Here is a 144,179-nt window from a genome sequence, read left to right as displayed (position 1 = left end):
CATTACAGTAGCAGAGAAGAAGAGAAAGAGGTTTGAACAAGAGTATCGCTTGAACTTTGCTCTCACTGGATTTGGTTCAAAGATGGAATAACATACACAGTCACCTGGGTATATGTATCAGCAAGCACTCTAGCTCACCCTGGATGACCTGTTAGCACAGGTTATATGATTTGCTTTCCTAAAGGAAAGACAACTTTTAAAGAAGTCAACAATACTACTTTAATTACAGAAAAGTAGAAAATACAAGCAGAGAAATTAGAACAGAGATTCAATAGTCAGTGCTCCTGCTCTCTGAACAAAGTAATACAACCAATGATATACACCAGTGAGCCATGACAGCACAAACCTCTGAGTAGTCTGCGGGTTCTTAACACATAGCTACTCAGAGTCCTATCCAAAGAATAAAAAGCTCCTTCTCATTAACAAACCCCCAAAGCAAAATATCATCCTCCCAAAATATAGAACAAAGACTTGGACCCTGATTGACTCAGAGCCAGAAGGCATGAAAAACAAGTGACTCAGTAAAGTTGTGAATTATCAGGGTTGAAAAGATATTAATCCTTCATATGTTTACAATTTAGCCTTAGCCTAGGAAAGTGAACTCCTGTATCAGTAATTACCCCAACATACACAGGGGGGCTTGCTATTACAGGTTCCTAGATATGCATTCATAAAAGGAAAGGGAACCTTTGAGGGGTTAACAGTCACTTTAATAAAGCATATGTATGATTCCTTTAACCAAGCACATAGATCATTCATTTAGTTCAGCAGAGTCAGCACCCTGAAATTCAAAGAAAATAGAGAAGTTAAATATCAACAGACTTGGCTTCCTCTCCCTGAGTTCAACAGACATTTGGACCCCAGCTGTCTGGCCACAGTCAGTAGAGAGAGAAGCACCAATATCTAGGTTTTCAAAGCTAAGAGGCTCCTTAAGCCAGCTTCCCAGTGTCCTAGTTTGGCCAAATAAACACTTCCATTCAGTAAGCCCCCGAAATAAAACCTTACCCTCAGAGCCTTTATACACTTCTTAGAGCCAGAGGGCATCAGATTCCTTGAGAACAAATGCCTCATTAGCAAAAGGCATTGACCTTCCTACAAATCTTCCCAGGCCCGACAATGGGTCGAAAAGATCCTCCTTAATCACATTATTCAGAGGCACTTTCAGTAAAACAAAAAGGAAAAGATCCTAATTTGATTGCCATTATAACTCCTTACATTTTAGAAATAGATCTCACCCTATAGGAAGTAGGAATGGAAAGGGGAAAGAAAAGGGCATGGTGGATAGAGGGAAGGGTAGAATGGAGGGAAGAAATAGTGAGGGAAGGATAAAGCAAAGGGAAGGGGATGATAGCAGGCAGAGCAGATTTATGGAGGCAGTGGTCAGAGGCAAAATACTACTGAGGAGGGAAAGGGAAAAAAGCAGAAACAGGGCAGGGAATAGAATGAAAAGAACAACAAAGTTAGTGATCATGACTGTGAAGGTGAATGGGATGAACTGTCCCATAAACAGAAGGAGAGAGCAGAATGTATTAAAAAACCATAAGGTTACAAAGTGTTGTTTACAAGAAACACATTTGAAGCAGTGAGATACACACAGAATAGTAAAGGGCTGGAGCAAAATATATTATACTTCAGCTGAAGTAAAAATGTAAAGCAAAAAGTAAAAAAGTAAGAAGTAAAAAAAAAGTAAAGTAAATGGAAAAAGTAAAAAAGTAGGGTTAGTAATGCTGCTCTCAAAGAAAAAAATAATCTAATTAAAGAGATAATAAAGGAAGCAACATCCTGCTATCACATGTAATAGATAATGTGATACTATTAATGCTAAACATAAATACAGGAAGCGGTGCAGCACCCAAATTCTTAGAAGACAAATTAAGGGAATTACAGGAAGAAATAGAGAGCAAAACTATAATAATGGGAGACCTTAATCTTTCTTTCTCTGAACTAGATAAATCTAACCATAAAATAAACAAGAAAGAAGTTAAAGAGGTAAACAGAAGTTGACAAAAGTTAAATTTGGTAGACCTCTGGAGAAAATTGAATGAGAACAGAAAGGAATATTTGTTTTTTCAGTAGTACATGGCACCTATACAAACATTTACCTTGCATTCGGCATAAAAACCTCAAAATCCAATGCAGAAAGGCATAAATATTAAATACATCCTCTTCAGATCATGATGCAATAAAATTATACATAATAAGGAGCCATGGAAAGATTCACTAAAAACTAATTGGAAACTAAATAATCTAATTCTAAAGAATAAGTAGGTGAAATAACAAATCAAGGTACATGATAAATCTTGAACAGGAAGTTTTTTAATTAAAAAGACATATTTCAATTCACTCTAATAATACCATAGCCAGCATGTGACATTTTCAGAATTTTCAAAGTGTTTTTTGAGTGTTGCCTTCTTTAATTCTCATAAAAGCCCTTTCAGACAAGTGTTCTTAATAAACCCATCTCACAGATGAAGAAACTGAAGCAGAGAAAATTTAATTTAAAAAAATTCCACGTATATATAAAAACAATTTTTGTCATTCATTATTAGTTGCAAATTCTCTTCCTCCCCTCCTGTAAGTTGTCTCTGAAATGGTAAGCAATTTGATATAGCTTATACATGTGCAGTAATGCAAAACATATTTCCAAACTAGTAGAAAAGTTGAAAAGAAAACACAGCAAAGAATTATTTTAAAGTGTGCTTTTAATTATATTCAGACTTCCTCAGTTCTTTCTCTGGTAGGTGGATGGTATTTTTCACTGTGAGTCCAGAATTCTCTTGGATCACTGCATTGCTGAGAATAGCTAAGTCATTCAGAGCTGATCATTGTAAAATATTGCTATTATTGTGTACAATATTCTCCTCATTATGCTCATTTCACTCAGCATCAGTCCATATGGTTCTTTCCTGGTTTTTCTGAAAGAATCCTGCTCATCATTTTAATATCACAACAGTATTCCATCATAATCATATGCCATTGTTTTCTCAGCCATTCCCTAATTACCGGGAATCCCTTCACTTTTCAATTATTTGTCACAATAAAAAAAATCTGCTCTAAATATTTTTGTATATATAGGTTATTTTACTTTTTAAATAAAAACTCTTTGGGATACAGACCTAGTAGTGGTATGAATGTGCCAATGGAAGGCAAGGAGAAGAAGGAGAAGAATGTTTTGAGATTGAGGCTAGACAGAAGTGAGATTAAGTATGCCTAGTACCTTTCCTAAAATGTCAGTGTTTGGGACAGAGTCACAAATTAGGGGATTAGGGCTTCAGGGTAGAGCTTTCTCTCAGCTGGAAAAGTGTCTGGTGAGAAGAGAGAAAAGTCTTCACATAATATTCTTTATCAGGATTCCTGAATATGCTTACTTTCCCTTGTACTTCTATGTATATACTATTAAATGTAACCTGGGGATAGAATCACTTGTACTGTTTACCTAATGGGGTTTAAGTCAAGTGTTATATGTGAAATAGAATAATATAGAAAGGAACCATGGCCCAAACATCACAGGTCATATTATAAATACGTCTGAGGAGAAAAGGAATACATTTCACAACTATGAACTGGCAAAAATTTCCCGTTACATAAATATCAAGTACATGGTATAAAAAGAAGCACAAAAGATACTATCTACAATTTTGATGACAAACAAAAAGTTTTTTTAAAAAGGCTTCATAAACAAAATCTATGCACCTATATGAAGAAACAAAATTGAAGAGGGTGGGGGGTTCTTTGAAACAAGCTCCTCTCAAAATGGTAGGATGTTTTAAGACACACAGGAATCCAATCCACATATGAAAGCATAACAGTCATTTGTCAATATAGACATGATCAGTAGGTGTGAAAATTAATTTTTCAAAAGAATAAAGATAAACTTTAAACTACCAATCAATAAACATTTATTATAAACCTTATATGTGCTAGACACTATTGTAAATTCTGAGGATCCAAGTTTAAAAATACAGAAAGCCCTAATAAGAATAAGGAGCTTACATTCTACCACTAAAGAAAAATATCTATCAATATATAAAATATTTTTAAAATTTATTAATTTAATTTTAGTTTTCAGTAGACATTTCCACAAGATTTTGTGTTCCAGATTTTCTCCCCATCTCTCCTCTCCACCCCCAAGACAGTGTTCATTTTGATTATCACTTTCCCTAATCTGCCCTCAATTCTGTCACACCCCTCCCTTATATTATCCCCATCCCCTTTATTTTCTTGTAGAGCAAGAAAGATTTCCATACCTCATTGTCTGTATATGTTATTTCCCACTTGCATGTAAAAACAATTTTTAATATTCATTTTTAAAATTTTGAATTCCAACTACTCTCCCCAGCCTCTGTCCCCACTCATCCCCACTGAGAAGACAACCCATTCAATATAGGTTCTATATGTGTAATTATGCAAACATTTCCATAACAGTCATATTGTGGAAAACTAACTATATTTCCCAGAATTCAATCCTATCCCCCATTTATTCTCTCTTTTAAACCTATTCCTTTTCAGAAGTGTTTACTTATAATTAATCCCTCTTCCCATTTGCCTTCCCTTCTATCATCCTCCCTACCCACTGCTTATCCTCTTCCTCCCTACCTTGTTGTAATGTAAGATAGATTTTCATACCAAATTGAGTCTGCATGTTATTCCCTCCTTAGGCCAAATGAGAAGAGAGTAAAGTTCACTCTTTCCCTCTTACCTCCCCCCTGTTCCTCTCCATTGAAAACACTTTTTCTTGTCTCTTTTATGTGACATAATTTGCCCCATCCTATTTCTCCCTTTCTCTTACCAATATATCACTTACTCACCCCTTTTACATTTTTTAGATATCATCCCTACCTATTCAACTCACTCTGTGCCCTCTGTCTATATGTATGTAATCCTTACAAATATCCTAATACTGAGAAAAGTCTCAAGAGTTATAACTATGATCTTTCCATATAGGAATGTAAACAGTTCAACTTTAGTTAAGTCCCTTATGATTTCTCTTTCCTTTTTACCTTTTCATGTTTCTCTTGGTTCTTGTGTTTGAAAGTCAAATTTACCACTCAGCACTGGTCCTTTCAACAAGAAGGCTCAAAAATCCTCTATTTCATTGAATGACCATTTTCCCCAGAAGTATTATATTCAGTTTTGCTAGGTAGGTGATTCTTGGATTTAATCCTAGCTCCTTTGATCTCCATAATATCATATTTCAAGCACTGTGATCCTTTAATGTAGATGCTGCCAGAACTCATGCTATCCTGATTGCATTCCCAAAATACTAGAATTATTTCTTTCTGGTGGCTTGCAATATTTTCTCCTTAACCTGGGAGCTCTGGAATTTGACTACAATATTCCAAGGAGTTTTCCTTTTGGAATGTCTTTCAGGAGGCGATTGTTGGATTCTTCCAATATCTATTTTACCCTCTGATTTTACATTACCAGTTCAGTTTTCCTTGATAATTTCTTGGAAGATGCTGTCAAAGCTCTTTTTTTTTTAAATCATGTTTTTCTTGCAGACAGTCCCATGATTTTTAAATTGTTTCTCCTAGATCTATTTTCCAGGTCACTTATTTTTCCAATGAGATTTCACATTGTCTTCTATTTTTCATTCCTTTGGCTTTGTTTTATAATTTCTTGATTTTTCATAAGGTCATTATCTTCCATCTACTCCATTCTAATCTTTAAGGAATTATTTTTCTTCAGGAAACTTTTAGACTGCCTTTTCCACCTGACTAATTCTGTTTTTTAGGGCATTATTCTCCTCATTGGCTTTCTGGGTCTCTTTTGCCATTTGCATGAGTCTATTTTTTAAAATATTGTAGTCTTCAGCATTTTTTATGGGTCTCCTTTAATGAGGAGTTGACTCACTATTCATGATTTTTTTGCATCACTCTCATTTCTCTTCCCAATATTTCTCTACTTCTCTTACTTGATTTTCAAAATCCTTTTTAAGCTCTTCCATGACCTGAGACCAATTAATATTTTTCTCTTGGAGGATTTGACTTTGTTGTCTTCTGTTTGTAACTTTTCTCTTCCTTGTCATCAAAGTAAGATTCTACAGTCTGATTCCTTTTCTGTTTTTTGCTAATTTAGCCAAGCATTTACTTGACTTCTGAGCTCTTTGTCAAGGTAGTTCTCTGTTTTCAGTGGGGACAGGGTGTCGCCTCAGCCACTCCATCCCGCCATAATCTGTGGGCCTACAACTCCAGAAATAGTCGCTGTTGATGCTTCTATGCCTCCACCTCCTGCTGTTGCCACAAGCTCCTTCTTGCTGTGCTCCTTCATCCCCTCTACTTCCCTATTCCTGGGACCACTCTACTCTCTCACACAGGTCCCACAGGTTTTTCCACTGACCTTCCAAATTATCCTTGGTTGTAAAATCTGGAAACCACTGAAGTTGCCTGAGATTCAGTCCCCCGAAGGCCTGCTCAGTTCTTATCTGTTCTGGCACCAGCCCACGCTGGACTGCACTCTGCTCCCAGCCTGGCACAGTTGACACTTCTCAATGACTTTCCAGGATGTCTTGGGCTGGAGATTTATTCACTGCATCATTCTATGAGTTCCAAAGCTCCAGAATTTGTTTAGAGCATTTTTTACTAGTATTTGGCTGGGTTTGGAGGGAGATCACTAGCAAGTCTGTGTTCTTACTCTGCCATCTTGGCTGTGCACCTTATAGAATAACTATTAAGTGAATGCAAAATATCTCAAAACAAATTTTCTTGGGAAATCACTAGCAACTGTGTAAACATCGAACATTGTATATTAAGAACAGAGCAATCCAGGTTGGTTAGAGAGTAGTGTATATATGGGAGGGAGATTGATGTCCAAAGTAGTTGAGAACTAGGTTTAGAAGTCATTATTGGAGGATTCTGGGAAGATAGGGGAGTAGGGTAGAAAATGTCAACATTTTCCCCTACAAAGGAGACAAAATAATACCTTAGGGCAAACAAAGGGCAGATAAAAATGAATAAGAAAAGGGGCAGAAAAGAGTTCTTCCTGGGACAATTTGAGAAGATCAGAAGAAAAATTCTGGTTTGATCCCTGTGAAAAGTAAATACCTCCAGGCAAGTAAAATAAAAAATAAGAATAAGCCACTTAAACAATAAGAAGCAAACCCTAGGGTTAATTGATTTGAGAGGCTGCCTAAACCCCAGACACAGAAACTTTTACCCCCAAGATAGTGAGGGGAGTTGGGAATTTGAGCCTGGAAAGATCAAGGGGACTTCTGCTGACAAGGAACACCAGCCCCAGTGGTGCTGCAGAGAACAAAGGTGGCAAAAAAGAAACCAGGACACACCCAGTGAGTGAAGTAGCAGTAGGACAGAAAGTGCTCACTGTGAGCACTTACAGGATGTTGGAAGTTTGGTTTGTTTCCAGGGTATGTGGAAGAACTGAATATCTGGTGCAAAAGGCACCATCCCTCAGATCCCAAGGTTAAAAATAATTTAAAAAAATAAGCTTTTACCACAAAAATTGGAAAGGCAAAGGAGAAAGAATCCAACCATAGAAAGCTACCATAGGAAAAGAAAATACTGGCGTTCATCTTCAGAAAGGGATATTAAAGTAAAGAAACCCCCAAAGAGTAATTTCAAATGATCACCTGCCCAAAAATAGTTTCACAGAAGATCTTTAAAAAGACATTAAAAATCAAATGACAAAGATACAGGAAAAAAATTAAAAGCAAAAGAATCACTCAAGAAAAACAAGAAGATTATGAAAGGAAAGTTAATCAATTAGAAAAAAATAAAGATCCAAAATCTTACAGAAATGACGCCTTGAAAATTAGAATTGAACAAAGTGAAGTTAGTGAAATTATAAGTGATCAAGAAATAATTAACAAAATATAAGTAATGAAAAAAGAGAAGTGAAAGTGAAACATCCTATATGAAGCACAAGAGATTTGGAGAATAGATCAAGAAGCAAACAAAACCAAAAAAAATTGGAGTAACTGAAACATGATTTTTAAAATTCTTGATATAATAATATAAGAAATAATTTAGGAAAAAGGTCTTGAAGCATTAGGACAAGTGGGGAAAGTAGAAATAGAAAAATCTACCTTTCATCAGTTAAAAGAGATCCTATGAGGAAAACTAACAGGAATATTACAGTGAAATTCTGAAATCCCCAGCTCAAGGGTAAATATTAAAAGCAACAATATTAAAACAATTTAAATATTATGCTGCCATAATTAGAATCACATAAGACCCAGCAGTGGAGACATTAAAGGACTGCAGATCTTGGAAAACTATATATGGGAAAGGAAAATAAATGGGGCTCTGACCAAAACTAAACCCAGCAAAGTAAAGCATGGTCTTTAATGGGAAAAAAATGGTCATTTGATCAACAGTCAGACTTTCAAGACTTTATTTAAGAAAACAAACTTAATATAATTTAACTGAAAATTTGACATACAAGAGAGAAGAAAATTATAAGGTATATACCAAAGACTGATTATAAGAGATATAAGAAGGACCGAAAATTTAGTTTTATATCTGTAAAATGTAAAAAAAAGTATGTCTAAGACTCCTAAGATTCCTATTAAAAATTGGGTAGCCCAGAAGAAAGATTGGAGGAAATCTGAGTATAATATAAATTTTAAAATAATACTATTTATGAATAACTAAAAAGAGAAATCATTTTATAGAAATGAGGCACAAGAGGAACAACTGGTACAGAGGAATTAGATGGGGAAAAGGGCTGGTAGTTTTGGTAACCTACTTTTTTCAGAAATGGGTTTCAGAAAGACTAATACAAATAGAGAGAAGATATAAAAGTCTTCTAAATGCATAAAATGTAAAATGGTAGCGGCATATGGTTGGTGAGTGGATAAAATAGAGGTCTTTAGGGGGAGGGTGATGGAATTGGTAAAATGGGGCTATTCTTTTCTGTCCTGCACTATCTCTCACAGTCTTTCCAAGTTCATGCTGGTCCTTTCCGTGATACTATCTAGACATCTTATTTTCTGCATCCCCTTTATCTTATGCCCTCATTGTTTTCCAACATCAAAGTCTTTTCCATTCCACTTATTGTGTGCCAAAGTATCTAAGCTTAGCTTCAGTATTTGACTTCCCAGTGAATGGCCTGAATTACTTTCTTTAAGTAATGACTAATTTTATCTCCTCACTGTTCAAAGGAACCTCAAAAGCCTTCTGCAGAACCATACTTCAACTGTTCATTCTAAGGAACTCAACTTTTCTTTATAGTCCAACACTCAGAGCCATACATTGCTATTGGAAAACCATAGCTTTGATTATAAGGACCTTTGTAGGAAAGGTGATGTCTCTGCATTTTATTATGCTACCACAATTTGTCATAGCTTTTCTTCTAAGGAGCAAGCAACTCTTAATTTCATGGATACAGTTGCTTGCTTATTATAAGTTACTCCACTGAAAACATTCTGTCCAAATTCACCTTCCTGCTGTTGGTCACTCATGGCACCCCATCTCCTGTTTCTTTGGCTTTCTTCACTGAAAGAAGTGCATGCACTCTTGTCTGACTTGAGCCTTTGAAGATCTTTAGCTTTCTTTGTAGCTCAGCTCACGACTAACCTTGGCACCCTTCCCCCTTCTGATCCCATTTTTCTAGTTACCAGAGCTGTGCCCCCAAATACTTTTTATTTATATTATATCTAGATATGGAGTTATTTTCTTTCTCTGCCAATAGAACATGCATTAAATGAGGCTGAAAGATTACTTTAACTAGTGCATTACTATTAACTAATGTGGAGTTATGAATTGAATCAACCATTCTGGAGTGCAAGTTGGAAATATGCTCAAAGGCACATAAAATTGTGCATACTCTTTGACCTAACAATACCACTTCTAGGGCTATATCCCTAAGATATTATAAAAAGGGAAAAGGACTCACATGTACAAAAGTATTTATAGAAGGTCTTTTTGTGTTGGCCAATAATTGAAAATTGAGGGAATGTCCATCAACTGGGGAATGGCTGAACAAGTTGTGGCACATGAATGTAATGGGTCACTATGGTACTATAAGAAGTGATAAGCAGGCAGACTTCAGAAGAAGCTGTTAAGTCTTATATGAACTGATGCTGAGTGAAGTGAGTAGAACCAGAAGAACATCATACACAGTATGACCACACACATCACATACATTGTGTGATGACTGACTTTGATATACTTAACTCTTCTCAGCAATTCAAGGACCTAAAACAACTCCAAAAGACTCATTATGGAAAATGCCATACACGTCCAGAGAAAGAAATATGGAGTCCGAATGCAGAACAGAGCACACTATTTGATCCTTTTCTTCACTTATCTAGTTTTGTTTTTTTTTTTTTATTTCTCATGGTTCCTCCATTCATTCTAATTCTCCCATACAACATATCTAATGTGAAAATATATTTAATAAGAATGTTTATGTAGAGCCTACATAGGATTGAATGCCATATTGGGGAGGAGTGAAGGGAGGGAGGAGGAGAAAATTTAAAACTTATGGAAGTTGATGTTGAAAACTAAAATTAAATGAATTAATTTTAAAAAGTGAGAAAAAATACTCACACTCAGAAGAAAGAAAACCCAGAAAATACGAAGCAGATTTTTAATGCTATTTAGTCATGTAAATTGCTATGTATTCAACATTCAGACAAAAAAGAAAAAGTTATCGTGGACTTCTTGACACCAGGTGAGAATATAAGTCATGTATCGTGGACCAGGCCTGAGAAGTTATTACTTTGGGAATTCAATCATTTCAAGTGTCTCACAGTCTACAATTTTCTGCTTCTTTCGGTCAACAGGTTGTGACCTAAGTGAGGAAAAAATAATTATTAATTTCTCTTGTGAAAACAATTCCTTTCTTATAAATGTAAATAACTCTTCTAAGCATATATTCATACATAAATTAATGTAGATGGCATGGCCAGCTTAACCATGAAGAAGAATCAAGATTAGCTCTTAAGGTAGAAGTGAAAAGAAAATCCTCATATGTGAACACAATCATATAATATTTTTTCATGCAAATATACTCAAATATGAACAACTGGAAAGCTATTATTTGCTCATAGATAGGCTGTACCAATATAATAAAAGTAATAATTCTACCTAAATTAATTTACTTATTGCATGCCATAGCAATCAGCTGATCAAAAATATTTTATAAAGCTAGACAAAGTACCAACAAAATTCATCTGGAAGAAAAAAATTTCAAGAATATCAAGGAAATCAATGAAAGTATAATGTGAAGGGAGGTGGACTAGAACTATCAGATAACAAACTATATTGCAAAGCTATAATCATCCAAACTGTCTGTTACTGGACAAGAAATAGAAGCATTAGTCAGTGGAGTAGATGAGTTACACAATACCCAGTAGTAAATGACCATAGTAATCTAGTGTGTGAAATCCAAATACTTCAGCTTTTGAGATAAGAACTCCCTATTTGACAAAAATAATGCAAGGCAAAGTTGAAATCAGTTTGGCAGAAGCTAGATATAGACCAACATTTCACAACCTATACCCAGATAAGGTAAAAATGGGTACATGACTCAAAAATAAGGGTTGATATCATTAGCAAATTAGGGAAGCATGGAATACCTTTCCTGTGTGGTCTAAAGATGAGGAAAGAATGTATAACTAAGCAAGAGATAATGAGCATTCCATGATGTAAAATAGCTAATTTTTATTACATTAAACTAAAAAGATTTCACACAAAAAATTGGAAAAATAACAGCAAAAGTCTCTGACAAAGGACTCATTTCTTAAATATACAGAGAACTGAGCCAAATTTATGAGAATACATTTCATTGTCTAATAGAAAAAATCAACGGATATGAACAGATACTTTTGAGAAGAAGAAATCATATATATACATATATAATATGTGTGTTAATATGTGTGTGTACATAAAAATTGTCACTATTGAACAGAGAAATGCAAATTTGAACAACTGTGAGGTACCACCTCGGACCTATGAGATTGCAGATTGGTTAATATGAAAGAAAAGTAAAATAATTAATGTTGCAGCAGATGTGGGAAAATTGGGATACTGATGCATCGTTTAGGGAGTTGTGAACTTATCCAACCATTCTGGAGAGCAATTTGAAACTAGTCCCATGGGACTACAAAATATATGCACACCTTTTTAGCCAGAAATAACATTACTAGGTATATGTCCCAAAGAGATGAAAAGAAAAAGGTCTTATGTGCAAAAAACATTTATAATATATTTTTTCTGTTGGCAAAGAATCGTATGCCCATCAATTATGGAATCACCAGACAAGTTGTGGTATCTGATTGTAATGGAATACTATTGTGGTACAAAAAGAAGTGAACAGGATGGTTTAGAAAAATCCTGGGAAAACTTAAATAAGCTGAAGCAAAGTGAATTGAGTAGAGTCAGGAAATCATTGTACGCAGTGAAAGCAATATTGTTAAGATGGCCAACTGTGCATGACTTAGCTATTCTTAGAAATAAAATGATATGACAATTCTGAAGGACTTCTGATTAAAAAATTCTATCTGTCTCGAGAGACAGAATTTATGGATTCTGAATGCATATTTTATGCTTTCTTTTCCTTGTTTTGGCCTCTTTTGAAACATGACAATATGAAAATATATTTTGCTTGACTATACATGTATAATCTATATAAAAGGGCTTGTCATTTTCAAAATAAGAGATACAAGGAAGAAAGGGGGAATTGGCAACTCAAAAATTATAAAACCAAAATCCAAATGGTAAAAATAGTTTTGACATGTAATTGAGAAAAAATGTAATAAAAACTTTAATGGAATGTTAATAAAATTACCTGTCAAGTTAAATTTAAGAAAATGAAATGACAATATGCACTTTCACAGGTTTGAGGGACTACCATTCCCATAACCAAGAAGACCCAGCATGTCATTTTATATACTTACAGCAATTGCCTGCACATAAGACATTCATTGTGAAATTGACCAAAATTTAAAACACACTTAACATAGTAATCTTGAAAATAACATCGAGGGAATGTCCATCCACTATATTTTCTACACATAGGCTGCCAGAAAGAAACAAAACATGCAGTTTGTATTAGATTTCATGTATACAAAAAACCATGGCATGAGAACCCACCATTGCCATAGACAAAATAATAAGTCATTGATGTATCAAGGCAGTTTATGCCTCTCTACAAAGGAAACACAGGAGTGGGGGGAAACCCTATGGGAACTTATGGATTCAAGTCCAGTCCTGAGTTTATAAAAATACAATAATTAAATCAGTAATATTGGAGATTATGGGAGTAATACCATAAACACTTAGATTGATTTGCAACACAATGAGCAAAGTCATTTTGGAACTGTAAATACTGCCTATCCTTGAGAGACTGCCTAATCCCACATTCTACCTGAAGTCGTTGTACTTCTCTCTAGCCACGACTCATTTCACCATTCCCTGAATTCTTATAATTATCTGTGTCTCTTCAATTCAGTTTTCTGCTTGAGAACATACTATATCATTTGGTTTAGTGATTTAACTAACTCACAGATAGACATCTTACCTCCCCACTGATATAAGTTGCTTGACAGCATGAATAACACTTGACATTTGGACTCTGACCCTCTGCTTCTAAACCGACCTTGTTTTCCTCTGTACCATGATGTTACCTGTGCGCATCTGGTCACGCTCAAAACTCTCCCTTAAAGCTTAATGAATTGAATTAAATTGAACAGACCTGAGATGAGCTACATATTATTTAATGAATGTGTGCTTCCTATTCTTCTGATTAGACCATATAGGAGGTCATTCCAATCCATTCATTTAAGTAATTACAGACCATACAAGAACCACTTGAAATCTGTTTTCATCCTTGCCATAAAATGTGGAATGTAGCACAGGGAAAAATGAGGTAGATGCAAAGAAAATTTGAATAGTCTGTGTAACACCAACATCTGCACAAAAAGTTAAATTCTGCTACGCTGTTTCTCTTCGTGTCACTGGTTTAATCATCTAATTGAAAGAATCCTTGTGAGTATTTTCTACATATCTATTTTAATTTTCCATTCCATACTAGCCTCTCAATTGACACAATTTAGCATCTTCACTTCATACAAAACTCACTTATCCCCATATATCTTTTAAAAACAGTAATGTGTTATTGATAATTTTTTATATTGTTATCTATTCCCAAAGGCACCATTCTTGTCTCAATAGAAACTTCCTTTGTAACAAAGAATGACCTCTTAGTAAAACAAGTTGATATATAGTTTTTATTTGAAAATTACTACCTCATTCTCTTCTTTTTGTGCCTCTTCTCTGTTGATAAAGAATCTTTCATCTCAAGAAAAATTAAATGGGACATTTTTCCCCCTGTGTCTGCCTTCTATGTTCTATTTATGTTCATTTTAAATTTGTCTAAATTCTTCACAGGAATAGAAGACTGAAGAATGGAATCCTGCATTTATAATTTCCTATTTGATGGAAGGGTTGGTAAGTTTTGCTAAAGTATTTTTTTTTCTATTTTGCTAAATTTGGGTATACTGTAGCACTTCCTGAAAGGGAGAGACATATTGAAAATTGTTCAGGATAAAAAAAATCAATATTTGTATTTTAAAAATTAAATATTATTGCAATTAAAAAGCTCAGTGCCAAGCCCCATTTATAAAGTGAGAAAAACTTACATAAGATCTGTATTTGTCTCTAATATATGTCCGGATACCTGCAACAAAAACATAGGTGTAACAGATGACATTTGATAATTTAGGATGAAGCGGCTTCATCTTTGGGATGAATGAACCTAGTAGAATCCTTTTTCAACACTCAGGGCACTATGCATTCTTGAACTTATATGATGTGATTGTGTAGAAACTACTACAACCATTGGGAGATGAATGATAAGACAGACAAAGTGGGCCTGTGGCAATTCCAGAATAACTGGGACATGGCAGATCTCTGGGTAAATTGTGTTTTAGGATCAACTTTGTTGAAATATCCTGATTCAGAGGAATGCTTTTGTAGTGACCCTTTTTTTCTTGATTCAATGCCGATGAAAATCTAGTTATTCAGTATAACTGCTAGCTAATGCACTGTATTAGGGATTACTCTTTTCGATGATTCATAGATCATTACAGTGGGGAGGGACACTGCAGATTATTTCATTCTGCCTCCCCATTTTACACAAGGGATGCTTCAACTTCAGTGATGAACTTTGCCCAAGAATGTAGCAAGTGAGTAGCAAAACAAAGGAAAATTGCTCACCCCACAACCCTATGTTTTTCTGCTGCACAATATTGCCATCACATTTTGTAATGCATCTAATACATTAAGTTCACCAGTTCATCAAATTACACCTTTTTTAAAAAAATTTCCCAATTTGATCTACAAGTTTGGAACACACAAAGGAAAAAGGAACAACTTATTCCAAGAAGCAGGTAACATTGCTTCTTCACAGAAGTTTCTGAAAGGTCAGTGGATTCCCATCAATGACTTAGAAATTCACTGACCTGAGTAAACAGGTGGTATCAAGAAGAAGAGTACAAAGAAAATCTTCTTTATCATTTGGAAGAAGGTCATTCAGTCTCTGCGGAGTTCCTTGATCAGACTCTCTGTGTGAGGAAAAAAAAAAAAAAGACAGCCTGAAAAAAACCTAAGTACAGTTTCTCCTTAACAAAAAGGGATATTTGTCCAGGCCTCACATACATGAAGGTCTATTAAAATTAAATCCTTTATTCTAGAATTTTTCAAAGTCAGAATGTTAAATTGGTAAGCCCATTCTCTCCACCCTATCCCAGACCAATAATTTCAAGCTGGCACAAAGCAAAACTACTCCTCCTTTATGCCTCAAAGACAGAATGATGAGGATAGGCTATCTCTTCCCATACAATATGCTGTCAGCTCAAATGAAGAGGAAGAAAAGGTGAGGCTCTATATGTATCACCATGGCCTGGGTCAGCTTTGACATTTTCTCCCAAGAAATGTAATAATGATAATTTTTTAGAAGAGACAGATTTAGGAAGATGTATAATCAGGAAAAAATAGGTCAGAATGGGAAGGAAGGGGCAGGCCCTGAGTGATGTACCACAAAGGGAAGAAGAGATAGACAAGAAGTTGAAATGTCTCTCTCTTTCATGTGTGACACCTGCATACTCTCAGGCAGTAACATAAAGTCTCTTCTTGGAGGATGAACAAGGAAGAAGGCAGGCTGAAGTGCAAAATTGGGGCACAGAGAGCAGTGAAGCAATACATGCTCTATCTATTGGTTATGGCTCATCTCCTTCTTTGAGGATTTGACTTGATCAATATTTCTGCCTCAGTTGGAGGTTCAGAGACCAAGAGAAAGGGAAGAGGCCTAGGAGGAAGTGTGAGAGGCACGAATAGAATGCAATAAAGAGAAGTTGAGATTGGGCAAAGGGATCAGGGCAAGGGGCACAAAGAGGAAAAGAAAAGAAAAGAACAATTAAAATTTAGACTTAGAGGAAAGTTGTAATCCATTGAGGCCCCCTAATATTCTTTTCAATTCTGACTCTTTCACAGAAGAAGTAATATCCTTAGGGAGTCAACCAAGATGATGGAGGTCTAATTAGCAGGTCTTTTCAGGATCAACTAAATATATTTAGTGTGTTTAGACTACTAGATCTTCTAGAATAAAATTCAAACTCCCTTATTTGGACATAAAATCTCTTAGCAAACTTTTCCCAAACTGTCTTGATTAACTCATTATGTTGCTGTGCCACAAATATCCCTCTTGCTGTTGTTTCACAAGACACCCTGTAACCTATCTCTTTGATTTTGTTCACTGAAAGGGACTCCTGTGTACTGTAGCCTGACTTCTTTGAGAATCCCTAACTTTCTTCATAGTTAATCTCAAAAGAAACCTTAAAACATGAAGATTTTCCCATCCTGATTTGCTCTTCCTAGTTGTCAGAGTTGTCCAAACAAACATCATGTATTTATTTTGTTTCTTGATATATTGATATTTTCTTTACCCCTCTGAAGAACATGCATTCACTGAGGCTGAAAGACTAGTTCATGTTTATCTTTGTATCAGCCCCTCCTTAAATGGTGTTTGGAACATAGTAGGGCCTTAATAAAAGTTTGATGTTTGATTGAAGTGATAGACTGATTGAGACGTCAGGAGCCTTGGAGGAAATATGACCACTATTTTCAAGCAATGGAAGCTTTCCTACAATAGAATAAACCGAATTAAATAATAACTACAATAATAATAACTATTGTTATTATTATAACACCTACACTATGTCAGGAAATATGCTAAAAGCTTTTTGAATATTTTCTCTTTTGAGCTTCACAACAAACCTAGAAGTTAACTACCATTACTAGCCTCATTTTACATTAAGAAAGTGAAGGAGATGGAAGGTAAGTGAGTTTCCTGGGGTCTAGTACCTAGTAAGTGTCTGAAGATAGATTTGATCTAATATCTTCCTAACTCCAGACCCGGCATCCTACCTACTATATTACCAACCTGTCTCATAAATTACCTATTCATTGTATAAAGTTTTTAAAAGGAACATTGAACATTATAACTTGCCAGTTCTATGAAAGAAATTCTTGTTCACTTATTGACTGGAATAGATATTTCCTGATCCCCTACCCATAGTGAAATTCCATCACTGATTTAGTCCATGGTTTCAAATCACTTTGCCATTCAGGTCAATTATTCTGGATATTTTCTAAGTTATTAATATCCCTCCAAAAAAAGATGAAGCCTAGCACTCCTAAACAGTTTCTAAGCCAGAAATAGAACATTGGAATTGTCAATATTTTTGTCCTAGTCTGTATAATTCTCTGATAGATAGCAGACATGATTGTGTGAAGTTGTCATTTCCCCCATATTTCCTGTTTCCCTCTTCTAACCTTGATGCCAATTTATTTTCAAATAGATGAAATTGGAAAAAAGAAGTCAGTAGAATCACAGAGAAGTCCTGCCTCTACTTCCTCAAATACAGCCATATTCTTCTTGAATTCACATTGGAGAGTTCATGTTGACTCCCAGTTCTTATCTATAAGGGCCAGCATAAGGAATCAGAATGTGTCAGGACTTAACTTATTTCCATTAAATCCAGAGTAGCCATTAACTGGGGCAGCTAGATAGTTTAGTGGTTAAAGTACCAGCTCTGGAATCAGAAGAAGCAGAGTTCAAATTGGGTCTCAGACACTTATTAGTTATGAGATGCTGGGCAAATCATTTAAACTTTTTGACTCATTTGTTTCTATGCAATCAGCTGGAGATGGAAATGGCAAACCACCGTAGTGCCACTCCTTGCCAAGAAAACGCCAAGTGGGATCATATGGAGTTTGTACAACACTGAAACTGCTGAACAACAGCAGTCATTACCTAGTAGCAGGTCAACAGGTCAAAACTCTGTATTCCAAATTCTGGAAGTGTCCCACTTTATCAATCAGTCCATCAGCAAGAATCTATCAAGCACTACCTATGAGCCAGGTATGATGCTAAGCCCTGGGGAGATGAATACAAACTCATAGAATCCCCTAACATCCCATTGGCTACATCTCCATTATGCAGGATGGAGATTTGCACCCACTCGTCATAATTAGACATTCAATTAAGTATAGCTTTGAGTCTATGCAAATGTCCTAGATTGCATTTGGGAAAAACACATGACATTTTAAATGACTCTAATTTGTTCATTGATGCAAAACCCAGCTCTTTAATATCACTATTGTTCCACTGATGCCATATGTCTGTGAATTATAGGACAGCAGAAATATATGATGCACATAAGGAGACTGTAGCATATTACCAATAATGTGGCTGAGAATTTGACATCAGCAAAGACATATATAATTGGAAAGGGTGGTAAGCTAGTCATAAAGTGTGGCTAGTATGCACAAGACATAGATCTGTACCTCTGAAATATTAAGAGCTAAAGGAAAGGGCTTTGAGCATTTGATATCATGTAGGATGAGAATGAAGGGTGAGATTTATAGTCTATATTAGTGGAAAGATTACTCACACTAAGGAAATCACAGACCCATTCATATAGAATTATTTTTTTCTCCCTTCAAGTGATTTTTTTTCTTAAAGAAAGTTGTGATTGATCAGTTTTCATTATTAACTATTAACTGTTTCCCTATTTCTGGTTTTGGAAAGTTTGAAAAATTAGCAAAGTTAATCATTCACATACAGAAACCAATACATAAATCATTAAGGTGGAGATAAACTTCCATCGACCTAAAGTCTTAGGTTTAGAAAGATTTTACGTTGTCTAATAAAATAAGAAATGTATGCTATGGCAGAAATGACAGAAGATCTTAGCTTGAATTCAGGATGGAGTGTTATTTGTATGACTTTTGACAAATTCCTTGAACCTTGTGAGTCTCATTTCCGTCATCTGTAAAATTAAGTAGTTTTAAATTATCTCTAAGATTTGATATACTTCTAATGTGGGGATGGGGGGGGGGGGGGAAAGGCAATTCCTGAAATGTTAATTCAATTCTTTCTCTATTTGAAATAATGATTGTTGTGACTCATTTTTATCCTTTGGATCAACAAGCATTTATTAAGTATGTGCCATGTGCCAGATCCTCTTCTGTGGGTTTCTTGGTATTGTTAGAGTTTGGGACACAGAAAGATTTTAAGAAATGATTGTTGGTTGATTGAAAGAATGATATATTGAAAATTAAAAATGGTAACATTCAAAGGCTAATCTCTATTTCCCCGAAGTTCTACATGGAGGCAGACCTATTTTGTGGGTGCCCTGTTGACCATACAGTTTTATGGTAATAAAGTTACTAGCTGACATAGCCATGCTGTTCCTGATCTATTTCTTCAATGAATAAAAAGGGGGATCTGACAATAATAGCTCTCATGTTGACAAGCCCCCTCTAATGGCTTTGTAAGAGAAGAAGATATTCTGTACAGATCACGATTGCAATTAGTAAAACTCAGAATATGAGGCAGGCATTTTTAATCTGGGGTAGAAACCTGTTTTTGTTTTTAAACTTTGATCACTATAGTTCAATAGAATGGATTTCCTGGATTTCAGCTTTTCTCTTAATCTTGTTGCTAGGTTCTGCTGCTTTAGTTGCATCCCTGAAACAAAATGAAGGTCAGAATCAATTGACTTGATCATAGTGGGTGCCTGGTGACCAAGGTTGTATTCATCTCAGGTAGAGTAAATTTTGTGGCCACCAATGACCCCTTCATTGATTTCAGCTGTATGGTTTATATGTTTCAATATGATTCCATCCATGACAAGTTCAAGGGTACTGTCAAGACTGAGAATGGGAAGTGATCAATGGAAAACCCATTGCCATTTTCCAGGAGTGGAAATGGGGAAATGTGGAGACAAATAGATTGTAGAGTCCACTGGAGTCTTTACCACCATGGAAAAGGCTGGTACTCAAGCAAGTCATCATTTCTACCCCTTCAGCTGATGCCCCAATGTTCATAATGGGAGGGAACCATGAGAAACATGTTAATTCCCTAAAGACTGTCAGTAATGACTCCTACACTATCAACTTCTTTCTCCCTTTGGCCAAAGTCCTTCATGACAACTTGGGCATTATGAAAGAACTCAGGACTACAGTCCATGCCATTATTCCTATCTAGAATACAATAGATGGCCTCTCTGATAAGCTGTGTGGTGTGATGGGTGTGGTGCTGCTCAAAACATCATCTCTGCCTCCACTTGTGTTGCTAAAGCTGAATGGGAAGCTCACAGGTATGGCCTTCCATGTTCCTACTCCAAATGTATCTGTTGTGGATTTGACCTGCCACATGGAGAAGCCTGCCAAATATGATGATATCAAGAAAGTGGTGAAACAAACGTCAGAGAGACATTTGAAGAGTATCTTGGGCTATACAGAAGACTACATTGGATCCTGGGACTTTAATAGTAGCACCCACTCTTTTACCTTTGATGGTGGTGCTGAGATTACCCTCAATGACCATTTTTTCAAGGTCATTTCTTGGTATGACAATGAGTATGGCAATAGCAACCATGTAGTACACCTCATGGACTACATGACCTCCAAGGAGTAAAGTATAAAGCCATGGACTTTCATTCTGAGCCAAAAAAAAAGGAGATCCACGACTGGGGAACCTATGTTCCTATACTGGGAATCCCATATCCCATTCACATCCTTGCCTCAAAGTACCCCTCTAGTTTGGGGTGGGGGGAAACCTAGAGTCCTGTATTGTATACCATCAATAAAGTCACCATATTCACTGTGAAAGTAAAACAAAAAAATCTCCTCTGAAATATTGTGTATTTGAATTTAAATATTGAAAAACACCATTCCGAGGAGGAAAAATTCAGAAAACAAGTATGCGTTAAATCCCTCTATATGCCAGACACTGTACTAAGAACTCTATAAGGGGACAGAGCGAAGATGACTGAGTAACAGCACAGAATTTCTAGAACACTCACACCACGACCAGCCAAATACCTGTAAAAAAAATGCCTCTAAAAAAATTCTGGAGCTGCAGAACCCACAGAATGATGGAGTGAAGCAAATCTCCAGATGAAGACAGTCTTGAAGGTCCCCAGGAAGTGTCTATCTTGCCATGCTGGGAACAGAGCACAGTCTAGTGTGGGCCGTGAGAGCACAGAGGGGACCTGAATAGGCCTTGGGGGAACTGAGTCTCTCTCATCTGTGGCAGTTTCCAGACTTCAGAACCCCAAAACACTGAGGATAAAGTGGAAGGTCAGTGGGAAAAGTCTGTGGGACAAGTGTAGGGCATGGAATGGAGAGCCTCAGGGGCAGAGGAGCCCATGGGAGCCACAGCAGCAGCAGGAGCAGAGACAGCAACTATTTCTGGAGCTCTAGGCCCACAGATTGTGAGGGGCGAAAGACCGAGTGGCTGACTGTACACCCCACGACCCCCACTGGAAGAAGAGATCTACCTTGACAAAGAGCTCAAAAGTCAAGTAAATGGCTGGGGAAATGAGCAAAAACTGGAAAAAGAATCAGACTATAGAATCTTACTTTAATGATAAGGAAGACCAAAGCAAACAAACAGAAGAAAATAAAATCAAAGTTCCACCTTGCAAAGCCTCCAAGATAATTATGAATTAGTCTCAAGCCATAAAAGAGCTCAAAAAGGATTTTGAAAGTCAAGTAAGAGAAGTAGAGCAAAAAATTTGGAAGAGAAATGAATGTGATGCAGCAAAATCATGAAAAATGGGTCAACTGCTTGCTAAAGGAGACCCCAAAAAGGCTAAAGGAAATAACACCTAAAAAAATAGATTAACCCAAATGGTAAAGAAATCCAAAAATTCAATGAGGAGAAGAATGCCCTACAAAACAGAATTGGTCAGATGGAAAAGGAGATCCTAAAGCTCATTGAAAATAATTCCTTAAAGATTAGAATGGAGCAGATGGAAGCTAATGATTTTTTGAAAAGTCAAGAAATTATAAAACAAAATGGAAGGAATGAAAAAATAGCAGACAGTGTGAAATATCTCAATGGAACAACAACTGACCTGGAAAATAGATCCAAGAGAGAAATATTTAAAATTATGGGACTACTTGAAATCCATGATCAAAAAAAGTGCCTAGATATCATCTTTCATGATTTTATCACGAGAAACCTGCCCTGATATTCTAGAACCAGAGGGTAAAATAAATATGGAAAGAATCCACTGATTGTCTCCTGAAAATATCCCAAAAGAAAAACTCTTAAGAATGTTGTAAGTAAATTCCAGAATTCCCAGGTCATGGAGAAAATATTGCAATCAATCAGAAAGAAACAATTCGAGTCCTATGGAAATACAATCAAAATAACACAGGATCTAGCAGTTTCCACATTAAGGGATCAAAGGACTTGGAATATGATATTCCAGAAGTCGAAAGAGCTAGAATTAAAACCAAGAATCACCTATTCAGCAAAACTGCCTGCAATACTTCTGGGAAAAAAATGGTCATTCAATGAAACAAAGGACTTTCAAGTATACTTGATGAAAAGGTCAGGGCTGAATAGAAAATTTGACTTTCGAACACAAGAATCAAGAGAAGCATGCAAATTTAAACAAGAAAAGGACTTACTAAAGTTAAACTGTTTACATTCTAACATGGAAAGATAATATTTGTAAGTGTTGAGATTTTTCTCAGTATTCAAGTAGTTGGAGGGATTATATACATATGGACAGAGGGCACAGGGTGAGTTGACTAGGAAGGGATGATATCTAAAAAACATAAAATTAAGGGGTGAGGGAGGAATATATTGGGAGAGGAAAAGGAGAAATAGATTGGGGCAAATTACCTCTCATGAAAGAGGCAAGAAAAAACCTTTTTCGGTGGAAGGCAAAAAGGGAGAGGTGAGAGGGAAAAAGTCCTTTATAAAATAGATAGTCCTTTATAAAAGTATAAATTAATTAAAACTGACATGTATATAGTACATTGTTGTTGTTTTTTTTCCATCAGAACTATGATTTTATCAGTGTAAGGAGCTCTTAACCAGGAATCTTCAATAATGCAGATTGGTGCCTTCTCTCTAAGTGATAGTATTAATAAGTTGCATGGAACAATAAAGATTCAGGGCCTTGTCCAGAGTCACATTCAAGGAATTGGTATCAGAGGTGGAATTTCAAATCATGTCTTCCTTTCCTTAAAGCCACATCTCTATCCATTTAGCCTCTTTCTCCTCATTCTTCCTTCTCTCTAATCAATCCTATATTTGGCTGCCAAAGCGAATTTCGTCAAGTTTTATTAAATGCAGCTTAGTCCATGTCACCTCCTATTCAGTCATCTCCAGTTCTGAGCTTTTGCATACAAGAAAAAATATGTACTTGTCAATGTGATGGCACACAAAATAGGACCTTTTGCTGTTTTTGTTTTAGTATAATGAAGTGTCTGTGATTGAATCTTACCTTTATCACTCAAGAGTCTTTATAAGGAGTAAAGTTCAGAAGCAAGACTTTCTTTAACTAGAAACAGCGTATGCATTTGTACTGTTAATTATCTTTAAAAAGATTAAAGATATTTCCCACCCACTGATGAGTCTACCCACTGGGGGAAACTTGATTAGTGGAGTTGTTTTTAGGAAGGTCTCAAGAATCTTTTTTTTTTTCTATTGAGACACTGAGTCAAAGGGTTGTGATGCCTCCTGGCTCTACAAAAAGGTATAAATACTCTGAATTGAGGTTTTACTTTGGGGTTTAGTTTTTGCTAAGAAGGTTTGAGTGCCAGATGAGAACTCTAGGAAGCTGCTTAAGGATCCCCCCAGTTTTGACAACCCAGATGTGGTGCATTCTTCTCTGGCAGTTGGGGTCCAAATGTCTGTTGAACTCAGGCAGAAGAAACCACATCTATTGATCTTTTGATTTCTCTGTATTTTCTTTGAAATTTACGGTGCTGATTCTCTGAACTAACTGATCAATATATATACTTCGTTAAAGGAATGATACATGTTCTTGATTAAAGTGATTGTTGATCCCTCAAAAGTTGCCTTTTCTTTTATGAATGCAGATCTAAAAACTTGTGATAACATACCCTCCATGTAATTTAGGGTGCTTACTGATACAGCCAATAAAACATGTACAGGAGAGTTACTTGCCTAGTGGATTAATAGCTCTGGAGTCAAGGGGGCAGGGCTGAGTTCAAACCCGGTCTCTGACACTGGCCAGCTGTGTGACTCGGAGCAAGTCACTTAACCCTGTTTGCCTGAGTTTCCCCATCATTTAAAAAGAGCTGGTGGAGGAAAACAGTAAAACTACTTCTGTATCTTTGCCAAGAAAATTGAAAATGATGTCACAAGGACTCAGAATTGACTGGAAACCACAAACAAAAAAGCTCTTGACTTATTTTACAACTTGACCCCAAACTATCTTTACAGCTCCATTAAACATCATCTTCCCTCACACATACTGTTTCCAGTCCATTTGGTCTTCTCACTGTTCTATATACAAATCACTCTACCTCCTCACAACTGCTACTGCTCTCTCTTAAAACTACTCTTTGTTTAAATGCTGTTTTAGTCTATTAACTCTTTATTTCTTCAGTAAATATTTATAGATATACATTTCTTTCCTCTTAGAGAATGAACTTTTTATTCTTAAGGATTGTTTAAATCATTGTACCTGTATCCATAGAATTTAGCATTGAACCTAGAACATAATAAATGCTTATTACTTAATTGATTGTTGACAGCTTAAATTTTTTCTTTTAAGAACTCAAGTTCATTTCCTTTGACAATTTGTCTACTGGAAAATGGTCCTTGATGTTTTATGTTTGTATAAATTTCCTAAAAGTCTCAATCATTAGACCTTTATGAAATTAACATAGTACAAAAATTGTTCTCTCACTTTCCTTTCCAATTTTAGGAAATTTTATTTTGTTTATTTTCAATTTTAAAAATTATATAATTTGTTTACCGTCTTCCTTTTTATTCCATGTTCTATCAAAAACTCACTGCTTTTCCATAGTTGTAAGAGATATCTCCTTCATTGTTGTTGTTAGGTTGTTTCTGACTCTTCATGACTATTATTTTTAAGGAGGTTTTCTTGGCAAAGATACTGCAGTGATTTACTATTTCTTTTTCCAAGGTCCCAATTTTGCAGTTAAGAAAATGGAAGACAAACAGAGATTAAATAACTAGGCAGAGTCACAGAGCTAGTATGTATCTGAGACTGGATTTGAACCCAGTCTCTCTTGCTTCCAGGCCCAACATTCTATCTCCACTGTGCCACCTAACTACCCAATCTCCTTCATTCCTCCTCTAATTTGTATATAAGTTTTTATATCTAGACCACGACTTTTATATTATTCTGTGCCATTAATAATATTTTATGTAACAGGTAACCAGGATGTGATTATTATCATATTTCATATCACAAAATGGTTCTGGAAGGAGGACAGAAAGTAAGAAGTTAATCAGAGCTCATGATACAGAACACTTTCTGCTGACTTCTCCTCTTTCTCATTACCTGATATTTATCCAGTTTAATTAAACTCTGCCTTAAAGCCCTAATCTCCTGGCTGAACCCCTAATTCCCTCTCGGGGACTGACATTTTAGGAAGAACCCCTTGCATGCTTTATTCTCACTTATTCCTGGACTAATGTTTCAGACCTATTCTCCTGCTTCTTCTCTTTGCCTTCTATAGTTTTCTACCATTAAAACATGAGTTTCTAGAGAGGAGATACTGTATTGTTTGTTTGTATTTCAATCCCCAGTACTTACATTGTTTGATTATAAAGGTTATATCTAATGTTTTCCTGACTCCAAGGTGATCCATCATTTGCCTTTAACTTATTTTTTCTATGAAGAGTTGACCATCCTTTCCCTTTGTAGAAAAGAATAGATTGAAGGAGAGAATCCTAAGAAAAAGATCCTAGAGAAGGACTGAAGTGGAGCTGTAACAAATATCAGTAATTGGAATTTCAGGAGCTACAACCCAGTGAAACATACACATAAGTACAACTCACTTTCTTCCCCCCTTCTCATTTCCAAATAAGAATTTATATTCTTCTCTTTTTTCTTTATTTTTAGTTTTCAACATTCACTTCCATAAGATTTTGAATTCTATATTTTCTCCCCCTCTCTCCCCTCTGCTCTCCCCAAGACATATGCAACTTGATATAGGGTCTTCATATACATTCATATTAAACATTTTCACCTTTGTCATGTTGTAAAGAAGAATTAGAAGAAATGGGAGAAATCATGAGGAAACAACAAGAGAGAGAGAAAGAAAGGGAGAGAGAGAGAGAGAGATAGAGAGAGAGACAGAGAGAGAGAGAGAGAGAGACAGAGACAGAGAGAGAGACAGAGAGAGAGAGACACAGAGACAGAGACACAGAGACACAGAGACAGACAGAGAGAGAGAGAGAGAGAGAGAATAAATAGTTTACTATGTTCTGTATTCAGATACTATATTTATTTTTTTCTTGATGTGGATAGCATTTTCCAGCAGTGTTTTGGAATGTTTTGCCTTAGATCCTTGCAATGCTGAGAAGAGCTAAGTCTATCAAAGTAAGTCATCACACAATATTGATATTACCGTGTGTAATGTTTTGTTGTTTTTGTTCTGCTCATGCTCACTTCACTCAGCATCGGTTCATGTAGGTCTTTTTTGAAGTCTGCCTACTCATTATTTCTTATGGAACAATAGTATTCCATTGCATTCATATACTAAAATTTGTTCAGCCATTACCTGACTGATGGGCATCTCCTCTGTTTCTAATTCTTGGTCACCATAAAAAGTGATGCTATAAATATTTTTGTATGTGGGTCTTTTTCCCATGTGTATGATCTCTTTGGGATACAGAAAGGAAAATTCCATTTATATCTATGCTTTCTAGTACTTTTAAAAGGAATAGTTATTGTATTTTGTCAAAAGTTTTTCTTGTACCTATTGAGATAATTATGATTTCTGCTAGTGTTGTTGTTGATGTGGACAATTATGGTGCCACTTCTAATACTGAACCAGCCCTGCATTTATGGCATAAACCCGATGTAGTCATCGTATATTAAACTCCTGATCAGTTGTTGCAGTTATCTTTGGACGATTTCGTTTAATTTTTTGTGTCTCTACAGATTAAGGTAATTGGTCTATAATTTCCTTTCTCGGTTTTGCTCGTCTTGGTGTAGGTAGCAGCACTGTATTTGCATCATAAAAAATTGATAGGACTCATTCTTTGCCTATTTTCTCAAGTTTTTGTTTTTGTTTTTGTTTTTTTTTATAGTATTGAATTTAATTGTTCTTTAAATGTTTGATAGAATTCACTTCTAAATTCAAATGGCCCTGGAGATTTTTTTCTTAGGCCACTTTTTCTAAGCCATTCATTGATGACTTGTTTAATTTATTTTTCTGAAATGGAATTATTGTATTTCCTTTTCTTTTCTTTTAATGTGGACAATTTATCTTTTTGTAAATATTAATCCATTTCACCATGATTCTTCAATTTATTGGCATACTGTTGTGCAAATAGCTCCTAATTATTGTTTTAAATTCCTCCTCATTGGTGGTAAATTCATCCTCTTCATTTTTGATAGTAGTGATTTGGTTTTCTTTTTTCTTTTTTTAATCAAATTAACAACAGATCTATCGATTTTTTTTCATAAAACCAACTATTAGTTTTATTCATTAGTTCAATAGTTTTCTTTATTTCAGTTTTATTAATCTCTCTTTCAGTTTTTAAAAATTTCTTATTTTAATACTTAATTGGGGATTTCAAATATATTCTTTTTCTAGTGCTTTTTTTTATTTGCATGCCCAATCCATTGATCTCCTCTTTCTCTATTATATTCATGTAAGTGTTGATAGATATAAAATTTCCCCTAGGAGTTGTTTTGACAGCATCCCATAAGTTTTGATATGTTGTCTCATCATTGTCACTTTCTTGGATGAAACTATTTATTGTTTCTATGATTTTCTAATTTAACCCACTCATTCTTTTATATTAGATTATTTAATTTTCAATGAATTTTTCATATGTCTTTCCATGGTCCCTTATTACATGTAATTGTTATTGCATCACCATCTGAAAAAGATGAAATTTATTATTTCTACCTTTCTGCATTGTAAGTTTTTTTATGCCCTGGGACATAGTCAATTTTTGTGTAATGCAGTGAAATGCTGAGAAAAAGTGTAGATTCCTTTCTGTCCCTATTCAATTTTCTCCATAGATCTATCATATTTAACTTCTCTGTGATTCTATTCACATTCTTAATTTCTTCATTTATTTTGTGATTAGATTTATCTATCTCTATCGAGATCTCATATTGGTATTATTTTGGTGTCTCTTTCTTTCTGTTTCTCCTCTAAGAATTTGGATATTACACCACTTGGTGTATATATGTTTAGTATCGGGATTAATTCAATGTCTACAGTACATTTTAGCAGGATGTAGTTTCTTTCCTTTTTTAATTAGATGTTTGTTTTCTTTTTCTTAGGTGAGGATTGTTACTCATGCATTGCTTTTTGTTTGTTTGTTTGTTTTGTTTTGTTTTTAGTTCAACTGAGGAATAATATACTCTATTCCAGACTTTTATTTTTACTCTCTGTGTATTCCTCTGTTGCAAAAGTGTTTCTTCTCAACAACATTTTGTAGGATTATGTTTTTTTAATCCACTCTGCTATCCACTTCCCTTTTAGTGGAAGAATTCATCTCATTCATAATCACAGCTATGATTGCTAACTGTGTTTTTCTTTCCATCCTATTTTCCCTGTTATTCTTTTCTCTCTCCCTCCTCTGTTTCCTTCCTCACTCAGCTCCACTCCCTTTTCTTCCCCCTTTTCCCTCCTACTTCCTATAGGGTAAGAAAGACTTTATATCCAATTGAATCTTTATAATATTGCTTTTTTGAGCCAAATCCAATGAAAGTAAGGTTCAAATAATATGTGTTTCTCTTCCTTCTTTTCCTTTACTAAAACAGATTTTGCACCATTTAATGTGAAGTAATGTATCCTTTTCTGCCTCCTTCTTTACTCTTCTCCAAGTACAATCTTTTTTCTCCCCTTAATTATATTTTTATCATGATATAAAAGTCTGCTTACCTCCAAACCCTGTGTTTATGTATATCCCTTCTAAATGTCCTAATAAAGATATGATTCTCAAAAGTTAAAAGCATCACCTTCCCATGTAAGGATGTAAACAATTTAACCTTATTGAACGAAATGTTTATATTTTCTTTTCCTGTTTACCTGTTTACACTTCTCTTGATTCTTGTATTCAAGGTTAAAATTTATGTTATATTCCAGAGTTTTCATAGGGAAAATCTTGAATCCCCCATTTTCATTATATATCCATTTCCTCCCCTCTAAGATCATGCTATATTTTCTGAGTATATTTTCTGATCCTTGGTTTTAATCTAAGCTACTTTGCCTTACAGAATATCATATTTGAAGCTCACTGATATTTAATGTGGAAACTGCAAGGTCCTGCATAATTCTGACTGTGATTCCATGATATATAAACTGTTTCTTTCTTGCTGTTTGAAGTATTTTCTCCGTTACCTGATAATTCTGAAATTTTGCTACAAAATTCCTTGTTGTTGTTTTTTTCATTTTCAAATGTCTTTTAGGAGGTAATATGTGGATTCTTTCAGAAACTATTTAATCTTTTGATTCTAGGACCTCAGGGCAGTTTTCCTTGGTGATCTCTTGAAAGGTGTTCTCAAGGTTCTTTTTTTTTGATAATGTCTCTTAGGGAGACCAATAATTCTTAAATTATCTCACCCGACTCTATGTTCCAGGTCAGTTGTTTTTCCAATGAGTTATTTTACTTTTTCTTCTTTTTTTCTTTCTTTTCTCATTCATTTTTTTTTACTGCTTCTTGGTATCTCATAGAGTCATCTCCCATTTACCCAATTCTAATTTTTAATGTATTGTTTTATTCAGTTGGCTTTTGCATCTCCTTTTCCATTTGTCTAATTCTATTTCATCTATTTATTTATTTATTTTTAACACAGTTTATAACAGATAAAGCAATTCAGACTTTTGGTCAGGTGATACATGTTTTTAAAGCATTTACAATGTAGAGCACAAAAGAATTTTTTTAAAGACATTATCCAACTGAGACACAGATAAAATTTATGTTGCTAACTTCACAAGCTCTTGATCTAATTGTCTCCATAGTATTAATAAGAATTAAAGGACCCTAACTTAGTGTTGTTGGTCTAAAGTCCTATGCCTAATAGTTTAATTTTAGACAACCTCGGGTGTTCCCCTATCCATAATCTATAATTGAATAGATCTGGTATTAAGCTTACAAACCTTTTGACTATAGGAAATTGCCACCAATAGTAAGGACATTGCAGGGACACAATATCTCCCCACTTTCATGTCAGTTCCAGGTAGGATTAGATTATCCACTTGCATTCAGTCAGGCTTAAAGTCTACCAGGTGTCAGTGGGGAAACTGAGTCAGGACAATGCCACCTCAGCCCATGCTGAACAGCCATTCTCCTACCCTTCCCTTGAGATCACCTATGCAGTTCATACCAGCATCTCATCTAATTCTATTTTAAAGAGTGTTTTTTTAGAGTATTTTTTTCCCACTTGGCCAATTGTATTTTTAAGCAACTGTTTTCTATAATCAAATTTTTCCCTTCTTTTTCCAAGCTGTTGACTATGTTTTGGATACCACTCATTTCTTTTCTTGCCTGCTACACCACCTTGAGGTGTATACATCAAATACGTAAGAATATAACATTAAATGTTTTATATTAAATAAATAAATATATATATTTCAATACAGAGATATATATGTATATGTATGATAATGGGCATATATAGACATATTTATAAACAGACAGACATATATAGATATACACACATATATGTGTATGTATGTATATACATAAATATAGACACATACACATTTACACATATGTTTGTGTGTTAATATAGTCAAACATAAACAGACACATATAGACATGCACATACACATATGCACACATATCTATAAATATTGATATGCATATACACATATAGATTTTACACATATGTGTGTATGTGTATATCTATCAATCTATATCATGAGATTTGTTTATAATATACTCATTTTCAGTTTTGATAACATATGATCTTTGGCCAGTTCCAAGCCTCCCTAATTCCCCACTATCCCTCTATTTATGTAGATTCAGTATCCTTCCTGAGACATATGCTCAAACATTAGATGATATTTTTTCTAGTTTTTCTGCTCTCCTCGTTAAATTAAAAATGTTTTCAAAATTCATAATAACATCAATAACAGAAGCCCTATAATTTTTTTTGATCGACTTAAAATCTATTCAACATGTCTCTTCCATTCCTGGAATAATTACAGTTTCACAGACCTTGGAAGCTTCCATCATTCTAACACAATTCAATAGTCTATGGAAGATGATATCATGCCATTAGGTAATAACCCCAACTCAATGGAGCAATCAGTGGCAGAGGGCATGTATTGGTGTTTCATTTAATGTTCCACACCAAAGCCAGCATATCTCTAAGGCAAAATTTCCTGGCCACATTTGATGGGACTAACCTGTAGCTGAATAAAATACCTATTGCAAATCTGCAAAGATTCTCCATCCACCCCCATAAAAATATGGGGTCAAGATCATAGAAATCATGCACTACACTTTACCCTCTTTTTCCTACTACCATTCTTTGAAAAGAAGCCAAAATATCTCCTTTAGTAGTTTCTCTATCCCTTCTGGTACCAAAAGAGTATCTTTGAGTCCTAAGGGTAGCAATCCATTTGCTGCCCTCCCCATAAATGGAATGGGTGGACAATTTATAAGAGGCTATTCTAGTCAAGATCAGGTGTTTGAAATGATTTTACCACCATTTCCAAACTCTGCCTCCATAGAAGGATTCAAGTAAGAGCAAGGTTCTCTGGCCATGGACCATGCTTAATACTATTTCTCACCTATTCCTCACTTAGTAAATGGTAAAAAAGCCCACCCCAATCTATTAAGGTCATTAGCATAATTCCATGAACCATTTCTACAATATCTGGTATCACAAGTAAGGTCACTAAGTTTACTGCCCCATTTCTCACGGTGGAAGAGAGGGGCTTAATGATGTTTCTTGGAAGCAGATAATTGGTCTCTTTAGGCAACTTGAGTACTGTTAAACATCATAACATTTTTCTCTCTAAAAACAGAAATCATTTTAAATTTTATTTAGAAAAATTTTGAGTCCTTTTCTCCCCTTTCCAGGTTTGGTTTCTCCCCTTTTCTCCCCCTTCTTCACCTTCCCCCTTTTCTCCCAGCCCCTTCTCCCTCCCCCCAGCCCCGGGCCCCGGGGGAAACCCCGCTAAGAATAATCCGCCCCCAGAAGCGTGCCGCCAGGACCAGCTGGAGCCAGAGCCCGGTGTCTATAGACGCTGCTATATTCTATTGAAGATGTCTAACAGTAACACTACTCAAGAGACACTGGAAATAATGAAAGAATCAGAAAAAAACCTGGTGGAAGAGTCTGTAAGAATAAGTTTGTATCCAAGTCACCAAGTAAGGAAGAGGTTGAGAAAGAGGGTGAGGATACGAGTGTTCTGCAGGAGACACAGAAACGGGCTTCCAACCATGGACATGCCAGAAAAGAGCCAAGTCTAATTCTAAACTGAAGCTGGTGCAGAGCCTGGCAGTGTGTGAAGAGTCCTCTTCCCCTTTTGTTGATGGGCCACTGGAAACCCAAGATATGATTCAGTTGCATATCAGTTGCCCCTCTGACAAAGAGGAAGAGAAGTCCATGAAAGATGGCCCTGAAAAGGAAGACAAAGACAAAAATAAAGAAAAAGTCTCAAGGAAAATGCTATCTAGAGACTCCAGTCAAGAATATACAGACTCCACTGGAATAGACCTACATGAATTTCTAGTAAATACACTGAAAAAAAAAAAAAAACCCAAGGGACAGAATGATGCTGCTAAAGTTAGAACAAGAGATTCTGGAATTCATTAATGACAACAATAACCAGTTCGAGAAATTTCCTCAGATGACCTCATATCACCGGCTGCTATTACACTGGGTTGCTGCCTATTTTGGAATGGACCACAATGTTGACCAAACTGGAAAAGCTGTCATCATCAACAAAACCAGTAACACAAGGATCCCTCAACAGAGGTTCTCAGAGCATATCAAAGATGAGAAGAATGTAGAATTTCAACAGAGGTTTATCTTGAAGAGAGATGACACCAGCATCGATCGGGATGATAACCAGATCAGAGTTCCATTACAGGATGGAAGGAGGAGCAAGTCAACAGAAGAGAGAGAGGAGGAATATCAAAGGGTTTGAGAGAGAATATTTGCCCAAGAGACTGGTCAGAATGGATATCTAAATGACATCAGGGAGAACCATGAGGGGTTCAGCTGTACCTCGAGCAGCAGCCAGAGCAGCACAGACAGCAAGATCAAAGCCCTGGAGCCCCGGCCCTGGAGCAGCACAGACTCAGATGGCTCTGTCCATAGTATGCGGCCGCCTGTTACCAAAGCCAGAAGCTTCAGTGGGATCTCCGTTCTCAGCCAGGGTGACAGCATTGGGAGCAATAAAGGAGGCAGTGCAGGAAGGATCTCCAGGCCACGTTTAGCACTAGGTGCCCCAGAAGTGTGCAACCAGGTCACCTCATCCCAGCCTCTCCAGGGCCTTCTCACTTGTACTACCCAACAGTAGCAGCAGCAGCATCCAGCTCTCCCACCCACACCCCAGCAACAGCCACCCTTGAGTAATCACATGATCTCACAGATGGATGATCTCAGCATCCCCTTTGGGCAAATGAGCCTTAGCCAACAAGGTTCTGCTGAAGCAGCTGATCCATCTTCAGCCCTGTTCCAGCCCCCACTTCTCTCCCAACACCTTCAACAGCCTGGCTTCATCATGGCCTCCACAGGCCAGCTTCTCTCCACCTCCAACCACGCTCCCATGGCCCAACAAGTCCTGCAGCCTCAAAGCTACATCCAGCCCCCACAACAGATACAGGTTTCTTACTGCCCTCCTGGGCAGTATCCCAACTCCAACCAGCAATACCGACCTCTTTCTCACCCGGTGGCCTACAGCCCCCAACGTGGTCAGCAGCTGCCTCAGTCATCTCAGCAGCCTGGGTTGCAGCCCATAATGTCCAACCAGCAGCAGGCAGCTTACCAGGGCTTGATGGGTATACAGCAGCCACAGAACCAAGGACTTCTCAGCAACCAGAGGAGCAGTATGGGGGGCCAGATGCAAGGCCTAGTGGTCCAGTATACTCCGCTACCTTCATACAAAGTTCCAGTGGGAAATGAGTCCCAGAATGTGGTCCAGCAGCCCTTTCAGCAGCCCGTCAGTGCAGGGGGGCTTGCCAGCAGGGAGCATGCTTGTGTAATAAATACAGTGTGATCCAACCAGCACAGCAGAATGGCACAAGCCCTTCGGTAGGGTTTCTGCAGCCCCCTGGCTCTGAGCAGTACCAGATGCCTCAGTCTCCTTCCCCTTGCAGCCCACCACAGATGCCACAACAGTACTCAGGAGTGTCCCCACCTGGACCAGGTGTGGTGGTCATGCAGCTGAATGTCCCCAGTGTTCCCAGTGGTTCCCAGGCCCCACAGACCCCATCTATGGTCCAGAGGAGTCACTGTAAATACTACAGCATGGAGCAGCGAGGGCAGAAGACCGTAGACCTGTACAGCCCTGAGAGCAGCCCCCAGGCCAACACACAGATGAATAGCCTTATCACATCTCTCACTCAGTCTCCAACCCCATCTCCTGTCACCAGTCTCAGCAGCGTCTGCACAGGACTCAGCCCTCTTCCTGTCCTTGCACAGTTCCCCCGGCCTGTTGGCCCTGGCAACAGAGTGATGGGCGATATTCCCTCCTGGGCCAGCCATTACAGTACAATCTGTCCATCTGTCCTTCCCTGATCCATGGCCAGTTGACTTACACAGCACACCAGGGACAGACTGGAATGAAGCATGGAAACCGGGGGAAGAGTCAGGCACTCAAATCTGCCTCCACTGACCTGGGGACTGCAGATGTTGTTCTGGGGCGTGTGTTGGAGGTGACAGATCTCCCTGAGCGCATCACCCTCACACAGGACGACAAACTCTTCACGCAGCTCACCGCATCCGGCTCCAAGATCCAGTGGCTCAAGGATGCTCAGGGGCTGCCAGGCAGCAGGGATGGGGCAGTGGAGGGGGGTGGGGGGACAACAAAAGGACTGTCGAGAACAGCCGGCACACAGACCTCGCTGCCTTATACACCATAGTGGCTGTGTTCCCCAGCCCCCTGGCAGCCCAGAATGCCTCCGTGCACCTCAACAACTCCCTGAGTCGCTTCAAACTTCGAGTGGCCAAAAAGAACTATGACCTGAGGATCCTGGAGCGGGCCAGCTCCTAGTAGGCAGAGGAGGGGAAGAGGCCAGCACCACGGGTTGGGGCAGGGTGGTGTGGGCAAGGGATGCAGAAAAAGCACAGATAGAGATGATGATCCAGACAGACATGAGACATACATGGAGATAAGACATAGATATGGAGACTGAGGCCATAGACAGTGAGACAGACAGACAGATACACACACATGCACGCACAAACACACACACACACACACACACACACACACACACACACACACACACACACACACTGGACTCAGTCTGGGGTTTTCTTTGCCACCTTTTCCCTCTCTTTCTCTGGGTGGCACCTCTCCTCTCTGCCTCCCTTTCCCTCCAATCCTCTCCCTCGTTTTTTTGGACATCCCTTTTTCCCCATCCTGGCCTCCAATGCATTTCTTTCATTTTGGGGGGGTAGTATGGAGGGGTCCTACACTCCCCCATTCCTCCCCTTCTCCTACCACCCCATCTCCTCTTCCTCTTTTTGGTCTTTATGAATATATTTATATGGACAGAATTAAGAAGAAAAAAATAAATTGATTTTCCCCCTCCTTTCACTTCCCCTCCATCTTGTCTCCCCTATCCCATGAGTTAAACCTGTGCCTACCCCTCCTCTATCCACCCCAGCCCCCCAGAACACTTGTATATTGTTTGTTTGAAGTACGTGTGGCAGTAACAGACACAGTATTTAATTGCACATACAGATATTTGCTGGGTATGTTCACTGTAAATTTTATTTAATCTGGGTTTTTTGTTTGGGGGAGTGTTTGGGAGGTTTTATTTTATTTTATTTTTAAATATAAAAAAAAATCATCCATCAAAAAGAAACATGAAAAAAAAGAAAAATTTTGAGTTACAAATTCTTCTTCTCCCTTAAACCCCTTTTGTACTCCCTGAGAAGTCAAGTGATATCATATGAAGTCTTGTAAAACATTTCTAAGCCAGCTATGTTCCCTCTTCTTCCCAAAATATAAAGAAAGTGAAAAGCAATGTACTTCGATCTGCATTTATAGTTCATCACTTCTCTCTCTGGAGGTGAAAAACAGTTGTAATCTTTAGTCTTTTGGCATTGTTTTCAATCATTGTATTTATCAGAGTATCTAAGCTATTCACCATTATCATAATTATAATGTTGTTACTGCTTACAGTGGTCTCCTGGGGCTGTGTTTATTACTTTATATCAGTTCATATAATTTTTTTTTTCTGAAACCATCCTCCTCAGTATTATAAAACTTATAATAACAATAAATAAATTATTATAAAACAATACCGGGCATCTAGGTGGTACAGTGGATAGAGTACCAGTGAAGGAGTCAGGAGGACCTGAGTTCAAATCTCACCTCAGACACTTGACACTCACTAGCTGTGTGACCTTGGGCAAGTCACTTAACCCCAATTGCTTCATCCTGAGTCATCTCCAGTCAGCCTGATGAATATCTGGTCATTGGATTCAGATGGCTCTGGAGGAGAAGTGAGACTAGTGACCTGCACAACCCTCACTCACTGAAAACAAAGTCAAGTGCAAGTCATGTCATCATTTCTCTGATGTCATGGTCTTCTTCAGCAACAAAGGATGAACACACGCACATACATATAAAACAATACTATTCCATCACAATTACGCAACACAACTTGTTCAGTCATTCACCAATTTATGGGTATTCTGTCAATTTCCTTTTCTTTGTCACTATAAAAAGAAGTGCTTAGAATATTTTTGTGCATAACACTAACTGCACTTTTTTCTTACATATCTTTAGAAAACAGACCCAATACTGGTATTGTTGGTGCAAGGAGCATGCACAGTTTTTATAGCAGTTTGGATATAGGTCCAAATTGTTCTCCATACTGGTTTGACCAATTTGCACCAATGTATTCCTGTGCTTATTTTTCCACATCCTCTCCAACAATTCTCATTTTCTTTTCTGTTACCTTAGCTAATTTGATAGATGTGAGGTGGTACCTCAGAGTTAGTTTGATCTTCATTTTTTTTCTAAATACTAGTTATTTAAAGCATTTGTTCCTATGTGTATGATAGCTTTGATATCTTCTTGTGAAAATTGAGTCTTCATGTCTTTTGGTAATTAATCAATTGGGAAATTACTTATTCTATAAATTTGACTCAGTTTTCTCTATACTGGAAAACTAAGATCTTTATCAGAGAAATTTGTTGTAATTAGTTTCTTGCTTTCCTTCTAATTTTGGCTCAATTGGTTTTGTTTCTGCAAAAACTATTTCATATAATGAACATTAGTGACTTTGTATCTTGTGATCCTCTCTGTCTCTTGTTTGGTCAAGAAAGCAAAAGCAGAACCAGCCAAGGTCAAACCTTCTCTCCAGAAGTCGTGCAGAACTCAACCCTAATATCAGCTTCCTGGAAGAATGGGTGAACATAAATATAATGTTATGAGGAGAATTCTGGGAAGATCATGGAGTAGGTCAGAAAATCCTAAGATCTCAAGATGTTCCCACACAAGAGGCAAAATAGCACCTTTGGGCAAACAAAATAGGGTAAAAATGAAAAAGAATAGGGGTTCAACAGGCATCCTCCTGGGACAATTCTAGAGGATCAAAAGAAAAATCCAGGACACATATACGCTAGCTCTGAACCCACAACCCATAAAATATCGGTAAAAAAGAACTGCCAATAAATTCTGGAGCAGCAGAAGCCACAGAACAACGGAGCGGACGAGATTTCTGTTCCAGAGAGCCTGAAAACCTCTCGCAAAAGGTTCTTTGTGCCGCGGACTAGGAGATGAGCACAGCCCTGCCTTGGCCGCACAGCACCAACAGGAGCAGATCCAAGCAGGGAGCAGATCCTAGCAGGCTTCAGGGACAGAATCTCCAGCAGCTGCTCGGGTCCCTCCACCCACAGGGGACAAGGGTTGGTGAGAGGGTCTCTTTGGCAGGTCGAGAGGGGAGTGGGGTGCCCCCATAACTCAGGCCCCCTCAGGAGGCAGCAGTGGAGGCGGGAGCAGACCAGGGCTCCCCAAGCAGGCAGGAGCCTGGATCCATTGTTGAAGGTCTCTGCATAAACCCCCTGAGGGAACTGAGCCCGGGAGGCAGCCCTGCCCCTACCTGAGCACCTGAACTTGATCTCACACTGAATAGCAGCCCTGCCCCTGCCCAAAGCCCTGAGACTGGGGAGCAGCATTTGAATCTCAGACCCCAAGCGCTGGCTGGGTGGATGAGGAGGTGAAGTGGGTGTGAAGAGGATATTCAGAAGTCAAGTCACTGGCTGGGAAAATGCCCAGAAAAGGGGAAAAAACCAAGACTATAGAAGGTTACTTTCTTGGTGAACAGGTATTTCCTCCCTCCCTTTCTGATGAGGAAGAACAATGTTCACCATCAGGGAAAGACACAGAAGTCAAGGCTTCTGTATCCCAGCCCACTCAATGGGCTCAGGCCATGGAACAGCTCAAAAAGAGCTCAAAAAATTTTGAAAATCAAGTTAGAGAGGTGGAGGAAAAACTGGGAAAAGCAATGAGAGATATGAAAGCAAAGCATGAACAGCAGGTCAGCACCCTGCTAAAGGAGACTCAAAAAAATGCTGAAGAAAATAACACCCTGAAAAATAGGCTAACTCAATTGGCAAAAGAGGTTCAAAAAGCCAATGAGGAGAAGAATGCTTTCAAAAGCAGAATTAGCCAAATGGAAAAGGAGATTCAAAAGCTCACTGAAGAAAATAGTTCTTTCAAAATTAGAATGGAACAGATGGAGGCTAATGACTTTATGAGAAACCAAGAAATCACAAAACAAAACCAAAAGAATGAAAAAATGGAAGATAATGTGAAATATCTCATTGGAAAAACAACTGACCTGGAAAATAGATCCAGGAGAGACAACTTAAAAATTATGGGACTACCTGAAAGCCATGATCAAAAAAAGAGCCTAGACATCATCTTTCATGAAATTATCAAGGAAAACTGCCCTAATATTCTAGAACCAGAGGGCAAAATAAATATTGAAAGAATCCACCGATCACCACTTGAAGAAAGATCCAAAAAAAGAAAAGAAAAATCCAGGGATGAGGTTTGGTTCCTGTGAAGAGTAAATCCCTCCAGGTTACCATACTTTTTAACAACAAGCAGCAAGCTCCGGGATTAGTTGAATTGGGATGCCATAAGCCCACGGTTAAAGGAACTTTTTTACTCTGAGGACAGTGAGGGGATTTGACTGTTTTAACTGATGAAAATCAAGGGAACCTCTGCTGATAAGTAACACCAGATCCAGCTGTGCTGCGGAGAACATCAGGGAACAGATGGAATTAGCACACTAGTGGTGAGTGCAGAAGCAGTGGGGTGGAACGACAATGGCTGTGGGCACTTACAGGAGGCTGGAATTTTGATTTTGGTTCTGGACTAGAAGAGATAACTAAAGAACTGGGGCAAGAGACACCATCCTCCATACCCCAGGACTAGAGGTGATTATAATAATTAAGCCTTTAGTACAGAAAAGGCATAGGTAAAGGAGAAAGAATACAACCATAGAAAGTAATCATAGGAATAGAGAAGACAGGATTCATCTTCAGAGGAGGTTATTGAAAGCAAAGAAATGCTCTTCTAACCAAATATTAAGATCAAATGGTCACTTACTGCCCCCCCAAAAAAGGATACAAAGAAGAATTTTCAAAAGTTTTAAAATCAAATGAAAGAGATGAAGGAAAAAACCAACAAAGAATAAACAATTAAGAAATATTATGAAAAGGACATCAACAAATTAGAAAATGAGATCTAGATTTCTTCTATCTATGTATTCATTCATTCATTTATTTTTATTTTGAATTCTAAATTTTTTCCTATTTCTCCCCTTACCTCACACCATGAGGACATGCATTCTGATCACCCCTTCCCCCAGTTTGCTCTCCCTTCTACTATCCCCTCCACTTCTGTTATCCCCATCCTCTTCTATTTTCTTGTAATGTAAGATAGATTTCTAAAACCCATTGCTTGTATATCTTATTCCCCATTTACATGTAAAAACTATTTTCACGTTGTTTTTTAAAACTTTGAATTCGAAATTGTCATCCTTCCTCCATCTTCACCCATATTCTTTGAGAAGGCAAGCAGTTTGACATAGTTTATGTATGTGTAGTCATACAAAACACTACCATAATACTAATGTTGTGAAACACTAATTAAATTTCCTTCTCTCCTATGCCACATCCCTTCTTTTATTGTAATCTCTCTTTTACCCTGTCCCTCCTCAAAAGTGCTTGTTTCTGATTAGCCCCTCCCCAACCTACCCTTCTTTCCATCATCCCTGACCTCTTGTCCCCTTCCCCTATTCTTTCCTGTAGGGTAAGATAGATTTTCATACCAAATTGAGTGTGCATATTATTCCCTCTTTAAGCCAAATCCGAAGTCAGTAAGATTCCTTCCTTTCTTCTCACCTGCCTCCTCTTCCCCTCCAGTATAAAAGTTTTTCTTATCTCTTTTATACTATATAATTTAACCCATTCTACCTCCCCCTTTGTCCTTCCAATACATTCCTCTCTCACCCATTAATTTTAATTTAATCATGGTCTGGAACTGGACTGCACTCCTCTCTCACGCAGGTCTGATAGACCTTTCAAATCAACTTTCTAAGTTGTCTTTGGTGTTCTTGGGTTAAGAAGTCTGAGGGACTCAGTCCTTTAAGATCTGCTCTTGATTTGCTGGGTCCCAGTTTGTGCAGACTAGTGCAACAGACCTTTCCTGTTGACCTTCTTGGTTGTGTTGGGTTGGGAATTCATTTTACTTTGTCATTTTGTGGGTTTTGCTGCTATTGAATATGTTTGGAGACATTTTTATAGGTATTTAGAGACGTTTGAGGGAGAACTCAAGAATGTCCTGCTCTTACTTGACCATTTTGACTCTGCCCCATCTTTTCATTTATTTTCGCCATACTTATGCATGAATGTGAGCTATGGTGATGACCTGGGATGACTCTAATGGTGGGTGCTTACCACTCAGAGCAATCCAGAATTCTTTTTCTTTATAGAAATTTATTTATTTTCAATATTCAACATTCTCTTCTACAAAATTTTTAATTACCAGTTTCCTCCCTCTATCCCACCTATTCCCAGCCCTGGACAGTATGAATTCTGATTACTTTTTCCCACAATCTGCCCTCCCTTCTATCACTGCCCCTGTTATACCCTTCCCTTCTGTATTCTTGTAGGGCAAGATAGAATTCTATATCCCATTGCCTATATCTTATTTCTTAGCTGCATGTATAAACAACTTCTGACATTATTTTTAAAGCTTTGAGTTCCACATTCTCTCCATTCCCCTGCCTCTACCTACTCTCATTGAGAAAGCAAGTGATTCAATTAAGGTTATAAATGTGTAGTCATGCAAAACACATCCATAACAGTCATGTTATGAAAGATTAATTATATTTCCTTTATCCTTTCCCACCTTTCACTTATTTTATTCTCTCTTTTGACCTGACCCTCTACCAAAGGGTTTGCTTCCTATTATCCCTTTCCCCAATCTTCCATCCTTTCTATTATCTCCCCCCTCTACCTAATTCCCACTCCTGCTTTCCTGTAGGGTAAGATAAAATTCCATACCCAATTAAGTGTATATGTTATTCCCTTCAGAAGCCAAATCTGATGAAAGTAAGGCTCATTTATTTCCTCTCACATTCTCCTTTTTCTCTTCCATTGTAAATTCTTTCTTGTCTCTTTTATGTGAGATGATTTACCATATTCAACCTCTCCCGTTCCTCTTTATTTTAGTACATTATTTTTTACCCTTAATTTTCTTTTTTATATATCATTCCTTCATATTCAGCTCACACATTGTCTTCTTACCTATATCTATATACATATTATATACATCACATACATATCAATATATACATATATATGTATGTATACATATATACACATATATACCTACTGATACACACATACATATATAGACATACATACACACACACACATATCTCTCTCTGTATGTATGCGTGTATGTCTATCCTCCAACTATCCTAATGCTGAGAAAGGTCTCATGAGATACAAATGCCATCTTTCCATGCTGGAGTTTAAACAGTTCAACTTCAACACGTCTCTCATGATTTCTATTTCCTGTTTACATTTTCCTACTTCTCTTGATTCTCATATTCAAAAGTAACTTTTTCTATTCAACTCTGGTCTTTTCAACAAGAATGCTTGGAAGTCGTCTGTTTCATTGAAGATCCATTTTCCTCCTGAATTGTGATGCTCAGTTTTGTTGGGTAGATGATTCTTGGTGTCAATCATAGCTCTTTTGACCTCTAGAATATCATACCCCAAACCCTCTAATCCCTTAGTTTAGAACCTGCTCAATCTTGTCTTATCCTGATTGTATTTCACAACACTTGAATAATTTCTTTTAGATGTTGTTAAAATTCATTTGTTTTCAATCTTCAGCAATCACTTCCGTAAGTTTTAAATTATTCTCCCCCTCCAACCCCTTTCGCTTCCCACAACAGCATGCAATCTTAAATGGATTCTACACATACATTCTTATTAAATACATTTTCACATTAGTCATGTTGCATAGAAGACTTAAAACAAATAGGAGAAATCATGATAAAAAACCAAAACCAAACAAAACATAACAAAACAGAAAAAAGTCTGCTTCATTCTGAATTCTGACTCTATGCTTCTTTCCGTGGATCTGGATGGCATTTTGTACTAAGAGTCCTTTGGAAATGTTTTAGGTACTAGTGTTGCTGGAAAGGGTTAAATCTATTAGAAAGAGTCCTCACACAACCTGTTATTGTGCATAATGCTCTCCTTGTTCTGCTCATTTCACTCAGCATCAGGTTATATAAGATTTTCAAGATTTTTGTGAACTCTACCTGCTCATCATTATTTATAGCACAATCATATTCCATTACATTCATATACCACACCTTTTCAGTCATTCCTCTACTGATGAGAATTCTCTCAATTTCCAGTTGTTGGTCACCACAAAAAGACCTGCTATAAATATTTTTATACATGAGGGTCCTTTTCCTATATTTGTGGTCTCTTTGAGATACTTCTCTTGAAGTGGTATTGCTCGGCCAAAAGGTACACACATTTTTATAGCCCTTTGAGCATAGTTCCAAATTGCTCTCCAGAATGGTTGAATCAGCTCACAGATCCACCAGTGAATTAATGTTGCCACACTCCCACATCTTCTCCAACATTTATCATCTTCCTGTTTTGTCATGTTAGCCAGTCTGATAGTTGCAATGTGGTTCCTCATCGTTTCTGGGTTTGCATCTTTTTAATCAATAGTGATTTAAAGCATTTTTCCATATGTCTGTATAACTTTAATTTCTTTTTCTGAAAACTGCCTGTTCATATCCTTTGACTATTTATCAGCAGGGAAATGACTTGTGTCCTTGTATATTTAACTCATTTCTCTATATATTTTAGAAACGAGACTTTTAGACACTAGTTTTAAAAATTCTTGCCCAATTTTCTTCTTAGCTCCTAATCTTGATTGAATTTTTATTGCATTGTATTGTATTATATTTCATTGCATTGCATCGTATTGATTGCATTGTCTTTGTTTGTGCAAAACCTTTTCAAAATGTAATCAAAATTATCCATATATCATTTCACAATGCTCTCTATCTCTTATTTGTTCATAAATTTTTCCATTCTCCATAAATCTGGCAAATAAATTCTTCCTTGCTCTCCTTATTTCCTTATAGAATCAGCCTTTATACCCAAATTGTGTACCCATTTTGACTTTATTCTGATATACAATGCCAGACTTTTGCCTATGTTCAGTTTCCACCACAGCACAGTTTTCCCAGCAGTTTTTGTCAGACACTGAGCTCTTTCTTTCTTTCTTTCTTTCTTTTTTTTTTTTTTTTGGAACACTACTTTATTGATACTTTACCAGTAGTCACCAGGTGGTTCAGCACGAATATAAAGGACATAACCAACACGGGTTCTGAGAGACCTCAGGCAATCAGATGGGGTGGCTACAGGCTGGTGGGTAGAGAAGGGGTCTGGATACATTGGGGAGAGCCAGATGAACACCCTACTATGAGGTCCACCTGGAACTGATCGTCCTTTACCACCCTGTCACTTTCATTCACACACACACACACACACACACATATATATATAGCCACATATCATGCATCATATATATATTATGCATCATATATATATATATATATATATATACATATATATATATATATTTATACTATACAGAGACAGTAATGTTGTGGGAAGGGGGGAGATAGAAATAGGGGACACCCAGGTAGGACTATAGATGGCCCAAGGATGTGGAGAGAGTAGCATTGGGAAACAGGGACAGGCACCTATCCTCTCACAACTTAAAGTGGGGAGCATTGCCCCAAGGGCCCTTGAGACCTCCCTCTGTTTTCTGTAAAGGTTCTTGGACCCATATTTAGCCAGGACCAGGAGCAGGGAAGAAAGGCAAGGTCTAAGGAGGGGAAAGAACTGGGGGCCCTTGGTGAGCTGAGGGAGGTCTGGGGGGAGCAGTAGAACCACTAGGGACCTAGAGAAAGCATGAAAGTTGGGAAATAGATGGGGGGCAGGCTAGGAGGTAAAAACCTTGGACTTGCAGTGAAGAAAACAGATGCTTATGATAAAGGCATCACAGTCCTATCAAACAGAATTGGGACCTGCTAAAGTCACCCCAGGAAACCTAAAAGTCTGGAGCCCCTCAGGAATCTCCTGGGAGTTAAGAAAGGGAAAAATCCAGTTAGGACAGAGGGGAGCCATCAGCCAGCCACAGCTGACTGTTTATAAAAGAGAGGGCAGTGCACATAGGGTTGGTTATGGTTGATGGGGAGATATTGGCTGGAGTTGGGCATGGTTAGGAGGATGAGGAGTTGGAATCCAGCAAGGAGAGAAAATGATCACCCATAAGCATCCCCTTTTTCCACCATGCTCCTCTCCTCACAAGCCCGCACCAGGGAAACTTGAAGAAAAAAACCTTCCCTCTTAGAGTTAGGAAGGGTGCCTGGAGGTCATCTGCTCCAGCACCTTGCTTTCAGGTAGGTAGGTAAGGTGGCACTCCTTTTTATAGATGAGGCAACTGAGACCTCCAGAGTCTCGGGGATTTGTCCAAGGTCTCTCAGACAGTAAACAGTGTCAGAAGGATGAAAGCCCGGAATTCTTCCCCCAAGTACAAGATTTCAGTGGCTTCCCTAGAGGTGATCATGGGATAGGTCCTGTGTGTGGGGTGCTGAGGCATGAGTACCCTCTTGAATCTCTGACATATTAACATTATTTTGACTGTTTTTCACACCTATTACCTCATCTGCACTTCACAACGTTCTGTGAGATAAGGCAGACAGACCAAAGCCCTCATTTTGCAGATGAGGAAACTGGACCTCAGAAAAGAAGAACAAAACCTTGTATCTAGCCCCCTTCCTGCTTCTATCAAAGCCTTTATACCCTGTTGGAAAGTTCTTAGTGACACAGGGCTCACTACCTTCCTGAAACAGATCATTGTACTTTTAAACAGCTCTGACCCTTCAGTCTAAATGTGCTTCTCTGTAGTTTCCACGCATTTCTGCTAGTAAGGTCATAAACCCACAAATGTCAACATGAGAGAGACCTTAAAGGTCCCCCTCCATCACCATACCATCGATTTGGGGGCTATCTAGTCTAGTCTTGTCATTGTATTGGTGAGGAAATGAAGACTGAGATGGGGAAAGGGACATCCTCAAGGCCACACGGCCAGCCAGTACATTCTCTGAACCTGAGTTTTCTGACTCCAAATTCCCTGCTCTTTTTACTACTTCCTCTTCCCCATAATGGCCTTTCAGACACTTAAAGAAAAGCTTCATTCTGTCCTAAATTTTCTCTTCTCCCCAACTTCTTCACCTGATCCAAACAGGGCAGGGCTTGCCACCCCTTTCCCCCTGGTCACCTTCCTTTTCAGTCTATTCTATGACCTCTCCAGTCTTGGGAAGGGTGGGAGGTTGCAGCCTGATTATTCTTGGAAGTTCTTCCCTACCCATATACAGTGTCTTTCCTGAACAGCCTGGTTGCTAGAGGAAGTTCATCTTCCAGTGAACCCTGTTGCTTCCCTGAGACAATGGTCTATCTGTGGATAGTGGGGCCAGTATGGTCTGTAAAGAGCCAGCCAACCCAGTCTTCCCTCCTCCCTCTTCTCCACTTTGTCATTTGCTGTATGACACTGGGCACATTGTGCTGACTTCTCTGGGCCTTGGGTATCTCATCTATGATGAGAAGCAATGGGAGCATACTGTAAGCAACACTGAATTTTGGGTTGGAGGAGCCAGATTCCAGTCCTGCCGGTTAACAACCTTCCTGGCACTGAGAAAATCACTCCATTCTCTGGGCCTAAGGCTACTCCTCCAGCCTCCAAAGATTGGGACAGGATGAGGCAGACACTGTACACTTCTGGGAAGTTCAAGCACTGTGGGATGCTGGGACAGGACAGGAAAGTCTATAAGCTCTTTGCCCTTGGACAGCAGGTGAGGGAGGGCCTGCAGTTGACCTTCAAGGCTCTTAGGTCTCAACTTGCCTGTCTAAGATTTCTCTCCTTCAATCCCTTATTCCTTTTACTCCAGCCAAAGGCCCCATGCTCTCCAGTGAGAATGGAGAGTCAGTCTCAGAGTCTAGAAGACATAGATTCAAATTCTGTTTGTGATCCAGGGCAAATATTTAACCCCTTGGGGCCCAGGAGTGCTTGAAGCTTTAGAGCTACACATAGTACATTTTCTCTTTCCCCCAAGGTAGAGGGAGGGAAATCTTCCTCACAGTCTCTTTACCAATGAAATCAGCAGTCCAACCCAACAATAATCCATGTTCTAGGTACAGACATGCCTTCCCCACTCTTCCCCCATCCTACCTGCCAAGGGATCTGGAGCTCTATGAGGACAAGGACCTTGTCTTCCTCAGCTTGTATCTCACACTCAGTATTCAGTGCAAGACTGAACCCATGAAAGAGATTTTAAAAACATTTGGTAAATGATTGATTGGTTCAGGATCCACATGCTCATCCTACCCAGGCCGTTTATAGTCTGGCCATTTAAAGCCAGCCTGATTTGCTCAAAATGTGTGTTTAGGATGGCTTAAATAAGTCGGTAGGATAGACTTCTCTTTAGGAGCCTTTCCAATCTTAGACCTGTAAGACACTAGAATCAACTGTTGGGTTGGATTTGTCGGGGGCGGGGTGTGGATGAGGTGGGGATTGGAGGAAGCATGGAATGAAGGAGATTGCCCTGGTATTTTTCGGGGGTGGGGGGAGGTGATGTCCAGGCAGTGCCTGCTGTTCCCATGTAATTCTGGGCTTTACAACCGGGTCACTGCAGTTCAGCATAAGGCTGAAGGAGCCAGGAATCTGCAGGGGAGATGAGATCAGGACAAAAAGGGGAAGGAAGTTCTTTGAGGGGCACTTGAGCAACATGAGAACAACTTAGCTGAACTCTGACGGGGGAGAGGCGAGTTCCTGTGTATGCATCATTGGCAGGAAGCGTGATGTCCCTGTACCCTTGAGTTAGTGAGCTGGAGAGGGTGACAAGTGTCTTGGCTTTGATCTGGAAAGCACTGGGCCTGAGAAGACATGCAGATCTTCAGAGACCCCCTAGAGCCTGGATGGAACCCAGCACTGGAGCGCAGCTGTTCTATCCCAGGCACAGAAAAACCTGTTAATCCTTCCCATCTGAGCCAAGTGGGACCACAGAAAGGGAGATAATACTGAAAGGTCCCCACAGCACCAGGACCCTGGAAGAGGAGCACAGAGTGTGAAAGGAAAGACTGTGATGGAGTTGGGAGTCAGTCCTCAGTCTTCTGAGCCAGAAGGACCAAAGAAGGAAGGCAAAAGTACTTAAGCCTTCACTCTTTTTTTTTTTTTTGCCTTTCTTGTTTTATTTATTTATTTATTTATTTATTTATCTATTTATTTATTTATTTATTTATTTATTTTGGTCAGACAACTAACCAAATAATACCTGAGACACAAATAATATTTATGTTGCTAACTTCACAAGCTCTTGACCTAACTATCTCCACAGTATTACTAAGAATGAAAGGACCCCAACTTATCATTGTTGGTCTAAAGTCCTAAGCCTAATAGCTTAATTTTAGACTTAACCTCAGATGTTCTCCTACCAATAATCTATAATTTAATAGACCTGGTATTAAGTTTACAAACCTTTTGACTATAGGAAGCTGCCACTAAGAGTAGGGATATTGCAGGGATACAATATCTCCCCAACTTCATGTCAATTCCGGGCAGGATTAGATTATCCACTTGCATTCAATCAGGCTTAAAGTCTTCCAGGTGTCAGTGGGAAAATTGAGTCAGGAGAATCCTACCTCAGCCCATGCTGAACAGCCACTCTCCCACCCTTCCCTTGAGATCCCCTTATGCAGTTCATACCAGAATCTCATCAATTTACTGGCATCATGTATTGGAGGCTCAGATCACCTTTCTTGCTACCCATACCTGGAGTTAGACTCAGAAGAACAGTCACTTAATAGTCCCATAGCATCTAAAAATGGCAAGTTCCAATAACCAGGTTTCAAATATGATTATAATTTCACTTTGGCTAAGGAACATCTTTTGAGTCAAGTCTTAAGTGACTTACATGCCTTTCTATACATGTTCTAGTTGCTGATTAAATAGCAATCATAAAGTCAAATTTACCATTTAAACCTTAACTTTTGCATCAGTGCCAAATTTTACCCAAGGTTGCCTTCCTCTAGAAAATTTAGACTAAAGTTCTTTTCCCAAACTAAAGATGTCATTGATTTATTCTCAGTAATTAATTCAGTCAGTTGTTTTGATACTAATTGCTTTTACCTCACTTTCTAAAATATCCAGTTTTTCTCCTCATCACTCCCCTCCCTTTGTTTCCTAATACATTGCATTCTGATTACTCCTTCCCTCAATGTACCTCCCTTCTATTACACCCCACCCTTCCTTATCCTCATCTTCTATCTTTTCTTGTAGGGCAAGATAAATTTCTATATCCCATTCCCTGTATTTCTTATTTCCCGATTATATGCAATAAAAATTCTCAACATTCGTTGCTAATACTTTGAATTCCAACTTCTCTCTCTCCCCCTTTCCTCCCCAACCCCACTGAGAAGGCAAGCAATTCATTACAGAATAAATATGTGTCATTTTGCAAAAGACTTCCATAACAATCGTGTTGTGCAATACTAATTATATTGCCTTCTGTCCTACTCTATCCCCCCTTATTATTTTTCCCCAAAAAACTGACCTTATCCCTTCTCAAAAGTGTTTATTTCTAGTAACTCCCTTCTCCCATTTGCTCTCCCTTCTATCATTCCTCTCACCCTACTTGTTGCCTCCTCCCCTATTTTCCTCTGGTGTGAAATAAATTTTCATATCAAATTTAGTGAGCATGCTATTCCCTCCTTCAGCCTCATGTGGAGAGAGTAGCTTCATTTTCCCCCCTCTTTCCTTCTCCCTTTTCTCCTCCATTGAACAAGATTTTTCTTATCTTTTTTTTGAGTTATATAGCTTGCCCCGTTCGATTTCTCCCTTTCTCTTCCCAGTATTTTCCTCCCTCATCCCTTAATTTTTATTTTATTTTATCTTTTTGGGTGTGGATATCATTTCTTCTGATTCAACACACCCTGTACTCTTTGTCTATGTGTGTGTGTGCATGTGTGTGTGTGTGTACAATCTCTCCATCTACTCAAACGTTGAGAAAAGATTCAAGAATTATAAATATTTTCCTTCCACGTAGTAATGTAAACAGTTCAGCTTTAGAGAGTCTTTTATGATTTTTCTTTCCTGTTTACCTTTTCATGCTTCTCTTGATTCTTGTATTATAAAGTCAAATTTTCTATACAGATCTGGTCTTTTCCTCAGTATGAATGATTGAAACTCCTCTATATCACTGAATGACCATTTATTCCCTTGAAGTATTATCCTCAGATTTTCTGGGTAGGTGATTCTTGGTTTCAATTCCAGTTCCTTTGACCTCTGGAATATCTCATTCCAAGCCCTTCAATCCCTAAATGTTAAAGCAGCCAGATCCTGTGTTATTCTGATTGTATTTCCACAATACTCAAATCATTTCTTTTTAGCTGCTGGCACTATTTTCTCCTTGACCTGGGAACTCTGGAAGTTAGCCACAAATGGGAGAGACACCTGTTCCCCAAGAAAATACCCTTCTATGGTCTTATTTTTTTCCCTTTTTGGGGCATTTTCCCAGCCAGTTACTTGACTTCTGAGTTTCCTCTCCACAACCACCTCACCTCCAGTTCCACCAAGCCAGCACTAGGGGCTGAGATTCAGATGAGCTGCTCCAAACCCTCAGGGGCTTTGGGCAGGGCTGCTATTCAGTGTGAGATTAAGACCAGATGCTCAGATGGGGTCAGTGCTGTCACACAGGGCTCAGTTCCCTCAGGGGTTTATGATGAGACCTTCAAAAATGGATGCAGTTTTCTGTCTGCTTTGGGAGTCCTGTCTGCTGTTGCCTCCGCTGCTGCCATCTGAGGAGGCCCGAGTTATGGGGACACCCTACTCTCTTCTTGGCCAGGTGAAAAGACCCTCTCACTGACCTTTGGCCCCTGTGGGTTGAGGGATCTGTGCTGCCGTTGGAGATTCCATCCCTGAAGCCTGCTAGGTTCTGCTCCTCTTGGTACTATGTGACTAAGGTTGTGCTGGGTTCTGCTCCGAATCTGGTGTGACAGACCTTTCCCATCAGTCTTTCAGGTCACGCTGGCCTAGAAATCTCCTCCACTCCGTTGTTTTGTGGCTTCTGCTGCTCTAGAGTTTGTTGAGAGTTCTTCTTTACAGGTATTTTATGGGCTATGGGGTAAGAGCTAGCGTATGTGTGTCTTTCTACTCCACCATCTTGGCTCTGCCCCTTGATGCCTTCATTCGACAGGTGGGGTAGCTCTTGATCCAAAGACCCAGGTCTACTCACTCTTGAATCCAAATCCATTAAAGTTCCCTGCCCCAACACAGCTGACCTTTCTGCAGTGGGACCCCTCCATACCATTCCTGAACAAACTTGAAACCCTTCTTTCCCACCCATCATATCTACACTTTCTTAACTCCCTCAACCACACAGACAGACAGACACAAACACACACATACACACACACACACACACACACACACACACATTATACCCATTTGTCCCTAGGGTGGACACCATCCATTCTCTCCCTGGATGATCAGCACATGCCATTCCCATATTCTGTTGATTTCTCCACCCCTAGAACCCAGGTGTAATTCAGAGACATTTCTACTAAAATTTGAGAAGGGCAGAATACACATACCTCAGCGTGATGGAAATATACTCCATTCAGCTGGAGGAAACATGGGGAAGGATTGGGAGAGAGGAGTAAGTGTGGAGTTTGTGGGTGCATAAGTATATAACAGCTGGGGCTGGGGGCTTAGGAGTGAGAAGGCAATAGTGGTGTCTTTTTTATCTCTGGACTCTGAGGTGGAGAGGCCAAGGGGAAGTAGGTGTACAGGCCAGAAGGGATTTGGGGAGGGGCCCATCACTTTGTCTGACAGCCTTGTCTCTCAGCATCAAAGGCTTTGACAGGTTGCTGGTAGAAGCCACCAATTTCTAGGCCAACCTCTGGCTCATTGACATAAGGGCATAAGGCATACTTGAATCCTGGCTTGAGTCTGTGTAGTCCTGGGAGAAGAGGTTTGAGCTGGTGCAGATCCAGTACCTCTGGAAGGCCAGCACTGCTGGTCCACCTTGGGAGGGATTGATGGCCAAAAGCAGGAGAGTGGGAGAGGGAACACAACAGAGGGGAGAAGAAACACAGACAAAATCCAGGCTAGTCAGTGTTAATGGTTAGTACATACACCGTGCTACTTTGCAGGGTTAGCGCCCAAAATGTAGCCAGTTAGCACCTGATAGGAACGGAAATGGAAGACAAGGAAATTTGCCATCTGGGAATGACCCACTACAATCAACCAGCTTTCTGGTCAAGGACAGTGATGTAAGATGCCAGAAGTGTCAAGTCAAGGAAGAGTTGTAATCTCTCTTGACTTATTTTCACATCTATAAAATTAGGAGTGCTTCAGGCTACTGGAGCTGAGGAAAACTCATGCATGACACCTAATTCTCTTGCCCTGACTCTCTCCGACCTCACGAAGCAGGTTTCTGATCTGAACTGCATTTCCCAAGTAGATTTTCCTATTGGGAATGGAATGTGTTGACCAATTGTCACATGTATTTTAATCTGCTTGGCCCTTCTGGGATCTACAAAAATGAACAGATTGGTCCTCTGGTCCTACTGGTAATTTAGTCATTGTGAATTCACTCTCCAGAGCTTCATCATCCATCCTTTGATGAGCTGAGGAAAATGAATCACTTAATTAGCAAGGACCCTTTGACCCCACCAATGTGTAGTTATGGACATACTGTAAATCAGGCTTAGGGATGAAAAGAGCAAGTCAACCTCTCTCTGATCCATCTCTTCCCTTCCCCTGTACATGCCAAACCCTCTCCCCTCCAACCCCAAACGAGGGACAGAGAGGTCTGTGAATAAGAGCCACAGTGTCTGTCTTGGAGCTTGGGGAGGTTAGGCAGCTGTAAGGAGGGGAATTATGGCTGAGGTGGAAGAGGTAAGGGGAAGAGCGTGCTGTACTCCTCCTGAAAGGTGATATCCTTGAGTCTCTGGGAGGCTAGAAATGCAAGCATTCTCCAGGTAAAGATAGAGAAAGAGAAGGTGATGGCAGCTCGAGTTGCATCTGTCCCCTCATTCATAGGGTTGCCCTCAGGTTTACAGACCCCGCCACTGGTTGGCCAAGAAAGAAAAACCAATAAACCAGAGGAATGTCCAGAAGGCTGAGACACCAATATCAAAGATCATAGCCTTCTTCCGGTCTTTGACACTGCTGATCTGTGGGAAGTGGACAACCAAGGATAGGTGGAGAATGCAGGTAAGAAAGACCAGGACACCCAAGGTCACTCCATAGCCTTGTGGTTCTGGTTGTAGATGCAGATTTTTTCACTCTCCTTTGAATCATTCAGATAGCCCTTTTTCATGATAAAGCCAAAGATCACAATGGCAAACACCCAGGACACCAGGTGCAGCATGGTGTGGGGCTGCCACATGAACGTCTGAAGGTCGAAGGCACCCCCATCCTTGCCAGCTCCTTATGTATCGCTTTCCATCCCTGCTGCCCCCTGCCTGACCCGGCCCCCAAATATTGAGTTCTTATCCCAGAAGCTGGAGTCCTGGGGTTTATCAAACACTAGGCTGCTATAATCATTGATGTGTCCTGTCAAACTAACCTATTCCACGTATCTCCCTCTCTATTTCTTAGCCAGTACCAAGTGATTTTGATGATAGCTACTTTATAATACAATTTGAGATCTGGTATGGCTAGACCACCTTTCCTTGCATTTCTTGGCATTGATTCCCTTGATATTCTGGACCTTTTGTTCTTCTAGATGAATTTTGATATTATTTTTTATAGGTCTACTAAATTTTTTTAGTAGTTTGATTGATATGGCAATGCATAAGTAAATTCGTTTAGGTAGAATTGTCATTTTTATTATAATAGCTCAGCCTACTCAAGAGGAACTGATGTGTTTCCAATTATTTAGATCTGACTTTATTTGTGGGAAAATTGTTTTATAATTGTGTTCATAAAGTCCCTAGTTTTGTTTTAGGAGGTAGACTCCCAAATATTATATAGTGTCTACCTTAACTTTAAATGGGATTTCTCTTTCTATCTCTTACTATTGGACTTTGTTAGCAATCCATAGAAATGCAGGTGAATTATGTGGGTTCATTTTGTATCCTGCAACTTTGCCTAAGTTGTTCATCATTTCAAGTAGTTTTTTACTTTTTTCTCTAAGATTCTCTAAGTATATCATCATGTCCTCTGCAAAAAGTAATAAAATAGTCTCTTTTTTGGCTATTCAAATCCCTCCCATTTCTTTTTCTTCTTGTATTGCTAAAAAAAAGTTAAAATTTCTAGTATCATATTGAATAGAAGTGGTAATAATTGATATCCTTTTTTCAGCCCTGATCTTATTGGAAATATATCTAGCTTAACCCATTTACATATAATGTCTACTAATGGTTTTACATAGATATTACCTATTATTTCGAGGAATCCTCCATTTATTCCTATTCCCTCCAATGTTTTCAATAGGAATGGGTGTTGTATTTTGTCGAAAGTTTTTCTGCATCTATTGAGATAATCATATGCTTTCTGTTGATGGCTCTGAAGGAGAAAGTGTGGCTCAAATAAAAGTCAACTGTAAATCATATCATCGTTCCCCTGAAGTCATGGTCCTCTTCAAAAATGAAGGACAAACACAACCTGTAAGTGGACTGTGCTGCCTAAATAAGACCCAGCTATCTGGGTAACTCAGCTCCTCCCCTCCCTCTGCCTCTCATTCTCGCTTTCTTTCTCCTCTCCAAAGTAAGGTAAATGTTGATTCCCAAAAGATGCCCAGTTAACTTGGGGCTTACTAGGAAGATTTTCTTTCTTTCTTTCTTTTTCTTTTTGGAAGAAGAAAGAAAGACAAGACAAAAAAAAAGGAAACTTCTACCTCATATCAGAAAGACATATTGAGTAGCATTTAATTATTTCTTGCCTTACCTAAAGGAAAAATAGTTTTTGTGCAATGGAAAACAACCAAAAGGTAGTTAAATGCATTTTGGTCATATTTTAAGTGAAATGAGTCGCTTCTAATTCGATATTTAAGATGTGTCAGAATGTATTATACTATGTGACACTAAGACAAATTAGGAAAATACATAGATCTGTCACCTCAGAGACAAAGCTTTGAACTCTCCAGTAAAGGAGAAGGGACTAGGCACCAATGGATCTTTTTCTAGAGTCCTCCTCACTTTGACAGGCAGATTCCCAGCTCTCTCTTTCAAAGAATTTTCTAAGGAGTGGACACAGAAGTGAAATTTACTTGAGTAAAAGTTAGAACTATTAAGATTTTGCACACTGTAGTCCTTTCTCTGACCACTGAGAAAGGGCTGCAATGAATAGTTAGAACAGCTTAAAACATTTCAGCAGATTGTGATAACTCCTCTCATCGCAGATCAGATTATGGGAAGAAAGTGCTAAAGAGCAGTAGGGAATTTGAGTTACCTTCCCTCACCTGTCAAAGAAAAAGAGGGAGTAGGCATAACAGCTATATCAGGACTCCATTGAAAACAGCCCTGGGTGATGGGGCGCAGCCAAAATGGTGGAGTAGAAAGACGCACATACACTAGCTCTGAACCCACTGCCCATAAAATATCTGTAAAAAAGGAACTCCCAGTGAATTCTGGAGCAGCAGAAGCCACAGAACAACGGAGCAGAGGAGATTTCTGCTCCAGAGAGCCTGAAAACCTCTCTCAAAAGGTCCCTCGCACCCCAGACCCAGAGCAGAGCCCAACCCTGCCTCAGCGCAGCACCGCAAGGAGCAGATCTGAGCAGGCTTCAGGGACGGAATCTCCAGCAGCCACACGGGTCCCCCCACCCACAGGTGACAAGGGTTGGTGAGAGGGTCTCTTTGGCAGGTTGAGAGGGGAGTGGGGTGCCCCCATAACTCAGGCCCCCTCGGGAGGCAGCAGTGGAGGCAGCAGTAGACCAGGGCTCCCCAAGCAGAAAGGAGCCTGGATCCATTGTTGAAGGTCTCTGCATAAACCCCCTGAGGGAACTGAGCCCTGTGAGGCAGGCCTGCCCCCATCTGAGCACCTGAACTTAATCTCACACTGAATAGCAGCCCCGCCCCCAACAAAGCCCTGAGGCTGGGAAGCAGCATTTGAATCTCAGACCCCAAGCTCTGGCTGGGAGGATCTGGAGGCCAAGTGAGTGTGAAGAGAATACTCAGAAGTCAAATCACTGGCTGGGAAAATGCCCAGAAAAGGGGATAAAAATAAGACCATAGAAGGTTACTTTCTTGGTGAACAGATATCTCCTCCCATCCTTTCAAATGAGGAAGAACAAGGCTTACCATCAGGGAAAGACACAGAAGTCAAGGCTTCTATATCCCAAACATCCAGAATAAATATTCAATGGGCTCAGGCCATGGAAGAGCTCAAAAAGGATTTTGAAAATCAAGTTAGAGAGGTGAAGGAAAAACTGGGAAGAGAAATGAGTGACATGCAAGCAAAGCATGAAAAACAAGTAAACACCCTGCTAAAGGAGACCCAAAAAAGTGCTGAAGAAAATAACACCCTGAAAAATAGGCTAACTCAACTGGCAAAAGAGATTCAAAAAGCCAATGAGGAGAAGAATTCTTTCAAAAGCAGAATTAGCCAAATGGAAAAGGAGGTTCAAAAGCTCACTGAAGAAAATAGTTCTTTCAAAATTAGAATGGAACAGATGGAGGCCAATGACATTATGAGAAACCAAGGAATCACAAAACAAAACCAAAAGAATGAAAAAATGGAAGATAATGTGAAATATCTCATTGGAAAAACAACAGACCTGGAAAATAGATCCAGGAGAGACAATTTAAAAATTATGGGACTACCTGAAAGCCATGATCAAAAAAAGAGCCTAGACATCATCTTTCATGAAATTATCAAGGAAAACTGCCCTGAGATTCTAGAACCAGAGGGCAAAATAAGTTTTCAAGGAATCCACAGAACACCACCTGAAAGAGATCCAAAAAGAGAAAGTCCTAGGAACATTGTGGCCACATTCCAGAGTTCCCAGGTCAAGGAGAAAATATTTCAAGCAGCTAGAAAGAAACAATTCAAGTACTATGGAAATACAATCAGGATTACACAAGATCTAGCAGCTTCTACATTAAGGGATCGAAGGGCGTGGAATAGGATATTCCAGAAGTCAAAGGAACTAGGACTAAAACCAAGAATCACCTACCCAGCAAAACTGAGTATAATACTTCAGGGGAAAAATTGGTCTTTCAATGAAATAGAGGACTTTCAAGCATTCTTGATGAAAAGACCAGAGCTGAAAAGAAAATTTGACTTTCAAACACAAGAATGCAGAGAAGCATGAAAAGGTAAATAGCAAAGAGAAGTCATAAGGGACTTTACTAAAGTTGAATTGTTTACATTCCTACATGGAAAGACAATATTTGTAACTCTTGAAACTATTCAGTATTTGGGTACTAGGTGGGATTACACACACACACACATACACACACACATGCACACGCACACGCACACGCACACACACATAGAGACAGAGTGCACAGAGTGAATTGAAGAGGATGGGATCATATCTTAAAAAAATGAAATCAAGCAGTGAGAGAGAAATATATTGGGAAGAGAAATGGAGAAATGGAATGGGGCAAATTATCTCTCATAAAAGAGGTAAGCAAAAGACTTATTAGTGGAGGGATAAAGAGGGGAGGTGAGAGAAAAACATGAAGTTTACTCTCATCATATTCCACTAAAAGAAGGAATAAAATGCACACTCATTTTGGTATGAAAACCTATCTTATGATAGAGGAAAGTGGGGGATAAGGGGATAAGTGGGGTGGGGGGATGATGGAAGGGAGGGCATGGGGAGGAGGGAGCAATTTGAGGTCAACACTCATGGTAAGGGACAGGATCAAAAGAGTGAATAGAAGTAATGGGGGACAAGATAGGATGGAGGGAAATATAATTAGTTCTTACACAACACTACTATTATGGAAGTCATTTGCAAAACTACACAGATTTGGCCTATATTGAATTGCTTGCCTTCCAAAGGGAAGGGGTGGGGAGGGAGGGATGAAGAGAAGTTGGAACTCAAAGTTTTAGGAACAACTGTCGAGTACTGTTCTTGCCACTAGGAAATAAGAAATACAGGTAAAGGGGTATAGGATGGAGACAAGGTCAGCGAGGGATGATAGAAGAGAGGGCATATTGGTGATAGGGGCAATTAGAATGCTCGGTGTTTTAGGGTGGGGGGAGGGGACAAAAGGGGAGAAATTTGGAACCCAAAATTTTGTGAAATGAATGTTAAAAGTTAAAGAAGAAAGAAAGAAAAGAAAGAAAGAAAGAAAGAAAGAAGAAAGAAAGAAAGAAGAAAGAAAGGAAGGAAGGAAGGAAGGAAGGAAGGAAGGAAGGAAAGAAGGAAGGAAGGAAGGAAGGAAGGAAGGAAGGAAGGAAGGAAGGAAGGAAGGAAGGAAGGAAGGAAGGAAGAGAAAGGAAGAGAAAGGAAGAGAAGGAAGAGAAAGGAAGAAAGAAAGAAAGAAAGAAAGAAAGAAAAGAAAGAGAAAGAAAGAAAGAAAGAAAGAAAGAAAGAAAGAAAGAAAGAAAGAAAGAAAGAAAGAAAGAAAGGAAGGAAGGAAGAAAGGAAGAAAGGAAGGAAGGAAGGAAGGAAGGAAGGAAGGAAGGAGGAAGGAAGGAAGGAAGGAAGGAAGGAAGGAAGGAAGAGAAAGGAAGAGAAAGGAAGAGAGGAAGAGAAAGGAAGAAAGAAAGAAAAAAAGAAAGAAAGAAAGAAAGAAAGAAAGAAAGAAAGAAAGAAAGAAAGAAAGAAAGAAAGAAAGAAAGAAAGAAAGAAAGAAAGAAAGAAAGAAAGAAAGAAAACTGCCCTGGGTCCCTGGGCACCCTGAAACTGACCCCTCTAGACAAGCAGAGGAACCTTTCCTCTCAATGGTTTCCCAGTCCTTGCTCCCACACCACCAAAGCTTAGAGCTTCTGCTCCAACTTCCCCAAAGCTGATCAGCCCCTATCAGGAAGCTCATAGATTTCTCAAGGACCCTCTTCCTTATCTACCAAATCTCCTTCCACAATGGTCCCTGGACCTTTAATTCTGGTGCCGAAATCCTCCACCTCCTAACACTCCTCAGTTTTTAGTCCCTTCCCCCCCCTTCCCAAATTCCTGACTCTCCCACAACCAGCCTCTGCAACTGTGGGGGAGTAGGGGATGGGCGAGGGAAGCATGAGATCAAAAGACAATCAGCCTTCCCTTTTGGCAAGTCTAACCTTCTATTCATAATTTTTATATGAGATGATTTGGAAATGGAATTAATGTCATCTAAAATTTACTGTTTCTGTTGCTATTTCTCTTCTAAATAGTAGCAAAATTTTCTTATATTGTAAAAAATTGTACCACTGTGAGCCAGAAATAGTGTTAGACAAAGCAATTTTTAATCTGAATTTTGTTGAAATTTAAAGATGTCAGAAAAAAATGTGTAAAATCAGTTATGTTACTTTATCAGCCTTGCTAACCCTGTCTTACAATGTTTTACAACTGTCATTTAGAAAATCATTTCACCTTTGCCTGTGGTTAAAGAGGTTGCAGATAAAACAATTTGGCTACCACTTATGAGACTTGTAAGATTGTTAACTAAGCTATTTGGGTTTACTATTTTAATGCTGAAACCTACAATTGTTAATTGATTACTGCGTATGGACAGGGGGGATTGAGTGAAAACTTTATCCAGATTGGTTCTGCCCACTCAGAACAGTCCTCCTATATGTTGGCAGGCAGAGGCAATACCATCAGCCCCCTCCCTGGGGCCCATGTCAATTCCCTTTATTTTGTAAAATTGCCAAAGCCCCTGGAAACTATCTGTGTGGGCAAGGTCATCAGTCCCAGGAAAAGAACTAATTTGGGTTATGTAGTTCCTAAACAATGAAAGTATTTTTACCAATTAGCTTTTTACACTAGGACAAGCTCTAAATTTGAGAAGGAAAGATATTAAATGGAATTCCTTATGTATTTGAGTTCTGGTAAATCTTTATTGCCTATTGCATCTCCATGAGAATAAAAATAATTGTATCTGCCTCGAAGCTATGATTAGTGAGGCTTGCTGTTTAAGGTAAAAGGTATTTGGGACCATAATTATTGTTTTTTGAATTTGAGTATAGTTGTCTGCATTAAATCAATATCTGAGAGAAAGCCACCAGTTACTCAGAGAGAATGTGAACCTGTATTGTTAACAGTTTACATCTGGAAAGGGAAGGCCAAGAGGACAATTCTAGTCTCAATCTAGATGGGATCCTCCTGGCTCAGCTGCCTCATTGTGTTCTTTTAAATAGGAATGTTTGCCACTTGACTATTCCTGAGTCTGGCTATGAAACAGATACAGCATGATTGGAGAAATTCGTTCTTATCTGAATTCAAATAGAGTCAAGGATGTTTTATCCTGTCATATTTGTTATGTCACATGTCTGTGCTTTTTTTTTTCCTTCTGTGGAAAATTTCTATGACCAGAGCCAAGTAGTCAATAAACATATGAGCTCTTTTGTGTAATCTTACTTGGAAATTAAATTCTATTTTTATCTAGAATGAGAACATGTGAAGAAATGTATGTAAACTACTTAAGACTCGCCTTAAGATGTTCCCATTGTTTAAAAGGATTTTTAAAGCAGTATTATTTTCCTGTGATCAGTCTCTTACTATTGCCCGTGTTAGATTCCATTACATCTTTTGACTAAAGCGTTTTGTGATATTCTGGGAATTCTGCAATAACTAGAAATTTAGTTTCTTATAATACTCTGGGAATCTATGTTAATTAAGGACATATTTATAATAACCAAGTTGTAAGGAATTTTAATTTCAAAGCTTTATTTTTGCTCTCAGATGAAAAGGGAGCTATAATTTTAAAAGTTCTCAACTAATTTTATTTATGAATGTTTAGCAACTCCACATCAAGATAAATTTTAAACAGTTTTAAAAGAAAAGGGAATTATTTAGAAGAAAAAAATTGGAAAAAAATCTCTCCTGTAAAGCCTACTAAATTTTCATTTGTAAGATAATGTATGGCTAATTAATGTAATGGGCTACAAACCACAAAAGATCTTGCTGTTTTGACCTAAATTTATAGTTATTCCATGGCCTAAGCACGAGTTAAAATTAGTATTTGAACTTATCATATGTAAAAAGACTTAATTTCTAAAGTTTCTCTTCCAGAGTGAATATAATTGGAGAAGGATAAACAAGCTAGTGAAACAAGGATGCATATCTTTTCATTTGTAGGGTTCAAGTCAGAAACTTCTTTTGTTTAAGGCAATACAGCTATGCTAGTAAAGAGTAAGAACTTGTGAACTGTCTTGGCTTTGGTAGAAACATAAAGGAAAGTAAAGCAGTCTGAATAATGTGTTCAAACGATTTGGAAAGGCATATAAAGGCTTGATCAAAAATATGAAAGGCAGATAAGAAGGTTTTGAACAAGTGAGGTTCATCTAAGTCCCTCCTGCTCTTGGATAGTTACTAAGTATGTTGAAGTGGCGTAAGGAAATTTGATGGTATTCTCATGCCTACCCACTTCTAAGTCATTTTCTTCCGACTACTTTTTGGTGCATTTGTTTAATCTCTTTGCCAGATTTATGTCTTCTAGGCTCAATACCTTCCTCTTACAGATGACAGGTCAGTCTAGGTACCAACTACTGTCCAAAACAATGGCCCATCACCCTCTGGACCCAGTGTCACACTAGCTACAGACCCAACCCCTTGAATGATGGGACCTTGTGAGTCAGAGACAGCTTTAAATACCCTCAGCATGAAACAGTTTCAGATACTGAGACCTTTGTCTCACATCCCAAAAGATTTTGAGTGCTATCCATTTAAAGGGCGAATGATGAGGTACTTGAGTGCATGTACTTGGACCCCAACTGCAAAATCACATCTCTCTTTAAAAATCGTTTTTCTCTCTAGCCTCAAAACACTATCCCTGGCAGTTTCTCCCCAACCCAAAGACAGTGTGCCTCAGCAAAATTTTTCTCTCTTTTCCTGATATAGTGTCCAGTAGTACCTATAGAACTTAATAGTCTGAAGCAGCTGTGTACTGTCTGAATGGGCTATGTACTGGGTTATAATAATATTTACTACTCACTGACCAATCATGCGTATCCTAGACTTAGACATACATATACTCTCTTACATTTATCTTGTGTAACAAGACATTGATGAGAGCAGACTGGTATTCCTTAGTCAGCCCTGACAGTTAGTTGACTTAATGACATTTCAGGCCTAAAACCACAACCACATAGCACCCCCCCTCCCCCTGGCCAGGGCTATTTCCCAACGAAATCTGAGTAAAATACCTGTGTATTAGATACTGAAAGTGTATGCTCCTTTAAGAAGTAACCCCTCCCTAATCCCTCCCTGAATTATCTAGTTAGCGTATTTGACACATTATACTATAGAATATCTTATATAGACTTCACCTGTATTACAGATTCTCTAAGAACTCTTCCCCATTGAAAAACATAATAAAGCTTTATCTTTAACTCAATAGTGCTTGAATACATGAATTCTTTCCCAGATGGCCCACACAGGGAACTCCAGTCTTGGAGTTCCTATACCTCCATCTCTGCAGCCCTTATCAATGAGTTTAAAGTACGTAAACTGAGGAATATTCTCTGAGTAAAATCAGTTTATTAAGTGTCATTTATAACTGATTACAAAGTGGATAAGACTGACCAACTCAATAAGCCCAGCAACTCCAGTGAGAATGGAGGTGGCACCCTCTTTATTCACAGAGAAGAAAGTGGGTCTTGTTAGTTGTGGAACATTAAAATTGGAAGTAGTCATGCCTCTCTCTGACAATTAACGAATATTTATTGGTTTATGCGACTCATTTGCTTTTTGTAATCATTGCTAGGGGATCAATACTACCAGACTTTCTGTCTCCTTGCAGGAGATAAAATCTTCCATAATTGCACAAGGACCAGTAAGGACAGATGTCATCTCTTTTGGAGATAGCACCACGTTAACTTGTTGTGGTTTAAAGACAATAAGCAAATGTCCCAGGGACTAAATATATGAGAATAACAACATTTCTTTTAAGTATACATTTAAACTAATTTGGAGGGAAAGCTAAATTATAGAGCTGAACTCAAGGATATACTAATGTGGCTTTGAATAAGTACTAATTCACTTATAAAAATCAATAGAGTATAAAATCAATCATGTGCAGTAGAAATGAGGGGTAATATAAATTTAGGAGTTTTCACATATATGTAAGTAAATGAAGATATTCATGGAATCTATGTGTATTGCATTGCCCAGTTGATAAAGGGATATGAATAAACAGTTCAAAAGATAAGAATAAACTATTTTCAAAGGAAAAAAAATCCTAAATATTAACCTTCGTTTAAGAAAAAAGTTCTCTAAATCGTTAAAAATTAGAGAAATGAAAGTTAAAACAATTCTGACATACCACGTTTTAACCATCAGATTGGCAAAAATTACTTAAAATGATGGAAATGGTGAAGAGGCTATGGATAAGCAAGTTCATTAACCCACTGTATTCATGGAAGTGTGAATTAGCCTAGGCATTTTGGAAAGGAATTTAGAACTGTGCTTCCTGAACTACTGAATTGTAGATACCTTCTAAGCCTTCAATACTACTCCTAATACTATACCACAAATGGGGGGGAGGGGCAGGAATAAAGAGGAAAAACACTCAATTGTACAAAAATCCTTATGACTTTTTTTTTTTGTGGTGGGAAGAATTGGAAACTAAAATGGTGACCATCAATTGGGGAACTTCTAAACAGTTTGTGGTATATAAATATGATAGAATACTATCATGATATAAGATAAGATGAGAAGAGATGATTTCAGAGAAACTTATGATACAAAGTGAAATGAGCAAAACTGGAAGAACAATTTATATAATAACATCAATTTTGACAAGACAAACAACTTTGAAAGGCTTAAGAATGATAATCACCACAATGTCCAACCACACTGACATTCCAAGCAATTCTGTTTCTGTAGCAGTAAAGGAGAATTCAGGTTAAGCGAAATACATTGGACTTAGATACAGAAGACAGATGTCTGAAGGTACCACAGAAGAAGAATGGAAATGACATTGCTAAGGATATCTAAGGATCTGAATGAGAATTTTCTCCTAATCCTGGTAAAACTGGAATCTGTCCTTCCAGATCCATATCCTGCCCAACCAACCGAGATGGAGTTGATACCCTCACAATGTCCTTATTGATTCTACAGTGAAGTCCTTGTGCTGACCTTCATATGTGTGTCCTAAGAGGCACAACTCTCTTTATGGATGCACTGTGAAATGGAGAAGGTAGATAATTGGAAGGTCCTGTCCCCAAGTTAGCAGCCATGAGGAACATCCTCATATGCTGAGTTGAGGGCAGCAAGGGCAGAACTGTTTCTGTACTACACACTGTTCTAAGATTGATAAGATAAGATTTGATCTCATTTCTATCTTGCCCCCTGGGAACATTTATCTAAAGTGAACACAGGAGGGCTGGGATTCTTTTGTACCTGCTCCCAGTGAGATGCCATCATGGAAGAATCTTGGTACAAAGACAACATGTATCCCAGCAACAATGTGGCAGAAAATGCTCATCTTAATAAGAACCTGGGGCCTGATTCTTTTACTCCTTCAGATATTCCCTCAGGGATCCTGTTGTGATCCTTGCTAGAAAACAACAGATCTAACTCTTTCCCTTCCCCCATTCTCATTTGAGAATTGTGAGTATAGATTTCTTTATACAGCCACAGAAACAGTGCATCACCCCCTGAAGTAGTCTATCATATAGAAAAGGCTCAGAAATGACTGATGCTTGGTTTCTCCTGATATCCTATCTCATAATCAACATCCACATCTCCCAAAGCAAGCTCAGTATTCTTTCCCATTTTCAACCAAAAATATACTGCTTCTAAAGAAGTATTTGTGTGTGTGTGTATGTGTGTATGTGTGTGTTTTGACCTGAGGGAATATCAATCACCCAGTCTCTTATGACATCAGTATAAAAGGTGAGAGTAGAGGCAAGAAGAAAAGGATATTGCCCTTTCCCTCACCTCTCATATGCAATTAGTTGATCAGTCTGGATGATACTGCAGCACTGCTGTAATAGTCCCCTTTCTCTTTATTTCCACTACTACTGCCTAACTACTGTCCCTTACTACCACGCACTTGAACAATGATAATAGCTTATTAAAACAAATCAACACAACACATACATTGTTCATATTGAGGTTAGATCAACTGTTCTTAAGTAGAGGTGTGGTCATCCCACTCATGTGCTAAAATCTCCTCAGTGACACCTCATTATTCCTTTTTCTCTCCTTCTCTCTCCCTTCCAAAGAGCCATTCCATAAAATATAGAATATTTTAAAGGAAAAAAGAGAAAACTCATTAAAACTAATGAATACATAAATTCTGAAAATATACACATCAACATTTATGGAACTCTTTTTCTATAGAGATAGAAGTAGGTGGCTTCTCATATCTCTTCTTTAGCGTCTTGAATTTTTGTAATTTCAAGTGTTTTATGGTTTTTTAATTACTTTTTAAATCTTCTTTACATTTTGGTTTTTATTGATATGCTTTATTTTATTTCACACACATTTATAGATATCTCCTTATTTGTGAAAATTCTCTTGTAACAAAGTACAACTAATAATACAATGACAAGGTCTGAAAGGTGATGCAATATTTCATGTCCATAGTACTTCTCCACTTCTTTATTTAAAAAAGAACTATATATTCTCTCCTCATCCCAATAGGGAGAAAACGAGAAAAGAACAGCAAATTTCTTATAGCAGCTTTGCATTATCTAGCAAAATAAGTTCACCAATTACACAAAAAATATTGAGTATGTTGTTTTCTTGGCTTTCTTTACTTTACAACACAAGTCTTTCCATGCTTCTCTGTATTCATCATATTTGTAGTTTCTTATAACACAAAACATCCTATTATATTAATATATTACCATTTGTTTAGCTGTTTCCCAAAGAATAGACATGTACTTTGTTCCTAGTTCTTTGCTACTACAAAAATTGTTGCTATAAATATTTTTGAATTTAAGGGGACTGCTCTATTTATATATATATATATATATATATATATATATATACACACACACACACACATATATGTATATATATATACACATATATGTATATATATATACACACATATATATGTATATATATGTATATATGTATATATGAATTTATTTTTAGTTTTCAACATTCACTTCCACAAGATTTTTAGTTCCAAATTTTCTATCCATCTTCGCCCTCCCCTCACCCACGGACAGTGTGCGTTCTGATTACCCCTTTCCCCAGTTCCCCCTTCTATTTCATCCCACTTTCTCTTACTCCCTGCCATTCTACTTTCCTGTAGGGTAAGATCGACTTCTTTATCTCATTGCCTATATATCTGATTAAAAACAATTTTTAACATTTTTAGAACTTTGAATTCTGAAGTCTCCCCTTCCTCCTTCCCCATCCACCTTGATTGGGAAGGCAAGCAGTTGACATAAGTTATACATTTGTAGTCTTGAAAGATACTTCCACAATAGTAGTGTTGTAAAAGACTAACTATATTTCCCTTCATCCTGTGCTGCTCCTGGTTTATTCTATTCTCTCCTTTGATCATGTCCCTCCTCAAAAGTGTTTTCTTCTGATTACCACTCCCCCAATCTGCCCTCCCTTCTACCATTCCCCCATTCTTATCTCCTTTCTCCCTACTTTCCTGCAGGGTGAGATAGATTTCCATACCCAATTGAGTGTGTATGTTACTAACTCCTTAAGCCAAATATAATGACAGTAATTTGCTGAGCTTGAGGTGAAAGCTCAAAGTTGTTTTGATTTCAATTTGTCTTATTATTTGTGATTTGGGACATTCTTTCTTATGAGCATAAATAGTTTGAAAGTCTTTTCGGAAAGTTTTGTTCTGTGAATTTTTCTTTGGGTATATAATCTTATATATTTCTGTTAACTATATCTTATACATACCAAATCCTTAACTGAGAAACTTCATACAAGAGTTATATTTTTACCTTTCAACTGTCTTGATTATTATCTTAGATATATTATTTTTGTGAGTACGGAAGCTTTTAAATTTTACAGAATGAAAAACATTTTATCTTTTACAATTGCTTCTGTTCTTTGATTATGAATGCATCTTAGTCAACAGTCAATAAGCATTTTTAAGCATTAACTATATGACACATATTGTATTACCCATAATTGTGAAAGGTAGATTGTGTCTATCTCTTTCAATTTTTATTATAATCTTTAATATTCATACTACCTACCCATTTTGAATTTACTGTAAAATATATTATATTTTACTTGTCTTATTCTGATTTCTGTCATAAAATGCATATGTATGTATGTATGTATGTACAAATGAATGAATAAATGCATGTAGAATACTATATGGAGTAATATAGAGTACTTTCCTAAGCAATTTATATTTATGGGTACACCCAACCTTATATTGCCGAGTTCTATCATTTATGATTTTGTCTTATCTAGTCTGTTCCATTAATCTGTTTCTCAATTTTAACCAATATCTAGCGGTTTTGAGTACTATTGCTTTACAATACTGTTTCCTTTTTAAAAAAATAATTAATTTATTTGTTTTCTCTGAATGTGGATGGCAGTTTGCCTCAAGAGTTGTTTGGGAATATTCTAGGTTCCTGTATTGTTCTGAAAGGTTAACTGTATCACAAACACACTGTGGCCATTACTGTGTATAATGTTCTCCTGGTTCTGCTCATTTCACTCAGCATCAGTTCATATAAGTCTTTCCAGGTTTTGCTGAAGTGCAACTTTTCATCATTTCTTATAGCACAATAGTATTCAATTACATTCATATAATACCACAACTTGTTCACTCATTCCCAAATTGATGGGCATTTGCTCACTTTTCAGTTGTTACTCACCACAAAGAATCTGCTATAAATATTTTTAACGTGGGTGCTTTTGTTATTTTTATATCTTTGGGACACAGTCTTAGAAGCAATTTTGCTGGGTCAAAGGGTATGCACATTTTTGTAGTCCTTTGGGCATAGTTGCAAATTGCTCTCCAGAATGCTTGTATCAGGTCACACCTCCACTATCAATGAATTACTGTTGTAACTCTCTCACATGTTTTCCAACATTTATCATCTTTCTGTTTTGTGATATTATCCAATCTGATAGGTATGATGTAGGACCTAACAGTTGTTTTGATTTTCATCTTTCTAATCAATAGTGTTTGGGATTTTTACATATGACTATAGATAGCTTTAATTTCCTCTTCCTGTCCATATCCTTTGATCACTTATCAATTGGGGATTGACTTGTATTCTTGTAAATTTGATTCAGTTCTTTATATATTTTAGAATTGAAGCCTTTATCAGAGAAAATACTTGCAAAAGTGCGTTCTGAGTTTTCTGCTTCCCTCCTAATATTCATTGCATTAGCTTTGTATGTTTAAAAATATATTCAATTTTCTAATTCAAACAATCCAATTTGTATTTAATAATGTTTTGTATCTTTTGTTTGGTTATAAGTTTCTCCATTCTTCATAAATCTGACGAATAAACTTTCCCTGTCTCCCCTAATTTATTTGTAATATCAGCCTTTATACTTAGATCGTGCACCCATTTGGACATTATTCTAGTGAACGGTGTCAGACATTGGTCCATGTCCAGTTTCCACCACAGTATTATCCAGTTTTCCCAGCAGTTTTTGTCAAACAGTATGTTCTTATCCCAGAATCTAGGATCCTTGGGTTTATCAAACAGTACACTGTTCATTGACTACTGTGTCTTGAATACTTAATCTATTGCACGCATATAGCCTTTTGTTTCTTAGCTAGTACCAAGTGGTTTTGATGATAGGTGCTTTATAATACACTTTGAGATTTGGTAGAGCTAGGCCACCTATTCTACCATTTTTTTTCATTAATTCCCTTGATATTCCGGACAAAAAGTCCACAGGATTTTTGTTATTATTTTTTCTAGCTCTAGAAAATAATTTTCTGGTAGTTTGATCAGTATGGTACTGAATAAGTAATTAATTTAGGCAGAATTGTCATTTCCATTATATTAGCTTGTCTTACCCACCAGCAACTGATGATTTTCTACTTACTTGGGTCTGACTTTATTTGTACAAAGAGTGTTTTGTAACTATCTTCATATAATTTCTGAGTTTCTTTTTGCAAGTAAACTCCTAAATATGTTCTAGTGTCTACAGTAACTTTAACTGGGATTTCTCTTTCTTTCTCTTGCTGTTGCTTTTGCTGGTAATACACAGAAATGTAGATGATCTGTGCAGGTTTATTTTGTAACCAGCAACTTCCCAAAGGTGTTTATTATTTCAAGTAGTTGGGTTTTTTTATGTGATTCTCTAAGTATATCATCATATCGTCTGCAAAGAATGATAACTTAGTTTCTTCTTTGCCTATTTTAATCCCTTCATTTCCTTTTCTTCTCTTAATGCTAAAGTTAATATTTCTAGTACCATACTGAATAATGTAGAGATAATGCACATCCTTGTTTTACCCCTGATCTTATTGGAAATGCATCTGACTTGTGCCAATTACATGGAATGCTTTCTGATGGCTTTATGTAGATACTACTTGTGATTTAAAGAAAGACTCAATTTATTCTTATGCTCTCCAGTATTTTCAATAGGAATGGGTTTTCTATTTTGTCAAAAACTTTTTCTGCATCTATTGAGATAATCATAAGTTTTTTGTTAGTTTTGTTGTTGGTATGATCAATAATGCTGATAGTTTTTCTGATATTGAACCAGCCCTGCATTCCTGATATAAATCCTACCTGATCATAATGTATTATTCTCATAAGTTGCTGTATTCTTTTTGCTTATATCTTCTTTAAAATTTTTGCATCTACATTCATTAGAGAAATTGGTCTATAATTTTCCTTCTCTCTTTTGACTCTTCCTGGTTAAGTATCAGAACTATATTTGAATCATGAAAATAATTTGATAGAACTCCTTCTTTGCCAAATTTCCTAGTCTATACAGTATTGAAATTAACTTCTTTAAATGTTTGAAAACATTTACTAATAAATTCATCTGACCTGGGGAAATTTTTCCTAGGCAGTTCATTGATGGCTTGTTCAATTTCTTTGTTTCTGAAATGCTGTTATTTATGCATTTTATTTCCTCTTCTGTTATTCTGGGTAATTTATATTTTGTAAGTCTTCATCCATTTCACTTAGATTGTCATATGTATGGGCATATAGTTGGGAAGAGTAATTTCTAATTGTTATTTTACTTTCCTCGTCATTGGAGGTGAGTTCACGCTTTGTAATTTTGATATTGGTAATTTCATTTTCTTTATTTTTTTAAATGAAAGTGTCTGAAGATTTATCAATTTTATTGTCCTTTTCATAAAATCATCTCTTAGTTTTATTTATTAATTCAATAATTTTCTTAATTTCAATTTTCTTAATTTCTTCTTTGGTATTCAGTATTTCTAATTTGATATTTACTTGGTGATTTTTGATTTCTTCTTTTGCTAGCTTTTCCAGTTACATGCCTAATTCATTTATCTCTTCTTTCACTTATTGATTCATGTAATCATTCAATGAAATAACACTTCCCCTAAGAACTGCTTTCACCGAATCCCATAAGTTTTGGTAGGTTGTCTCACTATTGTCATTCTTTTGAATGAAATTAATGATTGTTTCTACTATTTGTTGTTTGATCCACTCATTCTTTAGGATTAGATCATTTAATTTTCAATTAATTTGTGTCCCTTTCTTACAAAGAACTTTTATTGCATCATACTCTGAAAAAAATGTATTGACTAGCTCTGCTTTTCTGCACTGGATTGTGAGGTTTTATATCCTAACATATGGGCAATCTTTATATATGTGCAATGTACTGCTGAGAAAACAGTATATTCCTTTCTTTCCCGATTCAATTTTCTCCAGAAGTTTATAACATCTACTTTTTCCTGAAATCTATTCACTTCCTTAACTTCCTTCTTATTTATTTTGAAGTTAGATTCCTCAAGTTAAGGGAGGTGCAACTTGAGTTCTCCCACTAATATAGTTTTACTATCTATTTCTTCCTATAAAACCCTTACTTTCTCCTGTAAGAATTTAGATCCTATACCACTTGCCGCATATATTTAGCAATAATATTATTTCTTTGTTGATGATGTCTTTAAACAGTATATTTTTCTTTCCTTATATCTTTTGATTTGATCTCTTTTTGCTTTTGCTTTTTCTGAGATTATAATTGCTACGCCTGATTTTTTTTTTTTTTTTTGCATTAGCTGAAGTATAACATATTCTCCTCTACCCTTTATATTTACCCTGTGGGTATTCCTCTGTTTCATATGTGCTTCTTATAAACAGCACATCATAGAATTATGTTTTTTAATCCATTCTGCTATCCACCTCCATTTTATGGGAGAGTTCATCCTAATCACATTCAAAGTTAAGATTATCATTTTTGTCTTTCTCTTCATGCTATGCCTTCACCCTTTTATAGTTTTGTTTCTCCCTTCCCCCTTCCCCTCCTCAAGAGTTTTACTTTTCACCATCACTTTCCTCAGTCTTCCCCCCTTTATATCATCACCCTTGCTTTTCCTTACTACTTCTTCCCTCCTTTCTAACCACCCCTCCCTTTTCTTTCCCCTTTCCCCTCCTATTGTTTGTAGGACAAGTCAGACTTCTATTCTTAACCAAAATGCATTGTTCTCTCCTTGAACCAAATCCGATGACAGTAAAGTCAAACAATACTCATCTCCCTCCTTTCTTTCCCTCCACTATATGGTTTGCTGCCTCTTCAGGTGATGTAATTTATCCTTTTCTGCTTCATCCTTTCTTCTTCTTACATTTCATTCCCTTCACACATTTTAATTATATTTTATCTTCACATCAGTCAATTTACATCTACTTCCTTTTTCTATGAATATCCATTTTAAATATAAAAATAAATATATCATTCTCAGAAATAACAAGCATCATCCTCCCATACAGGAGTGTAAACTGTTTGCGCATATTGAATACTCTTTTTTCCTGTTTACTTTTTTATGTCTGTCTTGAGTCTTGTATTTGAAGATTAACTTTTCTGTTGATCTCTGGTCTTCTCATCAGGAAGGTCTAGAAATCCTTCATTTCTTTGAATGTCCATCTCCTTGTCTAAAAGATTATATTCAATTTTGCTGGGTAATTGATCCTTGGCTGTAATCAAAGCTCTTTTGCCTTGTGGTATATTATATACTTATCCCTTAGATCTTTCAATGTAGAAGCTGTGAGGTCCTGTGTCATCCCAGCTGTAGGACAACGATACAAGAATTGTTTCTTTCTGACTCCTGGCAGTATTTTCTCCTTTACCTCATATTTCTGGAATTTGGCAACAATATTCCTTGGAATTTTCAATCTGGTATCCCTTTCATGAGGTGATTGATGGATTCTTTCAATGAATACTTTGTTGTCTGGATCTAGAACTTCAGGGCACTTGTTCTTGTTGATTTCATGTGAGATAATTTTGGGGTCATTATTTTTTTTTCATCATGGCTTTCTGGTAGACCAATAATTCTTAGATTTTCTCTCCTGCATCTATTTTCAGATCAGTTGTTTTTCCCCTGGGATATTTCACATTACCTTCTCTTTTTTTTCATCCTTTAAATTTTGTTTGACTGATTCTTGATGTCTCATAGAGTCATTAGCTTCTACTTGCCCAATTCTAAGTTTAAGTAAATTGCTTTCTTCAGTTAGGTTTTGTACTCCCTTTTCCATTTATCCAATTTTTAAAATCACTGGAAAATTTTTAATCCACCTCTCTAATTTGGCTTTTAAAATCTCCTTGAACTCTTCCAAGAATGCTGTTTGGGTTTGAGACATTCCATATTCACTGTTGGAGTTTCAGACATGAGTACAGTGTCAATGCTGTCATCTTCTTAATTCTTATTTACATCTTCCCTGTCCCATAGTATGTCCCTTTGCTTCTCTGATTTGCTTCTGCTCATGATAATCGCCTTTTTCCTGGTTTTTTATTTTTAATTTTTAACATTTATTTTCACACAATTTTGGGTTACAAATTTTCTCCCCTTTTATCCCCTCCCCCCCCAAACCCGAGCTTTCTAATTGCCCCTGTGACCTATCTGCTCTCTCCACTATCCTCCCTCCCTGCCCTTGTCTCCGTCTTCTCTTTTGTCCTGTAGGACCAGATAGCTTTCTTGACCCCTTAACCTGTATTTCTTGTTACCCAGTGGTAAGAACATTACATTTGGTCCTAACACTTTGAGTTCCAACCTCCTTAGCTCCCTCCCTCTCCACCCCTTCCCCTTGAAAAACCAGCAATTCAATATAGGCCATATCTGTTTAGTTTTGCAAATGATTTCCATACTAGTTGTGTTGTATAGGACTAATTATATTTCCCTCCATCCTATCCTGTACCCCTTTACTTCTATTTTCTTATGGTCCTTTCCCTCCCCATGAGTGTCGACCTCGTATTGCATTCTCCTCCCCATGCCCTCCCCTCCATCCTCCCCCCCACCCTGCTTGTGCCCCTGTCCCCCACTCTCCTGTATTATGAGATAGGTTTTCCTATCAAAATGAGTGTGCATTATATTCTTTCCTTTAGTGGAATGTGATGAGAGTAGACCTCATGTTTTTCTCTTGCCTCCCCTCTTTATCCCACCACTAATAAGTCTTTTGCTTGCCTCTTTTATGAGAGATAATTTGCCCCATATAACTTCTTCCTTTCTCCTCCCAATATTTCTCTCTCACTGCTTGATTTCATTTTTTTTTAATATATGATCCCATCCTCTTCAATTCACTCTGTGCACTCTGTGTCTATGTATGTGTGCATGTATGCATGTGTGTGTGTGTGTACTCCCACCCAGTGCCCAGATACTGAAATGTTTCAAGAGTTATAAATATTGTCTTTCCATGTAGGAATGTAAACAGTTCAACTTTAGTAGGTCCCTTATGATTTCTCTTTGCTGTTCGCCTTTTCATGGTTCTCTTCATTCTTGTGTTAGAAAGTCAAATTTTCTTTCCAGCTCTGGTCTTTTCATCAGGAAAATTTGAAAGTCTTCTATTTCATTGAAAGACCATTTTTTCTCCTGAAGTATTATACTCAGTTTTGCTGGGTAGGTGATTCTTGGCTTCAGTCCTAGTTCCTTTGACTTCTGGAATATCCTGTTCCATTCCCTTCTATCCCTCAATGTAGAGGGTGCCAGATCTTGTGCTATCCTGATTGTATTTCCACAATACTTGAATTGTTTCTTTCTAGCTGCTTGCAATATTTTCTCTTTCACCTGGGAATTCTGGAATTTGGACACAATGCTCCTAGGAGTTTCTCTTTTTGGATCTCTTTCATGCGGTGTTCTGCGGATTCCTTGAATATTTATTTTGCCTTCTGGTTCTAGAATCTCAGGGCAGTTTTCCTTGATAATTTCATGGAAGATGATGTCTAGGCTCTTCTTTTGATCATGGTTTTCAGGTAGTCCCAGAATTTTTACATTGTCTCTCCTGATTCTATTTTCCAGGTCAGTTGTTTTTCCAATAAGATATTTCACATTATCTTCCATTTTTCGAATCTGCGCGGTATGTTCTGAGATATCTGTCTTTCTCAAAAAGTCCAAAGCTTCCATCTGTACCATTCCAGATTTGAGAGATCTATTTTCTTCAGTAAGCTTTTGAATCTCCTTTTCCATTTGGTTAATTCTGCTTTTGAAAGCATTCTTCTCCTCATTGGCCCCTTGCACCTCCTTTGCCAGCTGAGTTAGGCTAGTTCTCAAGGTGCCAATTTCTTCAAGATTTTTTTGGTTCTCCTTTAGCAGGGAGCTGATCTGTTTTTCATGCTTCTCCCTTATCCCTCTCATTTCCCTTCCCAGTCTTTCCTCCACCTCTCTAACTTGATTTTCAAAATTCCTCTTGAGCTCTTCCATGGCCTGAGCCCATTGGGTGGGCTGGGACACAGAATCCTCAATTTCTGTGTCTTTGCCTGATGGCAAGCATTGTTCCTCCCCATCAGAAAGGAAGGGAGGAAGTGTCTTTTCTCCGATAAAGTACCCTTCAATAGTTTTATTTCTTTTCCCTTTTCTTGGCATTTTCTCCAACCAGTGGCCTGACCTCTGAATGTTCTCCTCACACCCACCTCGCCTCCTGGTCCTCCCAGCCAGCGTTTGGGGACTGAGATTCAAATGCTGCTTCCCGCCTTAGGATTTTTGGCGGGGGCAGGGCTGCTATTCAGTGTGAGAATTAAGTTCAGGTGGTCAGGGGCGGGGCCGCCTCTCAGGCACAGTTCCCTCTGGGGGTTTATGCACAGACCTTCCAAAATGGATCCAGGCTCCTGCCCGTTTGGGGAGCCCCCGTCCACAGCTGCCTCTCAGCCCCCACCTCCTGGGGGGGGCCCGAGCCATGGGGGCACCCCACTCCCCTCTCAACCCGCCTAAGAGATTCTCTCACCCACCCCCGTCAGTCACCTGTTGGTGGGGGGGCCCGTGCGGCCGCTGAAGATCCCGCCTCCAGAGCCCTCTCAGATCTGTGCCTCTCAGAGCCGTGGCCACTGCCGCTGCGCCGCAGGTCCGGGCTGGGCTCCGCATCTGCAGCGCGACGGACCTTTTGCGAGAGGTTTGCAGGTCCCTCTGTGGGTGGGGGGACCCACGTGGCCGCTGGAGATCCCATCCCCGTAGCCCTCTCTGATCTCCTCCCCTCAGTGTCTTGGCCGCGGCAGGGCCACACTCCGCTCCCCATCCCGGCGCCCAGTCCGCGGCGCGAAGGACCCCCCGCGAGAGGTCCGCAGGTCTCTCCGGAGCAGGAATCTCCCTCGCTCCAATACTCCGTGGTCTCTGGGTGCAGAATTCGCCCTGGCTTGGTCCCCTCTAGCTGTTCTGTGGTTTGTGTGTTCGGAGCTTTGTGTATGTGCGTCTTTCTACTTCGCCATCTTGGCTCCGCCCCCCTTTTTCCTGGTTTTTAAAGTGAATCTTAGCTTCTGGGGCATGGAGGGCACTGTCCCAAGTTTCTTATGCTGGAATTTGGGGTCTGGTTTCTGGCTTCCTGTGTTGTGTCCTCTGCTTCTTTCAGCAAGAAACTATATAATGGGGCAGAGCCAAGATGGTGGAATGAGAACAACTATTCACCTAAGCTCTTAGACAAACTCCTTCAGACACCTCTTAAAAGAGAACCTGACCAAATTTTGGAGGTGCAGAATCAAATAGAAGACAGTTTGTGGCAAATTCACAGACCAGGACAGACTAGAAGGTCGACAGGAAGGATCATTTCCTTCCTGTTGAAGAGTACACAGCACACAGCCCAGCATGTCCCTGTTTCAGCAGGTCCAAACAGGAAATCCCTGGGGTGATCTGAGACAGTGGCATCATGGTGGAGAGGCAACCCAGGGCACAGCGGCAGCTCATGGTAGGAGCCCAGAAAAGGCAAGGGAGTGAGAGCCACTGAGCCCCAGGTATCATCAGCAACTACTCCTGAGACTATCAGTCGGCAGATTAAACTTCTGTAAGTCACCTACTTGAACTTCCAGGAGCAAAAATGGTGGAGCAATCAGTAAATGCTTTGGCTTGTTCCCCTTATTGACCTTGAAAGAACCATAAAATATTTCCCCAGAAAAATCCTGGAACAGTGGAATCTGCAGAAGGGACAAAAAGACTCATAGCACCTGAGGCTAGGAAAATCACTAAAGAGCATTGCTCTTACTGCGATGGAGGACCAGAGTTGTTCCAGACAGCCCCATCTCAGTAAACCAGGAGGAGATCCTGAGCTCAAGGGGAATGGAGCCCACAGTTGCCTCAGTACTCCAGCGAAAATGTGAAGACAATATGGCAGCCAGGATCAACAACCACTGAGCTTGCCTTTGCTCTAGCTTAGATGAGGAGATCTCCCATGACAAACCACCACTAGCCCACACTTAACAGGTCAACTCCACGACTAATCTGGGGAAACCCAAAACAAAAAATAAATGTCACCTGGTCTTTGCTTTCTCACACCAGCCAGCTCAGCAACAGGTTCTTTATTTCGCTTCTAGCTGAAAGAACCAGAGACCACAGTACACAAAGTATCATCATCATGAAAAAGAAGAAGCAAAGCAGGAAGAAAAAGACCAGAGAATCTTTTGATGGGGACCAGGACCAAAACTTGAATACCAAATAGGTGAGTATTGAGACTGTGAGTATTCTGTACCTTCAGAAGCAACTATGAACTGTTTGCATGCACAAAGCACTCTTGAAAGAGCTGAAGAAGGAAATAGAAGTAAAACTGGCCAATGATTTTAAAAGTATGAAAAAAGAATTCACAGGCGAGAACAGCTCTTTAAAAAGGAAAATTAAACAAATGGAAAAGGAAGCACAAAACCTAACTGGGAAAATTGGACAAATGAAAATGGAAATACAAAAACTACCTGGAAAAAATAATTCTGTGAAAGGAATAATTGGACAGAGGGAAAAGAAGATCAAAAGTTAACTGAAGAAAACAATTGGATGAAAATTAGAATTGGGCAAGTAGAAGATAATGACTCTATAAGACATCAAGAATCAATGAAACAAAATCTAAATAATGAAAAGATAGAAGAAAAAATAAAATATCTAATTGGAAAAGCAACTTACCTGGAAAATAGATCCAAGAGAAAAAATTTAAGAATTGTTGGACTACCAGAAAGCCATGATGAAAAAAAGAATCTGGACAATATCTCCCAAGAAATCATGGAGGGACTTGGCCCAGAAGTGCTAGATCAAGAGGGCAAAATAGTCAACGAAAGAATCTACCATTCCCCTCCCCAAAGGGACCCCAAATAAAGACACAGTTGCCAATGAATATAGGAGTCTACCTGCCAAAAGAAATCTAGGGACTATATGAACACAATTACAAGATACTTTTAATATAAATAAAGTCACATCAAAGTAAGTAGAAAAATAGCAGTTGCTCATGGGTAGACTGAGCCCATATAATAAAAATGAAAATTCTACATAAATTAATTTACTTATTTAGTGCCATACCAATAAAACTATCAGATAATTATTGTCTAGAACTGGAAAAATAATATCAAAATTCATGTGGAGGAACAAATGTCTAGAATATCAAGGGAATTAATGAAAATAAATTCTAGGGAAGGTGGCCTAGATCTATCAGGTATCAAATTGTATTATAAAGCAGCAATTATCAAAATCACTTGATACTGGCTAAGAAACAGAAGGGTAGAGAACTGGAATAAGCTAGGTACTTAAGACACAGTTGACAATGAATATAGCAATCTACTGTTTGATAAACCCAAAGACCTCACCTTCTGGGATAAGAACTCACTTTTTGACAAAAATTGCTGGGAAAACTGGATGCAAGTGTGGCAGAAACTAGGCTGGAACCAATACCTGACACAGTACACAAGAATAAAATCCAAATGGGTACATTATCTAGGTATAAAAATCAATACTATAAACAAATTAGTGGAGCAAGGAATAGTGCATTTACCATATTATGGAGAAGGGCAGAATTTTTGACTAAAGAAGAGATAGAAAGCATGATGAAGTACAAAATGGATAATTTTGACTATATTCAACTAAAAAGTTTCTGCACAACCAAATCCAATGCAACCAAGATTAGGAGGGAAGCATAAAACTGGGAAAGAATTTTTGCAACAAGTGTCTGTAATAAAGTCCTCATTTCTAAAACATATAGAGAAGTGATTCAAACATACAAGAATACAAGTCATTCCCCAAAGGATATGAATAGGCAGTTTTCAGAGGAAGAAATTGAAGGTATCTATAGTCATATGAAAATATTCTCTAAATCACTATTGATTAGAGAGATGCAAATCAAAACAACTCTGAGATACCACATCACACCTATCAGATTGGTTAACATGATAAAACAGGAAGATGATAAATGTTGTAGAAAATGTGGGCGAGTTGGTACACTAATTCATTGTTGGTTCAGCTGTGAGCTAACTCAACCATTCTGGAGAGCGATTTGGAACTATGTCCAAAGGTCTACAAAAATGTGCGTACCCTTTGACCCAGCAATACAGCTTCTAGGCCTGTATCCTCAAGAAATCATAAAAATGGGAAAGGCCCCACACATACAAAAACATTTATAGCAGCACTCTTTGTGGTGGCCAAAAACTGGAAATCAAGGGGATACCCATCAATTGGGGTATGGCTGAATAAATTACAGCATACAAATGTAATGGAATACTATTGTGCTATAAGAAAAAATGAGCAGGAAGACTTCAGAGAGGCCTGGAGAGACTTATATGATCTGATGCTGAGAGAAAGGAGCAGAACCAGGAGAACTTTATACACAGCAACAACCACAGTATGTGAGGATTTTTCTGGTCGACTTGGAAACTCGTTGCTATGCAAGGACTTGAAATATTCCCAATGGTCTTTTAATGCAAAATGCCTTGCACATCCAAAGAACTATGGAATTCAATCACAGAATGTAGCAGATCATTTTCTTTGGTATTACGTTTTGGTTTGTTATATGATTTCTCCCATTCATTTTAATTCCTCTATAAACATGACCATGGTGAAAATGTTTTGTTTGTTTTTTTTTTTTACTAGGAATGTATGTGTAGAATCTATATAAAATTGCATGCCATATTGGGGAGGCAAGGACAAGCTAGGGGAAAGTTAGGGGGAGGTAAGGGAAAAAATCTAAGTTATATGGTAGTGATTGTAGAACACTGGAAATAAATAAAAGAAAAAAAAGAAAGGAACTATATAATGCTGCAGCTATCTATTGCTGAGCTGGCTGGTGTGTGCCAAGGCCAAGACCAGTTGAAGTCTTTCTGAGTTTTCCTGGGGTTACAATGAAGGGAGGAGTGATCTGGCTGTGGGAGTTCTTCTGCTCCCCTAAGTCTGTGCTACAGCACAAGCAGGCTCAGTGGCTGGTGAACACCATTTGAACTGATATCTGTCCAGTTTCCCTGTCTGGGTCCCTGGTGTTGGTGCCTATGGGCTCCACCCATCTGGGCTCTTTTGCTGGCTCACTTAGGTGGTTCTTGCTGTGACTTTTCTAATTCTTCACTGGTTCCCTTTAGCCACAGCAAGAGGGACCCTTCTGCACGGTCTCACTAGCATTCCAAGCTAAAAGAGTATTTACCCTTTCTGATGGCTCCACTATTCCAGGATTTCTCCTGGGGTAATATTCTATGGAACTTTCAAATTCAGCAAGGGGTGTGTTAGAGCACTTATAGTTTACTTCGTCATCTCAGCTCCTGCAAGTTCATGTAGGTGATTTTCAAACATTTAGTCTGTGGGCTGATCACCGCAGGAGTGGCTGCTTCTACTATTGGAGGTCCTGCGCTTCTCTCTCACTTAGTTCTACTGGACACCTGTTCTGCATTAAGAGGTTTTGGAATCCTCACTCTGAGTTCTGATTCAGTCTGCCTAGGGCTTTTCTTTCTCTGCTATAACTGTGATTAAGTATATATTGCTACAGCCTGGACATTCTGTGCTCCCTCAGCCCCATGCAGCAGATTCTTCCCATCAACCTTGCAGGCTGTTCTGGGCTTCAAATCTACGACACTTTGTTGTTTAGTGGATTCTGCAACTAAAACTTGTTCAGATTCACTTTTTGAAATAAAATTATTTTATTTGTTTTCAGTGTTCCACAATCACTTCCATATATCTTAGATTTTTTTCTCTCCCTTCCCCTCACTACCTGCTCCCTCCCTCCCTGAGACAGAGTACAATCTTATATAGGTTTTACACATGCATTCCTATTAAATACATGCTGCATAGAAGAATTAAAATGAATGGGAGAAACCATAAAACAAAACAAAACATAATACACAAGAAAACGGTTTGCTTCTATCTGCAATTAAATTCCATAGTTCTTTCTCTGGATGTGGAAGACATTTTGCCTCAAGAGTCCATTAGAAATTTTTGAAGTCCTTGCATTGAAATGAAGGACTAAGTATACCAGAAAAATTCCTCACACACTATGGTTGCTGCTGTGAACAAAGTTCTCCTGGTTCTACACCTTTCACTCAGCATCAGTTCATAGAAGTCCTTCCAGGCTTCTCTGAAGTATTCCTGTTCATCATTTCTCATAGCACAATAGCATTCCATAGCATTCCTATACCACATCTTGCTCAGCCACTCCCCAATTAGTAGGCATTCCCTTGATCGTACAAGTGGGGCCCATACTCATTTCTATGATCTTTTGGAGATAGAGTCCCAGAAATGGTATTGCTGGGTGAAAGGGTATGGATATTTTGTAGCCCTTTGGGCATAGTTCCAAATTGCTCTCCAGATTAGCTGGATCAGCTTACTGCTCCACCAACAATGAATTAGTGATCCAAGTCTCCCACATCTTCTCCAACGTTTATCATCTTCCTGTTTTGTCAAATTTACCAATCTGACAGGTGTGATGTGGTATCTCAGAGTTGTTTTGATTTGCATCTCTCTAACCAATTGTGATTTAGAGCATTTTTTCATATGATTATAGATAGCTTAATTTCTTCCTCTGAAAAATGCCTGTTCATATCCTTTTGCCATTTCTCAATTGAGGAATTAATTGTAATCTTGTTCATTTTACTCAGTTCTCTATATATTTTAGTCATATTCACTTTTTAGAAGTATCTGAAGGAGTTTGTGGAAGAGCTCAGGTGAGTCCATGGTTTCACTCTATCATCTTGACTCTACCCTCTCCCCTTTTGTTTTATAAGGCATTCTTCTCTTTATTGATTCTTTTCTACCTGTTTTGCCTTTAAAATCTTAAATCTTAAAGGTATTATTTTCTTTAGCAGTTTTTTGGGGGTTTCCCTCTTTTCTCAAATGATTTTCAAAATTCTTTTGTGAGCTCTTCTCTGGCCTTACATCAATTCATATTTTTCTTGGAGGCTTTGGATGCAGGAACTTTGTCTTTGTTGTCTTCTTCTGGCTGTATGTTTTATCTTCCTCATCACCAATGACATAAGAAATACCTGTTCACCAAGAAAGTAACAATGTGTAGCTTGCTTCCTTTCTTCCCATTTTCTCATTTTCACAGCTAATTAATTAATTGACTTTTGAAGTTTGTTAATTGAAGGACTCCAGAGGCAGGGTCTGCTTCAGCAGTGGCTGCCCTGGGCTGGGTCTGGGATCATGAAGGCCTTGGGCTGTAGTTGTAGTTGGGGCTGGACCAAGCTCCCCTTTCAGCCAAGTGAGAGACCCTTCCCAATGACCTTTGAAACTGTCTTCAGCATTCATAGTTTGAGAAGGCTGGAAACCACATCAGCCACCATTGATTGGTCCTCTAAGGTCTACTCCAGCTCAACACTCTATTCCCAGTCAGGTGTGACAGGCACTTCCTCTCCACCTTCCAGATTGTCTTGAAATGTAAATTTGCTTCAGTCCATCATTTTGTGGCTTTTGCTACTCTAGAATTTGTTGATGGCCTTTTTTGTAGGTTTTTGGAGGTGTTTGGGGGAGAGTTCTAATAGGTCCCCACTTCTATTTCACCATCTTATATCTTCCTCACACTGTGTAGCAATTCAGAATTTTAAGGAGGTAAATGACACCTTAAAAATTAGTGTTGGGTAAGGTGAAATCAGCAAAGTTATAAGATCAAGAAATAAACAAAATAGTAAGCATGAAAAAATAGAGGAGAAAGCGAAACATCTTATAAGAAAAATAACTTCTCCTGTGAACAGATAAAGAAAACACAAGAATAATTGAACTATCTGAAAGCTATGATCAAAAAAATCTTGATACAATAATACACTAAATAGTTAATGAAACTGTCCTGAAGTATTAGACTGGGGCAGGAGGAGGGATGGGGGATGAGTAGAAATAGAAAAAAATCCGTCAGTCACCACTTGAAAGAGACCTTATGAAGAAGACTCATAGGAATATTATAGTTAAATTAGGAAAACCCCCACTGAAAGATAAAATATTATAACAGCTGTCTTTGTGGTGGCCAAAAACTTGAAATCAAGGGGATGCCCAACAACTGGGGACTAGCTGAATAAATTGTGATATATGAAAGTAATGGAATACTATTGTGCTGTAGGAAATGGTGAACAAGAATACTTTAGAGAGGCCTGGAAAGACTTATTTGAACTGATGCTGAGTAAAAGGAGCAGAACTACCAGAATTTTGTACACAGCAACAACCACAGTGTGCAAGGAATTTTTCTGGTAGACTCAGTACTTCATTGCAATGCAAGAACTTAAATGATTCCCAATGGTCTCTTAAGGCAAAATGCCTTCCACATCCAAGGAAAGAAATGTGGAATTTGATAGCAGAATGAAGCAGATCATTTTCTTTCTATTATGTTTTGTTTTGTTTTATGACTTCTTCCATTCATTTTAACTCTTTTATGCAACTTGACTAAGGTGAAAATGTATTTAATAAGAATGTATGTGTAGAACCTACATAAAACTGAATGCTGTCTGAAGGAGGGAGTGGTGGAGTAGGGGGGAAAAGGGGGAGGGAGGAGAAAAATCTAAGATATTTGGAAGTGATTGTGGACACTGAAAACAAATGAACAAAGAAAGATAAAATATTAAAAGCAACATAAAAAAATAAATTTAAAAAGGGTGATGTAGCAATTAGAATCACACAACGCCTAGCAGTAGAGATACTCAAGTACTGCGGGTCATTGAACAATATTTGTATATATATATATATATATATATATATATATATGCATATGAATGTGTATATGTATATGAAAGAGTAAAAGAACTGGGGTTCTGGCTGAACATAACATACGCAGCAAAATTAAACACAATTGTGAATTTAAAAATGCACATTTTATCAACTGTCAAACGTTCAAGTCTTTGTTAAAAAAACTGAACTAAATAGAAGATTTGACATGTAGCTTACTAGAGAAACATAGGGTACACACCAATCACTGATTACAAGGAATTCAATAAGGACCAACTGTTTATTTTTACATATGTAAAATAAAACAGCTACATCCAAGATTCTCATTAGTAATTGGGTATTCCATAAGAAAGATTGAGGTAGACCTGAGTATGATATGGCTTTGAAAAATAGAACCATTTAGGAACAGCAAAAAAGTGTAACTATTTTATACAAATGAGGTGCAAGAGGAAGAATCAATATAGAAGAATGAGAGGAGGGCTGGTAATTCTGGTAACCTAATTTCATTGGGAATGGCTTTAAGAGGAATATATATCTAGAAAAGTATAGAACAATCTAAATGAAGAAGAAGTAAAACAGAGGTGGTCAGCGGACTCTTTTGATATCCTGCATTCTTGGTCAAGGATTTCAGGGCAGTTTTCCTTGATGACTTCCTGAAAGAAGCCGTCCAGGCTATTTTGATCTTCATAGTTTTCAGGTAGACCAATAAATTATAAATTGTCTCTCTTGGGTCTATTTTCTGGTTCAGTTGCTTTATTAATGAGATATTTTACATTTTTCTATTATTTTTCATTTTTTCACTTCTGTTTGACTGATTCTTGATATCTCATTACTCTCTACTTGCCCTATTCTAATTTTTTGCAAATATTTTCTTTCTATTAAATTTTGTACCTTCTTTTCCATTTGACCCATTTCAGTTTTTAAGGAATTCTCTCCAGTGAGTTTTTGTTCCTCCCTTTGTATTTGGACAATTCTACTTTTTTTCTAAAAGAAGCTCATTGGGGGAGGAGCCAAGATGGCTGAGTAGAAAGATACACATATGCTAGCTCCAAACCCACAGCCCATAAAATCACTGTAAAGAACTACCAACAAATTCGGGAAGCGCAGAAGGCACAGAACAATGGAGTGGAGGAGATTTCTGTTCCAGAGAGATGTGAAAAACTGACATGAAAGGTCTGTCATGCACCAGACCCAGAACAGAGCCCAGCCCTGCCTTGGCCATGCTGTACTGAGAGAGCAGATCTGAACAGGCTTCAGAGACAGAATCTCCAGAAGCCACGCAGGTCTCTCCACCCACAGGTGCAGAAGGTCAGTGAGAGGGTCTTTTCAGATTGCCAAGAAGGGAGCGGGGTGTCTCCATAACTCAGGCCCCCTCGGGAGGCAGCAGCAGAGGCAGAAGCAGAAAGGGGCTCCCAAAACAGGCAGGAGCTCAGATCCACTGTTGAAGGTCTCCACATAAACCCCCTGAGGGAGCTGAGCCCCATGTGGCAGCCCTGCACCAGCCTGATCACCTGAACTTAATCTCACACTGAATAGCAACCCCACCCCTACAGAAAACTCTGAGGCTGGGAAGCAGCATTTGAATCTCAGACCCCAAGATCTGGCTGGGCAGATCTGGAGGCCAGGTGGGTGTGGAAAGGAAACTCAGAAGTCAAGTCACTGGCTGGTAAAATGCCCAGAAAAGGGAAAAAAATAAGACCATAGAAGGCTACTTTCTTGGTGAACAGATATCTCCTCCCATACTTCCAGATGAGGAAGAACAAGGCTTACAATCAGGGAAAGACACAGAAGTCAAGGCTTCTGTATCCCAAACATCCAAAATAAATTTTCAATGGTCTCAAGCCATGGAAGAGCTCAAAAAGGATTTTGAAAATCAAGTTAGAGAGGTGAAGGAAAAACTGGGAAGAGAAATGAGATATAATAAAAGCATGAAAAGCAGGTCCACAGCTTACTAAAGGAGACCCAAAAAAATGCTGAAGAAAATAACACCTTGAAAAATAGGCTAACTCAACTGGCAAAAGAGGTTAAAAAATCCAATGAGGTGAAGAATGCTTTCAAAAGCAGAATTATCCAAATGGAAAAGGAAGTTCAAAAGCTCATTGAAGAAAATGCTTCTTTAAAAATTAGAATGGAACAGATGGAAGCTAATGACATTATGAGAAACCAAAAAATCACAAAACAAAACCAAAAGAATAAAAAAATGGAAGATAATGTGAAATATCTCATTGGAAAAACAACTGACCTGAAAAACAGATCCAAGAGAGACAATTTAAAAATTATGGGCCTACCTGAAAGCCATGATCAAAAAAGGAGCCTAGACATCATCTTTCGTGAACTTATCAAGGAAAACTGCCCTGAGATTCTAGAACCAGATGGCAAAATAAGTATTCAAGGAATCCACTGATCACTGCCTGAAAGAGATCCAAAAAGAGAAACTCCTAGGAATATTATGGCCAAATTCCAGAGGTCCCTGGTCAAGGAGAAAATATTGCAAGGAGACAGAAAGAAACAATTCAAGTATTGTGGAAATACAATCAGGATAACACAAGATCTAACAGCTTCTACATTAAGGGATCAAAGGGCATGGAATATGATATTCCAGAAGTCAAAGGAACTAGGACTAAAACTAAGAATCACCTACCCAGCAACTGAGTATAATACTTCAGGGGAAAAAATGGTCATTCAATGAAATAGAGGACTTTCAAGCATTCTTGATGAAAAGACCAGAGCTGAAAAGAAAATCTGACTTTCAAACACAAGAATGAAGAGAACATAAAAAGGTAAAGAGCAAAGAGAAGTCATAAGGGACTTACTAAAGTTGAACTGTTTACATTCCTACATGGAAAGACAATATTTGTAACTCTTGAAACTTTTCAGTATCTGGGTAGTGGGTGGGATTACACACACACACACACACACACACACACACATACACACACACATACACGCATACACAGAGACAAAGAGCACAGAGTGAATTGAATAGGATGGGATCATATCTTAAAAAAATGAAATTAAGGGGTGGGAGAGAAATTGATTGGGAGGGGAAAGGGAGAAATGGAATGGGGCAAATTATCTCTCATAAAAGAGGCAAGAAAAAGACCTTTTAGTGGAGGGAAAAAGAGGGGATGTGAGAGAAAAACATGAAGCTTACCCTCATCACATTCGACTAAAGGAAGGAATAAAATGCACAGTCATTTTGGTATGAAAATCTATCTTACAATACAGGAAAGTGGGGGAGAAGGGAATAAGTAGGGTGGGGGGGATGATGGAAGGGAGGGCAGTGGGAGGAGGGAACAATTTGAAGTCAACACTCCTGAGGAGGTTCAGGATCAAAAGAGAGAATAGAAGCAATGGGGGGCAGGATAGGATGGAGGGAAATATAGTTAGTCTTACACAACACGACTATTATGGAAGTCATTTGCAAAACTACACAGATATGGCCTATATTGAATTGCTTGCCTTCCCAAAGGGAATGGGTGGAGAGGGAGAGATGAAGAGAAGTTGGAACTCAAAGTTTTAGGAACAACTGTCCAGTACTGTTCTTGCTACTAGGAAATAAGAAATACAGGTAATGGGGTATAGAAAGTTATCTAGTCTTACAGGACAAAAGAGAAGATGGCGACAAGGGAAGGGAGGGATGATAGAAGAGAGGGCAGATTGGTGATAGGGGTATTTAGAATGCTTGGTGTTTTAGGTTGGGGTGAGGGCACAAATGGGGAGAAAATTTGGAACCCAAAATTTTGTGAAAATGAATGTTAAAAGTCAAATAAGTAAATTTTAAAAAAATCATTGTGACTTTTACTAAGTCCTTGAATTTCAGTGACGTTCCAAGTCTACCAGAAGAAACTCTCACACACTGTGGTCGTTGCTCTGCACAAAGTTCTCCTGGTTCTGCTCCTTTCCCTCAGCATCAGATTATATAGGTCTTTCCAGGCCTCTCCGAAGTCTTCTTGTTCATCATTTCTTATCAAGCAATAGTATTTCATTACATTCATATATCACAATTTATTCAGCCATTCCCTAATTAATGGGCATCCCATTGATTCCCACTTTTTTGTCACCAAAAAGACTTCTGCTATAAATATTTTTGTACATGCGGGACCTTTTCCCATTTTTATAATCACTTGGGAATACAGTCATAGAAGCTCTATTGCTGGGTCAAAGGGTATGCACATTTCTGTAGCTCTGTGGGCATAGTTCCAAATTGCTCTCCAGAATGGTTGGATCAGCTCACAGCTCCACCAACAACGAATTAATGTTCCAACTCTCCCACATCCTCTCCAACATTTATCATCTTCCTGTCCTGTCATGCTATCTAATCAGTGTAATGCGGTACCTCAGAATTGTTTTGATTTGCATGTCTCTAATCAGTAATGATTTACAGCATATTTTCATATGATTATAGACATCTTTAATTTCTTCCTCTAAGAACTGCCTGTTGATATCCTTTGACCATTTATCAATTGGAGAATGACTTGTATTTTTATACATTTGACTCAGTTCGTTATATATTCTAGAAATAAGGCCTTTATCACAGATACTAGCTGCAAACTTCTTTCCAGGTTTCTGTGTCCCTCTGAATCTTGGTTGCCTTGCATTTGGTTGTGCAAAAACTCTTCAATTTAATGTAATCAAAGTTATCCATCTTGCATTTCATAATGCTTTCTATCTCTTCTTTAGTCAAAAATTCTTCCCTTCTCCGTAAATCTGATAAATACACTATTCCTTGCTCCTCCAAATTTTCCATAGTATCAGTCTTTATACCTAGATCGTGAACCTGTTTGGATTTTATTCTTGTGTATGGTGTCAGGCATTGGTCTTTGCCTAGTTTCTGCCACATTGTTATGCAGTTTTGCTAGCAAATTTTTGTGGAACAGTGAGTTCTTATCTCAGAAGCTGCGGTCCTTGGGTTTATCAAACAGTAGATTGCTGTATTTATTGCTTACTGTGTCTTGAGTACCTAACACATTATACTTCTCTACCCTTCTGTTTCTTGGCCAGTACCAAGTGGTATTGACAATTGTTGCTTTATAATGCAATTTGAGATATGGTAGAGATAGATCACCTTCCCTAGCATTTCTTTTCATTAGTCCCTTTGATATTCTGGATCTTTTGTTCTTCCAGATAAATTTTGGTATTATTTTATCTAGCTTTAGAAAATAATTATCTGATAGTTTAATTGGTATGGCACTAAATAAGTAAATTAATTTGGGTAGAATTCTCATTTTTGTTATATTGACTCAGCCTACCCACGAGCAATTGATGTTTTTCCACTTACTTAGATATGACTTTATTTGTGCAAAAAGATCTTGTAATTGTGTTCATATAGTCCCTGGATTTGTTTTGGCAAGTAAACTCTCAAATATTTTACAGTGCCTACCCTAGCTTTAAATGGGATTTTTCTATCTCCTGCTGTTGGACTTTGTTACTAATATATAGAAATGCAGATTTGTGCAGGTTAATTTTGTAACCTGCAACTTTGCCAAAGTTCTTTATTATTTCACGTAGTTTCTTACTTGAATCTCTGTGATTCTCTAAGTATATCATCATATCATCTGCAGGGAATGATAACTTAGTTTCTTCTGTGTCTATTTTAATTCCTTTGGTTTCTTTATCTTCTCTAACTGCTACAGCTAACATTTCTAGTACCATATTGAATAATAGTGGTGAAAATGGACACACTTGTTTCACCCTTGTTCCTACTGAAAATGCATTTAGCATATCTTGACTGCATAAAATGCTCACTGAAGGTTTTAGATAGATACTGCTTATTATTTTATGGAAAGTTCCCTTTATTCCTATGCTCTCCATTGTTTTTAATAGGAATGGGTGTTGTGTTGTGTCAAAAGCTTTTTCTGCATCTATTGAGATAATCATATGGTTTTTGTTAGTCTTGTTGCTGATATGATCAATAATGTTATTAATTTTCATAATATTGAACCAGCCGTGCATTCCTGGTGTGAATCTTAACTGATCATAATGTATTATTCTTCTGATAAGTTCCTATATTTGTTTTGCTAAAATCTTATTTAAAATTTTTACATCTATATTTATTAGAGAAATTGGTCTATAATTTTCTTTCTCTGTTTTGTCTCTTCCTGGTTTAGGTATCAAAACCATATTTGTATCATAAAAAGAATTTGGGAGGACTCTTTCTTCCCCAGTTTTCCCAAATAGTCTGTATAGTATTGAAATTAACTGTTCTTTAAATGTTTGACAGAATTCTCTTGTAAATCCATCTGGCCCTGGAAATATTTTCCTAGGGAGTTCATTGATGACTTGTTCAATTTCTTTTTCTGAGATAGCGTTGTTTAAGTATCCAACTTCCTCTTCTGTTAATCTGGGCAATTTGTATTTTTTAAAATATTCACCCATCCCATTTAGATGGTTGAATTTATGGGCATAAAGTTAGGCAAAGTAATTTCTAATTATTGTTTTAATTTCCTCCTCATTGGAGGTGAGTTCACCCCTTTCATTTTTGATATTGGTTATTTGGTTTTCTTCTTTTTTTTTTTAATGAAATGGACCAAAGGTTTATCAATTTTATTGCTTTTTTCATAAAACCAACTATTAGTACAATTAATTAGTTCAATAGTTTTCTTATTTTCAATTTATTAATCTCTCTGGTTTTCAACATGTCTAATTTGGTATTCACTTGAAGATTTTCAATTTTTTCTTTTTCTAGCTTTTTCAGCTGCATGCCCAAGTCATTGATCTTCTCTTTCTCTATTTTATTCTTGTAGGCATTCAAAGATATAAAACTTCCCCTGAGAACTGCTTTTGCAGTATCACATAAGATTTGATAGTTTGTCTCATTATTGTCATTCCCTTGAATGAAGTTGTTGATTGTTTGTATGATTTGTTGTTTAACCCACTCCTTCTTTAAGATTGGATTATTTAGTTTCCAATGAATTTTTGGTTTGTCTTTTCATGGTCTTTTATTACATATAATTTTTTTTGCTTTAGGATCTGAGAAGAATGCATTGAGTATCTCTGCCCTTCTGCACTGGATTGTGAGGTTTTTAGGCCCTAGAACTTAGTCAGTTTTGGTATATGTGCCATGTATCACTTAGAAAAAGGATATTCCTTTCTATTCCCATTCAATTTTCCCCAGAGATCTATCATATGGACCTTATCCAGAATTTTATTTACTTCCTTAACTTCTTTCTTGTTTATTTTGATGTTAGATTTATCAAGTTTGAGGGGAGGGTTTAGGTCCCCCACTAGTGTAGTTTTGCAGTCTATTTTTCTCCTTTAACTCCCCCAGCCTCTCCTCTAAGCATGTTGATATTATACCACTTGGAGCATATATGTTTAATAATCATCTTGCTTTATTGCCTATGGTGCCTTTTAGCAGAATATAGTTTCCTTCCTTATCTCTTTTGATTAGATCTATTTCTGCTTCGGTTTGTCTTACATTAGGATTGCTATCCCTGGTTTTCTTACATCAACTGAAGCACAATATATTCTGCTCCAACCTTTTACCTTTACCCCTTGTGTATACCTCCATTTCAAATGAGTTTCTTGCAAACAACATATTGTTGGGTTATGGCTTTTAATTCACTGTGCTATTAGTCTCTTTTATGGGAGAGTTCATTCCTTCACATTCACAGTTATGATTACAATCTGTGTCTTTCCCTCCATCTTCTTTCCCACCATTTGTGCTTTTAGTTTGCCCATCTCCCTTCCCTTCCTCCATAGAATTTTTGCTTTTCACCACCACCTCCCGCAGTCTTCTCTTCCTTCTTTCAGCCTCCCTCCTTTTTACTCCCTTTACCCTTACATCTTCCCTCCCTTTTACCTTACCCTTCCCTTTCTTCCCCCTTCCCCTCCTACTGCCTATAGAGCTAGCTAGATTTATATACTTAATTACATTTATTGTTCCCTTCTTGTACCAAATCAGATGAGAGTACCTGTCAAACAATGCTTGTCTCCCTCTCTTCTTTCCCTCTACTATAATTTTGTACTTCTTTACCATTTTCTGCTTCCTCTTTTTCATATCTCCTGTTACAATCCCTTCACATTCTTAAATAACAATTTTATCATAACATCACTTACTTTATAAGTGTTGTTTCTATCTATGTATATCCCTCATATTTTTTAATAGGTGTACAACTCTCAAGATTAATAAGTATCATCTTCCCTTATAGAGAGGCAAACAGCTTGCCCGAATTGAGTAACAAGTGTTTCTTTTTCCCTGTTTACCTTTTTCAGCCACTCTTGAGACCCGCATTTGAAAATCAAATGTTCTTTAGAGTTCTGGCCTTTTTGTCAGGAAGGTCTGCAAATCCGTAATTTCATTCAAAGTCCATCTCTTTGTCTGAAATGTTATGCTGAAGTTTTCTGAGTAATTGATCATTGGTTGTAGTCTTAGCTCCTTTGCCTTATGGAATATCATATTCTATTTCCTTCAGTCTTTTAATGTAGAAGCTGCAAGGTTCTGTGTGATCCTGACTGTCGCTCCTAGATATTTGAATGCCTTCTTTCTGGCTGCCTGCAGTGTTTTCTCCTTCAGTTGATAGTTCTTGAATTTGGCACCAATATTTCTTGGTATTTTTAGTTTAGTATCTCTTTCAGGAGGTGAAAGGTGGATTCTTTCAATGACTATTTTGCCCTCTGCATCTAGCACTACTGAGAAGTTTTCCATGATGATTCTTAGAATATATAGTACAGACTCTTTTTTTCATCATGGCCTTTTGAAAGGCCAGAATTTCTTAAATTTTCTCTCCTGGATCTATTTTCCAGGTCAGCTGTTTTTTCCTATGAAATATTTTACATTTTCTTCTATCTTTTCATTCTTTAGATTTTATTTGACTGATTTTTGGTATCTCATAGAGTCATTAGCTTCTACTTGTCCAATTCTAATTTTCACCAAATTGTTTTTTTCAGTTAACTTTTGCATCTCCTTTTCCATCTAAATACTTCTTTAAGGAATTATTTTCTCCAGTTAGTTTTTGTACTTCCTCTTCCATTTGTCCAATTTTCCTAGTTAGGTTTTGTACTTCCTTTTCCATTTGTTCAATTTTCCTTGTTAAAGAGGTGTTCTCTTCACGGAATTATTTTTTCATACTTTTAAAATCGTTAGTCAATTTTTCTTCTGTTTCTTTCTTCAGCGCTTCCAGAAGAGCCGTCTTTGCATGTGAGCAGTTCATAGTCCCTTCTGATGTTTCAGATGGGAGTACAGTCTCACTACTGATCTCTTTGGTATTCTTCTTTTGGTCCTTTTCCCCATAGAAAGATTCTATAGTTTTTTTCCCCTTGCTTTGCTTTTTCTTGCTCATGATGGTGAAGGTTTTGTGTTGTTTCCTCTGGTTCTTTCAGTTAGAAGCTGCAGAACTTGGTATTAAACTGACTGGTGTGAAAAAGCTAAGGGCAAATGCCTTTTTATCTTTTTCTTTTGTGTTTCCCCAATCAGCCTTGGGCTAGCTTGTAAAGTGTGTGGGAGGGGTGTTCTGGTCATGGGAGACCTCCTTAGCTGAGTTGAGGAACAGACAAGCACAGGTGTTGGTGATCCTGGCTGCCTTATTGTCTTTCCATTTCCCCTGGAGCACTGAGGCACATCTGGGAACTAGTGCTGAGTTTTCTTCCCCTTCCACCCCCCCCCCCCCCCGCTCTCCTCTCCTCATGCTGAGGCACACTTGGGTCCTAGTGTGAGTTTCCACCACCCTGGGGTTCCTCTCCTTCCAATTCATCTCTGCCACAGTTAGAGGAAGCCTGCTTAGCTATTTTTCCCAGCCTCTGATGCTACGAGACTGTTTGCTTCTTCTGTTGATTCCACTGATCCAGGATTTCTCTAGGGAAATATTTTATGGTTCTTTCGAGGTCAACAAGGGGAGGGGGAGAGAGCAATTACCAATCACTCTGCATTTTGGCTCCGAAAAGTTCAAGCAGGTGACTTACTAATCTGCATTTAATCTGCGTACTGATAGTCTCAGAATTTGCTGCAACTGAAACCTGGGGTTCAGTGTTTGTCAGTCACTCGACTCTGCTGGTCTCCCACCGTGGGCTGCTACTCTGCCATTCTGCTGTTCTACCACTGCCTGAGGCTGACTCTGGGGTTTCCTTCTTGGCCAGCTGGACCCGCTGCACTGTGTGCTGTGGGCTCACCCCCTCAGAACAGATCCTTCCTGTCCACCTTCCAGTCTGTCCTGGGCTTTGAATCTTTCACAGTCTGTCTCCTATTGGATTTTGCACCTCCAAAATTTGGTCAGATTGTCTAAGAACTTAGGTGAGTTGTTGCTCTCACTTCAATATCTTGACTCCACACCACAGAGTTAAATTTAAGAAAGATTTTTATAGATTCTCTCCAGATTCCAAGGACATCTATCATTTATTTTTCCTTTGTTGTTTCTATGAAGAACTGACTATCCTTTCCCTTTCCTGAAAGGAAGAATATATTGAAGGAAAGAATTCTAAGAAGAAGGCCTTGGAGAAGGACTTAAGTGGAGCTGGAACAGACATCAGTAATTGGAATTCCAGTAGCTTCCACCAGTGAAACATACACCTAAATACAATTCACATTTTTCCCCATTTCCAAATAACATTTATTTATCTATTCATTCATCTATTTATTCATTCATTTATTTATTTAGCTATCTATTTATGTACTTATTTATTTATTTTTAGTATTCCACATTCACTTCCCAAAAAGTTTGAGTTATAAATTTACTCCCCCTCACGCCCCTCTGTGGTTCCCTAGACAGAATGCAATATGATGTAGGCTCTACATATACTTTCATATTGAACATATTTTCACATTAGTCATGTTGTAAAGAAGAATTAGAACCAATATGAGAAATCATAAGGAAGAAGAAAGAACAGAGAGAGACGTGAGAGAGAGACAGCAAGACAGACAAAAACAGAGACAGAGATAGACAGGTATAGAGAGAGACAGAGAGAGAGAGCAAATGGTATATGATGATCTACATTCAGACTCAGTAGTTTGTTTTTGTTTTTGTTTTTTTTTTTTCTGGGTGTGGAAAGGATTTGGGTGTAGAAGTTGTCTTAAATACTTGCATTACTAATAAGATCTAAATCTATCAAAGTTAGTCATCACACAATATTGCTGTTACTATGTACAATGTTCTCCTGGTTCTGTTCACTTAACTCAGCATAAATTCATATGCAACTTTTTATTTTTTTCTGAAATCTTTCTGCTCATCATTTCTCATATCACAATAGTATTCCTTTACATTCATATGCCACAACTTGTTAAGCCATTCCCCAATTGATGGGCTTCCCCTGAATTTCCAATTCTTGGCCACCACAAAATGAACTGCAATAAACATTTTTGGATATGTGGGCCATTTTCACATTGTTATGATCTCTTGGGCAAATGGCTCTAGGAGTGGTACACCTGGTTCAAAGTGTATGAACATTTTTATATCCCTTTGGGCATAGCTCCAAATTGCTCTCCAGAATGGTTGGACAAGTCCCCAACTCCACCAACCATATATTAGTGTTACAATTTTCACACATCTTCTCCAGAATTTGTCATTCTCCTGTTTTGTCAAGTTAGTCAATCTGATAGATGTGGTGTGGTACCTCATAAGTCTGTGGATTTGCATTTCTCTAAATAACAGTAATTTGGAGCAATTTTTAATATGACTGTCAATAGCTTTAATTTCTTCCTCTGAAAACTTCCTGTACATATTTTTTTTACAATTTCATATGGCTTCTTTGTAAATTTTCCCAAATACTTTATATAGTATTTGAGTGAATTATTCTTCAAATGTCTAATAAAATTCACTGGTAAGTCCATTTGGTCTTGAATATTTTTTCCCTGGGAGAGAAGTGATGGTTTGTTCAATTTATTTTTCTGGGACAGACTTATTGAAGCACTTACTTGCTCTTCTGTTACTCTAGGTAATTTATATTTTCTTAACTAGTTTCACTAACATTGTCAAATTTATTGGTATGCCTTAGGGCAAAATGGTTCCTAGTTACTGTTTTAATTTCTTCTTCTTTAGTGGTAAATTCATTCTTTCTATTAATGATACTTTCAATTTGATTTTCTTTTTTTTAATCATAATTTGATTTTAAAATTTTGAACAAATTTTTTCGATTTTGTTGGTTTTTTTCATAAAACCAGTTTTAGTGTTATTTATTAATTCAGTAATTTTCTTTTTCCTTTTTTACCAGTACATTTTTTATTATTATTATTAATTTATTTTTGCCTTTCAACTTTCACTTCCACAAGATTTCAATTCCCAAATTTCTCCCTCCCTCTCCACTCCTCCAAACGCAAGATGGCATGCTTTCTGATTACACCTTCCCCCAATCTGCCCTCCCTATTCTCATCCCCTCCACTTGTCTTATCCACTCGCCTTTTATTTGTCCAGTAGAGAAAGATAGACTTCTATACCCACTGACAGTATATTTTATTTTCCAGTGGCATGTAAAAACAATTTTTAACATTTGTTTTGAAAATGTCGATTCCCAGGAGGTGGAGCCAAGATGCTGGAATGAGACCAATTACTCACCTAAGGTCTTAGACAAACTCCTTCAGATACCTCTTAAAAGAGAATCTGACCAAATTTTGGAGGTCCAATAGGACACAGATGGTGACAGATTCACAGACCAGGACGCACTGGAAGGTCGATGGGAAAGATCTTTTCCATGGGGGTCAAGGAGCACAGAGTACACAGTACACAGCACAGTGCATCCCTACCATGGCGGGGCCAAACAGGAAAGTCCTCGGGTGGCCTGAGAAGCAGTAGTATGGCAGAATAGCAGCACAGGGTGGGAGTTCAGAAGAGGTGAGCAAGTGAGAGCTGCAGATGGAGCCCTAGATTTCAGCAGCAGCTGCTCCTGAGACTATCAACCAGCATATTAAATGTCTGTAAGTCACCTACTTGAACTTCTGGGAACCAAAGTGTTGACTGATCAGTAAATGCTCTCTCCACCTCCCCTTGTGGACATTGAAAGAACCATAAAATATTTTCCCACAAAAATCTTGGAACAGTGGGATCAACAGAAGGAGCAAATTGTCTCATGGCATGTGAGGCTAGGAAAATCGCTAAGGAGTATTCCTCTTACTGTGGCATAGGATCAGAGTTGTCCCAGACAGCACCACCTAAGTGAACAGGAGGAGATTCAGAGCTCCAGGGGGGTAGAGCCTTGCAAACACCAACACCAGGAGCCCAGGAGTGCTTCAGTGCTCCAGGGAAAAGGGGAAGAAAATAGGGTAGCCAGGATCACCAAACTCTAAGCTATCTTTGCTCTAGCTCAACTGAGGAGATCTCCAATGACCAGAGCACCCCTCCCCCACACTTAACAAACTAGCTCCAGGGCTAATTTGGGGAAACAGAAAACAAAAAAGAAGTCATCTGACCTTTGATTTCTCACATCAGCCAGCTTAGCACTAAGCTCTTTAGCTTGCAGCTGAAAGAACCAGAGGCTACAATACACAAAGTGTCATCATCATGAGTAAGAGGAAGAAAAGCAAGAAGGAAAAGATTATAGAATCTTTTTATGGGGACAAGGACCAAAAAATGAATACCAAAGAGGTCAGTATTGAGACTGTACTCTTACTCGAAACTTCAGAAAGGACTATGAACTTCTTGCATACACAAAGAGCACTCTTGGAAGAGGTGAAGAAGGAAATAAAAGAAAAACTGGACAATGAATTTAAAAGTATGAAAAAAGAATTCACTGAAGAGAAAAGCTCTCTAAAAGAGAAAATTGAACAAATGGAAAAGGACACAAACTAATCAGAGAAAATAACTCCTTAAAAGGAATAATTAGACAGATGGAAAAGAAGACACAAAAGTTAGCTGAAGAAAACAATTTGATGAAAATTAGAATTGGGCAAATAGAAGCTAATGACTGTATGAGACATCAAGAGTCAGTGAAACAAAATCTAAAGAATGAAAAGATAGAAGAAAAAATAGAATATCTAACTGGAAAAATAACTGACCTGGAAAATAGACTCAGGAAAGAATATTTAAGAACTATTGGCCTACCAGAAAACCATGATGACAAAAAAGAGTCTGGACAATATCTTCCAAGAAATCATCAAGGAAAACTGCTCAGAAGTTCTAAATACAGAGGGCAAAATAGTTATCGAAAGAATCGACCATTCACCTCCTGAAAGGGATCCCAAACTAAAAACCCCAAGAAATATTATTGCCAAATTCAAGAATAATCAAGTGAAGGAGGAAATACCACAGGCAGGCAGAAAGAAATCATTCAAATATCTAGGAGTTACAGTCAGTATCACACAGGTCCTTGCAGCTTCTACATTAAAAGACTGAAGGAACTTGAATATGATATTCCGTAAGGCAAAGGAACTGGGACTAAAACCAAGGATCAATTCCCAGCAAAGTTCAGCATAATATTTAAGGCAAGCAGATGAATACTCAATGAAATAAGGGACCTTCCTGATGAAATGGCCAGGACTCAATAGAAAATTTCATCTTCAAATACAGGTCTCAAAGAGGCATGAAAAGGTAAACAGGGGAAAAGACAAACTTGCTACTCAATTTGGGCAAACTGTCTACCTTGCTATAAGGGAAGATGATATTTCTTCATCCTGAGAACTGGATATCTATTATGAAATATAAAAGGGATATGTGTGTGTGTGTATATATATATATATATATATATATACATACATATATATACATACATACATACATAGAGAGAATGTGTATAAAATAAATCATGTCGTGATAAAATTTTTTTTTAAGCATGTGAAGGGATTGTAGCAGGAAATGTGAAAAGGAGGAAGCAGAAAATGGTAAATTGCATCACAGGACGAAGCACAAAATTGTGTTACAGTAGAGGGAAAGAGGGGAGCGAGATGAGCATTGTTTGAGAGGTACACTTATCTGATTTATTTCAAGGAGGGAACAACAAACTTAATTAGGTATATAAATCTAACTGACTCTATAGGCAGTAGGAGGGGAAGGGGGTAAGAAAGGGAAGGGAAGGTTAAAGGGAGGGAAGAAATAGCAAGGTTAAAGGGAGGGGGGTTGAAAGAAGGAAGGAAATGCTGTGGGAGGTGGTGGTCAAAAATTAAAACAGTGTTGTGGAGGGGAAAGCAGAAGGAAGAATGAAAAGTACAAATGGTGGGAAAGAGGATGGAGGGAAAGACACAGATCATAACCATAACTGTGAATGTGAATGGGATGAATTCTCCCATAAAATGGAGCAGAATAGAAAAATGGATTAAAAGCCATGATCCAACAACAAATCATACAAACAATCAACAACTTCATTAAAGAGGATGACAATAATGAGACACCTTACCAAATCTTATGATATACTGCAAAAGAAGTTTTTAGGGGAAGCTCTGTATCTTTGAATGCCCACATGAAAAAAAAGAGAAATAGCAGAACAATATATTGAGCATGAAACTGAAAAAACTCAAAAAAGAATAAATTGAAAATCCCCAATACCAAATTAGAGATTAGTAAAAATTGAAATCAAGAAAAGTATTGAACTAATAGATAAAACTAAGAGTTGGCTATATGAAAAAAACCATAAAATTGACAAACATTTGGTCAGTTTGATTTTAAAAAAGAAAGAAGAAAACCAAATTAGCAATATCAAAAATGAAAGGGGTGAACTCACCTCCAATGTGGAGAAAATTAAAAGAATAATTAGAAATTACTTTTCCCAGCTTTATGCCCATAAATTCCACAATCTAAATGAGATGGATGATTATTTTAAAAAATATAAATTTCACAGATTAAAAGAAGAGGAATTTGAATACTTAAACAATTTCACCTTAGAAAAAGAAATTGAACAGGCCATCAATGAACTCCCTATGAATGAATTTCGAGGGCCAGATGGATTTACAAGCGAATTCTATCAAACATTTAAAGAACAGTTAATCCCAATACTATATAGAGCATTTGGGGAAATTGGGGGAGAAGTGGACCTCCCAAATTCTTTTTATGACACAAATATGGTTTTGATTCCTAAACCAGGAAAAGACAAACAGAGAAAGAAAATTGTTGATCAATTTCTTTAATTAATATAGACACAACAATTTTAGATAAGATTTTAGCAAAAAGAATAAAGCAATTTATCATGAGCATAATACATTATGATCAGGTAGGATTTCTACCAGGAATGCATGGCTTGTCTATTAGCAGTATTGATCATATCAACAAAAGACCTAACAGAACCACATGATTATCTCAACAGATGCAGAAAAAGCTTTTGACGAAATACAACACGCATTCCTATTGAAAACACTGGAGAGCATAGGAATAAATGCAACTTTCCATAAAATAATAAGCAGTATTTCCCTAAAACCTTCAGCAAGTATTGCATGCAATGGAGATAAGCTAGATGCATTTCCAACAATATCAAGAGTTAAACAAGAATGTCCATTATCACCACTATAATTCAATATGGCACTAGAAAGATTTGGTGTAGCAATTAGAGAAGATAAAGAAAGTGAAAGAATTAGAATAGGCAAAGAAGAAAGGAAGCTATCACTCTTTGCACATGATATGATGATATACAAATAGAATCCAAGAAATTCAAGTAAAAAACTCTTGGTCCTCAAAATCCCTTGGCCTTTATACAAAATGAGGTGGTACAATGAGATGATTGGTCATATCCCTCCTCAGACTAATGATTAATGAATAAATGAAAATATGCATATTTCATTGCATGGTAGTCATAGATTTAATTCCATTTTTAAAAAGTGAGGTGTGACCATCATGTGAAGTCTTTTAAAAAATAATTATGCTGGTATTACTTAAACATCATTTATTACTAAACAACCTTTGGTGCAAGATTTCTACGCCTCAAATAGTCAGGAATATAGGTTAAAATTGAGTAGTGCAAATTGATGCACATCATTAGTGAGACATCATTTGTGACAGTTCTAGAACAAGAGTTCTAGAATTTCAGGGCAGTTTTCCTTGGTAATTTCATGAAAAATGTTGTCTAGGCTCTCTTTTGATCACGATTTTCAGGTAGTCCCATAATTTTTAAATTCTCTCCTGGATCTAGTTTCCAGGTCAGTTGTTTTTCCAATGAGATAGTTCACATTATCTTTCATTTTTTCATTCTTTTGTATTTGTTTTGTAATTTCTTGGTTTCTCTAAAGTCATTAGCTTCCATCTGTTCCATTCTAATTTTTAAAGAATTATTTTCTTCAGTGAGCTTTAAACTTCTTTTTCCATTTGGTTAATTCTGCTTTTTAAAGCATTCTTCTCCTTTGAAGGTATATATTGTTCCTCCTTATCTGAAAGGATGAAAGAAATTACCTGTTCACCAAGAAAGTAACCATCTATAGTCTTATTTTTTCCCCTTTTTTGGGCATTCTCCCAGCAGTTATTTGATTTTTTGAATCCTTTGTCAGGAGGAGGTTATGCTCTGGGGACCTGTAAGTTCTCAGTTCCTCCAAGGTGGCACAATCAAGGGCCTGCACACTGGTCTCAGAGCTACCAAAGCTTTTCCACCCAGAATCTGCTAGTAGTAGAATTCCCTGTCCACAACTCCCTCAGCCCCACCACACCCCAGGATCTTGCTCGGGGCTGAGATTCAGATCAGCTGTTCAATTCCCCCAGGGGTTTTGGGGGGGCAGGGCCACCAGTCAGGGATGAGGTTCAGATCAACTGCTCAATTCCCCAGGGACCTTATGCTGAAAGCTTCAATAATGGACAGCTGATGTTGCCTTCATCACTGCTACCAGGACTAGGGGAGGACCTTGCTCCCTTGTCACCGAGGTAAAAAAGCACTGACCTTTTAAGCTGTCTTTGTCATTTATGGGTGGAGGGATCTGAGAACCTCTGCTGCTGCTGAGGAACAGCCTCCACCTCTGAGGCTTGTTCCAGTCCTGTTCCTCCTGGTGCCACACAGCCAAGGTTGGGCTACACTCCACTCTGTGCCCCATGGGATAGACTTTTCTTGTTGGCCCTCCAGGCTACCTTGGGTTGGAAATCTCTTTCACTCTGTCGTTTGGTAGCTTCTGCTGCTCTGGAAGCTGTTGAAAGTCATTTTTAAAGGTATTTTATGGGCTGTGGGGTAAGAGGTTAAGTATGTGCGTCTTTCTATCCCTTCAGCTTGGCTCAGCCCCTCCCCCATGCTCTTCTACCACAGACTATTGCTATCACTTTTGCAATGCATCAGATACATTAACCTCTCCAATTCATCAAATTATAACTTTTTTAAAAGTTTCCCAATTTTATCTACAAGTTTAGAATTCCCAAAGAAGAAAGAAGCAACTTATTCCAAGAAGCAGATAATAATAGTTCTTTATAGAAGTTTCTGAAAGGTAAATAGATTCTCATCAATGACTTAGAAATTTATTGACCTGAGTAAAGCGATAACATCAAGAAAAAAAGCTCAAAGAGGGCCTTTTTATCTTTTGGAGGAAGGCCATTCAGCTTCTGGGAAGCCCTGAGATTGAGTTCTCTGTAAGGAAACAAAAGGTAAAAGCCTAAAGACAGTTTCTCATTAGCAAAATGGAACATTTGTCAAGGCCTCACATACATGAAGGTCTCACAAAATCAAATTATTCATTCTCTCATTTCACATTCCTGTAATATTAGAATTGGAAAGCCCATTTTACCCACCACATCGCAGATCAGTACTTTCAAGCTGGCACAAGTCATATCTGTTCCTCCTCTACCACCTGAAAGACAGAAGGATGAGGAAGGGACAACCGTCTCCATACAATATACTGTCAGCTTAACTGATGAGGGAGACAAAGTGAAGCTCTATATGCATCACTGTGGCCATGATCAGCCTTCACATTTTCCCCCAAGAAATATTGCAATAACAATTTTCCATTAAAATCAGATTTACGCAGATTGCAAACAGTACAGAATGGGATAGCATGGGGGGGAAGGGGTATGGTCTCAACTGCAGGTCCAAAGGACCCATCATAGAGGGGAAAAGAGATGGACTGGAAGATGACCTGTCTGTTCCCTGTCTGAAACCTAAATACTCTTAGCTAATCACAATATCTCTTCTAGAGGAATGACTAAGGAGGGAGGTCAGGGGGTTAGAGAGCAGTGAGGCAACTCATGCCATACCCACAGACCAAGGAATATCTCCTTGTGTGAAGCTTTATTTATGCCTCAGGGAGAAGTTGAGGGACCACAGAAAAGGGAACAGGCCCAGCAGAAAAAATAAGAGGCATGAAGAAAAGAGCATTAAGACAAGTTGAGCCTGGGTAACAGTGAGTTAGAGGAGAAGAATTCAGGAAGGTCGTAAAAAGGATAGTGGGCAAGGGGCACAGAGAGGAACAAAAGGAATCTGAAAATAGGCCTAGAGAAGAGGTGAAACCCATTGAGGCCCCCTCCTATTATCTTCAATTTTGGCTCCTTCACTGAAGAAATAACATCCTGAAAGTAGCAACCAGCATGATAGAGGTCTAGATACCAGGCCATCTCAGTATCAACTGAAGACAATGAACATATTTAGACTGGTAGTTTTTCCACTATTAAATTCAAACTCCTCCATTTGGAATTAAAAAAAAATTAACACACTTTCCCCAAACTATCTTGTTAAATTATAATACATCAATTACTCTACCACAAACATCCTTATTGCTATTTGTCACACATGGCACCCCATCTCCTATCTTCTTGACTGTGTTCACTGGAAGGCACACCTATATAATTTTGCATGATTCCTGCCTTTGAGGATCCTAAACTTTCTTCACAGATTAACTCAACAACAACCCTATAGCAAGAGGCTTTTGCCCTCTTGATCCATTCTCCCTAGTTGGCAGAGTTATTTCTCTAAATGTCTTATATTTATTTTGTATCTAGATACACAAGTTTTTTTCTTTCTCCTCCAGTAAAATATGCATTCCTTGAGACTAGAATGTCTGGTTTGTTTTTGTCTTTGTATTACCAGCTCTTTAAACAGTATCTGGACTATAATAGGGCCTTAATAAAAGCTTGAAAATTGATTGGATTGATTGATTGAGAAGAAGAGTCTTAAAGGATACCTGATTAAACTTTTCAAGTAATAGAAAATGCCCTGCAGTATAATAACCTGAATTAAAAAGTAAAAATAATTATTCATGTAGCACATACTTTTTGCCAAGAATTGTGCTAAAAGCTATCTGAATACTTTCTCAGTTGATTCTTCAAACAAATCTGGGAGGTGGGTGTCATTATTATCCTCACTCAGCAACAAGAAAGTGAAAGAAATAGAGGTTAAATGATTTTCCTAGAGTCACACATTTATTAAGTCTCAGAGGATCAATTTGAAATCAAGTTCTCCACACTTCAGTCCAAAAGTGTACTGCTTAGTTCTTTCATAAATAATTAATTTCTTTTTAAAATGTTTTTAATTTTCTGCCAATGATATGTGAAATTAATTTTTAACTTTTCTTAAATGTTGAGCTACAAATTACTCCCTCTCCCCTTCTTTTTCCCTGCCCAAGACAGTAATCGTCTGGCATAGGTTAAATATATGCACTCATGTAAAAAGATATTTCCACGTTATTCATGTTGTCAAAGAAGAAACAGAAGAAAAGAAAAAAATAAAGCAGAAAATAGTATGCTTCTATTTGCATTCAGATTCCATCAGTTCTTTCTCCAGATGTGGATAGAGTTTTTCATCATGAGTCTTTTGGAACTGCTTTGGATCATTGAATTAATCGTTCTACAATATTGATGTTACTGTTTATAATTTTCACTTGGTTCTGTTCACTTCAATTTCTTTTTTTTTTCCTTTTTTTTAAATTTTTTTATGTTTTTTTATTTTTTAATGTTTAACAATCACTGCCATACAATTGAGATTTTATCCCCCCCACCCCCCATTACCCCCTCCCTCCCCACGATTGCATACAATTCTGTATAGATTCTAAATATACTTTTCTATTGAGTATATTTTCACTATAGTCATGCTATGTAGTCAGACTAGAATAAATGAAAGAAATCATAAAACAAATCAAAACATGATACACAAACACATACACATACACAAACATGATCTTCTACATTTTGTGAATGGCTTCCATATTTCTTTCTCTGAGTGTGGAAGGCATTTTGCCTTGAGAATCACCATTGGGATTTTTTTTTTTTATAAGAAGTTCTTGCGTTATTACAAAATTCCAAGTCTACCAGAAAAAACTCTCGCACACTGTAGTCGTTGCTGTGCACAAAGTTCTCCTGGTTCTGCTCCTTTCACTCAGCATCAGGTCATATAAGTCCTTCCAGGCCTCTCTGAAGTCTTCTTGTTCATCATTTCTTATGGCACAATAGTACTCCATTACATTCATATACCATAATTTATTCAGCCATTCCCCAATTGATGGACATCCCCTTGACTTCAAGTGTTTGGCAACTACATAGAGTGCTGCTATAAATATTTTTGTACATGTGGGACCCTTTCCCATTTTTATGATCTCTTGGGGATATAGTCCTAGTAGCGATATTGCTGGGTCAAAGGGTATGCACATTTTTGTAGCCCTTTAGGCATAGTTCCAAATTGCTCGCCAGAATGGTTGGATGCGCTCACAGCTCCACCAACAATGAATTAGTGTTCCAACTCTCCCACATCCTCTCCAGCATTTATCATTTTCTTGTTCTGTCATGTTTGCCAATCTTATAGGTGTGATGTGGTACCTCAGAGTTGTTTTGATTTGCATCTCTCTAATCAATAGTGATTTAGAGCATTTTTTCATATGATTATAGATAGCTTTAATTTCTTCCTCTGAAAATTTCCTGTTCATATCCTTTGACCATTTATCAATTGGGGAATGACTTGTATGATTATACATTTGAGTCAGTTCTCTATATATTCTAGAAATGAGGCCTTTATCCCCGAGCTTAGCTGTAAAAATTCTTTCCCAATTTACTACATCCCTCCGGATTTTGGTTGCATTGGGTTTGGTTGTGCAAAAACTTCTCAGTTTAATGTAATCAAAGTTATCCATTTTGCATTTCATAATGCTTTCTATCTCTCCTTTATTAAAGAATTCTTCCCTTCTCCATAGATCTGATAAATACACTATTCCTTGCTTCTCCAGTTTATTCATGGTATCAATCTTTATACCTAAATCATGTACCCATTTGGACTTTATTCTTGTGTACGGTGTCAGGTATGGGTCTATGCCTAATTTCCACCACACTGTTATCCAGTTTTCCCAGCAATTTTTGTCAAACAATGAGTTCTTATCCCAGAAGCTGGGGTCCTTGGGTTTATCAAACAGAAGGTTGCTATATTCCTTGCCTGCTGCATCTTGAGTCCCAAGTATATTCCACTTGTCTATCTCTCTGTTTCTTAGCCAATACCAAGTGGTTTTGATAATTGCTGCTTTATAGTACAGTTTGAGGTCTGGTAGCGCTAGGCCACCTTCCCAAGCATTTCTTTTCATTAGCCCCTTTGATATTCTGGACCTTTTGTTTTTCCAAATGAATTTTGATATTATTTTATCCAGCTCTGGAAAGTAATTGTCTGATAGTTTAATTGGTATGGCACTAAATAAGTATATTAATTTAGGTAGAATTGTCATTTTTATTATATTAGCACGGCCTACCCATGAGCAACTGATGTTTTTCCATTCATTTAGATCTGACTTTATTTGTGCAAAAAGTGTCTTGTAATTGTGTTCATATAATCCCTGGGTTTGTTCTGGCAGGTAGACTCCTATGTATTTTATACTGTCTACCCTAGCTTTAAATGGCATTTCTCTTTCTATCTCTTGCTGTTGGACTTTGTTGCTAATATATAGGAACGCAGAAGATTTGTGTGGGTTTATTTTGTACCCTGCAACTTTGCCAAAGTTGTTTATTAATTCAAGTAATTTTTTACTTGAATCTCTGGGATTCTCTAGGTAAATCATCATATCATCTGCAAAGAGTGATAACTTAGTTTCTTCTTTGGCTATTCTTATTCCTTAATATCTTTATCTTGTCTAATTGCTACAGCTAACATTTCTAGTACCATATTGAATAATAGTGGTGATAATGGACAACCTTGTTTCACCCCTGACCTTATTGGGAATGCATCTAGCTTATCCCCATTGCATATAATGTTTGCTGAAGGTTTTAGATAGATACTGCTTATTATTTTATGGAAAGTTCCCTTTATTCCTACGTTCTCCAGTGTTTTTAGTAGGAATGGGTGTTGTATTTTGTCAAAAGCTTTTTCTGCATCTGTTGAGATAATCACGTGGTTTTTGTTAGCTTTGTTGTTGATGTGATCGATAATGCTAATAGTTTTCCTAATATTGAACCAGCCCTGTAGTCCTGGTATGAATCCTACCTGATCATAATGTATTAATCTCGTGATAAGATGCTGTATTCGTTTTGCTAAAATCTTATTTAAAATTTTTGCATCTATATTCATTAGGGAAATTGGTCTATAATTTTCTTTCTCTGTTTTGTCTCTTCCTGGTTTGGGTATCAAAACCATATTTGTATCATAGAAAGAATTTGGGAGGACTCCTTCTTCCCCAATTTTCAAAAATAGTGTATGTAGTATTGGAATTAACTGTTCTTTAAATGTTTGATAGAATTCACTTGTGAATCCATCTGGCCCTGGAGATTTTTTCCTAGGGAGTTCATTGATGGCTTGTTCAATTTCTTTTTCTAAGATGGGGTTGTTTAAGTATTCAACTTCCTCTTCTGTTAATTTGGGCAATTTGTATTTTTTAAAATATTCATCCATCTCGTTTAGATTATCGAATTTGTGGGCATAAAGTTGGGCAAAGTAGTTTCTAATTATTGTTTTGATTTCCTCCTCATTGGAGGTGAGTTCACCCCTTTCATTTTTAATATTAGTAATTTAATTTTCTTCTTTCTTTTTTTTAAACAGATTGACCAAAGGTTTATCAATTTTATTAGTTTTTTCATAAAACCAACTATTGGTTTTATTTATTAATTCAATAGTTTTCTTAATTTCAATTTTATTAATCTCTCCTTTGGTTTTCAGTATTTCTAATTTGGTATTTACTTGGGGATTTTCAATTTGTTCTTTTTCTAGCTTTTTCAACTGCAAGCCTAAGTCATTGATCTCCTCTTTCTCTATTTTATTTATGTAAGCATTCAAAGATATAAAACTTCCCCTAATAACTGCTTTTGCAGTATCCCATAAGTTTTGGTATGTTGTCTCACTATTGTCATTCTCTTGAATGAAATTGTTGATTGTTTCTATGATTTCTTCTTTAACCCAACCCTTCTTTAGAATTAGATTATTTAGTTTCCAATTGATTTTTGGTTTCTCTTTCCATGGCCTTTTATTACATGTAATTTTTAATGCATTATGATCTGAAAAGGATGCATTGATTATCTCTACCTTTCTGCACTGGATTGTGAGATTTTTATGTCCTAGTACATGGTCAATTTTTGTAAATGTTCCATGTGCCACTGAGAAAAAGGTATATTCCTTTCTATTCCCATTTAATTTTCTCCAAAGATCTATCATATCTACCTTATCCAGAGTTTTATTTACCTCCTTAACCTCTTTCTTGTTTATTTTCAGGTTGGATTTATCGAGTTCAGAGAGGGGGAGGTTGAGGTCCCCCATTAGTATAGTTTTGCTATCAATTTCTTCCTTCAACTCCCCCAACTTCTTCTTTAAGAATCTGGATGCTATACCACTTGGAGCATACATGTTTAGTAATGATATTGCTTCATTGTCTATGGTGCCTTTTAGCAGGATATAGTTTCCATCCTTATCCCTTTTGATTAGATCTATTTCTGCTTTCGCTTTGTCTGAGATTAGGATTGCTACTCCTGCCTTTCTTACATGAGCTGAAGCACAATATATTCTGCTCCATCCTTTGACCTTTATCCTATGTGTATCCCCCCATTTCAAATGTGTTTCTTGTAAGCAACATATTGTTGGATTATGGCTTTTAATCCATTCTGCTATCCATCTCCATTTTATGGGAGAGTTCATTCCATTCACATTCACAGTAATGATTACAATCTGTGTATTTCCCTCCAACCTCTTTCCCACCATTTGTGCTTTTAGCTCTCCCGTCTCCCTTCCCCTCCTCAATAGTATTCACTTTTCTCCCCCTCCCCCTGCAGCCTTCCCCTCCTTCTTTTAGCCCCCCTCCCTTTTACTCCCCTTTACTCTTATTGCTTCTTTCCTCCCTTTTAGCCACCCTCCCCTTTCTTCCCCCTTCCCCTCCTACTGCCTATAGAGCTAGTTAGGATTATCTACTTAAGATTATTGTTCCCTCCTTTGAACAAATCAGATGAGAGTACCTCTCAAACAATGCTCATCTCCCTCCCCTCCTTCCCTCTACTATAGTTCTGTACTTCTTCCTGTGATATAATTTGCCATTTTCTGCTTCCCCCTATTCACACCTCCTATTACAATCCCTTCTCATACTTAAATCATATTTTTGACATGACATCATTTACTTTATGCCCGTTCCCTCTACATATATCCCTTTTATCATAATAGCTGCACAGTTCTCAAGATTAACAGGTTTCATCTTCCCTTATAGGGAGGTAAACAGTTTGCCCTAATTGAGTAGCAAGTTTTTGTTTTTGTTTTTTCCCCTCTGTTTACCTTTTTATGATTCTCTGGAGACCTGGATTTGAAGATCAAATTGTCTATTGAGTTCTGGTGTTTTGGTCAGGAAGCTCTGGAAATCCCTTATTTCGTTGAATGACTTTCTCCTTGCCTGAAACGTTATGCTGAACTTTGCTGGGTAGTTGATCCTTGGTTGAAGTCCCAACTCCTTTGCCTTACGGAATATTGGGTTCCAATTCTTTTGATCTTTTAATGTAGAAGCTGCAAGGTCCTGTGTGATCCTGACTGTGTGTCCTTGATATTTGAATTGTTTCTTTCTGGCTGCTTGTAGTATTTTCTCCTTCACTTGATAGCTCTGGAATTTGGCAACTATATTTCTTGGGGTTTTGAGTTTGGGATCCCTTTCGGGAGGGGAATGGTGGATTCTTTCGATGACTATTTTGCCCTCTGAGTCTAGTACTTCTGGGCAGTTTTCCTTGATGATTTCCTGGAAGATATTGTCCAGACTCTTTTCTTCATCATGGGTTTCTGGCAAGCCAATAATTCTTAAATTTTCTCTCCTGGATCTATTTTCCAGGTCAGTTGTTTTTCCAATTAAATATTTTACATTTTCTTCTATCTTTTCATTCTTTAGATTTTGTTTTACTGATTCTTGTTGCCTCATTGAGTCATTAGTTTCTACTTGCCCAATTCTAATCTTCATCGTATTGTTTTCTTCAGTTAGCTTTTGCATCTCCTTTTCCATCTGACCAATTTTTCCCTTTAAGGAGCTATTTTCTCCATTTAATTTTTGTACTTCTTTTTCCATTGGACCAATTTTCCCAGTTAGGTTTTGGGTTTCCTTTTCCATCTGGTCAATTTTCCCAATTAGGTTTTGGGTTTCCTTTTCCATTTGATTAACTCTTCCTTTTAGGGAATTATTCTCTCCAGTTAATTTTTGAACTTCCTTTTCCATTTGTTCAATTTTCCTTTTCAGAGTGATGTTCTCATCAGTGAATTCTTTTTTTATAATTTTAAGATCATTGGCCAGTTTTTCTTTTATATCCTTCTTCAGCTGTTCCAGGTAATCTAGTTGTGCTTGTGAGAAATTCATAGTCCCATCTGAGGTTTCAGATGGAAGTACAGTCTCAGCTCTGACCTCTTTAGTGTTTGTGTTTTGGTCCTTATCCCCATAGAAAGATTCTATGGTTTTTTCACTTTTCGTCTGCTTTTTCCAATTCATGATGTTGACTGAGTGTTGTAGCTTCTGGTTCTTTCAGTCAGAAGGTACAGATCTTTAAATTGAGCTGATGTGTCTAGGCTAAAAGCAGGCTTTTGTTTTTTGTTTCCCAGATCAACCCTGGGGTTAGCTTGTTAGGTGTGTGGGAGGGGTGGTCTGGTCTCAGGAGATCTCCTCAGCTGACCTGAGGCAAAGGCAAGGTCAGGGGATGGTGATCCCAGCTTCCCTATTGTCTTCCCTTTTCCCCTGGAGGGCTGGGGCACGCCTAGAAGCTAATGCGTGTTCCCACCCCTCCTGGGGCTTGTCTCCGGCTCTGAGGCTTGCCTGGGTCTCAGTGCGAATTTTCTCTGCCTTGGGTCGTCTGTCCTTCCAGATCGCCTCCGCCACAATAGGAAGAATCCCCCTTTGCTATTTTTCTAGCCTCTGGTGTTATGAGACTATTTGCCCCCTTCTGCTGTTCCTGCTGATCCAGGATTTATCTGGGGAAGAATTTTATGGTTCTTTCACGGTCATCAGGGGGGAGGAGAGAGCATTTACTGATCACTCCGCCATCCTAGCTCTGGGAAGTTCCAATAGGTGACTTACCGAAGTTTAGTCTTCAGGCTGAAGGTTTCAAGGGCTACTGCGCTGATATCTGGCACTCAACGGCTCTCACCGGCTCGGTTTGGCTTGTCTCCTGCTCCGTTGGTTTAGCCCGCCACTCTCGGGTTTCTCAGGTCCCTTCCGCCCTGCTGGGCTGACCACGCTGCGCTGTGCGCTGGGGGCTTACCCCCGCGGAACAGATCCTTCCCGTGGACCTTCCAGTCCAACCTGTGCTCCGAATCTGTTAACATCTGTCACCCACTGGATTCTACACCTCCAAAGTCTGGTCAGATTCTCCTTTCAGAGATATCTAAAGGAGTTTGTCCAGGAGCTTAGGTGAGTCGTTGCTTTCACTCCGCCATCTTGGCTCCACCTCTCTCACTTCACTTTCTATCAGTTCATGTAAGCCTTTCCAGGTTTTTCTGAAATCATTCTGCTCTTCATTTTTTTATAGGACAACAGTATTCCATTACAATTATATACCACAATGTGTTCAGCCATTCCTAAGATGAGCATCTCTTGAATTTCCAATTCTTTGTGACCACAAAAAGAGGTGCTATACATATTTTTAAACATATAGGTCATTTGCCCTTTTTTATTTTCTCTGTGAGATACAGACCTAGTAGTGGTATTGTTGGGTCAAAGGGCATGCACAATTTGAATGGACTTTGGATATATCTTGAAATTATGGTTAAATGAGTTCACAACTCACCAACAATGAATTAGTGACCCAATAACCACATCCCTTACAACATTTATCATTTTCTGTTATATTAGTCAATCTTATTGGTGTGAGGCACTACCTGAAAAATGTTCTAATTGGCATTTCTCTAATGAATAGTGATTTAGAACGTGTTTTCATATGACTAGAGACAATTTCAATTTCTTCGTCTGAAAACTGCCTATTCATAACCTTTTATCAGCTGAGGAATGACTTGAATTCTCATAAATTTGCGTCAGATCTCTATGTATTTGAGAAATGGGAATTTTCTCAGAGACAATTTCTGTTAAAATTGTTTTTAGATTTATGATTTCCTTTTAATATTGATTGCATGGATTTTGTTTGTGAAAAACATTTTTAATTTAATATAATCAAAATTACCCATTTTACATCTCATAATGCTCCCTATCTCTTCCTTGCTCATAAATTCTTTTCTTCCAAAAAGTTTTATGAGGCAAACTATTCCTTACTCTCCTTATTTGCTTATGGTATGACTCTTTATCTCTAAATCACATATCCATTTTATCCTTATATTGGTATAGGGTGAAGATGTTAGTCTGTACCTAGTTTATGATTTAGCATTGCCAAGTTGTCTTAAGACATTTTGTCAAAGAGTGAGTTATTGTCCAAAGAGTTGGTGCCTTTGGATTTTTTCTTTCTACCTCTTGCTGCTGGGAAGTAATAATTTCTTACTACCAAGGTCTTCAAAAATAACCTTGAAGATCAATAACTAGAGAATTCTATAGAAGAAATTCTTGTTCACTTATTGAGTGGACTAAATGTTCCCTTGAGGTCCATTCCAGTAGTGAAATTCTATTATTGATTCATTCCATGGTTTCAAATCACTTGCCATGTAGGTCAATTACTCTGATTTTTTTCTTGATTATCTATTTCAGGCGTGGGGAACCTGCAGCCTTAAGGCTGTTGCCTTCAGGTCCTTAAGTGCAGTCTTTTGACTGAATCCAAATTTTCTAGATCAAATCCTCTTATTATATATATAATATATATAAATATAATTTATATGTATATATATAAAATTGTTTGTCTCTTGTATTCATATTTTTAAACGAAAGTATTCAAAATACCAAAGAATAAAATAAGTTTCAATGGAATAATCCTCCTTGATTGACTGGAAAAATTAGATCATTAGTAAGCCATAAGGGCTAAATTGATGACTACTACACTCATCATTTAGTTCCAACTTCTCCCACCTAACTGGAGCCACTACCATATAAGACTGGTTGGAGAGAGTTTTAAGGGAGTTAATTACCCCTGTCTATTATGAGCTTCTAACAATGTTGCACTGTATTTCTGTTTGAAGTGGAATTTGTGAATAATTGCACAGCTCAACAGTACTTTTAAATTCTGTCTGCTTATCAGTCCATCATGCCAAAGAAGATCAAGAGAACACTGAGGGAAGAAAACATATTTTTTAACAAGGATTGTGAATTGTAATATTATCTTGTTTCTGCTAAAGATAAGATCATTTACTTGCTTTGTGCTGTTGCAATATCAACATTAAAGAAATTCAATACTCCTCAGCATTATAACACTGGTAAGGACCACAAATATTTTAAATTAGAAGAAGAGGCATGAAAGGTTGTATTGCAGGAATTAAAATATGAAAGCAAAGCCAATTCTTTCAGGCATCAGGAAGGCCTGAAAAATAATGCCACTGAAGAAACTTTTAAAGTAGCTTTTACTCTTGGTGGGGGGTGGGGGGGGTGAAGGAAGCTACTCTGTGATGTAGAAATTATGAAAAAATGCATTGTCAAAGTTGTAGAATACTTGGACCCCAGTAACATTTCAAGGTATAAACAACTGACTTTTTCAGGGAGAACCATAACTGACTGGCAGGATGAATTAGGTTTCAACTTAGAACAAATTCATGCAGTACTTCAGAAGGAAAATATATATTATTCAGTCACTTTGGATGAATTAATTGATACTACAGCACAAATTTTATGCTTCATTCAGGTCAAAACAGAAGATTTTCTTTGTTATGAAGAGTCACTTAACTAGGGCACTCTTGGGAACAGAATACATATAACAGACATTTTCAACAACTTTTAAGATAAATGGAACAGCAAGAAAAGTGGAATTTTTGTTGTTTTCTTTTTGGAGTTCAGTTTACCAGGCTCAGGCTAAATTGTGAGCATCTGAAGGCACATTCTCCTTTGAACCCTGATAATACACAGGTGTGCCAAGTCCCTTAGGTTTCTTGCCTACTGACTCTCTGCCAATCAGGAGCTGAGTCTTTATATATACTCTGACATGAGGTTTTGCTTTGGGGATTACTCTTTGGACAAAGGTTCCTGTGCCAGATGAGACTCTCTGAAATTATAATTTAAATAGGAAAATCTTTCCCATTCATTAACAGGCCTATGCCACCTGCTTAAATCACATGGAAGCCCAAGTCACATGTGGTGGGAGGAGCTTGCTGAACAGGTGGAGAAGGAAGGATGGAGCAGAGCTGGGAGGAAGTTGGTCAGGCTAGTCAGAGTCAGGAAGGACACAGGCAGGCAAAGCTTAGGGTGCTGAGTATTTGTTTGTTTGTGGGAAGGTCCCAGCAGGGGGCATGGGGAGGCTTGGGAATGGCTTTGCCACTTCTGGTGATAACTTGTATTGACTTCTTGGTCACTATAACTGATTTTGCTTTCTGTTGTCTAAATATATATTTCTCTATTGCCTTCTATATGGAGAGACTGTTATACTTTCCAGCTGAGAACTACACTGGCATATTCAGTCACCACCAGTGCTATGAATATTGCCTTAGCAATATACTCTGAATAGTCATTAAGGAGCCCGGCAGCTTTGAAAACTCAGATGGTGGTGCTTCTCTCGTATGTATGTAAAGATCAGACAGTAGGTGCTGTCTGTTAATCTGTGGAATATGTATTGCTTATGGTCAGACAGTTATTTCTCTGTTTATATTTGCTTTCCTGTTTTTCTATCACTTATTGCTGCAGATTAATATTCTCTTATCTAACCCAACTCAAGATGCCCTTAAGGTTACAAATGGCTGGTATCTGTCTAAAGGATCAAATGAAACAGTGGAATTCGATGCTGCAACCAAATATTCAATTTTTTTTCCAAAAAAAGCAGACACAGCAAAGTCATTAAAAGATTAAACTTTAAAATTAAAAACTAACTTTCGGTTTTTGAAATTATTAAGTACATATTAGTTAAAATTTTATGAAATAATGTACATTGTTATGGACATCTAGTCGAAGTTTGTTGAATGTGACCTTATTTAGTTCCAACTAAATTTTAATGCATCCTGCCTATGTGAAATGGTTCCTCACCCCTGAACTACATTATTTCAGACAAGATGAAGTCTAGAACCAAACATAACCTCCTAGAAAGGTTTTGAGTGAGAAACAGAGAATTAGAAATGACATTACCCAAATCAATGAGCTGGAATCAGGAAGATACAATTGACAAGGAATAAATGTAAAATTGCATTTAAGGGTTTTTGATTGTTTTTAATTAATAGCACAGATGCTGGAGGAGCCCACTTTTGCTTTCAAATAATTGAAGCTTTTCTTGTAGAAAAGAGCATAAATATGCATTTTCTTATAGCTTCAGGGTTGAGGAGTAGGACCAAAAATGAATGTCATTGAGGGAAAGATTTGACCTTAATATGAACAACTTTCTGATAATCAGAGACATCCCAACATTCAAATGAGTTATTTTATCAAGTAGAGAATTTCCCATCACAAGAGCTACTCAATTAGAAATAGGGAGAACACAATATCAGTTTGAAGGTTAGTCTATCACAACCAACTCTAACATTCTAAACTGCATTACACACACACATATACACACACATGCACACACTTGTGTGTGTATTTTTATGCACATATGTTTGTGTGTGGTATATATAAAATTGTATTTAGGTCATTGGGACAAATATTTCATAAAGAAGAATAACCTTAAAATATATTTCTCTTGAGCTTCAAATAGGGTACAAAAGCATAGCTTGCATGTGAGTAATGATATTTCTAAATAATATTTGAAGTATTGCAATCTAAGAGTAAGTGGTCTCACTACAGCTTTTCCCTCTTGAGATTTATGTTTCTCAGGCTATTTAAATAAACTTCCTAAATCACTGTTCTGATCATATCACTCCCTACATCAAAAGCTTCAGAGGCTCCTTAGTGTCTATGGAATGAAGTATAAACACTATTACTTGATATTCAAGTCCCTTAACTATTTGACTACAACTTACCTTTTGATCTCTATCTTCTAATATTTTCCTCCTTGAACTTTTTGTTCTAGCTAGACCTAACTGCTTAATTTTCTCTGATCTTATCTTGTTCCTTTCAGCCTCCATAGTTTTGCTTTTGCCATAGGGCACTTCAGGCAAAGATTTCCCTAAATACGATTTTACTTTCTTCATTTCAAGACCCATCTTGAGTGTCATCTTTTCTATGAGTCCTTCCATCATCCTCAATTATTCAACTAATTATAATCTTTGTCTCTGCCTGTCTGCCTCTCTCCTTTTCTCTATATTCAACTTTCTAATCACTTACTTTAGCTCATTTTTTTCCATTTATTAGATCCCAAAATATATTAGCATTTTAACATTTCTTATCTTTATTAGAGAACAGTAGAATCATGCAGTTCAAGTCTGAGGTAAAATCCTCCCTTTTCCTAAAATCCTTTCCCTTCATGGCTAATGCCTTGCATCTGAGATGGTCTTCGTTGACCTGTATATACCTTGTTTGTTCTGAATTGCTCATATGCCTTCTCCTCTATTATAATGTGAGGTCTTAGAGGACAGGGATTATTTTTGCCCCCTCTTTTTGTATCCCCAGTATTTATCACAGTGCCTGGCACATAATACATGCTTAATAATTGTTTGTTGGATTGGATTGGTTTATAAAGGGTTTCAGAGGGCACGTGGTCCAATGTTAGCTGAAATAGAAATATCTTTTTAAAACAGCCTTATCAGGCTGATTATTAAGGTAGATTTTCCCAAACTATTATATTGGTTTTTTTGCTCAGTCTTTTAGCTATGTCCAAATTTTCTGTACCATATCATGCCAGATCCTTCAGTTTTCTGCTTCCTTTCAGTCTGTGCATGTTTATGTTGGGTGTCTTCATGATACTTTGTAGCCATCTCATACTCTGAAATCTCTTTTTCCCTTTACCTTCTATCTTTCCACATATCTGTCTTTTCTAATGAATCCTGTCTTCTCATTATGTGTCCAAAATATTTGAGCTTCAATTTCAGTATTTCACTTCCCAGTGAATAGCCTGGATTAATTTTATTCAGTATTGACCAATTTGATCACCGCGTGGTTCAAAAACCTCTCAAAAGTCTCACAGCACGATATAACTATTTGTAACTATTTGTTCTGCACATCTCACATTTCCTTATAGAGTCCAACTCTCAAAACTATATGTTGCCACTAGAAAAACTACAGCTTTGAGAATATGAACCTTGGTTAGCAAGGTGATATCTCTGCTTTTTAGGGTGCAGTGCATATATTTTAACATATAATTTATTTATTTTTCGGTTTTCTACATTCCCTTCCACAATAATTTAAATTCCAAATTTTCTCCCCACCTACCCCACCCCCTATCTCAGGACACTGTGCACACCACCAACACCTTCCCCATTTTATCCTCTCTTCTATCACCCTCACTTCTTCCATCCCCCTCCCCTCTTTTAATGTAGGGTGAAATAAATATCTATGTCCCATTGCCTACACATCTTAATTCCCACTTGCATGCAAAAACAATTTTTAATATTCATTTTTAAAGCTTTGAGTTTCATAAACACTCCTTTCCTCCCTCCACACACACCCTCATTGGGACATCAAGTAATTCAATATAAACCATACTTGTATAGCTGCCAGGCCTAGAGGCCTGAGGGCTACCCGAGTCTTCCCTTACCTCTATTGGAGGTCTTCGGTTGGCCAAACCGGATGCTCGTATGAGAGAAAGGACGTTCCAGAGTCGAGCAAGGGTTGAGCTTTATTTCAGGGTCTAGTTACAAGAGCAGGGGAATTCTTCCTTAGGAGGGAGCGAAGAATCTCCCAAGGAGGCAAAGATCTTACAATAAGAGATTGGAAGTAGAAGTGTAAGTGGGGAGACAGGGGGAGGGGAGAGAGGAGAGAGGAAAAGCGGAGCCTAGTGTCCTCACACGTGGCCCCTCCACCCAAGAGAGCTTTCAGGCTTTCCTGATCCTACTTAAGCTCTCCAGCCGCATAGTTTGCATCTGAATACCGTGCTGTTAGGTGTGCCCAGATCCGGGACAATCTCGAGGGCGGGGAGAGCTCTCTCCCATCACGTTTCTCACGGGAAGAGGCGGAAATACACGAGATAGCTCGGTTCACCTCGATTCCCAGTCGTTTCCTGGGGGGTCTCGTGAGAACTCTAAGATTTAGAAGTTCCCACCTTTACCCGCCCGAGACTGTCCACATGGAATTGAGCTTCCATCCCCAGCATACAGCCATGTATAACACTTACATAACAGTTATATTGTGAAAGACTAACCACATTTCCTTCTGTGCTGTCCTGCCCTCCATTTATTCCATTGTCTCCCTTGATCTGTCCTCCCAGGGTAGTGTTTGCTTTTGATTACCTCCATCCCCAATTTGTTGTCCCTTCTATCATCTTCCCTCTCCTAACTCCTTCCCCCCTGCCTTCCGATAGGGTAAAATAGATCTCTACACCCAATTGAATGTGTGTTATTCCCTCCTTAAGTCAAATACTATAAGAGTAAGGATCACTTGTTCCCTTTCATTTCCCCCCTTTCCTCCATTGTAAGAATTTTCTTGGCTCTTTTACATGAAATGTTTTGCTACATTTCACCTTTCCCTTTCTCTTTCTCCTAGTACATTCCATGCAACAGTAAATTTTATTTTTTAGGTATTCCCCCTTCATATTCAGCACACCCTGTGCCTTCCATCTGTGTATGTGTAAACATATACACATAAACACACACACATGCACATATACACATAAAGATAGAAATATACACACATGTATATATACATACATACACACATAAATACGGGTGCATATATATGCACATATGTAATATACGCATACATACACACATACAAACACACACACATTTGCACATACACATTCATATATATGCCTGTGTGTGTGAAAGAGTATTCTGTCTACTACACTAAAACTGAAAATGGTCTCATGAGTTACAAATATCATCTTTCCATGTAGGAATGTAGACAGTTCAACTTTAATGAGTTTCTTATGGCTTCTCTTTTCAGTTTACCCTTTCATGTTTTGCTTGATTTTTGTATTTGAAAGTCAAATGTTCTATTCAGCTCTGGTCTTTTCAACAAGAATGACTGAAAGTCCTCCATTGCATTGAAATTCCATTTTTCAAAGAATTGTTATACTCAGTTTTTCTTAGTATGTGATTCTTGGTTTTAATCCTATTTCCTTTGACCTCTGAAATATCATATTCTAAGCCTTTCAATCCCTTAGTGTAAAATCTTCTAAATTCTTTGTTATCCTGGTTATAACTCCACAATTCTTGAATTATTTCTTTCTGGCTGTTTGTAGCATTTTCTTCTTGATCTGAGAACTCTGGAATTTGGCTACAATATTTCTAGGTGTTTTCCATTTGTGGTCTCTTTCAGGAGGTTATTGGTGAATTCTTTCCATTTTTATTTTTCCCTCTGGTTCTAGAATATCAGGACAGTTTTCCTTGATAATTTCTTGGAAGATGATGTCTAAGATCTTTTTTAATCATGGTTTTCAGGTAGACCGATAATTTTAAAATCAGCTCTCCTGGAATTATTTTCCAGGTCAGCTGTTTTTCTAATGATATATTTCACATTGTCTCCTATATTTTTCATTCTTTTGGTTTTGTTTTATAATTTCTTGATTTCTCATTAAGCCATTAGATTCTACCTGTTCTATTCTAATTTTTAAAGAACCATTTACTTCAGTGAGCTTTTGAATCTCCTTTTCCATTTGGCCAATTCTGCTTTTTAAGGAATTTTCCCTTCCTTGTCTTTTTGGACCTCTTTTGCCATTTGGTTAGTCTATTTTTAAAGGTGCTATTTTCATCAGCATCTTTCGGTCTCCTTTAGAAAGCTGTTAACTTCATGACTTCATGTTTACTTTCATGATTTTCTTGCATCACTCTAATTTTTCTTCACAATATTTCCTCCACTTCTCTTGCATGGTTTCCAAAATTTTTTTGAGCTCTTTCATGGCCTGAGAACATTTCATATTGTTTGTAGGCTTTGGATGTAGGAGCATAGAGTTTGCTCTCTTCCTCTGGTTTTATGCTTTGGTTTTCTTCTAGTTGTATATTTTTATCTTCCTCATCCAAAAAGATGGAAGAAAAATACCTTTTCACCAAAAAAGTGTCCTTCTATAGTCTTATTGTTCCCATTTCGGGACATTTTCCCAGTCAACTACTTGACTTTTGAGCCCTTTCTCAAGTGGAAGGTACACTACCCCAGGCTTCAGAAGTTTTGTGCAGTTGTCCTCTGAGATATATATATATAGGGACCTATAAGTTTTAAGTTCCTCCAAAGTGGCATAATCAATGGAGAGATGTTTAGTCCTATTCTAGCCTGCACTCTGGTCTGTGAGCAAACACAAACATGCTTCTCTGTCCTGGATTTGCTAGTAGGATTCCCTCACCATAGCCACCACCAGTTCTGCCACATTAGAGCTCTTCCTCACCTCAGGGCCACCATTCAGCACTGAGACCCATATCAGTAACTCAATTTCCCCAATATTCGTAGGCCAAAATCACCAGAAGCTGCTACTACTATGGCACTAGCCATCATTGCCCTAGGGACAAGGCTATACCTGGGACTGGGGCCGGAGCCAGACCACATTCCCTTCTCACCTAGGTGAAAGCTTTCTCACTGATCTTTAAAGCTGTCTGGTGCTTGTGGGTTGAGAAATCAGGAAACCACAGAAGCTACCCATGATTCAGCACCCTGAAGGATGCTCCAGTCCTGTCTGTGCGGGTGTGTTTCGTGCTGTGCTGTCCTTCTCTCTGAGCCCAGTGTGATAGACCCTTCCTGTCAGGCTTCCAGATTATCTTGGGCTGGAAATCTGTTTCACTCTGTCATTTTGTGGTTTCTGCTGCTGTATAATTTGTTTAGAGTCATTTGTGCAGGGATTTTAAGGGCTTTGGGAGGAGAGCTCAAGCAAGTCTATGTTTCTACTCTACCATCTTCGCTCCACCCAGGGTGTAGTACGTATTTGCCAAAGATTTCCTTCAAATGAACAAGAGTCTTCTAATTTTGTGACTCTGGTCTCCTAATTATTCTAAGTTACTCTACACCAAATACTCCAAATACACCTTTTTGCTGTTTGTCAGTCATGGTACCCCATCTCCTGTCTCCTTGCTTTTATTCACTAGAAGGGACTCATGTGTACTCTTATCTAACTTACACCTCTTTAGTTTTAGTCGTAGCTAATCTTAATAATAACCTTATAATGAAGTTTTTTTCCCTTCCTAATCCACTCTCTCTAATTACCAGAGTTGTCTGTACAAATATCTTATATTTATTTTTTATCTAGATCTACAGGTATTTTTTTAAATTTAATTAATTTGTTTACAGTTTTCAACCATCACTTCCATAAGTCTTAAATTTTCTCCCCCTCCTTTTGCTATCCCTCCCTAAGATGCCATACAGTCTTATATAAGTTCTACACATACATTCCTATTAAACACATTTTCACATTAGTCATGTTGCACAGAGGAATTAAAATGAATGGGAGAAACCATGAGAAAAACCAAAAAAAAAAAAAATATAGCATAAAAGTCTGCTTTAATTTATTTTCCAGTTCCATAGTTTGTTCTCTGGATGTGGATGACATTTTGACTTAAGAGTCCTTTAGGAATGCTTTAAGTCCTTGCACTGTTTTGAAGGGCCTAAGTCTATCAGAAACAGTCCTTACACAGTGTGGCTGTTACTGCGTATAACATTCTCCTGGTTCTATTCATTTCACTTAGCATCAGTTCATAGAAGTTTTTCCAGATTTTTCTAAAGTTCGACCACTCATCATTTCTAATAGCACAATAGTATTCCATTACCTTCATATACCACAACTTCTTCAGCCATTCCCCAATTGATTGTCATTGCCTCAATTTCCAGTTCTTGGGCACCACAAAAAGAGCTGCTATAAATATTTTTGTACATGTAAGACCTTTTCCCCATTTTTATGGTCCTTTTATGATACAGCCCTAGAAGTAGTATTGCTGGATCAAAGGGTATATGCACTTTTATTGCCTTTTAGGCATAGTTCCAAATTGCTCTCCACAATTGTTAAATCAGCTCACATCTTCACCAACAATGAATTAGTGTTCTAACTCTCCCACATCTTCTCCAATATTTATCATCTTCCTGTTTTGTCATGTTAGCCAATCTGATATGTGTGATGTGGTACCTCAGAGTTGTTTTGATTTGCATCTCTCTAATCAACAGTGATTTAGAGCATTTTTCTCATATCATTATGGATAGACTTAATTTCTTGCTCTGAAAGCTGCCTATTCTTATGCTTTGACCATTTATCAATTAGGGAATGACGTGTTCTCATACATTTGACTCGGTTCTCTCTTTATTTTAGAAATGAGGGCTTTGTCACAGACTCTAGTTGGAAAAATTCTTTCCTAGTTTTCTCCTTCCCTCATAATCTTGGTTGCATTGGGTTTGGTTGTACAAAAGCTTTTCAATTTAATATAATCAGAATTATTCATTTTGTACTTCATAATGTTCTCTGTCTCTTTTTCGGCCATAAATTTCTCCATTCTCCATAAATCTGAGAAATACTTTATCCCTTGCTCCCTTAATTTTTTTTATAATATCAGCCTTTATAGCTAGATCATGTATCTGTTTTGACTTTATTCTTGTGTATGGTGTCTGACATTGGTCTATGCCCAGTTTCTGACACACTATTATCTGGTTTTCCCATCTAGTTTTCCTAGCAGTTTTTGTCAGTGAGTTTTTATCACACAAGCTGGGGTCCTGGGATTTTCAAACAGTAGACTACTACCTAACCTATTCCAATGATCTATCCTTCTATATCTTAGCCTGTACTAAGTGGTTTTGATGATTGCTACTTTATAATACAATTGGAGATCTGGTAGGGCTAGACCACCTTCCCTAGCATTTCTTTTCATTAATTTCCTTGATGTTTTGGACCTTTCGTTCTTCCAGATGAATTTTGATATCATTTTTTCTTGCTCCAGACAATAATTTTCTAGTCATTTGTTTGATATGACACTGAATAAGTAAATAAATGTAGGTAAAATTGTCATTTTTTATTATATTGGCATTTATTATATTATATTTTATTATATTAGCATTATATTTATCATATTATATTAGCATTTTATTATATTAACATCTGATGTTTTTCCATTTGCTTAGATCTGAATTTATTTGTGTGGAAAGTGTTTTGTATTTGGGTTCATATAGTCCCTGGGTGGTTTTTGGCAAGTAGACTCCCAAATGTTGCATAGTGTCTACCATAACTTTAAATGTGATTTCTCTCTCTATCCTTTGCTGTTGGACTTTGTTAATAGTGTGGCAAATGCTGATGATTTATGTGGGTTTATTTTGTAACTTGCAACTTTGCCAAAGGTGTTTATTATTTCAAGGAGTTTTTTACTTTATTCTCTAGAATTCTCTAAGTATATCATCATATCGTCTGCAATGAGTGATAACTTAGTTTATTCTTTGCCTATCAGGTATTTTCTATTAACAATATTTCATTTTCCCCAATTACTTGTCAAAATCGTTTTTTTAACATTCAATGTTAAGTTTTCAGTTTTAAATACCTTCCTTACCTTCCTTACCCACACCTTGCAACTCTGTACAATCTGATAGTGGTTATACATGCTTAATCATGTAAAACATTTCCAAATTCACCAATTGTGGGGAGCGGAAAACGAATGAAAATGAAAAAAAAAAGTATGTTTCAGTCTGTACTCAGGCAATATTAGTAATTTCTCTGGAGAAGAGGAGTATTTTTATGATGAGTCCTTTGGTATTATCTTTGATTATGACATTTCTGAGATTAGCAAAGAAATCCATCAGTGTTCATCACACTCTGTTACTGCTATTGTATGCAAAGTTATCCTGGCTGTGCTCACTTAATTCTTTATCAGTTCATGCAAACCTTTCCAGATTTTCCGAAATCTACTTGCTCCTCATTTCATTGAGCAAAATAATATTCTATTCTACTCATATATCACAGTAAATTCAACCAATTTTTAATTGATGGGCATCCTCTCAATTTTCAGTTCTTTGCCACGATAAAAAGAGTTTCTATTGATACTTTTTTTTTTTTTTTACAAAAGGGCCCTTTTCATTTTTTTGAATCTCTTTGGATACTTTCCTAATATTGGTATTGCTGGATCTGAGGGTATGCGTCTTTTGATGCCCTTTTGGGCTTAGTTCCAAATTAGTCTCCAGAATACTTACATCAGTTTACAACTTCACTGCCAATGCAATAGTGTTCCAATTTTCACACATCTCCTCCAATATTTGTCATTTTACTTTTCTGTCATATTAGTCAATCTGATGGGTATGAGGTGATACTTCAGTAATGTTTGTTTTAATTTCCATTTTATTCAGTAGTGATATTGGGCATTTTTCATTTGATTATAGTTATCTTTGATTTCTCTGTCTGAAAAAAATGCTCATTCATATTGTTTGACCATTTATTGATTGAGAATGGCTTGTATTCTTATGAATTTGACTTAGTTCTCTACATATTGGAGAAAATAAACCTTTATCACAGATATTTCCTGCAAATATTTCCCATTTTTCTACTTTCCTTTTAATTTTTATAGATTTGGTTTCAATTTTGCGAAGCTTTGAATTTGTTGTAAAGAAATATTTACACATTTTATGTTCTTTAATGTCCCGAATCAATAGTTTAGCCCTAAGTTCTTCTCATACATTGAACTGACAGGTAAACTATTCTACACTTTCCTAATCTGCTTATGGTATCACCATTTATGTGTCAATCATGTACCAATTTTGACCTTATCTCACTATATGGTGTGAGATGTTGATCTGAGTAGTCAGGCTGATGATGGTAAGAACATCACTTCACAGAATTCTAGATTCTAAAATTTCAAGAAACTCTCAGAAACCATCTTATCCCAAGTATGTCTGTTCAGGACACAACCTCAAACATAATGATAAGGTTTGTTTATGTTTTGGGTTTTTTCTTGTGCTATTTGATGATTGTCCCAGTGACGAAGTACTTAATGAATCCAGAGGAAGACCATTTAATTTTTTGATGTCTTGAATTAGGGGGTTTGGATTGACATAACTCTAAATCTACCTCTCTGTAACTTTCATCTAATTCTTTATTCTGAACACAAAAAACATAAATATTATCTTTCTTCCTTGTTGAAACCCATGCCTTTTCCTTTTAAGTCTACCATGCCTACCATTCCATTGAATGGACTCTAGCTTTTAAATGTCCTTCTAAAATATGGTACCCAAAACCAAATACAACGCTTGAGATACAGACTAAACAGGAGAGTAGCAAGTGGGATTTTCACTTCATACTGAACATTATGTAGTTACTAATATGATCTCAGATTACATTATACAACCATAAATTCAGAGCCCATAAAAATCTCTAAGGCTATCTACTGAATTCCTCTCCCTTTATGGTTGATGATATCGAGCTCCTGAGTGGCTGTGCATTACCTTAGTTCACATAATACATTAAAATATTTTATGTGTTTTAATCCCTAAGTTGAGAGTGCTTTCTCATTTGTGAGGTTTTCCCCAAAAGTATTTTTCCAAAGAATAGGATAGTTCCCTAAATTGACTTTCTGATACAAACATTGTTTCATTGTTGCTACTACTCTCTTCCCCCTATAAGATTCCCTTAGTGCAGGCACATACATAGAACAAGAATAAGCCAATATTAAGAATACAGCTATCCCTGACCTTGTGATCAGACAGAGTCATTACTATTCATCTCCTTGATATATGCTATAACATAAACCTCAGAAACCTTCCAGGAAGGTCCAGTACACAAGACACTGCAAGGAACATGTATAATAGTGAAATAATCACATTGATTCTGTATCTTCTCTAATTGATTCTATTTACAATTCATTGATTTTTATTCTGTAACTGCCTCAGTCATTATTTTTTTTTTGTCTCTGACTAGAGTTCAAGAATTCAGATGACATGTAGTGAGTTAAGTTTACAAGTTCACTTTTCCTTCTAATCTCTATTCTATTATTGCCTCAAGGAAATCTGCTAAACTTGAGGAATGCAGGTGAACTCTAGGGAGTCCGATCTAATGCCTTTGTACTACCAAACTATCCTTCAAAGATGTTTGTTTTGTTATCCAAAGAAGTCTGATCAACTCTCTGTGTCCTTGTGGGTGAACTTAAACAATGAATATTTCTAAACCACAGGAGGGGGACAAGGAGTTGTTGCTAGCCCACCATTCACAATTTCACCCAATTGTATTGTCTCCCATGCCCCACCTCTGGAAACTATCATAACTTGTTCCTCACAAAAATGACCTATTCTTTGTTCTGCACATACCTAAACAATTACAAATAGGGTAGTCATTCCCCACCTTGTGGTCTTAGCTTTGCTGTGTAATCTGAGTTCCTATATATTGGTAAATTTACACTTTACTAATGAATTGATCTTGTTCAGACTACCTTAATTTTAACTGTCACATTACAAAAAATACCAAAACATAAAATGATCACTTAAGTAATTTTACTCTTCAGGGTTCTCCAGCTTTGCCTCCCCCAAAAAAAGTCTCTCCTAGTTCTCTTACTTCTTGTGCTTCAGGGGAAAAAACATCTCTACCAGAGTATGGCAACCCTTTTTGTTATTGTCTTGGAAAGCTAATTTTTCCCCATCTTTATCTGTAATCTGTAAGAAAGCTAGGACCTCCTAATGGGTATTGGTATAATATGCTATCATCTCTATCCTATAGTTGAATAGACCTTCCATCCTTTTTATGGTAATGTAGTCAGGGTCATTGTATCTACATTCCTAGATGTAATTGTAAGTGAGGCACTGACTTGGTAAACCTTTAGAATGGTAGTAACTGAAGTAAAGTGAGAGGAAATTCTCACCCTCTGTAGAAAGAAAATTCAAGAACAAAGTGGTTGAAGTTTCGTTCTATTTAATTGTGAAGATAAGTACAATGTACAATGCTTTTTCTTACAATATTCAGACAAAGAAGCATCAGTAATTGCTGACTTCCTGGGACCAGATGAGGAGAACATGACTGGTAGAGCATGTGTTAGGGGCAATGACCAAAGCGGACAAATTGAAGGGACTTGTCTTCTCTATAAGAGGAAAGAACAGAAAATTTTTCATGTAAAATATTTTCTTTTTACCTTCTTATAAATATCAATAGCTCATTTATGTATAATGTTAATAAATAAATTAACATAGATGAAATGACCAATTGAAGTTTGAAGGAGATTCGGGATATAGCTCTTAAGGTGGAGCTGAAGAGAGAATGTTCCTCTTTCTGGGCATAGAAGGAGCTAGTCTACTGGAGCAGAGATGGGAAATGACAGTTCCATATTGCAACTAGGGTTACACATAGCATTGCGTTTGGATTGGAGGCCAATAAAAGATGACCAAATATTTGTCAAAAAGATCAAAGTCATTTGAGTCTTCACAAAAGTCTTGTGAACAACAGGAAAAAAGAAACCATAGCCCTGATTAGACTCAAATGCTTAGACTCAACTTCTGGTTAAAAATTCTGGTTAAGAGATGACAATACTATAATGCACGCAAATTCATTGTCACCTGAGGATATAGAAACTTCCCATTCAAGAACTTTCCAAGAACTGATGGTCTTTTTAAATATTGTTATTTCCACCCAGCAGAAAACCCCCACACCTCACCTATTTCTCTGTATGAATATTGTATGTACTCCTCTTTTGCACATATTGGACAATCATTCCACCAGAATTTATCTTTTAGAAGTTGAGGAACCAGTTCATTTTTGCTTTGATGTATTGAGGGACTATAATATTCCCAGGTACATAGAAGGCATTTTGAAATTACTTGTTAGTGGATAGGGCAGAGGCAAGATGACGCAGTAATAGGATCTTACATAATTTCTTTTCAATTCCATTCCAAACAACTTTAAAACAATTCAACAGATGGCAATATGTAGCAGTAGAACCATAAAAAGGTAAAGGTAAAATAATTTTCTAACCTAAGACAACTTAGGAGACTGGAAAGAAAGTTCTGTCTCATTTAGGTAGTGGTTGTCCAAGAAAACAGTGCAGGCAGCACAGACCTTGCCTTGGGAGAGACTGATGTGGCCCACACGCATGGTAAGAGGAGGTGAGACAACTGGTCAGAAAGCTATTACAGGGAACCTTTGTTGGCATTGGGTGCAACACCTACTTGCATTGGTCACACATAATTCTAGCCTATAGTGCGAAGAGAAAAAGGAGTTCTAGCAGAGAAGTGCTTGTGGTTGCTCACAGGAGAACAGGGGCTCTTGTCTCATATCTAGAGCACAAAGGAGCACTATAATCTTTAACCACAGAACAGTGGGGTCAAGTTGCATTTATGGAACCAAAAAGAATGAGATGACTTGTGGCCCCAGGACAGCAGGGCCACTTGTTAATTTTGAAATGTAGAAGAATGCTGGTAGAAGGCCTTGTCAGCCAGAGCAGAGGCCAGGAGAGCAATGACCACAGCTACCATTAGATTATCCCACATTGGAAGAACTGAGAAATTTTAGAAACTCAGAATCAGCTGTGAAAAAAAATGATTCAACTTCAGCAAAGTTGCTGGACATAAACCAACAAAAAATCAGTATTTCTTTTATACTGCCAACAAACTCCACAGGAAGAGACAGAAAGAAAAATGTGATTTTAAAGTAGCTGAGGATATTTTAAAATGGGTGGGAGTTTATCTGCCAAGACAAACCCCAGAACTGTATGAACACAATTACAAAATACTTTTCACATGAATGAGATTAGATCTGAACGAGTGAAGAAATATTAATTACTCGAGGGTAGGCTGAGCCAGTATAGTAAAAATGAAAATTTTGCCTATACTAACTTATTTATTCAGTGCTCTAAAAAACTTTCAAAATTATTTTCTAGAGCTAAAATAATAAATAAATATATAAATTCATCTGGAAGAAAAAAAATGATCAGGAATATCAAAGACATGAATAAAAAAAATTGATGGAAGGTGACTTGCCTGTACTAGATCTCATAGCGTATTAAGAAATGGCAAGAATCAAAACAATTTGGTACCAGCTAAGAAATAGAGGAATAGATTAGGTACACAAGACATAATAGTTAATAACAATAGTAATCTAGTGGTTGACAAGTGAAAACATTCAACATTTTGGGGACAAAAAAAGAAAATTTTAACTTAAAAATTACAGAAAATACCTGTTAATTGTGTTTACTTGCAATTGACACAAAATAAAATAAAAACTTTCTTAGATTATTAAAAAAATGAAATGGCTTGCTGAATTAAAATGAATTGAAATGAAGTGACAGCATGCATTTTCATTGACTCCTGGGAATGTCTGTGATATTTAAGAATAGATGCCATGTTAACTTTGCAAACTTACCTCAGTGCATTACAAAACATACATACATTTCCATGTGTTTGACCATCTGAGGCACAGATAGGATTGGACTCTTTGGTGCACAAATATGGTGGTCGTTTCATATACATACTACATTCAATCTGTCAGAATCAGAAAGACATGCAGTTTGGATCAGACATCAAGGATAAAGAAGCCTGGGGCTTGAGGACCACAATAAAGATAACAGTCCATAGAGATATCAAGACATCTCTTGGCTTTGAACAAAAGCAACAGGAGTGTGAGGAACCAAGCTAATGGTACTTCTGGATTCAGATCCAAGCTTGTCTTTTCTAAAAGAAAAGAAATGAATCAGAAATCCTTTGGATTTGGAGTTTTAACTTGAAAAGAAAGACTATCTTTCAACACAGGATTTTGAACCTCCAAATACTGTCTATCTTTGAGAGACTGGCTAAGTCTCCCATCCCACCTGAAGCCTTCTCACATCTCTCCAGCTACAGTTCATCTCACTGTTCTTGATTTATTAGAGTAATCTTGGTCTCTTCAACTCAGTTTTGTGCTGAGAATGTATTGTATCATTTGGTTTAGTGATTTAACCAACTCACAGGTAGATGCCTTGCCATCCCAGGCAGATTTCAAACTACTTGAAAGCTAGACTTAAGGGTTGGAAAGACTTGAGAAGAATTCATTGTACATGAGGAATGTGACCTGCAGAGACACAAGGCATTTGAACTCAGTTCTTCTGACTCTAAATTTACCCTGCTTTCTACAGAGTACCACAGTGTTACCTGTGCTTTCTATCTGCCTTCACAGAAACTAAAACACACCTGGATACACCTAACACACTCACAACCTAACGTGTTGAAGTAAAGTGAACTAAAGTGACGTGAGCTGCATATTATTTAACGAATGGAAGATTCCTATTCCACTGATTAGACAGACCGAAAGGCATTCCAATTTATTACTTGAAGCAATTACATATAATAGATGACTCCTTAAAGTCTATTTTTCATCCTCAAAATAAAATGGGGATTTTAACCCATGGGAAAATAAGGCAGATGAGAAGAGACATTTTCATTGTCTACTTAACACCAACCACTTCATGAAAAGTTAAAATTCCATTTGGACTTCTGGCTTGACCATAGAATGGAATTCATCCTTGACATTGTTTGCACATACTTATTTTAATTTGGCACTCCATCTTAATTGACATCTATCTTGCATGTTTAGATTTTACAAACAGCCTCAGTTATCCCCATAGTTCTTTTTAAAACTATATTTTTGATTCTTTTTTAAAAATTACTAGCTATTCTTAAAGACTCCATATCTATCCCAATTGAAAAGTCTCTTGTAACAAAGATTGATATCTAAGAAAATTAAATGAACACATAGTCCTGGTAGTAAAAAGTATGCCTCCATCTATTGTAATTGTTCCCCTTCTCCATTGGGAGGAGCAGGCTGTCCAAAAAAAATAGGAATTTTTTTCCCTCTTGGGTCTTCCTTCTCTGCTCTTTCTCTGTTCATTCAAGATATTTTAAGCTTGCTGAATTCTTCACAGAAGAGAGTATTGTATATTAGATGTCCTATTTGACTCGGGTTGTTGTTTTACATGTGTGAGTTCTTTTAATTAATTTTGAGCATAAGGTATAACTTTGAACAAGAAGGGCATATGAAATTAATATTTTTGCACAAACGAAAAGTTACTATAATCAAGCAGCTCAGTGCAGAATACTAACCCCCTACTATAGTTAGAAAGACTTACTGGAGGTCTTGTTATTACCTCTGAGGAAGAACCTGCAAAAAAAATAAGTGCACTGATTACATTTTGTAATTTTGGATAAAGTTACTTCATCTTTATGTGGAATGATTCTAATAGTTTTCTCTTTCAATACTCAAGGCTCTACAAAGGATTCAGGTGACCTGTGTGTATGCTTGTATTTATATGATCTAATTATCTAGAAACTATTAGAGCCAACAAAAAATGAATGATAAGACAGATATAGTGCATACTAAGGTCATCGTGAAAAATGTTGGACACAGTAGAATTTTGGGTAAAGACTGCTTTAGTATTAATTTTAAAAAATTCTCATCCAGGAGGATGTATTTATACTAATTCTTTCTCTTGATTCACTGCCAATGAAGACCTAGAGGATTCCTAGTACACTATATTAAACATTACAGTGGGGAATGACCCTAAAGATCATTTCATTCTGCCTCCCCACTTTATAAAATGAGTAATGGAGGCCCATTGATGAAGTTTGCTCTAGATTATGGCAAGTGAGTAGCAAAATAAAATCAAAATTGCTGACATCTTATGCACTGCTCTTTCTCCTGCCCCATATTTCCATAACTTTTTTAATGTATTGAATACATTAAACTTGCCAGTTCAATAAATCACAACTTTTTTTTTAAAGAGCTACAAAAGAAGAAAGAAACAACCTATTCCAAACCACAGGCAATTCAGGAAACACATAGGTTTCTGAAAGATTAGTGAATTTCCACCAATGACTTAAAAATTTGTTCACCTGAGTAAACAGTTAACGTGAAGATGAAAAGTCCTAAGAGGGCCTTCTTTTTCAGTCTACAGGAAGCCATTCAGCCTCTGGGGTGTTCCTGGATTGAATTCTCTGTGAGGAAAAAAAAATGTAGATTGGTAAAAGCTTAAAGATAGCTTGTCTTTAACAAAATGGAAATCTATTAAAATTAAATTAGTTATTTTCTCACTTCCCACACCCAAAATATTAGGGTTGGAAAGCCCACTTCCCAACCCAATCCCCAGCCAGAACCTTCAAGCCAGCACAAGTCTCAGCTATTCCTCTTCTTTGCCTCAAAGACAGAATTGTGAGAACTTGGCATCTCACCCCCTATGATCAGTTCAATTGAGGAAGGAGAGAAGATGAAACCGAATATTTATCACCATGTCCATGATCAAACTTGACATTTCTCCCAAGAAATACAACAAAGAAAAGTTTGCAGAAGGATCAGATTCAGGCAGAAAACTAAACAGGAAAGAATAAATCAGAATGCGAGGAAAGAGGCTGAATCTTGATTGCAATCCCTGAGTGACCTACTTTAGAGGAAAGAAAAGGACAAGAAGTTGAAGTTCTCTGTCCTCCTTTCTATGTACGAAACTTAAAAGCCCTTATCCAGTCATTATATCTCCTCTCCAATGAGGAGGAAGGAGGGAGGTCCTAATGTTTGGGGAGGGATGAGGAGATTTGGTGAGAAGGAGAGCAATATATCTCAACATCTACTGTACCCACAGGCTATATATTATCTTTTTATCTGAAGCTTTGGCTTTATCTACATTTATGCCTCAGCAGGAGGTGAAGGAATGAGGAAAAATGAAAGAGGCCTAGAAGTATTTGTGACAGACTTTAAGACAAAAGTATAAAGAGAAGCTGAGAATGGGGGAAGAGGACAGCCTACAAGAGAAGGTTCAGGAGGGTCAAAAGATAAGGGGACAAGGGGAACAAAGAATGGAAGAGGACAGTAGACAAGGGGTAAAACCCATTTAGGCTCCTTAATATTATTTTTTCCATTCTGGCTTCTTCACTGAAAAGAAAATGACATACAGAGGTAGACAAGCAGGATGTTGGAGCTCTGTTGTTGTCAGCCTTTCCTTCCCACTAAGGACTCATGGTATCACCAGGGATGTCTGACTTGCCAATGAATTATATTTAAGTGAGGCCAAGCTGCAGAAAGACTTCATTCTCACTCACACTCTTCCAGGATCACTGAAGTTCAGTGACAAGACAAAATTCTAGCCTACTGTTAGTGTTTCAAAATGCAGTGAATGACCTTGACCTTTCAAAATTAAGATCTTTCCCAGGTCTAAATTTGAGGCCAAGTCCATTCAATGAGTAAGGCCTGGAGAAGAACTGAGATAAAGCATGAACTAATTTATTCTCAGAAAAAAATATCAATCTAGAAGGGGAAGACCTTCAAAGTTTCTGCATTTGAACAAAACACAATTGCTATATACATTCATTCTGAGTCCTCAAAAATTAAACAATGAGTAATTAATGTTTGGGCTGGGGATCCCTACTGGGCATCAGTGAAAGTCAGAGAGATTTGGGTTTAAAGGCATAGTCCAGTAGCTCCATTTGAAACACAATGAGTTTTTAACTTTTATTTTGTTTGTTTATTTTATTTTATTTATTTATTTTAGTCAACATTCATTTCCACAAGATTTTGAATTCCAAATGTTCTCCCCATCTCTCCCCTTCTCCTTCCCAAAGACAGTTTGCATTCTGATTACCCCTTCCCCTAATCTGCCTTCTTCTCTATTAGTTGACTCCCCTACTACAGCCCCCCCCCTCAATTTCAGTAGGGTAATTGCACATCTTATTTCCCAGTTGCATGTAAAAACAATTTTTAACATAAATCTTTGGGTTCCAAATTCTCTCCCGTATTCAGTCCCCACCCATGCTTATTGAGAAGGCAAGCAATTCAATATTAGTTATATGTGTGTAGCTGTGCAAAATACTTTCATAATAGTTATGTCATGAAAGATTATATTTTCTTCCCACCCCATTTGTTCCATTCCCCTCCCATTTATTCTGTTCTCTCGTTTGACCTTGTTCCTTTTCAAAGTGTTTACTTCTGGGGAGGGGGGACAAATCAAAGCTGGCAGAATGATAGCATGGACTTAGTAGCTCTCTCCCCCCAAACTCAGCCAAATACCTATAAAAATGACTCTAAAGAAATTCTGGAGGTGCAAAACTCACAGAATGATGAGATGAAGCAAATCTCCAGCCCAAGACAGCATGGAAGATTGCCGGGAAGTGTCTATCACATCATGCTGGGAGTAGGGCACAGTCCAGTGTGGATCACAACAGCACAGATGGGACCTAAGCAGCCTTGGTGGGACTGAATCTCCGGCACCTCTGGCAGTTTCCAGACTTCACAACCTCAAAACACCAAGGACAAATTGGAAACTCATTGGACCTGTGTGCGATAGTAGAGTAGTCAGGCCCCAGTCTCAGGGTGGCAGAATACATGGAGGAGCCTTCAGAAGCGGAGCTCATAGCAGGGGCAGGGACAGCAGTAGTGGCAGGGGCAGTGGTAGCAACTGTTTCTGGAGCTCTAGACCAACAGATTTTGAGGAGTTCGAGCAGTAGACAGTACTGCCCCCATGGAAAGCATAGAACTACCTTGACAAAGAGCTCAAAAGTCAAACAAATAGCTGGGGAAATGAGCAAATACTGGATAAAGACTCAAACTATAGAATCTTACTTTGGTGACAAGGAAGACCAAAGTATAAAAACAGGAGACAACAAGGTCAAAGTTCCTACATTCAAAAATTACAAGAAAACATACTAATTGGTCCAGGCCATGGTAGAGCTCAAAAAGTATTTTGAAAATCAAGGAAGAGAAGTAGAGCAAAAATCGGGAAGAGAAATGAGAGTGATGCAAGAAAATCATAAAAGCCAAGCTAACTGCTGACTAAAGGAGACCCACAAAAAATGCTGAAGAAAATAATACTTTAAAAAATAAATTAACCCGAATGGCAAAAGACATACAGAAAGCCAATGAGGAGAAGAATGCCCTAAAAATCAGAATTGGCCAGATGGAAAAGGAGATCCAAAAGCTCACTGAAGAAAATAATTTCTTAAAGATTAGAATGGAGCAGAATGAAGCCAATGACTTTATGAAAAATCAGGAAATTATAAAACAAAGCAAAAGGAATGAAAAAACATCAGACAGTGTGAAATATTTCTTTGGCAAAACAACTGACCTGGAAAATAGACGCAGGAGAGACAATATAAAAATTATCGGACTGCCAGAAAGCCATGATCAAAAAAGAGGCCAGACATTATCATTCAAGAAATTATCAAAGAAAACTGACCTTATATTGTAGAACCAGAGGACAAAATATATATTGAAAGAATCCACCAATCCCCTCCCTGAAAGTGGTCCTAAAAGAAAAATTCCTTGGAATATTGTAGCCAAATTCCAGAGCTCCCAAGTCAATGACAAAATATTGCAAGCAGCCAGAAAGAAACAATTTGAGTATTGTGGAAATACAATCAGGATAACCCAAGATCAAGCAGATTCTAAATTAAGGGATAGTAGTGTTTGGAATATGATATTCCAGAGGTCAAGAGAGATAGGATTAAAATCAAAAATCACCTACCCTGCAAAACTGAGTGTAATATTTCAGGCGAAAAAATAAAAATTCAGTGAAATAGAGGACTTTCAAGCGTTCTTTTTTTAAAAACATATTCACTTTGTTTATTTTTAATGCTCTATAGTAACTACCATAAAACTGAGATTTTTCCCCCTGCTTACCCTCCACCCCCTCCCTCCCCAAGATGGTATACAATTCTATATAGGATCTACATATACATTTCTATTGAATATATTTTCATTATATTCATTCATTATAGAAGAACTGAAATAAATGGGAGAAATCATATAACAAAATAAAACATAATACACACACACACATACACACAATGATCTGCTACATTCTGCAATTGAATTCCATAGTTCTTTCTCTGAATGTGGAGGGCATTTTGCCTTAGAAGACCATGGGGAATTATTTTTTTATGTTCCTGCATTGATATGAAGGTCCAAGTCTACCAGAAAAAACTCTCACACATTGTCATCATTGCTGTACACAAAGTTCTCCTGGTTCTGCTCCTTTCACTCAGCATAAGATCATATAAGTCTTTCCACACCTCTTTGAAGTCTTCTTTTTCATCATTTCTTAAGGCGAAATAGTATTCCATTACATTCATTTACCGTAATTTATTCAGCCATTCCCCAATTGATGGGCATCCCTTTGATTTCCAGTTTTTGGCCACTACAAAGAGTGCTGCTATAAATATTTTTGTACATGTGGGACCCTTTCCCATTTTTATGATCTCTTGAAGATACAGTCCTAGAAGCGATATTGCTGAGTCAAAGGGTATGCACATTTTTGTAGCCCTTTGGCCATAGTTCCAAACCTCTCTCCAGAATGGTTGGATGAGCTCACAGCTCCACCAACAATGAATTAGTGTTCCAACTCTCCCACATCCTCTCCAACATTTATCATTTTCCTGTTCTGTCATGTTTGCCAATCTTATAGGTGTGATGTGCTACCTCAGAGTTGTTTTGATTTGCATCTCTCCAATCAAAAGTGATTTAGAGCCTTTTTTCCTATGTTTACAGATATCTTTAATTTCTTCCTCTGAAAATTGCCTGTTCATATCCTTTGACCATTTATCAACTGGGGAATAATTTGTATTGCTGTACATTTGACTCAGTTCTCTATCTATTCTAGAAATGAGGCCTTTATCCCCCAGATTAGCTGTAAAAATTCTGTCCGAATATACCACATCCCTCTGAATTTTGGTTGCATTGGGTTTGGTTGTGCAAAAACTTTTCAGTTTAATGTAATCAAAATTATCCATCTTGCAATTCATAATGCTTTCTATCTCTTCTTTAGTCAAAAATTCTCCCCTTCTCCATAAATCTGATAAATACACTATTTCTTGCTCCTCCAGTTTTTCCATGATACCAATCTTTATACCTAGATTGTGTATCCATTTGGATTTTATTTTTGTGTACGGTATCAGGCATGGGTTTATGCCTGGTTTCCACCACATTATTATGAGTTTTCCCAGCAACTTTTGTGAAACAGTGAGTTCTTATTCCAGAAGCTGGGATCTTTGGGTTTATCAAACAGGAGATTGCTATACTCATCGCCTACAGTGTCTTGAGTACCTAGCTTATTCCACTTGGCTACCCTTCTGTTTCTTAGCCAGTACCAAGTGCTTTTGATAATTGCTGCTTTATAATACAGTTTGAGGCCACCTTCCCTAGCATTGTTTTTCATTCAACCCTTTGATGTTCTGTACCTTTAATTCTTGAAGACGAATTTTGATATTATTTTATCCAGCTTTAGAAAATAATTATCTGATAGGTTAATTGGTATGGCACTGAATAAGCACATAAATTTAGGTAGAATTGTCATTTTTTTTATATTGGATCAGCCTACCCACGAGCAATTGATGTTTTTTCACTTACTTAGATATCAGTTTATTTGTGCAAAAGTCTTGTAATTGTGTTCATATAGTTCCTGGGTTTGTTTTGACAAGTAACACCCAAATATTTTATAGTGTCTACCCTAGCTTTAAATGATATTTCTCTTTCTATCTCCTGCTATTGAACGTTGTTATTATTATATAGGAATGCAGAAGATTTGTGTGAGTTTATTTTGTAACCTGCAACTTTGCCAAAGTTGTTTATTATTTCAAGTAGTTTCTCACTTGAATCTCTGGGATTCTCTAAGTATATAATTATATCATCTGCAAAGATTGATAACTTAGTTTCTTCTTTGCTTATTCTTATTCCTTCAATTTCTTCATCTTGTCCAGTTGCTACAGCTAACATTTCTAGTATCATATTGAATAATAGTGATGATAATGGACATTCTTGTTTCACCCTTGATCTTACTGGAAATGCATCTAGCTTATTGTAATTGCATATAATGCTTACTAAAGGTTTTAGGTGGATACCACTTATTATTTTATGGAAAGTTCCCTTTATTCCTATGTTCTCTAGTGTTTTTAATAAGAATGGGTGTTGTATTTTGTCGAAAGCTTTCTCTGCATCTATTGAGATAATCCTGTGGTTTTTGTTAGTTTTGTTGTTGATATGATCAATAATGCTAATAGTTTTCCTAATATTCAACCAGCCCTGCATTCCTCATATGAATCCTACCTGATCATAATGTATTATTCTCGTAATAAGCTCCTGTATTCGTTTTGCTAAAATCTTATTTAAAAATTCTGCATCTATATTCATTAGGGAAATTGATGTATACTTTTCTTTCTCTGTTTTGTCTCTTCTTGGTTTAAGTATCAAAACCATATTTGTATCATAAAAAGAATTTGGGAGGACTCCTTCCCCAATTTTCAGAAGTAGTCTATATAGTATTGGAATTAACTGTTCTTTAAATGTTTTGATAGAATTCACTTGTAAATCCATCTGGCCCTGGAGATATTTTCCTAGAAAGTTCATTAATGGCAGGTTCAATTTCTTTCTCTGAGATGGGTTGTTTAAGTATTCAACTACCACTTCTGTTAACCTGGGAAATTTGTATTTTTTAAAGTACTCATCCATATCATTTAGATAGTCAAATTTGTGGGCATAAAGTTGGGCAAAGTAATTTCTAAGTATTGTTTTAATTTCCTCCTCATTGGAGGTGAGTTCACCCCTTTCATTTTTGATATTAGTCATTTGATTTTCTTCTTTCTTTTTTAATCAAATTAACCAAAGGTTTATTAATTTTATTAGTTTCTTTCATAAAACCAAGTATTAGTTTTATTTATTAATTCAAACGTTTTCTTACTTTCAATTTTATTAATCTCTCCTTTTGTTTTCAGTATTTGTAATTTGGTATTTACTTGGGGATTTTCAATTTGTTCTTTTTCTAGTTTTTTCAGCTACATGCCTGAGTCATTGAACTCCTCTTTCTCTATTTTATTTATGTAGGCATTCAAAGATATAAAACTTCCCCTAAGAACTGCTTTTGTAGTATCCCATAAGATTTGGTAGGTTGCCTCATTGTTGTCATTCTCTTGAATGAAGTTGTAGATTGTTTCTATGATTTCTTCTTTAACCCACTCCTTCTTTAGGATTAGATTATTTAGTTTCCAATTTATTTTTGGTTTATCTTTCCATGACCTTTTCTTACATATAATTTTTATTGCATTATGATCTGAGAAGGATGCATTGGTTATCTCTGCCTTTCTGCACTGGATTGTGAGGTTTTTATGTCCTAGTACATGGTCAGTTTTTGTGTATGTGCCATGTACTGCTGAGAAAAAGGTATATTCCTTTCTATTCCCATTTCATTTTTTCCAGAGATATATCATATCTACCTTATGCAGAGTTTTATTTACCTCCTTAAACTCTTTCTTATTTATTTTGAGGTTACATTTATGAAGTTCAGAAAACTATTCTGTTCCAACCTTTGACCTTTACCCCGTGTGTGCCCCCCCCCCCCATTTCAAATGTGTGTCTTGTAAACAACATATTCTTGGATTATGGTTTTTAATCCATTCTGTTCTCCATCTCTGTTTTATGGGAGAGTTCATTCCATTCACATTCACGGTTATGATTACAATCTGTGTATTTCCCTCCATTCTTTTTTCCACCATTTGTGCTTTTAAGTCTCCCATCTCCCTTCCCCTCCTCTGTAGTTTTCACTTTTCACCACCACCTCCTGAAGCCTTCCCTTTTGTCTTTTCGCCCTACTCCCTTTTATTCCCCTTTAACCTTACTAGTTCTTCCCTCCCTTTTAACTTCTTCTCCCTTTTCTTCTCCCTTCCCCTCCTACTGCCTATAGAACTAGTTAGAATTATATATTGAAGTTTATTGTTCCCTCCTTGAACGAAATCAGATGAGAGTACCACTCAAACAATGTTCATGTCCCTCCTCTCTTTCCCTCTACTATAATTTTGTACTTCTTTCTGTGATGTAATTTACCATTTTCTGCTTCTTCCTTTTCACATCTCTTGTTACAATCCCTTCGCATGCTTAAATCGTATTTTTAACATGACATCATTTACTTTATACCTGGTCCCTCAACGTATATCCCTTTTATATTTCATAATAGATTTACAATTCTCAAGATTAACAGGTATCATCTTCCCTTACAGGGAGGTAAACAGTTTACCCAAATTGAGTAGCAGGTTTTTTGTTTTGTTTTGTTTTTTTCCTTCCAGTTTATCTTTTTTATGCCTCTCTTGAGACCTGCATTTGAAGATCGAATTTTCTATTAAGTTCTGGCGTTTTTTTCAGGAAGGTCTGGATATCCGTTACTTAGTTGAATGACCATCTCTTTGTCTGAAATGTTATGTTGAACTTTGCTGGGTAGTTGATTCCAGCTCCTTTACCTTACGGAATATCAGATTCCAATTTCTTCTATCTTTTAATGTAGAAGCTGCAAGATCCTGTGTGATTCGGAGTGTAACTCCTAGATATTTGAGTGTTTTCTTTCTGACTGCCTGTAGTATTTTCTCCTTCATTTGATAGTTCTAGAATTTGTCACTATGTTTTTGGGGTTTTGAGTTTGGGATCCCTTTCGGGAGGTCAACAATGGATTCTTTAAATGACTGTTTTTCCCTCTGGATCTAGCACTTCTGGGCAGTTTTCCTTGATGATTTCCTGAAAGATATTGTCCAGACTCTGGGCTGTGGGCTCACCCCCTGGGAACAGATCCTTGCCTTTGGCCTTCCAGTCTGTCCTGAGCTATGAATCTGCCACAGTCTGTCTCCTATTGAATTCTTCACCTCCAAAATTTGGTCAGATTCTCTTTTTAGAGGTATCTGAAGGAGTTTGTCTAAGAGCTTAGGTGATTCCTTGCTCTCACTCCACCATCTTGGCTCCACCTCCCCTTTCAAGCATTCTTGTTGAAATGACCAGAGTTGAATAAAAAATTTGACTTTCAAACACAAGAATCAAGATAAACATGAAAAGGTTAATAGGAAAGAAAAATAATAAGGGATTTGCTACACTTAAACTGTTTACATTTCTACATGGAAAAATCATATTTGTGACTCTTTAGCTTTTTCTCTGTATTGGGGTACTTGGAGGGATTATGTACATATAGACAGAGGGCACAGGGTGAGTTGAACAGGTAGGGATGATACCTAAAAAAATAAAATTAAGGGATGAGAGAAGAAAATATTGGGAGGAGAAAGGGAGAAATAGAATGGAACAAACTATTTCACATAAAAGAGGCAAGAAAAATCTTTTTCAATGAACAGGAAAACGGGGAAGTGAAAGGTGAAGAGTGAACCTTACTCTCATCACATTTGGCTTAAGGAGGGAATAACATGCACACTCAATTTACTATGAAAATCTCTCTTACACTACAGGAAAGTAGGAGGGAAGGTGATAAGAGGGGAATGGAAGATGATAGAAGAGAGGGCAAATGGGAGGAAGGGGTAATTAGAAGTAAAGATTTTTGAGGAGAGATAGGGTCAAAAGAGAGATAGAATAAATGGAGGCAGGATATTATGGAGGGAAATATAGTTAGTCTTTCACAATATTACTCGTATGGAAGTGTTTTGCATAACTACACATATATAACCTATGTTGATTTGCTTGCCTTCACATTGGGAATGGGTGGGGAGGGAGAGAGGGAGAGTAGTTGGAACTCAAAGTTTTAAGAGCAAATGTTAAAAAGCTTTTTACATGCAACTGAGAAACAAGGTACACAGGGAATAGAGTATAGAAATCTATCTTGCCTTACAAGAAAATAGAGGGAATGGGGATAAGAGAAGGAAGGGGTGTGATAGAAAAAAGGAGTAGAACCCTCTGGTTCTACAATACAAGGTCAGTTTTCTTTGATTATTTCTTGAATGATGATGTCTAGGCTCTTTTTTTGATCATGACTTTCAGTAGTGTGATAGATTAGGGGATGTGGTATTTGGAATGCATGCTGTCTTTTGATGGATGGAGGAGAAAGATGAGGAGAAAATTTGGAACTCAAAATCTTGTGGAAGTGTCTGCTGAAAACAATAAATAAATAAATATTTTTTTAGGAAATAAAGTGTTTGTTTCCAACTACCCTCACCCCCAGTCTGTCCTCCTTTCTATCATCTGCCCCATCCCCTTCCCTATTTTCCTGTAGGGTAAGATATCCAATTGAGTGTGCATGTTATTTCCTATCCATCCAATTAGAGCAAAGATTATTCATTCCTTCTCACCTCCCCCCTCTTCACCTTGTTGTAAAAGTTTTTTCCCCATTCTCTTTCTCCCTTTTTCCTTCTCTCAGTATTTTCCTATCCTCCCCCTTAATTTTATTTTTTAGATATTACCCCTTCATTTTCCACTCCCTCTCTGCCTTCTTTCTGTCTATCTGTATGTATATGTGCATTTATATGTGCATGTGTATGTATGTATGTATATAATCCCTATCTACTCTAATACTATCAAAGGTCTCATAAGGTACAAATATAATCTTTCCATGTAGGAATGTGAACAATTCAACTTTAATAAGTCCCTTATGATTTCTCTTTCCTGTTTACCTTTTCATGCTTCTCTTGATTCTTGTGTTTGCAACTCAAATTCCCTATTCACCTCTGATCTTTTCATCAGGAATTCTTGGAAGTCCTCTATTTCATTGAATGACCCTTGTCTCCCATGATGTATTATACTCAGTTTTGTTGGTAGATTATTCTTGGTTGTAATCCTGGCTCCTTTGACCTCTGGAATATTATATTTCAAACCCTCTTATCCTTCAATGTAGAATCTGCTAAATCTTGTGTTATCCTGATTGTTTCCACAATACTCGAATTATTTCTTCTGACTGCTTACAATACTTCCTTTTAACCTGGAAATTCTGAAATTTGGCTATAATATTCGTAAGAGTTTTCTTTTGAGATCTCTTTCAGGAGATGATTGGTGGATTCTTTCAATTTCTATTTTGCCCTCTGGTTCAAGAATATTAGGGTAGTTTTCCTTGGTAATTTATTGAAAGATTATGTCTAGACTCTTTTTCTGGTCATTGCTTTTAAGTAGTCCAATAATTTTTAAATAATTTCTCCTGTATCTACTTTCCAGGTCAGTGGTTTTTCCAATGAGGTATTTCATAGTCTTCCAATTTTTCATTTCTCTGTTTCTCTTTTATACTTTGTTGATTTCTTATAAAGTCATTAGTTTCTATTTGTTCCATTCTAATTTGTAAGGAATTATTTTCCTCAGTGACATTTTGGACCTCCTTTTCCATTTGGCCTATTCTGGTTTTTAAGGCATTCTTCTCCTCATTGGCTTTGTGGACCTCTTCTGCCATTTGGGTTAGTCTATTTTTTAAAGTGTTATTTTCTTCAGTATTTTTTGATCCTCCTGTAGCAAACTGTTAACTTATTTTTCATGATTTTCCTGCATCACTCTTATTTCTCTTCCCTATTTTTCCTATACTTATTTTAATTGAATTTCAAACTGTTTTTTGAGGTTTGCCATGGCCAGCAGCCAATTCATATTTTTCTTAGAGGCTTTAGATGTAGGAGCTTTGATTTTGTTGTCTTCTGGTTGTATGTTTTAATCTTCTTTGTCACCAAAGTAAGATTCTATAATCTGAGAACCTTTTTTTAAACTGTCTGCTCATTTTCCCAGCCAAACATTTGACTTTCTAACTCTTTGTCAAGGTAAGGCTCTACTTCCAGTGGGGGAGGGGCAGTGTACTGTCCCAAACATCATGAGTTTTGTGCAATTGTTTTCAGAGCTACTTCTGAGGGCCTGTAAATTTCCAGTTCTCTCAGTTTGCTTTTATCTGCTTTCCTGGCCTGTGTTCTGGCCTCTGAGTGACTAAAAGCACTCTTTTCTATGTTGGAATGGTGAAGAGGATTACCTCTCCACTGCCACCACAAGCTCCACCACACCAGTGCTCCTTCTCCCCCCAGAACTACCACCCAGGACTGTGGCACAGATCCAAACAGGGAAAAGCTAGAGAATCCTGCCTCAGTGTCAGCAAAGAGATCCTCTCCTCTGATCAGCTGCATGATCCCCACACTGTGGACTGAGAGCCTTCAAAGCAGTCACTGCTGCTACTGCTGTGGCTACTCCTGCTGCTGCAGCTACCACCAACTCTCTGCCCTGGGACTGGGCCTGAATTGCAGCCCTCTTTCACCAAGGTAAATAATTTTAAAAAACTATTAAATCTACCTTTTTTATTTTGGGGACTTAACTGTTGGAGCATATGCAAACCTACTAAATTGTTACTATTATCCAGATGATGTTTCTCTATCTGGTCTATAAGTATAGCATAAGCCAATTCATCAAATGCCTTCCACTATTCAACAGCCATTTCAATGCTTTTCC

The 144,179-nt window shown here is 37.6% G+C and overlaps 1 protein-coding gene and 3 pseudogenes across 5 annotated transcripts; 2 read left to right on the top strand and 2 right to left on the bottom strand.

Annotated features, from left to right (window-relative positions):
- Positions 1-20,153: 20,153 nt before the first annotated feature.
- Positions 20,154-20,946, top strand: LOC140518032 (glyceraldehyde-3-phosphate dehydrogenase pseudogene; annotated as a pseudogene).
- Positions 20,947-32,696: 11,750 nt separating this feature from the next.
- Positions 32,697-36,457, top strand: LOC140518700 (R3H domain-containing protein 2-like; annotated as a pseudogene).
- A 15,702-nt stretch (positions 36,458-52,159) lies between these two features.
- On the bottom strand, positions 52,160-101,707 carry LOC140518028 (synaptogyrin-1-like; annotated as a pseudogene).
- Positions 101,708-126,921: 25,214 nt separating this feature from the next.
- LOC140518698 (ovomucoid-like) lies at positions 126,922-132,544 on the bottom strand. 5 transcript variants are annotated; one of them, XR_011971994.1, is made up of 5 exons: positions 132,425-132,544; positions 131,879-131,980; positions 131,090-131,147; positions 129,378-129,496; positions 126,922-127,104 (listed from the first exon to the last, which is right to left on the bottom strand). XR_011971994.1 is itself a non-coding variant. In XM_072631040.1 (5 exons), the coding sequence occupies exons 2-5, from the start codon at positions 131,946-131,948 to the stop codon at positions 127,059-127,061; spliced, it is 267 nt and encodes an 88-aa protein (XP_072487141.1). In that variant the 5' UTR covers positions 131,949-131,980; positions 132,425-132,531; the 3' UTR covers positions 126,922-127,058. The 5 variants fall into 5 exon arrangements, 4 of the variants coding, with proteins under 4 accessions (XP_072487141.1, XP_072487144.1, XP_072487143.1 ...); XM_072631040.1 differs by having other exon boundaries at positions 131,116-131,147; positions 132,425-132,531; XM_072631043.1 differs by having other exon boundaries at positions 131,134-131,147; positions 132,425-132,531.
- Between the last annotated feature and the right edge of the window lie 11,635 nt (positions 132,545-144,179).

The sequence above is a fragment of the Notamacropus eugenii genome, chromosome 1 (assembly GCF_028372415.1).
Source record: "Notamacropus eugenii isolate mMacEug1 chromosome 1, mMacEug1.pri_v2, whole genome shotgun sequence".
NCBI lineage: Eukaryota > Metazoa > Chordata > Mammalia > Diprotodontia > Macropodidae > Notamacropus > Notamacropus eugenii.
Note: the sequence above shows the minus strand (reverse complement) of the source record. Positions and strands in the feature narration are given on the sequence as shown.

Excerpts from the sequence above, each read along its gene's own strand:
- LOC140518698 (XM_072631040.1), bottom strand. The coding sequence starts at position 131,948 with ATGGCTTCCTGTAGACTGAAAAAGAAGGCCCTCTTAGGACTTTTCATC. Across the intron at positions 129,497-131,115 it reads AGGTAATAACAAGACCTCCA|ATTGAATGTAGTATGTATAT; the intron begins GTAAGTCTTTCT and ends TGATTCTGACAG. Across the intron at positions 127,105-129,377 it reads ATGTTTTGTAATGCACTGAG|AGAAGACAAGTCCCTTCAAT; the intron begins GTAAGTTTGCAA and ends TTCCTCTTATAG.